This window comes from Agelaius tricolor, unplaced genomic scaffold, assembly GCF_023055355.1.
Source record: "Agelaius tricolor isolate 1412-34295 unplaced genomic scaffold, bAgeTri1.0.p SCAF_17, whole genome shotgun sequence".
Lineage (NCBI taxonomy): Eukaryota > Metazoa > Chordata > Aves > Passeriformes > Icteridae > Agelaius > Agelaius tricolor.
Genome location: NW_027269277.1, coordinates 19,658,726 through 19,792,325, shown reverse-complemented (window position 1 = coordinate 19,792,325; position 133,600 = coordinate 19,658,726). Strand labels below are relative to the sequence as shown.

Here is a 133,600-nt window from a genome sequence, read left to right as displayed (position 1 = left end):
TGGCAGAGGAAGCTATGCAGTTTTGTCTATTGTCAGGGGGCAGGGATGTTTCTATGTGAATTGTTTTTTGTTTTCTTGTTCCCTCTGTCATTAGTATTGTTGCTGTTATTGTTTAGTAAATTGTTCATGCTCTTAGCAGGAGCGCTAAATTGGAAAATACCATTCCTAAGACAACCTTAATTCGTGCCCAGTATGGGGCACAAAGGGTTGATATAACAACAGATCTGCCTACAGTGGGTTGGAAACAAATTTGATTCTAAGCATTTGTTCATATTAGGTACAGAACTACTGGTGACAATGCTGCTTGGTCTGTTCATGTGGGTGTGGTACATATGTGTGAGCATATATGTGTTCCTTGTGATAATATTTTTCAGAGCAGGGAGGGGGATCAGGATTGTTTTGTTGCTGTACTCTGTGATACCAGTTTATGAAATGATAACAATGGCAATGAGGGTCATTTGGGATGTGTATTCAGTGTTCCTCTCCTACCCTTACCTCAGGCACTACCTTTGTTAGTCCATTAATAATAGTACTCAGCCTGAGGGGGAAACAAGAGAGGATGATTTTCCCCAGCTTGTCACCCTCTCTTCCTCCTTCAAGTCTGTTACAACAGCTTTCGAGAATTTTGAATTCCCTTTGGATGTTACAGAAAGCATGTTGCTATGGTTTCTATGTCTCTTATGTGTGTCTACTCAGTACAGCTGATAACATGTTTAGAGTCAGTGGAGTCTGCACCATGTTTAGAGTCAGAATAGACATTTCTAGGAAGGTCATTCAGAGATTTGCCCCAAGGGTGGACAGTCACGAGTGGCATAGAAAATGGGAGAAAATGGGCCAGCTTCTGGGGAAATTCTCTGCTCCAGTGGTTTGGAAGTTCATCCCTGTACAACTACAGGACTCTAATATAGTGACAGAATATTTGCAAGGTGCATTCTGTGTCAGCTCCAGAGAGAAGCAACTTATTGGAATGTGCTGGGCCCTGTCTACTCTTTACCAGACACTGCTGTCACCAGACAGAACCCTCAGGGGGAGGAGGAGGAAAGCAGAGCAACAGGCACTGTGGTCACTCAAACTTCAGCTGAAAAAAAAAATTAAAGCCTTGAGAAGGCAAAAGGCACATCCTAAAGAGCTCTTTGAGCAAACCAGAGAATCCTTTTGCCCATCCTCTCTGTTACTATCTGAGACTGGAATTTATGGGCACATGAAACCCCTCACAGAAAGCTGCAGACAGCCTCTGGTTTTGGGCACGAGCACTCACCATACTGCTACATAAGTGTCTTCACAAAACAGGACTGTGTGGCAAGGATGCGTGTGTGGATTAGGCAGAACAACTGGCTCTCCTGCAAGGAGAAGGGAGGGCTTTTCAAAGCATTACCTCATGATCAGGGATCTCAGAGGGCAGTGTTCTCCCAAGGATGACCCCAGTCAAGTATGTCCAGCAGCGAGCGGTGTTGGCAAGGTTGTAACCTCCTGTTTCCAGCAAGAATTGGGATTTGAGGAGAGAGAGTGGGGAAAAGGAAAAGAGAAAAAGAGATTTAGGTGGAGAGAACAAATCATGAAACCACTGTGTGCAGGTTACATGAGTTCAGCTTATTTCCTCCACTCAAGCCAAAATCTGCCTTCTGCACCTGCTGGCTACACAAGGCTAAGTCTGAATGAAAGTGTATGCAAGAGCAGACTGCTCAAACTGAACCCCAGTTACATCCAGTGTGGCAGAGGCCAGTCCTCCAGCCACCATCTCAGACCCAGGATGAGCTCACAACCCCATGTGCTCAACTGTCTCCTGGCAACAAGAAGAGCCATTCTCAAGCAGCAGACTGCAGCAGAAATGGGGGCTTCCTGCTTTTTAATACCAGCCTTTGACCTATAAAGCAAAATACACATGCCCAGCTATACACTGGTGAGCTCTTCAGCACCGTCATGTTTGAAAGGAAAAATATGAAACACAACTTGCAACTGTTTTACACTGAAATGAGATTTCACAGTGAGCAGGAAATGTTTACCTACATGGTAAAGGAACATGAGCCCACAAGGAGAAACCTTAGCTGAAAGCAATCCTGCAAGAGACTCAGCTACGTTTTTTTCCAGAATAGAGGACTAGAAGAGTAAAGGGAGAAAAGCACTTTGACACGACAGACCATATTATTCCAATATTTCCTTCTGTTTGCAGTGGGTTTTTTTCCCTGCTTTTTTTTTTTTTTTTTTACTCCTCCCCCAATTACCACTTTAAATGCTTCCACATACTGCAGTGGTGGGACACTCCTTTGCTATTTTTACAAGTGACACATAGTTGATCTTCATTTTTTAACAGAAGTTTTGGGTTTTGTTTGACAGGTGACATCTCCAGCACACTCACAGGCAAGCCACAGCAGGACTGAACACTCATAACCTTTCCAAAACAAAGGGCATCAGGCACATCAAATTTTAGTCTTAATATGCTATACATGATTTCCCCCATCTAAAAAAGGACAACACCTAGAGCTGATCCGGCTCCAGTCACGGAGCTCAGGAGCTTTCCCTGGCACACAGGGGCTTTTGTTGTTCTGAAATGCTCTGTTAACATAACACCTGTCCTGTGCTCTCCCCACTGGACAAGCAGCTGGTTAGGTAACACAACAGAGATAAGTCCAGCTTAGCTTTCACTGGGTATCAGAGCCCTGCTATATCTTGCAGGCCTCATCCCAAGCCCCTGCTTGAATCTTAATGAAACCATTCATCACCAGGTGCCCAAGGTAGGTTTGGGAACACAGTGCTCATTTTTAAAGAGAAGCACCAAAGGGCTGATCAGCAGAGATGGGAATCAGAGATGTCACTGAGAAGTCAGGGTCAGTTTGTTGGCCTCTCCTCTTCTCCAGAGGAGCCATGCAGCTTTTAACTCAAGATCTGAGTCAGTACTGAGACTTGCACCTGTCGGTATAAATGATTTCAGGTGTGAGAAAAGAGTACTGTGCCACAGTGCATCCTCCTGACACTGCCTAGCAGTCACCCTGCTAAACCCTTGCCAGTCCTGAGCCCAAAGGCAGGCAGGCACTCCAGGCAGGGTCACAGGAGGACAAACACATTTCTCTGAGAACAGCAGGATGCACTTACCTCCTCCCAGGACAAGAGTTGCTAGTTGCCACTGCAGGACATACTTAAGGCACTTCCCCACTCCCTCAGGTGTCATGTTGAAAGAGCACATGGGGTCTCCAGCAATGGTGTCCGCCCCCAGCTGCAGCACAACTGCATCAGGGTTGAAGGCGGCATACACCTCCTTCAGCACTCTAGAGAAGAGGAGCAGTCCAGTTACTGCCAGCACACCCCAGAGGAATGCTGGTGGCATGGCCCTGGTCACTCAGATCCACCAATGCCTCTCAGGGTTTCTGCATTCTCTGCTTCCACCCAACTCATACCAGTTTACACTACCTCTGCTCCCAGCCTCTGCTCTGAGCCTTCTACCTCCACAGCAATTTTAGCTCCTAGAGCACTTATCAAAAGGCTGATGAATGCAAAAGCACCACTGATAACATGGCAGAGGGGGATCTAGACCTCACCAGTTTAGTGGTAGCATCAAACTCCACATTTACAGTCTGCCTTTTGGCTGCACGATGATCCAGGGGCTTTTCTGCCCTGTGAAAGTTATGGTGGAAATCAGGGTCTGGCAAAACAACAATCCTGAACTCTCAGACACCTCTCACCAGGACAGGCCAGGAGAGGACAGGAGAAACAGAGGAAGACTGGCTAGGGTCTTACTCTCCTGTATGGCTCTTGAGGCAAAACTACGAGGAAAAGCTCTGTGCTGGATGTAGTCAGCCTGCAAAAACCAGCATTGGACAGAGCTTCATGCTTCAAGCCCATCGTGGTTTTAGGAAATACAGGCAATTACCCTCAAACAACAGCTGGATGAGACATCCACGGTCATGCCCGTGGACTGCCTCCCAGCCAGAATAGATCTCAAAGAGATCTCTAAGTCTCTTTGCAGAAGCTTCAGCTATACACAGCTTGAAATCTATTGTAAGTTATGATGTCCTTCAGCTGTGAATACATGCAGCAGGCTCCTCCTGAGTGGGTTCCTGACCCTAGAGCTGCCTTTTGAAAGCATGTCCTCCAGCACAGAGGGCTGCTCTGCCCCAGCAATGGCAAACACCAATAAGCCAACAGGAGGCATGGCCCCCGCATGACTGCCCTACTGGCCTACAAGTTTAGAGAGGTTTCAGCCCTCAAGTGTTAGAGGTGGATGCTACCACATCCTGCAGCCCTGCACTGAGACTCCTCTCCCCTGGAAAAGAACAAGCCCTGCAGCCCAGTTTTGACATGGGCAACAGCTTGTGAGGCCAACCATCAGCTGAAGGACACAGGGGACTGCCAGGAGGCAGCTGTCACTGTCAGATATTCAGCCTTCAGCCTTTTATTTTTCCAGCATAGACAGAAGGTGCTAGGAAAATGCTTTTAGCTAAGCCCCAAGCATATGTCCCACAGTCAGAATTCAGAGCACTTACTTGAAGAAAAAACATCTAGCCCTAAGTCCACAGCTAAAAAATACTTGTCACTTCTCAGTCTCTCCTTAGACACCTGTGGAGGTGTATCTAAGGAGATAGGCTAACCTGCGGCAGAGATCCCTCCAGCCACCCACAATGTCTCTGTATATTCAGTTTGTCTAAGGATTCATACAAGACCTCTGAGAACTTACAGTCCATGTTCATTGTAATCAAAGGCTGCAACAGGGGAAGGGACAAAGCCTAAGAAAGGACTGTAATTAAAAACACTAAGATGTGTAGTATCTTATTCTCTCTCTAAAATCCCATCCAAGCCAGCTGTATCAGAGCAAGAGGGCTTACGATTCACAGATCTGGTAATATTTTTCATCCTGAATGCCATCTTGAATGGGCACATTCACGCTGTAGTAGCGACCTTTTCCCAGGCCAACATCTGTCACATCACCAGTGCCTGCACAACAGAAATACCCCAATTAGAACGGAAAGTAGAGCAGCAGCAAGAGATGCGTGGGGTGTCTCAAAGGCAAGATGAGAGCCAGGACATTCAACATGCGTATGAAGAAGTCCACTTGCCACCACCAAGAAAGGTGGGGTGGAGTGACCCAGTTCTATCCTTCACCCAATTCTGCCATGCAGCATCAAAGGAACTCTGCCTAGAGCTCAGCTACAACCAGAAAGGGGGAAATGCAAAACATGTAGCTCCTCCTCTTTCCTTCTCCTGGGTCGCAGGAGACAGCAAGACATGCTTTTATGTCTTGCCTTTATGGAGGCCTCACCAGTGACGTGTGAACCAAATGAGCACAAGCCTCACAAGTTCAACTTGCCTGGGAAAAATCCTGGTGAAAATTTGTGCAGAGAAACAGTCATGACCTTCGAGGTGAAACTAAAGGCATCCTCAACTCCTATTAGGAAATTGAAAAAAAACTTTCATGAATCATTTATATAAATGACAGAGTCTGAACACACCGAGTTGCTTGATACACACAGGCAGCAAGCAGAGAAGGAGCACCATAAGCAAAGTAGAAATGCAGATGTGGCTCAATACATCTTCAATCCACAGAGACTGGAGTTCAACTGCAGCAAAAACCACAACTGCTATGAATCTGGCAGGTCTCATGCTAATCAGTACTGAATGGATCTGAATATCTCACGTCACTACCCATGGTAGCAGCACTTGCCTGTGCTGCTAGGCCTGTGAAGCTGAGAGAGGGATCCAAGCAGGGGTCACTTGGCCAGAGCTTGGCTCTGATCAGAACCAGTGCTACTGGGCTTTCTTGCTTTTTCCCAATGCTGCTGTGGTTCAACGTGCCTTTTCCTTAAAGACATTATTAAGACAGTGGGCGTAGAGAGGGAAAAAAGAAATAATAGGAAACTTAACAGAAACCAAATGCAGGGAGAAAATGGAACAAAATGAAACACGTCATAAAATTTAGGAGAGCAGGAAATGTTAAATGGTGTAGAAATAATGTCCCTGAAGGAGGGAGCAGTTTCAGCACGGCCAGCTTTGCCTCTAGATTTATAGCATCAAGCCTTCTTTTAAAAGCAGCACTTACTACTGGCTGCTTCCCTCTTGCAATGGACCCTTAAACAATTAAACCCTGACAGCAACTGCTCTGCCAGGATGGGATACTGAGACACATTATCTGTTGCTTTAGGTACAAGACTTCTGCCCAGACCCACAAGAGAGGTCTAAAGAGCAGCATTGGGCAAGTCTGTAAAGCAGGACAAGGCATAAATGGATTGAGGGAACTCCACTGCACCGAAAGGAGCCGAAGCCACGGCTGTTGCAGCAAGTAAACCCCTGCTGTGCAGACAGGCCTTGCCTTCTCCCATTCCCTCCTGAGTCTGTGTAGCTGTGCTGTTTGCAGCCTTTGCTGGGCCTTACCATCCCCATGATGCAAATCCAAATCAATATAAAGGATGCGGTCAAATTTCTGGCGCAGTCGCAGGATCCCCAAGACAGCGTCATTCAGGTAACAGAAACCAGAAGCTTCATCCCTGTGAAAACAATGTCTGTGACATTGAATATTGCCAATGCAATCACCACTGATTTCAGCATTCTCACTTTGACTTTGCAAGTGTCCACCTCACAGGGGCACAGAGGAGTACGAAAACTCAGCTGAGCAGTGACCAAGAGACGGGTCAGGAACAGTTCAAAGCATGGCTGAGAAGCACAGAGAACAGGACTGCTTGTGCCAACTGCTTCTCAACTCTGGGCTTTCTGGCAGCTGGATAAGCATCAGTCAGCTCTGCAGAAAGACACTGTTTTGAGGAGGGTACCTCTGACCACTGCACTGTTGAACAAATAAAATGTTAGCTTTCTGCACCTGAGACATTTTAAAGAAGTTCAGAGCCACCTGACTCAAACCCACTCTGAGTGAAAAGGAGAGTCCCCTTGGCCATTTTCCTGTGAGTTCTGGACTGGCATAGATAGGCAGCCACTCCATCCCTGCTGGCTGGGTCACAAGTCCTGGGAAGGTCCTGGCAGTGAAAGGCAGGCCCAAGCCAGTCACAGGATTCTCCTGCTGTTTTAAAGTCTCAGGCTATGAAGGTTAAGCCTCTTGCCAAAGTAACTCCCTCCTTTCTCTTCCCAGGAAAATGCAAATGGCACGTCCCACATGCAGTCCCTCACGATACAGCTCCTGGGCTCAGCCAGGAGAGAGTCCCAGCAGCTAAACAGAGGACAGGTGTACCATGTAAAGATATATCACTGACATTCATCAGGGACAGCTTAATTGCTGGCATCAAAGGAACAAGAAAGTTTCTTGACCCCTACTCCAGCCTCACTCTGAAGTCAAGTCCCCCTCACCACTTAGCACCAGTCCACATGCATTCTTAAATCTGCTCTGGATAGCTGTTTTAAAGTGAAGCATTATACTTGGCAACAGGAGCACCCAAATCCCTTTTCCACAAATTGTATCAGGATACAAGAGGCACTTCTGGAAAATTCCTCTTGGCTTCCAGTCACAGCACTCAGCTCATTCATTCTCTCTGATATTTCCCGCTCAGCGACAGCTGGGAACAGTGAGGAGCAAGCCAGGAGTGGCAGAACTACACTTGCTTTCACTCTCTGCAGGTGCCATGGAGCACATGTGTTTTCCAGTGACTCTGTTCATTTACGGTAATGCTGAAAATAGAGGTGTTAACAGGTATCCTGAAAATCTGACTCAACTGTGATTATACACTTCTCCCCTTCCTCGTAGCCCACAAGGAAGCATGTCTTGGGCACTCTCTCCATGCAGTAATACACATCTCTGAAACTCAAAGCAGAGCAGGACACCAGTTCAGTCAAAAGCAGAGCAGTGTCGGAGCTGCAGTTCAGGTCCAGCATTTGTGATTCCCCTGTGCTGCCCTAAATCCACCCAGCAAAGTTCTGAGTATCACTGCCAGAAGGGAGGGTGAGGCTGCCTTGAGAAAAGGCACTTACTCAGCATCTTACTCTCAACCCCAAAGGCATTATCTGAACCAAGAGCTTCCAAAGCTCCAGGTCATTCCTACCTTTAGGACCCTGGAAAGCAACTAAACCACCAGACAGCAGGTGTTTTTGACAAAAGGAATGTATTTTGCTAAGGACACAGGTCCTAGAATCAAGCACCTGCAGTTTGGAGTCAGTCTGGCTGGACTTTCACACTGGGCTGGCATCTACCCTGAACCATCACACACCAACTTACTAGGGTGACTGGGAAGACTCCTTTGGGATTGGTGAGTGTTAAATGCCTATTTTTAAACAGACTCTTTGCTTCCCAGAACAGTGCTAATAGCTCAGCAGCAGCAACACTGCTAAGACTTTTTCATTACAGGCATTTTTTAAGCCATGCAATCCAGACAGAATATAACAAAAGATTTCCCAAGACATCAGTTCTGCACAGAGCGAAAGCTCAGCTCTGCTGAGTGCAAGTCTCCTTTCACAGCAAGCTGCAGCTGAAGCCATTTTCAGCCAAGTGCCCACCAGGAAATGGGCTGAGATGTTGTGTGAGTACACCTGCCCCAGACCTGCTCTGCAGCACATGACAGTGACAGCACCAGCACTGGGCAGTGACCTGCCTCTTCTCAGGCCTCTGCCCTGCCCTCTGTTTCCTTCTTCTCTATCTCCTGTCTTCCCTCACACCTTGCTTTCTCTTCCAACTAGATCATTGCACCCTGAGAGTTCTCAGGGAAGCTGGGAGCTAGGAAGCTGGGTTCAGACACCAGATGAGAAAACACAAGGGAAGAGATTGTTTTCTTACTTCTTTGCATGATGCCACCCTCCAGGCCAGTTAATTGCTACTTTGCACTTGCCATCCAGCAGGCACTGGGCTGCAGTGATGGTGGCTCCTCCCACAGCCGCTGCATACTCAAAGATCCCTTCAGTGGCTGGACAGTCGTAACCTGCAGGTAAGAGTCCATGTAAGAGTTTGCACCTCAGACACAACAGGCCTTTTCCTTCACTGGAAGCACATTCCTTTTGTTTGAGTCTTCAAGACTGACCCGGGCTGGAGCAGCCTGTTCCTGAAGAACTGGCCCCATGGAGGACCCATACCGGAGAAGTTCTTGAAAAACTGCTACCCATAGGAAAGACTAACACTGGAAAAGTTCATGGAAGAAAGTGTCCTGCAGGAGGGACCCCACACACATGTGGGGCAAGAGTGAAGAAGAAGGAGCAGCAGAGAGGTGTGAACTGACCACAACCCCCGTTCCTTGTCCCTTTACACTGCCTGAGGGGGAAAGTAGAAGAGCAGTGAGTGAAGCTGAGTCTGGGAAGAAAGGTGGATGAGGGGGATGGTGATTTCAGTTTTATTTTGAATTCTCACTATACTACTCCATTATTAATTGGCAATAAATTGAATTAATTTTCCCATGTAGAGTCACTTTTGTTGGTGACAGTAACTGGAGACTCACCTCCCTGTTATTATCTCTACATGTTCTTTTCCTGGATTTTCTCCCCCCCCCCCTACTGAGGGGGAGAGAGACTGTATCTTGGTGAGCACCTAGCAAAAAAAACCCCGACCACACTACAGAAATCAACCCACCACAAAAAGCAACGTTTTCTTGCACTCAGTTCATTTAAAAATGTGTCCTGAATCAACTCTGGGTTGCTGAACCTACTGGTTCCTCACACCAATCTCGCAAAAAAACTACTTTCAAGTCTCTGTCTACCTGACCAGAAAAGCCCTAGCATGGTCACTGACATACCTCTTCCCTAAAAATGGACATCCACAAACTAGCCAAGCCTAGATAAACTGTAGGTTTATGTCTATAGTACAATCTTCACTTAGTCCTACAGCAGCCTCCCTGCAGCTGTTGCCCACAAAGCATGATACCAGGGCTGCTTGTCTTCCTGTAGGCAGAGCAGCTTCAGGAATGTAAAGTCTAAGGCACACTCATGAGAGCGGCAAAGAATCTGCACCTCTGCCTCAGTTCTGGGTCGCTCTTCCCATTCCTGATACCAAGACTGCCCATAGCCATCTCACCTGCTTTACCTGCTGCATTTCTCAAGCTGTGTTAGGTCCAGGAGGGCAAGAGCCCTCTGCTCCACACGTAAGTCACCAGATTGTTCTGCAGCTGCTCTGGTCACTACAGCTCCAGGCCACTGTTCACACATGCCCTCCCCACAGCAGGCTTGCAGCAGCCAGTCCCAGCTCCAGCCCGAGGGCAGCGTCAAGGCCTTCCATCCCATTCCAGAGCCTCAGAGCAGCAGAGTGACCCAGTCGGCAAGAGACAGGCCAAGCTATACAGAGCAGCAAAGTGAGGCTAGCTCTACCCTCAGCTGGCACTAGGGAAAGTGCCAGCCTGTCAGATGACTGATGGGGTTCAGCAACACCCCGTTAAAGAATGTTTCCTTTCAAAACTAAGTCTAGCATCCCCCAGAGCTCACCCCTCTAACTGCAGCTCCAGCAAAAAGCATCCTGGCCCTGGCACTCTATCTCTTCCTGAAGATGTGCATCCTTACCCAGTCCATACTCCACAGACTCCGGGTGGTCATCATCCCCCTCCTCACTGACCTTCTGCAGGTGCTGCAGGTAAGCATCTGTGTGGAAACTCGCCATTTCCTCCATGGAGGCCACTTTTGGCTTGACTATCCTAAGCAGAGAGGAAGAAGGGAGCACATCAGGGCAAGAGGATCCAGTGTTCAGCTGGAATGTCCAGCTTTAGCCTTTACAGTAAGAGCCTTCTTTTGGCTGTTACTGTTGTAAAAGCAAACAAAACTCCCTCTTCTTCTTGCACTGGGCTGTCACTTAAGTTAGAAAGCCACCCAGCTAAGCTGAAGCAGGCCATGCCCCTAGTTTGGCACTACCTGTGGTGCCCACCCCAGTGAATAACACTGCAGGTGCTGCCTGCATTAACCTTCCCACTTTGCTTCAACTTTTTTTCCCTGTTCTGCGTGTTCTCTCTGTTTGTGCATTCCCCAGCATATCCAACATTCAGTTTACAAACATTAGAGGAACTAATGGAGGGAAAAGCCCAGGCACAGCACAGCGCTGTGGTGGGACCTCAGCCTAGATCAGGAGCTGCGCAATGCCTCTCACATGCTGTGACCTGCCCCAAAGCAGAGACTGTCACTGTTCCAAGCGACTTGCACAGCACCTTCCTGGATCTGGGTGCTTTGCAGTATGCCTAAACAAATCCTGCAACACACTGAACCCTCCCCAAAACTTGGACAGTGGGAGCATGCACAGGCAGTGCAGCACAGCTCTGTTGCTACAAGAAGAACATAGGAAGCTCCCAGCTCCAGGCTGGCCCTGATGCTTCCCACCAGTCAAACAGTCCTTCAGCTCTCCTCTATAACGATGCCTGCAGTCATTTCCCAAGCACACTCTGCCAGAAAAAAATTTCCTTTAAAAAAGAAGTCTCAAAAAAACTTTCTGGCTGTGCTGAACTGGAGTACATTTTTTCTAAGATTTTATGAGAAGCTTCACAAGAGGGGCTGAGCTATGCCTTTCTTATTTTGCCCTTCACATGCCCCAGCGTCAAGAGCCGAATTAGGCAGCAGGTACCTCACTTCTCTGCCCCAGATCTCATCCGGTCTTCTCTCCTGAACAGCATGCAGACCTCACAAAAAGTCTCTCAGATATATTACAATGCACCAAAACAATATGGTCCCTCTCTACATCAGCACTGATTGATCAGTGGATCTGCAGCAGCACCAAGACTGTCACCCTACCCAGGAGTCTCAAGCATGGGGGTGATACACACTCTGTAGAGAAGGCACAAGCCTATAAGTGCTCCACCAGCCCAGGTGGTAACCATGAATTACACCTGCCATAATTACTGTAATCGTGTCCATGTAGCAAAACAAACATTTTCCTTTAATCCTGCAAATACGCAGTGAGGGCTCCTATAATCACACCGCCAGCAGGGACAGCGTGAAACTGGAAGTTACTCAGCACCTTCCAAACCTTAGTGGAGACTAAAACATTCCTTCACAGAAACGGGAGCACTTACTTCATTTGGTCAAGCAAGCAATACGCTTCAATCAGTGAATGCACCATGCTGGCCTAAAGAAAAGAATAAGACTGTGAGAGCAGGAGACACAAAGCCACCAACCAGGGGCCCAAGGACTCGCAGACGAGGTGTGGCTCAGACTCCTCCCAGCAGCGACTTTCCCTGCCCGGGTCCCTTCTCCGGCCCGTGCCCATACAGTGTGAAAGGGCCTTCTAGTGTCCCGGGCAGAAGCACAGCTGCGCACGGCCTCCCGGGAAATTGTCGCTTCAGTGTCCAAGCCCGCGGTGCCAGGGGCGATGTGAACGCACAGACGAACCATCCCCGCTCTAACCCCACACTCCTCTCGCCGGGAGTTTTCCCCGCTTCCTCCTTTCCTACCGCCGTGCTGGGCGCCGGCTGCCTCCGCGCCCGGGCCTCACCGCTGTGCTCCCCGCGCCCCCTCGCCCCCGCCGCGGCGCTGACCCGCTTGGGCACTTTGCAGAGGGAGTCGCAGAGGGTCACGTACTCCGGGCTGTATACGTAGACCGGCGGCGGCACCGCCGCCATGGGAGCCGGCACAGTCGGGACCAGCACCCGCAACGCCGATAGTCAGGGCACGCCACGACCGGCAGTTCCGGCCCCGCGGCGTGCCGGGAGCTGTAAGCCCGCCCCGCCGTTATCCTTCCTCCTGCCGCGTAAGAACAGGCAGCCAACTAGTGTTAGAAGCATTTTTATTTGGGTCTCCACGCAGCTCGGGTGGTGTTTATTCTCTAAGAATGTAATTTTAAAAGGCCCGTGGCCTGCACGCAACCCCCCCACGCGGCGCCCGCTCTGCTCAAGGAGCCGCAGCTCAGGAGATGCCCGGGCCCCTCCCCCGACAGCTCCCACCGGCTCCCTCGGGTCAGAGGGAGGCGCCGGGCAGGGGCTCGGGCCCTTTAAGTCTCCCCTGACGGGAGCAGGGATCACAAAGGGAGGGATTAGCCATGATAGGAAAGATGTGTGCTAATGTCTTTACAAACAATTCCAAGAGCGAGAGTACGGGTGTTAACGTCTTAGAAATGGGTCTTAATGTTTCTACCCACTTCAAGCCACAGGTTTGTTACAAAACGCAGACAGTTTGATTCCTGAAACAGACAAATGGATCCACACAAGCCTGAGTTTCTGAACTTTGGGGGAAAATTACAGGCTCGAGGGGAGAATATGTGGTAGACCGTTTGGGAAGGCTGTACCTTCCCAGTATCTCAGCAAATGGGCTAAGGAGGAGGGCAACAAGCACCCGGGAGTTTAGGATAAAAGGAAGCTGCACTTTCTGAAACCTAGAGAGAGAATATCCCACAGGCTAATGTCCCAGTGGACTCTCTCCCTTTATTTGAATAAAGTTGCAGGACTCCTCTGTCTCCTTTATGGACACTGGCTTTTCATGATCTTCCCTACAACCACATGTACAGAAGAGCTTCTGCCCCAAGAGACCACCTGGCTTTGAGGCCAAACCAACCTGGACATCAAAAAACGCAGGCAGGCACAGAGGAAAACATCTGGCTTTGGAGCCAGCCATATCCACAGTGGAGTGGCTGACTTTTGCCTGGCAGCCACCCCTGCGCTCACACACAGCCAGCCCAGGGTGCACCACAGGCTACATGGGCTGAGAGTGGCGCACGACATGAGCACTGTCACCCTGCCAGCTCAAGAGACAAGTTCAGCTGCTGTCCATCACCCTCTCAGAAGGAGTTCAGGCTGTGACATCTACCTGACAGAATCAACATCTTCTGTGCTTCCTAGAGTGGATGTGGCTCCTCAGACAGAGCTCCCATGAAACCACACAGCCATCCAGGCCTCTGGGTGCAGGGACTGCCAGAGCCTTTCACTGGGAAGCATGGCAGTGGTGAGAACAACTGCGTTCAGTGTGGCCAAGATCTGCCCACCCTCGGGGCTCAGATATGAGAGGATGTAGAAAGATTAAGGGGCATAAGGGAGTCTGAGAAAGATTCGTAGAACCAGGCTCTGCCCTGACAGGAACAGCCACCCCAGAATACACAGGTTCAAGGGAATCCTGTATGCTCCCCTGCCAGGTGAAGGCAGTAACTTAAAAGGAGTGGGTGGAAGCAAATCCCCTCCTTGCCCACCTTGCTTACCCACATGCCTCTGTACAGCAGGTATGAATCTCTCATGTGGAAGACCAGGCAATGGATGATGCAGATGTTAGTCCATCTACACCAGAGGTGTTGCCATGGCTGTGACACTCCCAGACCATGGCCACCTCTAAAGAAAGATGGGTTACAGTTGTAGGTGACTCCTTTCTGAGGGTCCAATGTGCCACACAGACAGTCCTCTTAGGGAAGTCTGCTGCCTTCCTGGGGCCCAAGTTAAGCACAGCACTAGGACACTTCCCAGCCAGGTTCAGCTTCAGACTGTTATCCACTGCTGCTCTTCCATGTGGGTGGCAATGAAACTGCAACACACAGTCCAAGGGCAATCAAAGGAGACTTCAGAGCCTGGGGATGGTTGGTAAGAGATTCTGGAACACAGTTTCTTTCCTCTGTCCTTCCAGTTGTGGTCAGTGACATTGAAAGAGATGGATTCAGTCTGCTGAATATATGGCTTGGTGGCCGATGTCACTGCCACAATTTCAAGTTTTTTAATACTTTTTTTAACAAGCCATGCTGCGGTTAGATGGGATCAACTTTTCCCAAAGGGAAAGAGGATCTTTGCTCAGAGCTTTGCTCACAGACAGCTGTAAACCAGTCTTGGAGGGGGACATAGATGATATCAGGCTGGCCTGTGACAAGCTGTGGGACATTGCAAGGTCAGGGGGTGCAAGTGAGGGTTCTTGGCCTGTTGCTCAACATGCTGAGTGTACTGGAGCACACCTGAAGTCTTAGGGAGGTGAACTAGGGAGCCAAAAGGGAACCCCACTTCCTAAAACCGCTTTGTGGCATGTGTGCCTAATCCTCATTAGTCCAACTGCACCATCCTGAGTCGGGGCTGACCTGCATGGTAGATTAGAGCAGGGATCTGCTATGTCCCCATCCTCCTCTCTGCCAGGCTGTGGAAGATGGAGTGGAAGCCAGAGATGAGCATTAAAAGCATGGTTTTGATTGCACAGGTAACACCGAATAGCCAGCTCAGAGCTGCTTCACAGGGCATGAGAACTCAGGAACCTGTCACTTGGCCACTTGAACCACTGCCAGGGATAGAGTAGATGGAACACAGGGGCTGCCACTGGCATGTCCCAGCCAGCGAGAAGCCCTGTACTAGCAGCTTGGAGGTAAAAGGGATCCTGGCTACCATAACCTCCCCAGCTCTCCACACAGGACACCCAGTGGGGGATGATGGGCTGCCTGCTTCCAGGCAGCACAGCTGTGGCTGGGCTGGACCATATTGATTTTGGATGTGCTGGGAGAAAGGCTCAGGCACCATCCCCTATTCTCTAGCAAAACTTTTCCATCAGCAGCAGGAAGAGCAAGAGCTTCAGCCTGCACTAGCATAAATCCTGCAGATTTGGAATAATAAGCAGCACAGAAGAGGTTAAAAACTGCAAACCTGTTAGAGGCAGGGAGAGTTCGAGCTGGTCAGAGAGCATTGTAATGCTGAGCACAATGGTCTGGTCAGGGGAACCCCTTTCCAACTCCCCCAAACAGAGGTCTTTCCATGATGAATCAGGAGGAGATGATGAATCAGGAGGAGTCATGCAGACAGAACCTTCTAACACAAGCATGCTTCAAAGCTCAGCCCTTCCCTTGCTCTGCAGGCCACACAGGCACGGGTCAGTTTAGGACACATGCCTCCTGTGGAGTTCCTCAGAGGGCTGCTCACTCACCAAGAGGCCAGGGCTGGGAGGAGAGATGGCCACGCAGACTGCCTTGCAAACTAACCTAGTGTTCATCTTTACAAGCTGTATGAAACAACCATCCCAGAGCACCCGCAACCCAGTGAGGAACTGCAAGAGCTACTGCATGGAGCAGCCATCTGTGGGCAGAAAGTCGTACACATACAAGGCCACCGACTTGGACAGATACGTCATGGTGCCAAACCGGCCGCTTGGTGCACTGTCATACAGCAGGCTGCAGATGCCTGTCGAAGGATCCCTCTCCAGCATGTGCTCATCAGCACCCAGGGCTTTCTGGATTTTGGACAGAGAAGAAGAGAGACATCATTAGGAAAAAGGGCAATCCCATTATCAGCTTCCATCCCAAGTATTTTCTTTTGCACTCAGTGTCACACATTGATGATGAGGAGTGGGAGGAAGACACTATTGCTTTGCTGTGCCCCATGAATACAACAGGTAAAACAGGCAGGGCTCTCCAAGTGGGTGAGCCCTGCATAGGTATGGGGAATGTAGCCAGCAGCCCTGGGTGAGGCCTGGCCCCTACCTGCTCCTCATAGAAGAGGTCATTTGCTATGTGCAAGATCTTTTCCACAGCTATGATGCCACCAATGGTGTGCACCTCCATGTCCACCAGCATGGTGAGCACTAAGATAGCTTCCACCAGCAGCTGCCTGTACTCTGGCTGGGGCACACGGTTGAGGACAGATTCCACATGCACAGCAAACTTCATTTCCCCTGGGGTCATCTGTGAGGAGGTAGAAAGAAGTGTACCTAAAGCACTGTATCATCTGCTGAATTCCTGAGCTATGCTGGGCAATCACCCAGGGTAACCAGCACACAACAACCCATGTGCCCCATCCCCCCTTCACATGAACTTCCTACCTCTCTGGTTGTTGAGGAGGGAAGAACAAAGCCCTCCACAGAGAGACCATGGCACTGCAGAACAAGAAAGAGAGATCGTGGTTATGGCTTGGAGAAGCATCATGCTAAGGTACATAGGTCCAGCCCACGAACTCGCTCCCAGTTGAGCACTGGTGCATGCTGCCCATACACCCCAGCTCCGCCTCCTGACTCCATATAGCATCACTCCTTTCCCATCAGTTCAGCGTCAGCCAGAGCCCCCTGCATCGGGCTCTGCTCCCTGGCTCACCATGCTGAGGATTGGCTGTGCCCAGAGCACCTTCAGCTGTGGCTCTAGCCATGCATTTGTCTGCTTGATGCATGAAGCACCTGAGCAGTTCCCCTCTGCAAGGTACAGGCTGAGGCACATCCTACAAGACTACAAGGCAAGTGCACATCTTCTACAGCTTTCCAAGGTCAGCTGCAGGCCTTGTCTCTGAAGCATATATCTACATAGCATCAGGGACCAGCCCTGAGTGCCTAAGTCCCCTTGGCAAGGCTGGTGCCTGGGACCGGAGGCTCACATGCATGGAGAGACACCAGTCTAACTCACCTTCTGCAGGACCTTCCAGACCTTCTGGTAGAAGCCCACAGGGACACGGTTAAGGGCCCCATCCAGCCGGCGCCTCCGCTGCCACTGGCCCTGACGGCTGTCCGTAGTGCCCTGGTCTTCTAGCATCCTTGAAAAGGAGTCCTTGCCCAGCAGCTCTGTGTGCCCAGCAGACTGGGCAGACAAAACAAGAACCACAGAGACTGCTGCAAAGTTAAATATCCCACAGGAACGCAGCCTACTGCTGCTCAAGAGTTTGTTGTTTGAGGTTCTCCAGCCTCATTCCCAAGACAGAGCTGCTACCCCCTGCCCCCAGCAAAGCCCACCTTACAGCCCCAGCTCCCTGTAGCATCCCCCAGAGCACAGCTCCTTCCTGCAACCACAAACAAGACAGACCCTATGTGTGCAGCCAACAAACATAGGTTACCAGAGAGGACCTGAGGGCGGTGTCTCCGGACTGCAAACTGAGGGGCTGAAGGAGAAAGGGAGAGATGGAAATGAGACCATGCCAGAGCAGGGCAGCAGTCACAGCAAACAGAGTAGCAGCAGCACAGGTCAAAGTCAGGTGCCAGGGCAGTTATCCCAGGGCCAGGGCTGGCTGGAGACAGAGGGAGTTTTGAAAGGAAAGCTGCAGAGGGCTGCACATGCCAGAGCCGCAGCAGCAGTGGGTTTGCACTGGCCTGCACACAGGAATAGGACTGCTACTGCTCTGCTGGCTTGCTGGTATGGGCAGGGATTTAGTCTTGAGCAGACAGAAGGACCAGTAGGAAGGTCACTGCCCACAGACAACCCTCTGTGATGTCAGGTTTCACACTGCAGCAAGTTGGCCCTAACTCTGCTGCATCAGCCTGGCCCCAGCAAGTTCTGTCCCCTGTCTCTTTAATGACAAAACGTGTTCTAGAGCTCAGGACTCCTCCTGGACATAGGCACAAGAGGAGGTCCTTGGCATTTGTAGATGACCACAGGTGTCCTTCCCCAGAGAAGAAATAGCTGGGGAACCTGCAGGCAGGATCCAGTGAACTGTCCAGCAGAGTCACTACTGGTCAGGGCACTGGCAGCATCAAGCCATCCTGCTCAGCAGATTTTGTGGGTATAATGGAATGTATCTGAGCACAGCTCCCAGCTGGCTATAATGGCAGTTGCTTAGAGGAGAAGCCAACTCATTGTTGCAGTAGCTGAGGGAAGCTCATTGACTTGTGCATGCAGGGAAGCTGCCCTGGTGCATGGCATGAGGGGCAAAAGCTGAGGCTGCAGGACCAGGGAGGCTTCACCTTACTCCCAGGCAGAGACTGCCTACGTTTATCCAATTGCTGCAAGAGAAGAACAAAATGAAGGTTCTGCTGTTGGAAGATGCCCACCAAGATGCTGGCGACACCTGGGACACCACATGGTCCTCCTCACCCCTGCACCTTCTCAAGCACCCCTGTGCTCCCACTGAATTGCCAGAGCAACCCCTACCCACTACCAGATTCACCCCAACTTTCCTCTCAGGACAGAACTGGAGACAAAATTAGCTCCTGGAAGCATCTGTGTCTCCCACTCTTCCATCAGTTCTGTCTGGTTTGTAGCTGGTTTTCACCCACAAGACCTGTCATGAGTGGCCTGCACCACCTGCCCTCACCTGCTTGATTTCACTTTTCAGCCTGACAAGGCCAGTGCGCTCAGGCCTGGTGGTCCCGACAGCTCCCATGTCACAGATGGAGACAGCAGTGGTGAGCGACGAGTCCACTGAACGCACTGGTGGGGAAGAGAGGTCTATAGTGGGCCACATTGCTCAAGGCATGGCCATCCCTCATCCCACATCGCTGCCTGGGCACTGGGACCTCTGCATGACCTTGCCCTCTAACATGATAGCATCACAGATCCATGAGCGCAGTACAGAACTGCTTCAATTTAGACCCAACCAGATCAAGTGTCAAACTAAGCAAAGCTCAAATAGCCATGAGATTCGGGCTTGATCCCAGAAGTCACTCAGCCCCATCCTTATGAAGAGCAGAACTTCCTGTTGGACCCCTCCAGTGCTGAAGCATCTGTGCTGAACATGGGGGAGAACAGGGACAGCGCTCAAAGGTAGGAACATGTAGATCTGGCCATGCTGTGCACTCAGCTTTGCCCCGAGATGCTCTCTGCTGCAACTCACCGCTCCTTTCCACCCCAAACTCCTTGCCAGAAAGGATGTGGTAGAGGAGACTCTTCATGTCTGATGGGCTGAGATTCATCAGGTTCTCCGTGGCTTCTCCAGCTGGAAAGAAGAGAACTGTGATTTTGTAGCCTACCTCACAGTCCTCCTAGGACATTTCTACCCTGCATGCCATTCTGTGACCAGGGGGAGCACTGGTACAGGAGGTCATCTGGCAAGGGGGCAATACACTAGGCTCCAGGTGTTGCCCATAACATGGACTCTTACCATGGCAAGCCCAGCACATGCTGGGATGGAGACTGCAGTGCAATCACTTGTTTGTACTGCTCAAGAACATGTCCGGCTGCAGACACTGGCACTTCTATGCAGGGTCTTGTCCTAGCTTGAGCTGCCCACTTTTAACAGTACTCCTTTGTGGCTGACAGAGCCCCAAGCATCACAGCACCTACCCCAGCAAGGGTGTTGTCTCTGCCACATGTACCTGAACAACGCAGGGAGTGTGCCAGCTCTGTTGCCATCACCTGGATGATGAGCCCAATGCGGATGCGGAACATCTCAGCAAACAGTGCAGGCTGTGTGCGTATGTACATGGCTAAGTATACCATGATCTCCTAGAGGGACAAAGGCAGATCACCTCACTGCTGCTCACCGGGGCAGATACCCAGCTTTAGGCTCCCCTGACATCCCAGCCCCTCACCTGGGTGAGGATAGACACACTGAGGTTCTTCTCGCTGGCTTCATCAATAAGGTGAACAAGTTCCTCATAGGGGATCGGGCTGGGGTGTGGACAAACAGCAGAGCAAGTGAGAGGCAGCAGAGCAAACCCTGCATACCCCCAGTACAGCCCCAAGAGGAGAGATATAGGCTGGGGACAGCCACCCAGGGCCACTCCTGCCCATGGACCCCAGAGCAGCAGGCTCACATCCAGACCCAGCCCAGCATGCTTGGGGAGAGAGAGGTGCCACACTCACGTGGAGATTGTCTTCTCACGTGGCTCTGGGGGCAGCCCCACTGTCAAGTGTTTCTGGTGAGACAGGAGGTCAGTACAGGCCTGGGGACAGAAAGGCAGCTGCTGTCAACAGCTGAGGGTTTGGGGGCTCAGCACAAGGCAGAGGGAGACAGAGCTGATGCAGCCATGGTTCTCCTGCTCACTCTGCTGCCTCCTCCCCCCTGACAGACCTCAGCCTGGCTGTACAGCTGTTACCTCAGAGGCTGGCTGTACAGCTGTTACCTCATCCAGAGCTTCAACTTTCTTCTTGAGGATACCAGAGATGTAGCGAATCAGGGCCCACTGGCGTGTCTCCCCCACACGCACATACAACTCAGTGAGCAGCTCCTTGATGGTGGGGCCAGGCTCACTATCAAGCCCTGTGTGCCACTCGGGTCCCCTATGAAGATGAAGGAGGTGCTGCGTTTTATGTCCAGCAATTTGTCTACCGCAGCTCCCTGGCAGGCCCCCTGGGCTGTACCAAACCCCTCTATGCACAGTGAGCCCTCAGGACACAAAGATCATCCTACTTGAGGATGTGGAGCATGTAAAGGATGTCTGCTTGTTCCTGCAGCGTGGGGCAGATGCGCAGCTGGTCCACCAGTGCCTTGCAGTCCACGTTGCCATCCTCATCACGTGGCAAGTTCATCTCTGCATAGAGTGCGTGGCTCTGGAGGAAGGGAGACCTGTGCTGATGATTAGCATCACCAGCACCCTGCACCAAATGGACCCATGCATATTCTCCCTCATCAAACAACAGGACTTCCCTTTGCAATCCTGCAAGGACACTCTGGCTATAGCTGAAAGGATAGCTCAGTCTGGGAGAGACAGAACTCACCTTGCCATCCAAGTCATGCTGGTGGAGTGAACTCAGAAGCTTAACTGACTGCTGCGATGCCTGGAAGATCCTGCTGGGGACATACATCCCAACATCTAAAAAAAACCCCACAGGTTGGCAGAGACACATCTAGCCCCAGTCACCACTACTGTGCCCCAAACTACCTCAGACACTGACACTGCTCCCCAACCAGTCCTTGCAGAGAAGTTGGCTAAGGGAGAAGGAGGCCCTGTCTACCCATTCAGAGGAACACCACAGGGAGCTGCCATCCTTTATTGACTTTTCATGGGGCTGCCCAGGCACCAACTCCAAGACACTCCATGGCCAGGACTAACATGATGGACATAAAGTGCCTTTGCCCAGGTAAAGGCTTAGTTTCTCTGCAACCCATGGTAACCCTAGCATCATACAGCTGTGAAAGCTCCCAAAGCACTTCAACCTCACCCCTGGGCTCAAGGGAAGATGTGGAGGGTGTTGGAGTTACTCACTCTGGACATGCAGGTCCTTGGCCTTGGATGCCAGGGACATGAGGTCACGGGTGGTGTGGACAGCAGCCCTGAAGCGGCTCAGCCCTCCCCGCTGGGTGGTCGGAGGCAGGTTTGACTGTGGAGTCGTGCGCTGCAGCAGGTGATCCAGATACTGAGCAACCTCATCGTCAGTGTCCTCTGGAAGGGAAAGAGCAGAGCAGAGCAGAAGCCACTTTGAGTCATAGCACCAAAGGCCCAGAGAGCTCCATCTGTGCCTCAGCAGGGAGAAAGCTTTGCTGGCTGCACAAAGTGACAATGTAGGGCCAGTGCTGGCAGTCAGGTAGACTAATGGACAGTGCCAGCAGCCAGGCACACAAAGCACCCCTGTTCCTGCATGACTCCTGCCTAGGACACTGCCTGCCCTAAACTGGGGCTCTCTCCATGTCCCATGTTGACAAAGGAAGCAACAGCATGTTGCTGCAGCATGTCTCTGATCCAAGCCTGTGCAAGGACAGGAACGTCCCACTCAAACCCTGCAGGAAAACCCTCACACTCCTTCTCTCCAGGGAAGAAGTGGGGAGGTACAGCCAGAGGCAGCTTGTCCAAGCAGAGACCACTTACAAGCACCCAAGCACAGCAAGGGCATCTTCCAAGCAGGACTCCAGCAAGGGAGCAAGGCAAGGTGGGTTTTGCAACAGTTATTTGTAAGTTGGAGTTACAGGAAAAGTTATGGTTCCTGCTTTGCTCTTTGCCCAGCTTCAAGCAGCCCCCAACACCACATCAGGATCATGAGAGGAGCCATGCACTAACAGCAGCATGGAAGACGGTGCTCAGAGGCCAGGTCTCTGCTCAGTCAGGAGATAAAAGTGAGGGGATGCCCCTGGGGGGGAACTGCCCCAGATAAAACACAGATGTCAATGCACTACCAATGGGCCAGGGCAAAGTTATGCTGCTCTCCAACTGGCAAACTTAGAGATGTGTTGGGCCCAGGAGACAAGCTGCTGACTGCACCTGAAGCAGCATGGCATCTCCTTTCCACCCCTCAACAGTGTGCCTCGTGACAGTGCCTGAAGGCTAGGCTGGAAAAATCCTCTAAGCACCACCCTTGAGAACATTCACCTGGCTGCAGCATCTGTCCACAGGAAATCTAAAATTTAGCATCTTTGAGATGCTGTTAAAAGACCAGGCAGATCCTCTCACTGGAGCTGGGAGGCAAAGCAGACACCTCGGACAAACCCTGATGCAGCCTGTAAGGAGGCTGCAGATGAAATGAGAGAAGGGCAAGAAAAATGAGCATTCAGAGTCCCAGCAGTGCGTTCACTGGCTGCAGGAGCTGCAGAGTTAAAACATAGTGGGAAGGCTGATGATGACCAGTGCTAGGTCACACAGGAGATGTCCTCAGGCCTGCTTGCAAGGGGAACAGCAAAACTTGCACCCTGCCATGGTCCCAGCACAACTGGGCGGGGGGGGGGGGGGGGTCCCTTATGCTGTGACAGACCAAAGCATTCTCAGGTACTCTCTATACAGCAGTAAGGCTTCAATTTGGCACTCACGGGAGTAGCTCGGCCCAGGGGAGGGGCAAAGGGTTTGGGAAAAAAAACAAATTAATTACGTGGCTCTTCCCCACCACCTTTGTCACTGTGCTATCACCTTCTGCATTGCCATTTATGCATCAAAGACCCTCAGCCACATCTCCCAAGCTGAGGCAGGCTGCCAATCCTTTATCTCTTCTCCACATAGCAGCTTATGAAGGTCAGAGCTGCTCATTCCAGACAAGGTTGACAGAGAGCCAGATGGGAACATGGTGAAAACCCAAGCACATGAAGAACACAGCGGTGTATGCTGGCAGGGAGGTTGGGTGTTATGGTTGTAAGGGTGAGTTAGGCATTTGCCACCCCACAGTAGTGACTGGCCTGTTCTTGTTTACCATCCTCTGCTACCTGCAAGCCATACAGCCACTCCTAGGTGTCTAGCTTCTCAAAGCTGTCACTGCTGAGCCCGTAACTCATGGCAAAGACCTTACCCTCTGGCCCAGGGTCCATAAAGCTGAGGTGTGTTCGGCATGATGTTGTCAGGAACTCCGACAATTTACCAGTCTGAATTCTGGGCAAGAGATAGGAAGGTCACATGGAGAGGAAAGGGGAGGTGATACCCTTGGCTTTACCTCCTGGCTCCCGCCCTTTGATGGGGAGAGACATGTTCACCAGGAGCATTCACACACTGGTGTCCACTTTAGCTGCCTGCAAATCTTTCAGCTGTGGGTGGGCATGGAAGGGCTGCCCAAAAGCTATTAGGGAAATCCTGTAGCCATGGATTTGATGACATGAAGGGCCATGTCCTCTCTTTCATCTCCTCTGTTGGGATTGTAGCCCTAGGGGACGCTGATAGCCTAGCACACCCCAGTGTATCTTCCCCAGCTTGCTCCCCCACGCCCTATACTCTGCCCAGCAGGTATCCTCATAACCAGGCTCTTGGAGGCCATGAGCCCTCTCCCTCCTGCACTGCAGGAAGCCGCACTCACCTTGCACCACCAAAATACCCATCCTGCAGCTTCTGCAGCATTGCCAGCACCGTGGGATGCACACTGCTGCTGGTTTCATCTGTGTGGAAGATGCACAGGCAGTCAGGCCCTCACACTCAAACTCACCCCCAGAATGTAACCCAGGACTAGGTGAGCATTCAGACACCCAAAGCACCATGGCCAGACCCTTACTCTGGGGTATGTGGTCAGGCTGTGGTACCAAAAGCACCACCCAAAAAGGGAAATTCTGGACTGTCCAGGCTGGATTCAAGGAAAACCATGCCAGGATGCACTCCAGGCTCCACGGATTTCACCTTTGGCTGAAGCAGACAGTACTAGACAGCAGCCCCTAACAGCCCTCTGCTCTGTCTCTGCCTTTCACATAAAGAAGCAGAGGAGTGAGCTGCTGTCGAGGTCAGGAGACACCACAGCAAAAGGCACACTCGAGAAATTAAGGGGATTTTAAATACACAAGGAGAGACAGAAAGGCCTTAAAGCAGAACAAAGTCACTTTCCTACACCAGGCTCATAGGAAACCTGTGAGCTGCTGCAGACAAGCCAGTTCTACTCTGTGCCTTTACTCCTTCCGGTTTAGTGTTTTCTCCTCTCTGTTGATTAGGAAAGCCTTTAGCAGGTGCTCAGTCTTAGGGAAGAGTCAAGACACAGAAAGAGCACCAAGAACACTTCTACAGAGAAATTGTGTTTTTGGTCTTGCTCCCAAAAGGCCTTCCCACAAGCCTATTTGCCTGGAGCCTGAATACGTCTGTGCCAGCAAACAGCCCTTGAGCTGCAGGTACTAGTGCTTGACAGACAACCCTGTTAGCTGCCAGGCCAGCTGCCCACTCAACATGGCTCCTCTGAGCAGTAAGCTCTGCACAGGACACTACTGGCTGCTCCAGCCTCACCATGTCCCTGTTATTGAGATGGTCACACATTTGCCCACCCCCTTCCTCCTGCAGAGCTATTTCCCAGGGCTGCTCTAAGCAAATGCCTTGCCATGCTGGAGCATCTATACCGAGCATGGTGCGGGAGATGGGAAAGGTGATGGTTGGTTGCCCAGTCATCCTCCACCGGCTGCACAGGTAGGAGAGGTCTGTCCTCAACATCTCCACAATCATCTTGTTGTCAAGAGCCAGGTAGAACTGCTGCTGGTCTATGAACTTTGAGGACAGCAAGAGACATGATCAGCCCTACATGTAGTCACTAGGTCCTTATGGTGCCACCTATGTCTTCCCACAGGGACACAGTCAAGCTAGCCATGCTGTGCACCCAGAGGGCATGTGCCTTTGCACTAACAGCTCATCCCTTATTTGGCAGGTGCTAGTACAGCCCAGCAAGGGACCCTCATACCCCAGGGCAGCTACTGGCCACTAACAACTATGGGGACATAACTAACACCATAGCTCAGCAGCAGCAGCATCCAGCCCCACACAGTGAGTCCATGTTGTGCCTGTTTCAAGTGAATATGCACTCCCCATAGTGCTAGGTTGGGATTACTGCTTGTACCCTGGACACACGTCCGTGGCCTGCCATCAGCATCCTTCTGGTGTCCTCGTCAGGGTGAGCAGAGATTTTCATCCAATACTGATCATTAAAAGGCTCAAGCTGTCCCAACATCCACACAGCCAGGACCACCAACTGTGCTGCCTCATGCCACAGAGTTGGACTACTCCACACCCCCAGGCTGTTTAGAGAGCGTTGGGGTCACACCTTAGAGTGTGTATCTTAGAATGAGTACCCAGCCATTGAAGAAACTTCCTGCCCAGTTTCATATCACAGAATAGCTAGGAATGAGCCTCTGCAATGTCACTCACCTGTGGGGTAAAGGTAAAGATGCTCTTCCTGATTTTGTAGAGCTTGGAAGTCCCAAGGACACCCATATGCCGGTAGGGCCGTCCAGTAAGGCACATCTGCTTGTTGCGGCCTGGGAAGGCAGGGAGAGGAGTTTTTAGTACAAGCCTTCTCATGAAAGGGCTGCAGCAGCAAGTAGTGCCAGGCATCTTGCTACCAGCCAGTAGGGAAATGCTGGTTTGAAGTTGGGAAATCCCAGAACTGTGTGTCAAGCTGGTACAGTTCTAAGGGACAGTAATTCTGTCCCCAGACCTGCCCAGAGGGGTAGAGACATGATGAAACAGCAATACACAGCCTGTCCTGACTTCTGCAGTGTCACAGTTTCTGGTCTTTGGGCATGTCAGAAGCAGGAGCAGTGCTAGGGGTGCCCCTCTGCATAGGGCTGGGCCCCCTAAGCTGACAGCTCTATCAGCATTCCAGTTGCTCCTGGATGACTCCCAAAGCCCAGGATGGTGCAGCAACAGCATTACCCCTTGCTTGTCAGCTCTGGCAGCTGCCAGGCTGCTCCCCCTGCCCATCACGCTTGGCCTTTTGGTGGCCTAAATTAGCTGCCAAATTAAATCACAGCAGATCAGGTGTCTCCTTTGGCCCAGGCTAAATCTCTAGCTCCTGCAAAACAAACCCCCTGCCCGAGGGTTTGCAGCATCAAGGAGCAAGCATGCAGAGGTGAGCACATCCTCCCTTCACACTCAGCCCTGCCCACCCACTAGCAACAGCCATACTGCCTGAGCTCTGGGCCCTCTTTGCCAGGGACAGCTAGAGGACGCTTCTGGGATCTGGCTCCCCCATCCAGATCTGAATACAGGAACAGAAGACAACTCCTGCCCACATGAGGTTCAACATCTATCAGTCTCTTGTCTCTTCCTGGGGTGACTGTGCAACTGCAAGCCAAAGCTCCATTCCTGTCAGAATCACACTGAACAGCACTGTCTGCCACTTTGTTCCCCTTTGCCATCAGTGGCCTTATCAGGCCTAGAAATGGGCAGCAGAATCCTCATCAGCCAAGCAGAGGGCAGGACATGACTGTCTATGAGCAGGAGTGCCAGGGGTGAGACAGACCCTTCTGCACCCCATTTGCTGCAGGAGCAGGGAGCCCAGCTCACCCAGCCGGGCATAGATGTGGCTGAGGATACGAGCAGGCTGCACTCTGATGGGGTAGACGTCTGCCACAGTCTCCACGTTAATGCCTTCCTTCTGCAGGATTGCCTTGATCCCCTCTGTTTCAGCCAGGATACACACTGTGGATGGAAGACAGTCTCAGTGCAATAGAGGCACAAGGGTGTGTGACAACACTGCCCCATGCCTTTGGGGACACATACAAGGCACCACACCACAGAGAAGAAGCTGTCTGGGGTCCCTTGGGAACCAGTTCCCACTGCAGAAGTCTGCTTTGCTCCTCCTAACACTCTATACACACAAGTCTTCCTCACCAAGTGGCAGGAAGACAATTTTCAACCTCTCTGCAGAGGAGGCTGCAGCAGATGATAGTTTTGTGGGTCAACACAGGATGAAACGGAAGGACTTGCACCCCGTCTTTCACCCACCCTGCCAGGACTGAGACTGGGTTGTATTGGCAGCAACCCATCAAGCAGAGTCACCCCAGAGGCACCTCTGAATTCTGCACAGCCAGAGTCCTCCCCACCTGCCAGACTCAGGGGTTTGGGACTGGTTCCTTTCCCTCACCTTGGACCACCACATCAGGTTTAGGGACAGTCGCGAAACGGCGGTTGAGGGGATCTATTTCACCAGGAGCTAGAAACCCCTGTGGAAAAAAAGGTATAAAGAGACTAACATTTTATAGGTAGGGTAGAATGGATGATGCCTACGGACAACCCACCTTTAAGAGGTCCTGGGGGATGGAGGTGACAACTTCCCCATGGTGAGTGGCAGCATTTGCACCTTCACAGCTCAGAGCCTAGTCCCACAGCCCTCCCCAGCACCCAGGGTGACCCTACCTCGGCCATCAGACAACCCAGGATGTAGAGGGACTGTCCCCACATGTGTGGCAGCTTGCCCATGGGTATCCTATCCACAGTGTGCGGATTCCTGTATTCTTCATCCACCTAGAAGACAAGTCAGGAGGTCAAGAAGGGATCCATAGACACAGGATGCTGAAGGAAGCATCCTCACTGCATCTTGAAGTCCAGCAGTTCAAGGCTTAAAACAAGGCCTGACAACAGCATTTGTCACAGACCCAGGTTACATTCCTCCTCTCTTACTATGACTGCCCCAGGCATCTGTGTCAGACAACAGAGCAGCTGCTCAAACCATGTTTGGTTTCTCAGTTCAGGCCATCCCACTAGAACTGACATGCCCCAGGAGCACCCAGAGATGCTTTCTGATACTGGTGAGGAGCACATCTCTCCTGGATAACCTGAGCATCAGGAGGCTACTGCTCTTAGCCCAGGCCCACACAAATTCCTTCACCACTGCACTGGAGCTCAGCTCCACCTACTCAGCCCAGGTCTGCTTGTTCTGAGCTCTCGGAGCACTGAGTCTCTGAGCAAGCAGACTGTCAGCAAAGAACTCTTGTGTGTGGGAACAAGAAATGCTTTGGGAGAAAAACCCCAATTTTTATCACAGTTTCATAACAGCTCCAAGCCATCCTTTTTATACATGAGGTTTCCATGCACTACATGTGCCCCTTCACTAACAATTTGGGTTAATAAGCACTTAAAACTTAATTATCTGATAAGGAGACCAGGAGTTTCAGCACTGGACTTTCATGATCCTTGTGGGTCCCTTCCAACTCAGAATATCCTGTGATTCTGTAAGACACTCCTGCTTTCTACCATAGCTCAGGTTCACTCACCTTATCTGGTGGGACACTGTAGAGCTCTGGCAGCAGGCGTACCCCATTCTTCCCCTTGATAAGAACCCCCTCAAGGGCTTCCCGGTACTCCTGCACCTGAGAAGAGAGGAGAGGAAATCTGCTGCCAGCTACCTGCTTCCTTCCTCCACACACTTCTCCTGCCAGGGACTTTTTTCCACTAGCCCAGCAGGTCTCACCTCTCTTACCTGCTCCATGTTTCCACTGAAAATCCCATCAATCATCAAGTATGCCCAGAAGAGAGGCCACTCACACTCAATGTTCTCAAACAGCTTCAGCTCAGCAGGTTCATAGTAGAGGCGTTTGGGGTCCTGTAAGTGACATCAAGGCAGGTGGTATGTAACAGGATCCCCTCAAACTGACAGGGCTTCTCCTCCCCATGAGACCATAGCCTCAAATGTCCTCCCAGCCCTTATTTGCAGATGGCCAAGAAAGAACTGAAAAGCAATTTCACCTCCAGCCTCTGTTTTCTCCATTGGACTACCCCCTCCTGAGCCCCCTGCACTGATAATGGAGAGACTTACCCTTCCTGGGGTCTACATCCCCTGTGCCATGTTGGGTCCCCTCTGCCTTGCCTGCTCTGCCTGAGCCTCTCAGCATCTGTCTCCTCCAGCACCATCAAGCTGGCCCAGCCAGGTGAGAGGGCTTGGCCTGGTCACACAGGGCCAGAGAGGTTCCTTCATGGCCCTCCTGCCATGTGGTGCCACTGTGAGCCCAACACAAGGGAAGTTGTCAGGATGAAGAGCTGCCTGCACAGAGCCTTCCCATCACAGTTCTGTGTGGTGTAGTGCCCTTTCCTCAACCCTCCCTGCTAACTGCTCTGTCTGCTGCAGAGAAGGGAGAATGTTTGCCTTGGCAGACTATTCAGGCAGAGAGGGCAGAAAGAGCAGATATCTTCTACCTGGACTCCAGCCATAAGCTTCCAAAATCCCATCTGACTCCAGCTAGCTGCATGCCTCTGCAGGCACTGCTGCTCTTTCCATGCCTCACAGCTCCCCAGAAGTAAGTAATCCACAACTCTGCATGCTGCCAAAGCTCACAAGCACTGGGAACACTGGATTGGAGATGCTGCTGCTTCCCTCTGGCTCTGGAGGAAAGGCAGCCACACATACTGCCTATTATGGGCAGGTCTGCAGAGATGCAGCAAAGGAGAAGCATTCAGAAGTACTCAAGACCAAAGGTTACAGGTCCAGCAGCTGGTGATGACTTAAGAGCCTTTAAATATCATTTCCTAGTTCAGCAGTTAACAAATGAGACTGCTGCTTATAAAATTTTCCTGTTTTCTCTCCCCAAAGCAGCAAACTCTCCACTTGCTCCCAGGGCCATTCTGACAGTACCCAAGCTGGCTGCTGGTCTAGGAGAGACAGAAGCAGCTTCGTGACCTCCACAGCTACCTTGCTCAGGGCTGATACAGCCCTGGAAGAGCCCACCTCAGCAAGGCTCCCATGCTGGGCACTGGTCCCACCTTCTACCAGCCTAAGAAAGACACACCACCAGGTCTCAGGATACAGGCAAAACCAGTCTCTGGCCATCTGCTATGGGCGTGGGTGGGACATACCACCTCTCCAATGAGCTCTGGCATTTTGGGGAGCCTTGCCCAGACCCATGACACTGCCTGGGGCTACTCAGGGCTCCTGTCTTCCCAGTGCTCCCTAACACAGCCTTTGTGCAGCATCCAGGCAGGCTGCTGCTTGGCAGTCAAGTTCTGCCAGGCAGCAGGGCTGAGGACCCTCACCTCTTTGGGAGTCCTGTATCCATCCCGGAGGAAGCGGCAGCAGCCATAGCGGCCCTGGAAGGGAGGGAAAGATGTGCTGAGCAGGAGGCACAGTGTGAGATATCTTGTACTTTCAATGCAGAAGCAGGGGCAGGATGTTTCCTTCAGCCAAACACCCCCTCCCTCACTCACCCAGCACTCAGGTAGCACAATCACAGCCTGGGGCCACAGCACACAGGGCTGCTTCTTTGCACACCCCTGCCACAGGTCATGGAGACTGGGACAGGACATGCCCCAGCAACCTCCCACAGAACATGTTTTTGGGGAAAAAAGGGCTACAGCAGTCTGGACTGCAGCTGTCTCCTGGGAACAGTAAGCCAAGGGCAGAGATGCTCACCTGCAGCTTGGTGATAATCTCCTGCTTGGTGATTTCTACCAGCTCGCTGTCCTCCACAGCAAATGCTGGGTAGGAGATGACAGAGAGCACACTGGCATCCACCTCCTTGGATGTGGAGGCCCTGGGTAGCATTGAGTGGAGGATCGACTGGGCAAAGGGGAAGGAAAGGTGGTTAGGCTGTCAGGCTAACACTGCAAACCCAGTAGATCACAGTTCCTCTTGCAATAGTGTCATGGCTGAGGGGTTCTCACCTGGCAGTGCTGCACTTCATCTGACAGCACCCATATCACTGACTGTGGGCCTCCCTTGGCTCCAAAGAGATCCAGCTCATCCAGTGCCTCCAGGGCAGCCTGCAAGCAGGGTGAGACACAAAATGTCCTTCACCTTGCTGCTCATCTGTAAGAGCTCTCATTCCATGCTAGTCCCTCTGTGTAAAGCACTGCCCAAATTTAAAAGAATTTGAACCCTGCTGTGGCTGCAGAACATCTCAGGTCAAAATGGGACATCTCCAGACATCAAAAGGGTCTGGAACATTTCTGCAACACACCCCCAATTAACTTTTCACTCCTAGTTCAGGCAAAATCCAGGCTAGAAGGGCACAGTTTTATCCCAGTGCACAAGAAGATAGGTTCCTGGGGAACCTATCACTGCATTGAGCCTCAGCAGTTCAACATGCCCAGCCTGCCCTGTCAAAAAGCAGCTCAGGGCCACTGGTGTTCCTCATCCCACCAGCCAGCATTGCTTCCCAGCTCACCTTGGCCATGCCAACAGAACTGGCATTCAACTCGGTGATGCCCTGGTTTGTCTTGTCCCCACGCTCCCATATGCCAAAGTCCTGTGAAGCAGGCACTGTTTCAGAACACACCCAGAAAGTCTTTGAATCACACCCATCCACGGTGCTTCCAGAGGGTGCAGGTGTGGCTCAGGTGGAACCCACAGCTGTTCCTAGACACCAGTGCAGTATTGCCACCATTGGAGCACACCCCTCCTCCCCAGCACATGCTACCCACCGCAGTTTTGTAGGCAGCTTCGATGTAGAACACAAGGTTCTGGATAAAGTTGACTTCATCCAAGCTGTGAATTATGTGGAGGCCTAAAGCAGAGGGAAGAATTCACATTATGCTCCAAGCCCACAAGCATACTCAGAATGGGGCTGCAGTAACCCAGGGACGATTCCTCCCCACTGCATGCCTGCCCAACAGGAGCTATGTCTTAGCTGACTCCATCTCCACTCCCACCCCTTACAGCAGCACTGGGGCTTCAGACAAACGGACTTTTGGAGAGACCAACATCAGGGGGCCCAAACCCGCCTCAGGTACTGTGAGCATAAGGAAACAGTGGGGGTCACGGAAGCCATTGCAACAGCTTGGCACCCAGGACGCTGCATCCAAACTGAGACTCTGAAGAACCTGAAGAGTAGCATGCTCAAAGCTGCAATGGGAGCCCCCAGCATTACCTGAAGCCGTCATTTGTGCAAGCATGAGGAGGTAGAGGGAGGTAGCATCCATCTGTAGGTGACCCCATTCGTGGTCTCCTACCACAGTGGCACAGGTGTGGGTGTTATACTTGGCATGCAGGCAGTCCCTGGTGCTCTGACTGTACTTGAAGGCCTCTACCTTGTCCACCTTGAGAAGGGCAAAGAGATGCAGGCATTCATCGAACCCTGTCTACAGAGAGATCTGACAGCTCCTGAGCCAAGGGCTGCCCCATGCCATGAGTGGAGCACATGGAGTCATGCCTGGCAGGGTAGAAATTCCGAAACCCCTGGGCTGAGCCCCACTGTGCACAAAGGCAGCGAGTTCAGGCTCACATGCTGCTGCAGCACAGGACTGCAGCAGTGGACAGCCCACTGCCACAGCTGCACCATGCAGAGAGAAAAGGGTTACCCCAAATGCCCTCAGGGAGGAGAAGCTGTAGAATCCTGCCAGGCCTCATGACAGGGAGCAGCTGGCAAAGGCTCCACTGGCTGCCAGCCCACAGCTCAGGAACTTCAATCGCACCCATGACAGATGCTCACTCAGAATTTATTTCAAGACTTTCTGGAAGGAAGCCTTCCCTCTGCTCATCAAGGAAGGCTGGGGAGGGCTGGGGGAGCTAGGACAATAGCCTCTGTGGTATAGCAGGGCTTTAAGAAGACCACGTGACACTCAGAGGTACTCCCCAGCCCCTACCTGTCTCATCATGCACTGGAGCAGCCCCTGCATCAGCTTCACCACGCTCTGCAGGAACAAGGAAAATAGGTTTGTTAATCTCCAGGAGAAGCCCTGACTCAGGATCAGCTGGCTGCTGACCTTTGTGGGGCTCAGTGTCCGTAATCAGAGCCCCTGCTCACATTTTCACAGCCCCTGGGTGACAGCAGAGGGAAGATTTCTTGGTCTGCCAGCAAGGCCAGGTTGCCATGCTGTGCAGGAGGACAGAGGGCATGGCTGCAGGACATGGCTCCCCGGCCCTTGAGAAAACGTCTGTGGCCCCGGATCACCCCAGAGCCAGAGGTCTAGACCCTCTGGTTGGGCTCCAGTGTGGTCTGGGAAGAGCAGGCTCTGACATCCATTCCCATTGCCTCCCGTGTCCGGTAGAGCCGCGTCCTCGTCCTCACTGCACTGCCCCTGACCCAGCTGTGACCTGTGGCTGACCAGACCGGGGTGACTGCTGTCCCCGAGTGACACCAGCCCCGCCCCCGGCTCCTGCTCCCTCCTACCTGCTCCAGCTCGTAGGCCTTGGCCTTGTCCTCGTCGCGGTCGGCATTCTTGCGGTAGGCTAGGCCAAGACCCCACACCGCCAAGATGCTGTACACGTTGTCCCGGACCCAGGCGTCCTGGTGGTCGGCGCTGGCGGGGAGCAGCCCCGTCACCGCGTCCTGCGGAGGGGACGCACCGTTCACACAGAACTCCCTGGCCCAGCGGCCGGCGGAGCGCGCCGGGGCCCCGGGTCTGCTCCTCATTCCCGGGCAGGGTCCGCACCTGGTGGCGGAGGATAGTCTGCTGCACCAGGCGCCCGTAGCCGTCCAGACGTACACCCGAGTTGCTCCGGCTCCTCATGACGGCGGCAACAGGATGGGAACCGGCACCGGCGGGACGGCACGGGTCCTGTCAAAGCCCCGCCCCACCCCTCCCCGTTCCGCCCCGCGGCACCGCCTGCTCGCTGCCGCCGACGGCGCTACCCGAGCACCGCTACAGCCCCTGAGCGGCCGCCCCACCCGCGCTGCCCGGCGCTTCTCGCCGGCGGTGGCTTCGGTCCACGGGGCGCTCAGTCCCGAGTGGGCAGGACCTGGAGGACATGGAGGCCCCGCGGGCGTGGCGGAGGGGGCCTTCGGCGCCCCCTGCCGGGCGAAGGCCGAGCAACGCTGAGTATGGATACGCGGCTGCAAGGACAGACACACGGACGGACACACGGATAATCAGATACACGGACGGACGCGCGGACGCACAGATACCTGTGCCGGTGTGGAACAGATACTCGGACTGGTGTGTAGTGTGGCGCAGGGACGCAGGATGTGTTCGCGTACTGGTGTGAGACTGTACAGACACACAGACGGATACACAGATAGGTACACGTACCAGTGTGGGTCTGTATGGACACGCACACGTAAGCTAGGTGCAGACACAAAGACACGCATGTGGACAGAGGCATGGAGACGTCCATACGTGTGCACGTGCACGTAGGAGCATGGACATGCACACACATGCACACGTACAGGTGTGCACACACCTACCTGCAGTGGAACACATGCACAGGCAGACTCGTGTGCACACATACCTCCACATGCACTCATGTGTACACAGCTGTGCTTTGCTTTTCTGTGTGTCCCTAGCACACAGAAATACACCCACACTCGTGCACCTATGTACATTCACAGGTGTGCAAACCTGTGGATACCCACAGGTACCCTCACCTATAAGCACACATATGCATAAGCACACAGCCACGCTTCCCATGCACATACACAATCATGCACATGCGCACACACAGGCATACACCTGCGTGCACAGGTGCGGGCAGACACATGTGCATCATACAGATGTGCACCCACACAGGTGCACCAGCAGTGTTTGGGCACACAGTGGGCTCCTGAAGACCACAGCACGCCTCATCCCAGGGACCCCTTTGGGTGGGTGGGGGCCAAGTGGGTGCTGCATCGGACTCTGCAGCTGTTGGGCGAGAGACAGGACCCCGCAGGTGCCATGTGCCACCCTGAGGCACACATGACCCTGTCATCCATGTAATCTGCCTTTGCACAGCTGGGCAGGGACAAGAAGGTGCTGAATGTGGCAGGGTGCATTAGGCTTATTTTCTGTACAGAGCATCTGGAGCAGCCCAGCCACGGCATGGCCCCAGGGAGCTCAGCAGCACAGTCTCCCCCTGGCCCAGCCCACAGGACATACGGCTGCTGGAGAGTCCTGTCCCAGCAGTGAGTGCATGCTGTCCCTTGGTCTCTGGGGATTCTAGTGCACAGTGGACATTCCTGGGGATGCTAGTGGCTGTCAGCACTCATACTGTGGTGGGGCACACCCCCAGCCCTGTGGGGCAGAGCAGCCAAGAGCACTGTGCCATGGTGTCCAGAGGGAGAGCATCCCTGAGCTGGAGGCAGCTGGATGGGGGGGCCAAAGCTGGGCAGCTGGGCTCTGCTGGGGGGATGCCTAGGCTGGTGTCACTGGAACTGGAGGACACCACAATGGTGGGCACAGGAGGTCCCTGGAATGTGGGCAGTGAGGAATAGTGTAGAGGTGGGGGTCCTAGAGTCGAGAACTCCCAAGGTTGGTGGGGTTGGGTTACTTGTGAGGCCCCATGGCTGGGGACATCAGGGTACATGGAGCAGGCCACAGGACTTGTAGGGATGAGAGACATTAAGAGTCCCAGGCATGCAGACAAGGCTAGGCAGGGGGTGATGCAAGGGATGAGCAGGGGTCCCCAGTTACTGCAGGCCCTGATGACACACTCAGTGCTGTGCCAGCAGTGGGCACCCAGGGGTCTGCTGCTTTCCATCCTCTAGAAGGAGGAGGAGAGAGGCATGGGCCATCTGCAGGGCCACATGCCTCCCACCCCCTGGGGCTCCTGGAACACCCAGAAGGGCAGATGGGGAAGGGAGGAATGTCCTGAGTCACCTGGCACCTACCCTTCATGCCAAGACCCCCCTGGAGGGAGCTGTAGAGAAGCAAGAGGAGGGAGAGGAGTAGTGCTAGGCTGATGGTGATTCCTGGGGATGGTAGTGGGGATTGCACGGGCCCTGTCAGCCATTCTGAGTGCTGAGGCTTCCATAGTCTTGCAAACTCCATCTGTCAGGTGCCTCCTCTCAGGCACTGCTCCTCTCAGGTAATGGCTCTGCACAAATATTTCAGTGGCCCTGGGCAGAGAAACAGCCCCAGCTGGGGGCTGCCAGCATCTCTGCAGGACACCCATAAGGCATCTGGATCCTGGCCATCACAGTTTGCATACAGCTACAGTCCTGGCAAGGTGCCTGGGGAGCACCTTCTCTCCACAGCTGGGTGATCTCCATCCTGGTGTCCCTGTACTGTGCCCAGCCTAGATTTACCCCAGCACTGCAAGGGCACATGGGACACATCCCCCCTCTGCCCAGTGCCAGCCTACAGGATGTGGGGTGTGAGGTGTTCATGTCCACTTAGGAGGGGCAGCAGGAGGGATAGTGAATGGGCACCCTGTGGAAACAAAGCAAAGCCTCAGTGTGGGGTTTGGGGCAGGGGAAGGAGCTCGAACAAGGCAGAAGGGAACAGGGATGCACTAGCTGGCCTGGGGAAGAGAAAGGGGCTAGCAGCAGCTCCATAGGCAAGATCCCTACCTGAGGGTGGGTTGGGGCTAATGTCCAGGATTAGTGGTCCTCAATGGAATGCCAGGCTGTGCCTAAGGGGCTCACATAGCTGCGGGATCTGCAGGAAGATCATCCCTGCAAGGTGCACCCAGGGAACAGGCTAGGGTCACTGCACCCTGTGCCTGGCAGTCTCAGCAATGATGCAGGCACAGTGCTGGGGTCATCTGGGGACAGTGAATCTTTCCCTGAATCACTGCTCCTCCATCTCTGTGGTAGCACCTTTCCCACAACCAGCACAGAGGTGATCCTGCTGCTGGAGCAGCCCCTGGGCACCCATGGGTACTCAAGGAAGGGGCCCATCCCAAAAGACTCAAGAGCCTGTTGCCACAGTGCATAAATGGACACAGGGCTGGGGTGACAAACTCCAGTGCTCACGCATCTCCAGGTGCCCAGCTGGTCCAAGGGGTGCTGGCAGCAGGTTGGGGGTGGGGGGGGGGCAATGGCATCTAGGGGTATCCAGGGCTGGGAGCATGCCCCTCCCCATGTCTTTTATCATCACTTGCCTGCATGAATCAACAGAACATGGTTAATGATTGATAGGGCTCAGATCTGTGAGCTTCCAAAAAAGCAGATGTTCCCCACTCATCACCAAGATGTGGCTAGCTGGGACAAGGGGCAAAAGAGAACCTGGGGCTCTGTGGTTTCTCACTCTTTCAGGATGGGAAAGAAACTTTGAGATTGGCAGGAAAGGGAGGGATTGGAGTTGACAGCACCTCATCCAACAGCAAACACAGGGAAAATAAAATTGCTGAAACATCCCATGGAGCTTGGGCCAGCAATAACAGATGGGGCTGGATCCCAAGCAAGAGGAGACCCTGGCAAAAGCATGTGCTGTGGAGAAACAGCACCCAGGTGACAGTGCTGGTGCCAAGGATGATGACTGCCACCTATGCCTTGCTGCTCAAAGAATGGAAATTTTGCTCCAGCACTGCAGACAGGGCACCATATCCAGCAACGGTCAGGTTTGTTTGTAGATACCTACCCACAATAGCAACAGCAGAGAAATGCCTTGGCCATGGTGACAGACAGCCCCAGGAGACCTGGCTCATTGGTCTTCCATGGTCTCCTAGGACTTGCCCCATACAGAGGGATGCGGGGCACCTCTCATTCCCAGATCCATGGAGGCAGCTGCCTGCAGCCACATCTGGTCTCCTCTGCATTAGGGCAGGTCAATGCTCCAGGGGAGGCACTTCTCATAGGCCCTGCTTGAACCAGCTGGGATTTACCCCTGCACCCGCCCCCTCCAGTGAAAGCACAAAGGCAGGGCACAGGGATACAGCCTAGGGCAACCTATCCCAGGGTGCATCTGCTGCACTCTGGGGGCAGTGCAAGAACAGGCCAAGATGGTCTTTAGCAAAATCAATCAATTCATTTATTCACAGTCAAGAAATAAATAGAGAAGAGTCAGGCAGCAGGGGTGCTGAGAGTGGGACTGACCCTTCTGGAAACAGGGACATGCCAGGAGTTCAGCAGACCCCAAGGCCTGTGTGACAGCAAGAGTGCAAGAAGGTAGAGAGACATCTGCAACAGGAATCTGACCTCTGGGAACAAAACCTGAACCCTGCTAGAGAGCAAGCCAAGGAGCTGAAGAACAGGTGTGTCAGAGGAAACAGCAGGCACAGCCCAGCACAGGCAGCTGCCTTGGCCTCTAGCACCGGAAGCAGAGATGGCAGCTCAGGTCCCTCCAGTTTTTCACAGCCCTTCGAGAGCAGAACTGCAGGGGAGGAGAGAGGCTTCCTCGCTCCAGCCCAAATTCTCAGCCTGGTGAGATGCCTCTGCAGCTGAGACTAGATAGGGATGGGGTGCACGTGAGTTGGGAAGGAATGCCACAGGCAGGGTCACATCAGATCCTGACACCACCAATGTGTCAGATGCAAAACACAGAGACACCTGGACTTCCTACCCTCCCTGCCCTCCCTCCACCAGGAGACTCCCAGCCACCTCCTAAGAGCTTGGTACTCCTGTTTAGGGACACAGCTCATATCTGAGAACATCAGGCCAAGCCCCCCTGCCCACCAAAACCAGGCAGCAGCCATGGGGGCTGCAGGAAGGACAGATGCCATGGGGCAAGCACCCCAGCACAGGTTCCTGCCTTTAAAAACCCACAATTTACATAAAACTGTCATTGTAAAATCTCCCCACTGAGCAGCACTGCATGGGGAGGGGAGATGAGCCAAGTGAGCCCCAGGCAGAGCAAGATAAACCCTGAAGTCCAGATCTATAGGAAGAGGCAGAGCCCAAGGGTGATGTGCTGGGGCAGTGGAAATTACCGGCAAGTGCAGGACTCTGCAATCATGTTCTCATACTCCTTGTACAGTATGCCTCCATTGCGCTCAATCATGAGGACACTGATGGGGCTGTAGCGATAGGGCACACAAGAGGGCCGGGGCACATTGGCATCCACAAGCTGATGAACAAAACTCTGCACCACAGCATGGTTGGGTGCGTGGAAGTCATAGCGGAGCAGGTGGGGACAGGTACCCTTGCAGTAGCGCGGGTTGTAGCGGTGAGGAGCGATGATCCAGTGGTCCCAGCCCAGCTGTGCAAAACTGACAGGGAAGGGGCGGAGGGAACAGTCACTCTTCTCCCCTCCCTGCTCCCGCAGGTACTTGGGCAGGTCATGAGCCAATGTCCCTGTATCACGTCGGTGTCGGTGGGGCTCTGCTGCCAGAGGTGCCAACCCTGCCTGAGTATCATTAAGGTAGAGAAGGAGGAAAGGGTGGCCAGGGGCCACAGGGGCATCGTGGCCTCCTGCTCGGCCAGCACGCACACAGACATGCTGCAGTGCCAGGCTCCCCATGCTGCTGTTCCCCAGCACCAGATAAGGGGTGACATCAACTTCAACCCAGCCACGACGGGGACGGGCAGTAGGGCTGAGCAGCACCCTGGGTGGCTCACCAGCCATCACCAGCTCCAGAGCGCAGAGAAGGCGACCGTGGGCCAGTGACAGACTGGGCAGGTAGACCACAGTAGCTCTGAGGAGGTGCTCGACCTCTGGCTGGCCCTCCATGTGGTAGGTGAGGGCCTGCAAGTACCAGCGACCTGCAGGGAAGCAGTAACCAGTACCCTGTTAGCATAATGCAGGAGGCACTGTGGAGCACCCCTTTCTGTCATGGTGCTGCCACAGTCCCACACAGCACAGCAGAGCCTGTGACAGCCATCTGCCCCAGCACAAGGCAGAAGCTGCAGCAAACAGAAGCCATGAGACAAGGCTTGCTCATGGCATGAAGGGCAAAGAGTCTGCAACATTTCCTATCCTCTCCACCAACACCATTAGCCTGGCAGAGCATCAGGCAGAGTGGGAAGGAGAGAAGGGCACACAAGGGCCAGCTATGCAATTGCCCATCTCACCCCTGGGGCAGAGCCTTGGACTCCTGCCAAGTGGAACCCTATGGCCAAGAGCAACCCCAGCCAGGACAGTGTAGAGAGGGGGAAGGAAGCAGGCAAGAGACATCGCCTTCAGAGCTCAAGCCCACCCCGCTAGCTCTGCTAAGCGCACATACCATCCTTAGTGCTCACTGGTTCCTTACCTGCCCAGGGCTGACCCCCATGGGAGCTGGCCTGTACCAGGCGGATAGTGTTGGTACCTAGGCTGCGGCTGCGGCGGGGTCGGCCTTCGCGGTCAGCAGCACGCCGGTACAGATTCAGCATGTAGCGCAGGGGCTGCCCACTGGCTGGCACCGCCTGCCAGCCTGGGCTGCCTGGAGCCCGCATTTGCAGGGCTTGCAGGAGGGGCAGGGTGGGGACAGCAGGCAGGGAGCCAAGGGGCAGTGGGGACTGGTTTGCAGCCTGGGAAAGGGGCACAACAAGGAGAAGGAGGAGGCTAGTGAAAGGGTAGGGCATAGCCATGATAGATGAGTGTTGGGAGGGAGCAGGTAAGAGGGACGAGGTGGGGCTGGCCAGCAGAAGAATTAGGGAGAACCTGCAGTCATGCTTCTCCTCACTTGGGAGGCAGAGCTGACTGTGGGCGCCAGCAAAAGGATCCCAGAGTGCTTCCAGCTCCTATCAAGACAGGACAACCACACCAGCTGCTTCAGCTTGGCACAGGAACAGAAAGGTGGGGGGAATCTGTATGCAAAAAGGGGTACAAATTCCAGACTAAAATCCAGACCAGGAGCAAAGCTAGCCCAACAGAGAGCCTGGCTATGGGAGCTGTAAAGGTGCTGGGGTAGGGGAGTGGGGTGAAGTGGGGTGGGAGAACCAGCTCACTCAGCCCACGTGCTCTTGGCTCAGCCTCCTCCTACAGGGTAGGAGGTCCTTGCCCCGGCCCATTTTAAAGGCATGGACTCAATCAGGTTTTAAAGAGGCAGGACCTCCCTGGGTCCCGGGGGAGTGGGGCCAGACAGAGCCTGAGAAGGTGCTTTCATGCAATGACAGTCCCTCCAGCTACCTCCACTCTGTGCTGATACTCTGTCAGCGGCTCATCACCTTTGTGCCCATTGCTGCATGCTGGTCTGCACTGCCCCAAGCACGCACAGAGCTGTTGGGGAGTTCTGCTCCCCAACAGCCCCACAGCACAGTGAGGCTGCCCAGTGCCTCACTCTATCCAGCTGGCACTAAGACACATGGGTGAGCAGAGTGACCCTGAGCCCAGCAGTGCTAAGTATGTCTGGATAAGCCAGCAGTACCCCACTGTAGGCATCATCGTGCCACCACCATCAGCATGCCTGGCAACTTTGCCTACCTTGACCAGTTTCCAGGTCTTTCTGCCAGCACCTGCTCAAAGCTGAGAGGTGAGCATGATGCTCACCCTCTCGCTGGCATGGGCCATTCAAGTCACTTTCCGTACTGGGGACAGTGCTTGCCTGGGAAAGAGCCTCTGGGCATACTAATAAAGCCTCTTATTTGGCCTTATCATAAAGCAGAGCACTAGGGCTCAGGAGCTCAGTCCCTGGGTAGGGACTGGGTCCCCGAAGCTAGCTCGCTCATGCCAAGGCCGCAGGGCTACTATCTAGCAAGCATGGTGATTATCAGCTCTATAGTGATTGCAAGCTCTTAGGATTTCAGCTTTGCTTGCTAGGTAGTGGTGCCCCGGGCTTGAGGCTGCAGCAGACGGAGAGAGAGGAGAAGGAGAAGGTGCAGGCTGTTCCACGAAGATGGCTTTATTTGGGGAGGTCCGTGAAGGGTCTCTGCTCTTCTTCTTTCTCCCCTAATGGGGTACAGTATGCTTCTTTTATAGGGTTGGAAAGGATCCAAGCTTGACCAATGGGTAAGGGGTTAACATGACATTGCCTTATAGGGTTACAGAGGTAGGTTAAGGGGTGGAGGACAGGAAAACAGGAATTTTCTTTTGCTGTTTCAGCATTCCTATTGTTCATATCCTCCATGGTGCTTTTCCTAAATCTATGGGGTTTACTACAGCACACTACGGTGTGGTGTGGGCAGCTGCAGCCAGTCCCACCTCCAGAGACCCTGGTGCTGTGCCCTGACCCACAGTACACTGTTGCTCTCCTGCTGGGATGGAAGTGGCCAGGGGGTGAGCACACTGGTTGGGAATCACTGGTGCGGGCACAGGGACATGGGGAGAGCTGGAGGGATTGTACTGGTGTCTGCTGCCCACTCTTCTTGGTGCCAGCTGGGCACAGTGCTAAGGGCTTGGGAGGGCTGTGTAGGGGTGTGTGTGGTGCTAAATGTGCTATGGGGCCTTGAGAAGAGCCAGGGCACAAGAGCCCTCTTGCCTGGCCAGGCAGCCCTTGTTATTCATTTGGGAAAGCGCATAAGGGGCAGACGAGCCAGTGAACATTGGGAAGTCTGGGCATGGCAGCAGCCAGTCATGATTTGGGGCATTGTGGGCAGGTGGCAGGGCAGGTGGGGTCGGGGTGGTGGACATGTCAGTGGTGGACATGTCAAGGCTGTATGGGGGGGAGCTATGAATCTCTCCTGGGTGGGCTCTAGCACTACAAATAGGCCAGGTACCACTCCACCCTGTGCCCTGTGACACTCTGGCTGTACTGGTCTGGCTGCAGCTGGGCTGCACAGGGAGCAGGCAGAGTTCAAGACAGGTGCTTGGGGACAGGGACTACCAAGAAAAACTTGAGACCCTTCCAGCACTGAATGAACCAGCCTGGCACTGCAAGCTCACCCTCCCAGGCCATGGCGGGCAAGCAGGGCTGCAGGCGCTGCTTGCAGAGCAGAGCTTTCCAGGCCGGCTGTCTGGGAAGGAGATGAGTAAGACTCATGGCCCCAGGCGGGAAGGGAGGAGCAGGACTCTTGGGTTCCCTCGGGAATCCATGCCGATCCACTCCCACCATCCCTGGCTGCTATTGCCGGCTCTTCCCCCTGCCTCAATTTCCCCCAGGTAGTTCAGCTGCCTCTCCTGGGTGTAGCAGGAAAAGACAAAGTTGAAGAACGGCCAAACTGCCAGGTATGCCCTAAGGTGCCCGGCAGGATATGGACAGGGTGGGGGCTGGCATGGGTAGGTCAGACAGAAGCCAGCAGCATGTGCTGGCCTGCAGGCAGTGGAGCTTGGGGCGCCAGTGTGACTACATGGTGGGGAGGCAGGGGGACTGCATCACCCTACTGCCACCGCCTCGTACCCACCTGAGTGCTGTTGAACTGCCACCGTGCCAGGCTAAACTGTGCTGAGCACAGTCCCTACTGGTGTGTGTTCCCAGTGGCACCATATTGTGCTGAAGCCAACTGGGTCATTTTGAGCTGAACCTGTGCATGGTCAAGCTAAGTCAAGCCAGGCCAGGCTCTGCTGAGCTGAACTCTGCCAGCCATGCTTGTCCAAGTCAACCAAGCTGAACTGCCCCGAAAAAAATTGGGCCAGGTCAAGTGGAGCTAAGCCAGATGAGGCCTGTGCTTGTTCTGTGCTGTACCAAACTTAACTTTGCCAGCCCTGTGTCATGTTGAACTGAGCTGAGACAAGCCGGAATGTGCCAACCCAGCTGAACTGCACCGAGGCATGCCAGGCTGAGCCATGCTGGGTCAGTTAACCCATGCTGGCCCCCCTGCCATCCCACGTTGAGCTGAGCTGTGATGTATCGTGCTGCACTGAGGTCTGCCAGCCTTCCATATCATGCCATGCTGGGTTGAGCTGGACTGAATTGAAATACCCCGGCTGGGCTGTACCAAGATGAGCCAAACAGCTCACTTCAGGTCCCTGGGCTAAAGGATGGCATGCCAAGGTACTGAGTAGAAAGGTGCTGTGCTGTGCTAGTGTGTGCAGAGCCATGCCATGAGCTGTGCTGAGTCGCGCCGTGTTGTGCCGTGCCGAACTGTCCGCCGCCGTCCCCCCGCGCCTCATTGGCGGCGGCGGAGCAGTCCCGGTGCGGAGCGGCCCCGCCCCGCACTCGCCCCGCGCCGCTCAGCCCCGGCGGGCGGGGGTGTAATTTCCTCCACAGTTCGGGGCCAGGCCGGGATGGGGCTGTAGCTGTAGCCGCCATGGAGCGGGCAGAGGGCCGGTCCGGCGCCCCCCAGTACGTGCATGTGCAGCTGCAGGGGGGCGCGCCCTGGGGCTTCACGCTGCGCGGCGGGCTAGAGCACGGCGAGCCCCTCATCGTCTCCAAGGTAGGAATCGCCGGCAGAGCCCCGCGTGGGCTCCGCGACATCCTCCCGCAAGGGGCCTCCCGCCCGTGGCGGGGCGCGGGAGATGGGAGGACACCCGGGGCGTGGCGGCGTCGGGGGTGCGGGGAGCCCCGGCCGCGGGGTCTTGTGTCCTGGCGCGGCGGGACGGGGACGGCCACTCGCACCTACGATCTCCGCGGCCCTCCACTTAGAGTCGCAGTGAAGAGTGAGAGCGAGAGGGGCGGAGGGACAGCCCGGACTCGGCGGCAGGAAGAAATTCCTCTGGCACATCCGTTGGGCTGGCGTCGGGGGCGGCCCCCACATTCTCCCTCACGTCTTTCCCGGTCCCGTCCCGCGGGCTGTAGCTGGGGGAGGTCAGCCCCCTCTGTGCCCATCCGTCGGTGCCGCGCCCACGGGCGTTCCGAGCACCAGACTCTGCGGGGACGTTTAGTGCCACGGTGGGGGAACCATAGTCCGTCCCGTCATGCCCCGGCACCCCTGGAACGCAGGGGCAGGACCGTGCCCGGGACGGGATTGGCGCCGGGGTGCGATGCCGAGCGGAGCCTGGCCGCAGTCGGGAGCAGAGGGTGAGGGTGACCCCTGCGGCCCCGATGTCTCGCCACACAGAGGGTCACCGATTCCCGCGGCCCCCGCCAGCGCATCGCTCCGCGGGGAGACCCGCAAGGAGCAGAGCAGCGGCCAGGGGAACTCCAATAGCCACCCCTCCGGGGAGCCCGGACGGGGCCCTGTCGCCGGACGATTTGGCCGCCTGCCCGCCCGGTGTCGCCGTCCTGCTGAGCCGGGGTGCGGCGGGCCGGGTTGGCGGCCCCGGGGCTGCTCCGTGCCTCGAGCCGGGCCGACTGCGCCCCCGGGCCGTTCCACGCCCTCGGCGGGACGCGGCCAGCGCGGTCTGGCTGGGGGAGCTGGAAAAGTGGCTCCGGTCCCAGCCCTGCGCCCTGAGGTGGCACCGCCGGCGGGTGGGCAGTCGGGCGCCGAAGGAGTAACTGCCCGCGTCCCCACTCGCTGCTGGCCTTCGGGGTGATGGGTCCCCCGTGGGTCCGCCGGTTGCCGGAGGAGGGGATGTTCCTCACTCACCACTTTTGAGAAGGGGATTGGCTTGCGGGCCGCGGGGTATCGGCCCCCGCGCTCCCACGGACACGCCGCCACCGCGTGTGCTCGGTAGACAAAAGGGGCTTGTTCCAGCGCTTTGTGCATTCAGGGGAGGGTCCCCCGGGGTCACCGCTCCGCCGCTGCGGCCGGCCGAGGTGTGTGCGGAGAGGGGGCGGCGTGCGGGGTGCGGGCCGGAAAGAGGAAGGGCGTCCCCGCAACGATGACTGAGTTTGGCCTCTGAGCCCACTCCGGGCAGGATCCCTTTCTGTGGCAGAGTCCCACGGCGGTGCTCACATGCGATCTTAAGCCTTCCATGGGGCTGCAAACGCCCTTCGGCACAGGCTTCCCTGAGCACGTCAGGGGCAAGGAGGGAGAATGGTGTGGCGCAGGGTGAGTACAGCTCTGGCACTGTTCTGGTTGTGAGTCCTAAGACAAGTTTCTCCTGAGACAGGCAGACATTCCCGTGAGCCATCTGGTGCCCACCATCAGGGCCCAGAGTGAACTCCAGGGATGGTGTTGGGAAGTGTCCTGAGCTGGCTCAGCCAGGCAGGGCAGCAGGCAGTGGTGTTTGGTTGCTAGTGCTGAGTTCACTGGTAGCAAAGGCAGAACAAGGGACTGTTTGTGCCAAATTTAGCTCCTCGTGAGTGATGCCAGGGCTGAGCCTGTCCATCCTAGTGCATGTGATGATCTAGACATGGGTGCAGACCTGGTGGTGTCCTGCAGCAAGTGGGGACACCTTTCATCTCTGACTCATCCCCATGGCGGTGGCAGGCAGGACTGGTGGGCACATGTCTGGACAGAGGACTGAGGTGAAGGTGCAGCCTGCCTTGCTCGCTCTGCTGGTGCCTGTTGGTGGGCAGCAGCATGGCAAGCACCCAAGTGCTCCAGTGACTCCATGGTAGGACTGGGAGCCCTCACAGTCAGTCAGGGTCCCCTGCCAGGAAGGCAGCCCCATGGCTGACATCTGGGTAGGAGGGCAGCCTGCCTGCACAGGCAGGCACATTGGCTGTGCCCAGGCTGGGTATGGCATTGCAGTGCTAAGATCCTTGGAAAAATGGGAGAGCTGTTGGTTCTGGGTGCAGCTGTGCCATGGGGCAGTGGTGCACTGGGCAGGAGGCTTGGCTGCCCCTGCCTTTCTCCCTCCTAAGGTGACATTTTGTCCAGGGGTAGTGGAATGCCCCCTGAGTCCTCCCCACCATTAGGGCTGGAAAGTGGTGCCCAGGGGCACATGCACAATGACTGACCTGCTAGGAAGCCATGTGTGCTCCCTGGCACTGAGGTCTGGCTGCTGCCCAAACTGGTCCTGCAGGCACTGTGAGCAGAGCTCATTCCCTGGACAGGCCTGGGAGCAACTGGGCAGGGTGAAGAGCCCATGGGCAGGGTGGGTGCAGGAGCCCCAGCATGGGGCCAGGTTAGCTCTGCCCTGCAGGTGGCTATAGGGTCTTGCCACATCCACACTGGGCATGGGGCACCCCAGGTCATGCCCCATGCACCTGCATGCCCTGTGCTACTGCCACCACGGAGAAGCAGCTCCAGTCGCTTGCCAGCCCTGTGGTATGGAGTTGGCAGTCCCTGGCCATTGCAGTGGCAGGATGGGCAGAGATCAGTGCTGGCAATGGACACTGCCTAGCCCAGCCAGGCACTGCTTGTCCCAGGGCTTCCAGGACTGCACCTACCAGCTAGGACAGAGGGCATGGGCCAGGATCTCGTGCTGGAAGCACCATGGCTGTACTTCCTCTAAGCACAGCAATACAGGGTGCCAGGTTCATTTTGGCCATGGGTGTCAGGGAGGGTAGGCATGTGCCAGGGCTCAGCACTTCCCCTACTATTGTCTCCTATGTGCACATAGGGTAGGATGGCATCCTTTGGGCATCAAAATCACCACGGGTGCCCAGACAGGCTCAACGTGGGGTTGGAAGCAGCAGCAGGGGGCTGGCATCCATGCTGGACAAAGGGCCCTTGTGCTGCCTGCGAGGGAATCTGCTGGGATGTGACATTTTTCTTTCTCTCCCCTCCTTGATGCCCTTGCTCAGAAATTCATGTGACCAGAGAAGGGGGAGAGACTGACCCCACAGATCCCTCTGTGGTGCCTGGGGCTCAGGTACCTTCTCCGAAGCCTCTTTCTCCCCTGACACGCGGCGGCCATGGAACATCCCCTGGGATATTCTGGGGGCTGTGCCCCCCTTGATGCCCCTCTCTGTCACCCAGGTGGAGGATGGGGGCAAGGCTGCACTGTCCCGCCGGCTGCAGCCAGGTGATGAGCTGGTGAACATCAGTGGGACGCCACTGTACGGATCCCGCCAGGAGGCCCTCATCCTCATCAAGGGCTCCTACCGCACTCTGAAGATGGTTGTTCGCAGGTTGGAAGTGCTGTGGAAGGGACACAGGGAGGGCCAGTGGGGCTTTACCTGCCTGGGGGACTGGCAGGAACCTGGAGGTGCCCTTGTCTCCAGCTTGGAGGTGCCCCTTGCTGGGACAGGGTGGGGAGCAGCCCCTTTGCTGCTGTCAGCACTCCCGCTAAGTGGGGGTTCCACATCCAGCAGAGCCAGGGCAGTGCATTGGGCTCACCACCCCCTCGCTGGGCGGTATCCTCAAGCGTGGCCGCTCCTCTCCCTTCCTGCCTGCTTGCCTGCCTCCTGCCTGCCTGCTTGCCTGGGAAAGGAAGGAGAGGCAGGGCTGGGCCTTGCCGTCCCTTCCCCCCCTAGCTCCTCCAACTGCATCCATTCCCTGGCTGCATCCTGACTGACTCCAGCTCCAGCAGCACTCAGGGGCAGGGACGGCGCAAGGGCACTGCCCAAGGGGCAGGGGTCCCACGGGTTTGTGCTGGGGTTCAGCATCATCCATGGTGAGTTTGGGGGTTCTGGGAAGTCCCTGTGCTGACCTCACAGCTTGCTGCTCTTATCCAGTCAGTAGATGTGGCAGCACTTGGCAGTTGGGAGGTACAGGAGGTGGCTTCTGACCATGTCTGTGCAGTGGCATTTGTTGGGTGGGCTGGAGACTCCTGTGGATGCTGTGAGGGGTGGGACAGAGACCAGCACAGGACCCTTCCCAAAGACATGATGTGGCTGGTGCTTGCTGCAGGTACTGAGGGACAAAAGAACAAGGGGGAAGGTCAGGCTTGTGGTGGAGACAGATGTGGCCCCAGTGTCCCTTGGTGGAGCTAATCCAGACCCAGCAGAGATGCTTGCCTTGCTCAGGTCATTGCCTATGGGCTATGCAGGGGCTGTGTCCTAGGTCTCCTGTTAATGTGGCAACAGGGATGCTGCAGTCTGGGGAGCCCTGGCCAGCTGGGTGAGCTGTGAGATCCCCTTGCCCAGTGCCGGGTGCTTGCAGGACTGGACCCTCCTTGCTGCCATCCCCTTTGGGCGGGCACTGGCCTGGGGGAGACAGGAAACCCCGTAGGAAGTGACTTCAGCCCCGGTTCCTTGGCCTGGCTTCCTCCCCATTCTTGTCCTTTCCCGCTGTTGCTCTTGGCAGGAGGAGCGTGCCCGTCTTCCGGCCCCATTCCTGGCATGTGGCCAAACTTGCCGAAAGCCGCCCAGACGTCCCCACCATGCACTGCCCGGCTGATGCCTTCAGCCTCTCCTGGCCTTCGGGGTGTGATGTCAGGTGAGACCCTGGGGGCAGTTATGAGACTGTGCAAAGGGAGAGGGCAGACAGGACACCCCTTGGGTTGTGGCAGTGGGGGTGGCATAGGGGGTCCCACGCTAGTTTCGGGCATCCCTCCTCATTCTGCGCTACCCTTTCCCCTGGCTGTTAATTCCCGTCTCCCGGCAGGAAGGGGCGGTGGCTCTGCTGGAGACAGCCAGGAGCTGCTTAGTCCCACTGCCCCGGCTGCCAGAGCTGGGAGGTCTCGAGTGGCTGGAGTCACACACACCCTGTGTTCCCTGTGCCTGTTCCCCTTGCCAGTGCCAGGCAACCTTGGTGGTGGCCCCAACCCAGGGGTGAAGGGCAGGTTGGGGTAGTGCTGCCCTGTGCTCCGTTGTCCCAGGGAGGGTGTATGTGGGGGGATGGGCTCCTTAGAATCTCTGTGGAGCTGGATGAGGGGCAGCAGGTGCCTGTAACACTGACGTGGGGCTAGGCAGCAGCAAGCTGTCCCTGCAGTGGAACCCACTGTCCTGGCACTGCAGCACTGACCGGAGCAGCTCCATCGGGAGCATGGAGAGCCTGGACCATCCCAGCCAGACCTGCTATGAAGGAGACCCCTCACCCGTTGACCAGGGCATGTACCACAGCAAGCGGGACTCTGCCTACAGCTCCTTCTCTGCCAGCTCCATTGCCTCTGACTGCGCCCTCTCTCTCCGTCCTGAAGAGGCAGTGTCCATTGATTCCAGTCTCCAAGGCCCCTGCAAAGCCCCTGACAGGCGCTACCTGACCACAGGGGCTGAGCCATCTGCCAGCTGGCACCCTGAGGCCTGGCGGGCACCAGTGCCCCCCCAGCCCCCTGTCAGGAGGGACAGCCTGCGTGCAGCCCCAGCTGGCAGAGGGGACAGGTGCCAGGCCTCAGTGTCAGCGGATATGCTGCATGCCAAGGGCCGGTGGATCTCTGACACCTTCCTCTGCCAGCGGGATGGGGAGGCAGAAGTAGTGGGCAGGAGGAAAGTGGCACCATACCCCACAAAGGACTGTTTCTCTGCTGACCAGTATTACATGCTGAGCTCCCACCCGGACCGTTGCCCAGCTGAGCCACTCCTGGGGGAGAGCATGGAGTCTGACAACCAGCCATACGTGGATGACAGCATGCACCAAGTGCCTGATGCCACAACAGCAGGTGACAACCCATTGTTGTCCCCTCTCAAGGGCCACATGTCGCACCGTCACAGTGCTCCCGAGCAACTGCTGGCCTCCCAGTTCCGCTCTCTCCAGCTGGGCACCAACAGCGGGCGAGCCTCTCCAGCCCCCAGTGGGCAACACTGGACCTTGTCCCCGCTGCATCCTGAGGGCAGCCGAGGGGGAACCACAGGGGCTGCCCAGGATCCCCCACACTGCCCAGAGCCTTGCTGCCGCCCACCACCCTGCCACTGCTGCCCTGAGCTGCAGCAAGCCTGCGGGCCAGATGGCCAGGGGACTAGCCCAGTACTCAGCGCTGAGGGGCCAGTGGAGGAGGAGAGCCAGGGAGGGGCCCGGCGGGCTGGGGGTCCTCCCCACCGCTCTGCTCAGATGCGCCGCCGCAGCGACCGCTTTGCCACTAGCCTGCGCAACGAGATCCAGCGGCGCAAAGCCCAGCTGCAGAAGAGCCGGGGGGGTGCTGGTGCACCTCCGCCTGGTGAGGAGCCAGTGGAGGAAACTGAGGAGCCCCCAGAGGGCAGTGTACTGGCAGAGCGACAACCTGCCCCGCCTGAGTGTCTCAGCCCCGCACCGAGTGAGGAGAGCAGGAACTCTGGCCGCTCTGCAGATCGGGGCATCCCCACCCCTGACCCAGCCCCTAAAGGGCCCTTGTCCCCTGAGCGGGTGGTGCCAACAGCCAGGGGCCGCTGGCGCTGGTCCCCGGAAAACAAGCTGCAGCCACAACACTCACCCAGCCACAGTGAACTGGAGGGCTACAGCCAGGGCCCAGCGGCCTGCAGCTCCCCACCACGAGGCAGCGACGAAGCAGTCCTGCTGCCCTTTGCCGACCGCCGCCGGTTCTTTGAGGAGAGCAGCCGACTGGCTCCACCCCGGCACAGCAAGTCGCCAGCAGGTGATCCCAGCACCTTCCAGCCCCCTGGCCCTGAGCACCGGGATGTCCGCCGCCTCTCTGTGGACCAGCCCTACAGCCCACCCTCACCCAGCCGCCCTGGCTCTGCTGGCCCCTATGCTGAGTGCTGCCGGGAGCAGCCCCACTGTTACAAGCCACTGGGGAGGCCAGGGGAGCTGGATTACCTGCGGGGCTTCTCCTACTCCTATGGGGTTCCCCTGCGCCCTGAGCCCTGCCGCTACTGTGGAGGGGACCTGTGCCCACCACCACGGCCCCGTGGCCACACATGCCGCTGTCATCCTGTGTCCTGGGTGCGCTGCCCTGACTGCTGCTACCCAGCTACCCGTCCTGGGCGAGAGGAGAGTGATGCTTGGCCCCCCCGGAGAGCTTTCATCCCAGTGAGTAATGCCCTGTGGGACTGTGCTGGGGAGCAGCACTGACACTCCCTTGCACCCCTGGACTGTGACCCTGGGTTGGGGTGTGGGGTACTGTTCCCCCATTCGCCCTGCAGACTGCCTTCAAGTCTTCTGCACCTGAATGGGGATGGGACAGAGGTGCTGGGTGATGGATTTCACACTGCCTTCCCCCTCACACAGGAATTTCCTCAGGATGAGTGGGAACCACCTGCAATCACCAGGAAAGTCAGCCAGTCCATCAGGTGAGCCCATGCCAAATGCCACGGTGCTGGGATGTGTGTGCCACTCAGTGGGGACCTGTGCTGGGGGATGTGGGGACTGCCATGATTTTGACTGGGGATGTCGAGAGTGCCTCCCATACTTCCTTGGCCATCCTTGGCTGGTGCCCTTTGAGGCAGAAGGAGGCACGCAGGGCAAGGGTGTGTGAGGAGGTGTCCACAGCAAAGGTGGTCCCTCCTTACCCTTCCCCAGGGTTCTGGAGCCATCTCTGGGGAACTGTGCCCAGTAGATATGCCTGGGCTTCTCCCACCAGTGTGACTGGATGACTAGCTGGGATAAATGAGACAGGGCATGAAATGGGCCTGAACTGCCAGATGGGTGACTGTGTATGGGAGGACGGGTGCCTCCTTCTCTTCCTAGTGAGCTCTCCAGCTACCCACCTGGTTTCCCAAGGCTTGGCCCATTCCACACCTGCCTTGAGAGCACTGAGCCAGAGTGGCCACCCTGCTACCGGGCCATATCCACGCATGACCTCTTGTGGGATAGTGATCACCTGGCCCACAACCCTGAGAGCCCCCCGGATCCGGTGCACCGCCCACTAAGGGGCAGAGCCTTCTCTGAGAGCCATCTCAACCTGGAACCTTCCAGTCCCTGGGGCTGTGACCAGAAGGACCTTTTCCGTGCCAAGCTGGACCCTCCCAGCATCCCCAAAAAGAAGGGCCCTCCACCTCCCCGCCCACCTCCACCCAACTGGGAGAAGTACAGACAGCGTCGGGCATCCCAGCACCCACCAGATGGTGCTGGGCATGGCTCTGCCTTCTCTGCTGCCCCAATGCCAATCCGCAGCATTGCTGAGGCAGTGAGGGAGCGGTCACAGAGCCTCACCGGGGAGCAGAAAGGCCAGTCCTGGGGGCACACTGCTTGCCCCCCTGCTTCGTCAGGTGCCTGGCCCCGACCTGAGGCCCCCAGATCACTCCGCAGGACTCCTGGGCCTGATGCTGCCAACGCTGAAATTTGCAGGCAAGTGGTGCCATGGCATGGGGGTGGGCTCTTGTAACCTTGTATCAGAGCATCCTAATCCTTAGAGCACCGTGTGGGGTTTTTTTGTGTTGTGGAGTGTCCCTGTCCCTGACCTCTTTCCCTGGCATGGCCATGGCCCTGAGTGTCCCTGCCCCCACGGGTGGGCAGGGGAGCTGACATGCCCTGGGTGGGTGTTGACAGGGTGTCAGGAGCCAGGGAGAAGCGGACAAAGATGAAGCGGTCTGGGGAGATGGAGGAGCAGCCCCAAAGGCTCATCCAGAACCAGGAGCAGGGCTATGCCAGTCCCCGTGGGGTGGGTGAGTGCTCCCTGTCCCTGCATTGTGGCTCTGGCCCTGCCCTGCCGGAGGCACTTAAGCCCAGTTCTGGGGCAGTGGAGGGGGTCAGCTGCCAGGGCAGCTGGCCCCAGCCCCGCTGCATGGACTCGGAGGAACGACTGTGGGACGTGGCTGTCAGGGACCATTCCCTGGCCAGTGTTCTGGCCCCCTTGGCTTCCCCTGGCACTGCCAGTGAGGTGATGGGTGAGCTGCTGGTGGTAGGGGAGCGACAGGCCTGGCGGAAGTGTCTCCAGCAGGACTGGCACCTGGAGGCCCTGGCACAGGACAGGTAGGGCTGTCACAGCACCGGGCCCCATACCAAGGGCAGGCTGACACCCCCCAGTGCTTATCGCTGTATCTCTGTCTCCCAGGCAAGGTTTTGAGCCCATCTCGCTGCCTCCCAAGAGTGCTGCCAGCTCCAGTTCCTTCCCAGTGCACTTTGGTGTTGCAGTGGGCAAAACTGAGCCACTCAACAAGGTAAAGGCACTGCCGGAGGTAGTGGAGGGGAGCTCGGAGGATGAGGAGGAGGAGGTGGACCATGAGCTGGTGGAAAAGAAGGTACAAGACTCTGCTGGGGACAATTCCCTTGTGGTTCCCCACTGTCCTGGCCAGGTGCTCATGGAGACTGGGTGCATTTCTGGATGCCCACGGGGACTGAGGCATCACTTGGTTGTTCCTGGGAGCTGGGGACATCACCAGGCACTCATGGGCATTGGGGTAATTGCTGGGCACTTGTGGGTACCAGGAACATTACCATATACTCACATGGGCCTGGGGCATTGCCAGATGTCTGCAAGGACCAGGGGCATTGTCAGGTGCTTGCAGGACCTGGGAGTCTCACCAAATTCTCATGGGGACCAGTGGCATCTACAGATGCTTGATGTTTGCAGGGGCTGGGATGTTCCCAGATACCCACAGGGACGGGGGCATCCATTAGGTGCACATGGACTCTGAGACATTGACAGGTTCTTGTGGGGACTGGCAATTGCCAGTAGCTCATGGGAACCTGGGGTACCTCAAGGTTCTTGTGTACTGTCGGCCCCAGCACAGCGCCCCCACACTTCCGTGCCAGTCCCCTGATCCCATGGGGAGTGGCCCCAGTTCCCCCTGACCCCTTTGCTCCGGCAGCTGCAGCTGATCGAGAGTCTGAGCCGCAAGCTGGTGGTGCTGCAGGAGGCACAACGGGGGCTGCAGGAGGACATTAGTGCCAATGGGGCACTAGGTGAAGATGTGGCTGCTCGCCTGCAAGCCCTCTGCACCCCAGGGGAGTTTGACAAGTACCGCCTCTTCGTGGGTGACCTGGACAAGGTGGTCAATCTCCTGCTCTCCCTCTCGGGTCGCCTGGCCCGGGTGGAAACTGCCCTGGGCAGCCTCGGGCCGCATGCCCCTCCTGAGGACAAGGTGGGCATGGGGGAGGGGACCCTCACCCATGAGGTTTTGGGCTGCGGGATGCCTTGCCAATGCCAGCTGTCTTTCCCACAGCTGGCCCTGCGGGAGAAGCAGCGGCTGCTGGTCGCACAGCTGGAGGATGCCAAAGAGCTGAAGGAGCATGTGGGGCGGCGTGAGGAGGCAGTGGGTGCCATGGTGGCACGGTACCTGCCCCCCGAGCACCTCCAGGACTACCAGCACTTTGTCAAGATGAAGTCAGCCCTCATTGCTGAGCAGAGGGAGCTGGAAGAGAAGATCAAGCTGGGCCAGGAACAGCTCAGGTGCCTGCGTGAGAGCCTTGGCCAGGCCTCCAAGGACTGCTAGCCCCCTACCCAGTCTCCCTCCGGGATCCTGGCTGTGATCCCAGATTGCTGCCAAAGAGGATCCAGCCCCTTGTGGATTCTCCCTGTGTCTGTTCATCTTTCCAGCCCCTGCCTTTTATTTATTTTTCTGATTTACCAAGCAGGGGAGGGGGTTGCCAGTCCAGGTGCTGACAGGAGTTGTTGTGCCACAGAGCTGTCATGGGCTCTGGCCACTCAGCAGTCTGTGGCCCAGCAAGACCAGATGGATGGATGCTACCGCCACTCTCATGGGTCTTTCTGTGCCCATGAGGTCCCTCCAACTTGTCCTGGACACCAGTGCCTCTCTTGTATCTGGTGCTGCACCACATGCCTTAAACATCCCCCAGCTACTATTCATGCAGCATCTGAAAGGGTTAAACCGTGCTCACCAGCTGTCCTGTTTGCCCTGCTCTGTCCATCTGTGTGTGGGGAGGGAGCTGAAGGAATTTCAACCCCAGCATCCTCTTCCTCCTCATTGTGTCAGAAACAATGGCCCCAGCCAGCAGGTTCTTAACCCACTCCCTGCTGGCTGAGGGACCACAGGGGGCCGAGATGAGTGCCAGTAGGTGTTGTGGTGTTGTGTACCTGTGTCTTGGGATAGTACCCTGCCAGGGCATGGATGCTGGGACAAATACACTGAGGCCTGCGCTACTCTCTGTCACCAATACTGTGGGCATGGAGACAACCCAGCCTCAACCAGCCCTCACCTGTAGCTTCTAGCTCAACACCAGGAGCGATTAATAGAGGAAACACCACATTAAGGACCAAACGGGGTACCTGTCCCCTCCTTTCTGCTGCAACAGCCACAAATAGCACTTAGATGTCACCCCCGCCACTGTCCACCTGTCTCCATGGCATGAGCAGGTGCCTTCATACTGATTTTGCCCAGGGGTTTAATGCAACCAGCAGGAGCTTGGGGCAGGAGGGGTAAACGTTTTGGGGAGGCGTGTAGGCAGCAGTGCTTTGGTGTGGCCCAATAGCTGGACAACCCGGCCCAGGGTTCAGGCAGCATCCGTGCCTGCCTGTGAGCTCCAGCAGCAGCCCTGCTGTGTTGCTACCCCTGCTCTGGGCTACCCTTTAGCCTGTTAAACACTACACTTCACACTTGCCTGGCTGTACTGTGGGATGGTGCCTGGCAGGAGTGGGGTCCTCAACATTCCCTCCATCTCAACCACCCCAGGATCATTGCTAGGACCAAAGACTGCACCCCCTGAGGCCATGCTGCTCTCGTGGTGGGGTTCAGCAGCCCTGCACAGGGCCCTGTGCTGGAGCTGCCAGTGCCTGCATGCCATTGTATCTCTAACAGTAAAGCAGCAGCAGGAGCTGCACTTCTGTTCCAGCTGTCTCTTGCATGGTTTGTCCCTGTGCCCCAACAAGTGGCACTGGAGCAGGGAGAGGGTAATTGCTCCATCTGGGATGAATCAAGGCTTAGCAAGCTCTCGGAAGCTGAATGCCACCGTGGCACAGGGGACACCTGAAGTGCAGCTGTGGGCAGGGTGTCTTCTGCTCCCAGTGCTCCTAGGCTGAGTTGGGGCAAGGGTAGGAGTCACGGCGCTTGGGTAGTGGATACAGGGTTTTCCCTGGCAATCTCAGGCCATAGCTGCCAGAGCTTTTGGGGCAGCCCCGGGGAGGGGGTGGCCGTGCCCAGGGGGATGTCGCCGTGCTGCTGCTGCTGAGCCTGTTCCGGGGTGCCCCGATTCACCGGGGTGCCCCGATTCACCGCGGTACGGCAGGGTGGTGCCCAGTGCCTTCCCCGGGGACTGCTCTTCGCGCCGGGCACCCCGCGGCAGGGCAGGGGCGCCGGCGGCCGCTGGGCGGCGCCAGTCGCCAGTGCTCAGACAGAGCATGCGCGTGCAGGTGGGTGTGGGAGCGCAGGTGCGCGCGAACACGCGCGGAGGAGGGGCAGGGGAGGAGGGGCAGGGGAGGAGGGGCAGGGGAGGAGGGGCAGGGGAGGAGGGGCAGGGGAGGAGGGGCAGGGGAGGAGGGGCAGGGGAGGAGGGGGGGGGCGTAGGTCGCCGCGTGCGCAGATGTTGGGACGGGGGCCGGGGATGCTCCAGGGTGACCACAAGTGCACGGGGCCAGTGTGAGTGTAGGCGAGTGGGTACACACCCCCATAGTGGATAAACACCCCCACAGTGGATACACACCCCCACAGTGGGGTACACACTCCCACAGTGGGGTACACACGTGCACAGTGGGTACACACGTGCATGCGCATAGGAGCGTGTCGGTGAGTGGCCGGAAATGTGTGTGCGAGCATATGGCTATGCATGGGATACAGGCACATGCATGTCAGTTCATACAAGTGAACATGTACACACAGATGGATGTGTGCACATACATGTGAGCACGCGCAGCTGAACTCTTACATAAGTGAATGCATGCACACACCTCTGAGCACGCATGTTCACATAGTCGAACACATGCCATGTGTGTGAGTGCACGTGTACAGGGCACAGCTGCATGCTGCTGCACACAAGTGTTAGTGGCGATTGACTGCACGTGCAGGTGAACACATGCACGGGGGAACTTGTCCTATGTCTGATGTGCACACGTGAATGCATGCACATGTGTATAAGTGTGAGTTCATAGGGCTACTTTGCAAGCCATTGCATATGGATGGGAAAACTGTGCCCCATGACCCATTCAAAACACCATTGCCCCTCCATGCAGCTCCAGCTGCTGCCAGGTATGACCGTCGGCCCATGGCATGGCATGGCTGGGTTGCTGGGTACAGGGACCCTCAATGCTGGATGTGGCCATGGCATGGGGTGTCCTGGGGATCCCTTTGTGAAACTCCAGATTGCAAACAGAACCCACAAAGGTGGGGTAGCCCCTGGCCCTGGTGTCTGTCTCCCCATCGTGATGATCTCTCCATTATACAGATCCCAGATCTGTCCCACAATGTCCCATACACCTGAGCTGGGGAAGGATGAGGACATGGCAGGTAGTGATGCTTTAATGAGAGACCCTTGCCACATGTGGGAGATGGGGAATCCTGGAGCATAAAAGTCCAAACCCCATAGTAGGGTGCACATAGTAGGCCCCCCTCACTCCCACAGTCCATTACAGCCCAAAAGAGAAAGCCATGCATTGGGAAGGGACAAGAGAGCGCTTCCTGTCCCTGCACTGGGGCAGAATGGCCCAGAAGGAAGGAAGGGATATGGGGCTCTGCTAGCATGGATCCCAGAGCAGTAGTGGGTGAGAGATGAGTGCAGGGGCCCATGCAACACTGTGGAATGGAAAGTGAGGCCAGAGTTTCTCTCCCCAGATGTTTGGTGGCACACCCCCCTGTGTGCATGCATGTGTGTGTGCTCCAACACATGTTCCAGGGCATGCTCTATGCAATCACACCTCTGTGGGGCTATCTGCATGCATGCACACCACAGAATCACAGAAAGGTTTGGGGTGGGAGGGATCATTGAAGGATATTCTGTCCAATCCTCCCTGCCATGGGCAGGGTTAGGGTTAGGGCAGGGACATCCTCCAGGGATGCCAGGTTGCTCCAAGCCCTATCCACCCTGTCACTGAACACTTCTAGAGATCAGCCAGCCACAGCTTCTCTGTGCAGCCTGTGCCAGTGCCTCACCACCCCCATGAAAAAGGATTTCCTCTTTCTGTGCAATCCAAACACACCATAAGTCACTTTAAAACTGATGCCCCTTGTCCTGTCTCTACATGCCCTGTGAAAAACTCTCCTTTTGGAAGCCCCTTGATATCCTGAAATGCTACTTTAAGGTCTTACTGGAGCCTTGTCTTCTACAGGCTGAACAACACCATATCTCACAGTCTGTTTCCACAGTGGATAGTTTTCAGCCCTCAGAGCATCTCTGTAGTGTTCTCTTGACTCACTCTAACAGCAGCACATCCTCCTTGTGCTGGAGACCCCTGATCTGGAGCCAGCACTCTTGGGCATGTCACCAGAGGACAGTAGAGCAGATAGGGAGAAGCTCCCTCCCTCATCCTGCTGCCCACCCTGCTGGAGATGCACTCAGGACATGGGTGGCCCTCTGGGCTGCCAGCACATTTGTGTGCATGTGGAAGTGTGTGTACAACTAAAGTGTGTGGCAGCATCTGTGTATGTGCTCGGCCGTGCCTCCATGTAACGCCATATGCCCATATGGTTGCATGGCAATGGTGCACATGCTCACATGTGTGTGGGGTGTGCGTGTGGGTATGTGCACAAAAATGTGCGTGGCCACAGGGTGAATGCTCACCTGTGCAAGCGGTGTGCCTGCCCTTGTCCATGTGAGGAATGCACAAATATGTCCACAGTGGCAGTGCACGTGCTCGCCCATGCCCACATGGATCTATGTGCAGGCACAGGGTTCATGCCTGGGGTGCGCAGGCATGTGTGATCTGTGACTGCTTGTGCATATGCCTATGTGGACGGTACACACGCATGTGCGGCTGTGATGCCTATGCATGTGCTGGCCCTGCCCACGTGGGTGGTGCATACACAAGTGCACTGCAGTGGTGCATGTGCTCTCCCGTGCCCATGCATGTATCCATGCGAAGGGAGCATGCGTTTGTGCACGGTGGAAGCCGTGTCTCCCCGTGTATGTGTGAGCCTGTGCACACGTATGTGCGTGAGCACACCCACACCGGGTGTGCCCGCCGTGCCTCCGTGGGCGGGCAGCGCACACGTGCGTGCACGAGCTCTCCCGTGCCCGCGCGGGTGCCGCACACGGATGCGCGCGGGGGCGCGCGGGTGCCCGCTGTGCCCGCATGCTCGGGGCCGTGCGTGGGCCGCCCGCGCCGCGCAGCAGCGCCCGCCGTGCCGAGCAGGCCGGGGCTTGCGGCAGGGGCAGGGCCGGGGCCGCTTGCGGAGGCACGTCCTGGCGGGGCCGGGGGGCCTGCGGACGGCGGGCCGGAGAAGGAGCGACCTTGCACCAGCAGCGGCGGCGGCTCGGGTCGTGCAAGGTGTGTGCGGGGCGGGGGGCGCTCCGCCTTCTCCGTCCCGGGCGTGCTGCGGGATGCTCAGCGGGCATCCGGCACCCGGCAGCCCTAGGGCTGGAGGAGGCAATGCACCTGGGAGGGGGGGGGGGGGGGGGGGGCGCGGGCCGCAGCACTGCCCTCACTCCCTCCCCTCTCCCCGCAACGCTTGTTGCTGCGCCGAGAGACGGTACCGCGGTTGCCGGCAGCCGCGCGGAAGGGGGAGGGCGCGGCGGAGCCGGCCCGTGGTAGGTGCGTGGGGCCCGGCTGCCGTCCAGGCTCGCTTGTTGAGGTAGGTGCCTCTCCCAGTCCCTCCTCAGCCTTCGGGGCCGGCAGAGATGCCACGGCTTCCCCCGCATGCGGGAACCCCACGCTCCCTCATCCATCCCAGCCCACCCGCAGTCACCTGCTCAGGGCTCGCGACCCATGGGCGCAGGAGGTTCACCCATCCCTTCCCAGTTGCCGGAGCCAGACGGATGGCGGGGTCCAGCTGCTGCTTTTCATGGAGATCCCTGCGCTGTCCCCGGCCACACAGCACAGCCCAGCACCTCGGGGGTGGGCAACAAGGAGAAATAGCACAGGCTGCGGGAATGGCTTCCACCCCTCTGTGCACCAACGTACCAATGCCCGAGCTTGGGGCAACCACAGTCTCCTGTGCCCAAGTCAGGGACAACGTTGGGATGCCAGATAGGCTGAGGAATAGTTGGGACACTGATAAAAAGGCAACGAAGGAAAACTTTGCCTGCAAGGGTGCCACCCTGAGTGTCATTTCTGGGCAAGGATGCGCCATCTCCCTTGATTTTCAGGGCTGCACCTCCCAGCTAGCAGAGCCTTACAGGATGAGGGGTCATGCATGCCTCTTCAGGGCTTTTCCTCCATTCCTATGTGTCCTTGTCCTCTCAGGGCTGTCATCAGGGGCTGCAGAGCTCTGAGCCAAGCCAGATTGGAAGATGGCTGAGAAGCTGGTGCCTGGGGACCTGTTCTCGAGGAAGACCCGGGAATCAGTGTCATCCCTGGACTTGGACAAGCTGGCACCCATCTCACCCGAGGCTGGTGGTGAGGAGTCATCCGACAGCGAGGGCGAGCAGGAGGACAGTTCTCACAAGCTCATCCGGAAGGTTTCCACCTCGGGGCAGATGAGAAGCAAGGTCAGGGGTGGGGGATGCCAGTGGTGAGGGACTGGCTGGATGTGGGGTCACTGCTGAGGACAAGGCAGGGGAGTTTATGAGGGTGTAAATGAGTACCAGGTTCTTGCTGCTGGCAGACTTGGCCCAGCCACAGCTGGCAGGGTTCTGGCCCCCTGTGTCCTGTGGGAGGGCACGTAGAAACATGCAAACCCCACAGTGGTAGTGTCAGCATTGGTCCCATGGGGCTGTGAAGCACGGATTTCATCCCACTATTCAGGAACAGGGTGTCTCCCATACCCAGAGAGCCCCTACCACATTGCCTTCATGCTGCATTTGTATCCCCTGGGTTCCCCTTACCTGTCCCTGGAAGAAGAGGACTCTTTTTAGGATGCTCTGTGGATGCTCTGGGACTGAGATTTAGGGTCATGACAGTTTTGTAGGCTCCTCGGATCCCACACCCTGCTGCAGGCATTGTGTGTGTAGGGCTTGGTGGGTGGCAAAATGGAACCATGCATCTTTCCTAGTGCCCTAGATCAATTTGGCTGTGCCAGCTCCCCTGCAGGTCTCATTCCCACAGATCTAGTCCCCAGTGGTGGTTTGCTGGACAGATGGGAACACCTTTGAGGTTAGACATGACACTTACATTTCCCAGCCACTAGCATGACAGCAGCTGGAGTGTGTGTGTGTGTGTGTGTGTGTGTATCACAGTTTGCTCAGAAAAAGCTATTTTGATAGCTTACAAAATTTACAAGATTACCCCTACAAAATATGGGGTGTGGTGCCTTCAGCCAAACAGGAGTGCATGGTCAGAGGTCCCAGGTCAGGGACCTCTGTGAAATGCAATGCAGGCAGAAATAACCTGGGCCGAATGGCCAGGTAGGATGTGGGGAGAGAAGGAAGTTTGGGGGGACATTATGGGGAGGGAGAATGCAGACACAGTGCGTGAAGGATGCTCTGGATGACATGCTGGTCCTTTGCATCCACCTTTCAGCTGCGGGAAGGAGGTGGTGGAATGAGTCAAGGCAGTGCCTGCAGTGTTGGGTGGCACACGGGGGCTGCTAGAAATCCCCCTACAGCCAGCTTCCGGTGTCAGCCTCTCCTCAGTGGGGATTTGGTGGCTGTGCTGCTCCGGGGTGGGGGAGAGCTCTGAAAACACAGCATAGGAATGTAGTTGTGGAGAAGAGGGCTATTACTGGACTCTGGTGTTGGGTGCTGAGGGCATGAAGGAAGGGGAATGAGGCAGTGTGGGTCTGATGGCAGCAGTGGATATGCTTGGGGCTGGGGCAGGCTCCCCTCCTGCTGTCCCTGTCTTGGCTGTTGTGCCAAGCCTGGTGCACTGGCATGAGGTGGGGCAGAGGATACTTGCTCAAGGGTATGGAAATTGCATGCTCCCAACCTAGCACTGTGGGGTTTTTCCACTTGGCAGAAGAGACTTCTGGGGCATGGGGCATTGAAGGGGCTCTTATTGAGTCCCTCTGGCTGCTCAAGGAACATACCTCAATTTTCCCTTCTTTGAAGTAGGCTGGCATCAACTCTGCCCTCTCCAAGTTGGCTGCCTAGTGGGTGAAGAGGGCTATGCTGGGTGCAGGGTGTTGGGGAGGAGGCACAGTGGGAAGCCAGGCCAGTGTGTGGGATCATGGGGATGCTTAGTTCTGTGTATGAGCCCTCAGCATCCTTCTGGAAGGGTGCTAGAGTTTGCCATGCAGCACTTGCCATGCTGTGGGGCACAGGGACATCACAGGGAGCCATCAATGCCAGGAAGTCTGAGGGGAAGGGGCAGATGGCTGGGCTATGCCCATGTCCTACAGCAGCAGCACAGGAACACGAGCATGCTCTGAGCCACAGCCCATGCCAGAGCCCCCTGTACCACCAGCAGGTTCTGGCCTCACTGCTGAGCGGCTGCATGTGGGGAAAGGCTGTCTCTCTGCCTGCTGTGGTTGCTGCCCATATCCTGCTTGGCATCAGCAATTAGCCATGCAGGAGGTCATGCTGTGCAGCATGTCAGGGGAGGCAGGTGGCATGATGGAAATGAGCAGGTGGAAATGACATGTCTGGGCTAACAGCCCATGGAACTAGGGGAGAGAGTGAGAGCTGGCAGGGCTGGAACTGAAGGGGCCTGAGAGTGAGCTGTGTATGCCTCCCCTGCCACCTCTGTGTTTTCAGTGTTGGGGTTCAGTGTTTTTCCCAAGGATGCCTTTGCCCTGGTCCAGATGGGCAGGACTGCACTTGCCAGCCTGGCATCTGGTTGGATGGACTCCTTCCTTTCCTACGGAGATGAGGGTTTTTGGATGACATTGCTGCTGCCACCCAGGTCAGGCTTACAGCCCTGACATGGCACATGTGCTGCCTGTCACTCCAGCCACAGCCACAGGGTGTGTGCCATGGCAGGCACCTTCCTGAGTGACACCCCTGTCTTGACATCCTCGGCACCCAGGTGGGGCTGGGGCAGGGAGAGGGAATCATTGCCTGCACCCCAGGGGCAGGTACCTAAAGAACACAGTTTATAAGGGAGAGTTCAGTGCCAGAGTGGCAGCTCCTGAGACAACAGGTGGTGGGGCATCAGGTTTGGGTCATATGTGGTGGGTGGGGTGCTTGAGAGGGTCTAAAGAAGCCTGCCATGTTGGGGGGCTGGGAAAGGTCAGGACCCCCACCCCATCCACACTGACTGGGGAGACCTTGGTGTCTGGTGATGGAAGCAGGCAGCTTCTCCCACTCCAGGATGTTGTCCAGCCCCTGGGACAGGAATAGGTGAGGATCATTTTGGGATCTGTTGAATCCTTCTGATTGCTGCTCCCCAGTTCCAGTGCTTCTGCACTCTGAATGTTCATGCACCCACATCCCTTTGTCAAGCCTCCACATCAATCACATCCCCCCCCCTCCACACCTCCAGGCTGGAACTATGGACACCCTGTGGGGTGCCTTGTGCCAGCATTGCTGTGGGGGCGGCAAGGTCGTTGTGCTCAGTGACAAAAACAACTGTCAGATGCAGGTGTCCCTACTGGACTGAAAGGCTCCAGGATGGATGGAGTCTTGCTGACATTCCCCAACCCCACCTCCCCCCCCCCCCCCCCGCCCCCCGCCAATCCTCCAATCCTCCTCAGTGCATCTGGGGGCTGCCAGTTGCCTGTACCAGGTTTTAGGTGTGCAAGTGCAGAGTGGGAGAGGGATGTGATGCTGTTTCCCAGCACTGGTTCCCTTAGGGCTGGGCTTGGAGAGAAGGTGAAGGGGAGAGAGGGGCTGGTTCTGGGGCTCACCAAAGCATTTGAGTTGATGGGGGTGGTGGGTCACATCCTGCTTGCGTGTCTGGGGTGTTCATTCCTCGGCACTGCCTCAGCACAAGCTCTCCCAGCAGCTGCCTCCCAGAGTGGATGCAGAGAGTGACCCAGCAGTGCTGTTTGGTTCAGCAAGTGACAGGTCCTGAGGTGATTGCACCAGAGCTGGGAGGTAGGGGTATCAAGGGGAACACAGCGGGGTGCATGCCAGGGATCCAGGGTTGCCCGTGGCATGGGAACAATGTTCATGGCCATGGTGGGCAGGGGTAACCATGGCTTGTCTGCTGTTTGGAAAGGGGAATCCTGTTCCCGAATTCCTGATCTTGAGATACATCACAGCTGTTTGGTGGGGCTGAGGGACCCATCAGAATACTCCCATGGGGCTCAGGGAGGTCAGTGGGGTTATTGGTACCCTTGTCCTTGCTGCAGGTATTGAGCATCCTGCAGGCTCAGAGTGCCCTAGGAATGAGGCAAGCTGTACCTGTGCATATTGGGGTGTTGGGCAGGTGTAGGGAGCCTGGTGAGGCAGTGCTATAGAGCCAGGCTGTGGGGAATGTTGCCCACTGAGTGCTAAATCCTGGCCAAAAGATGAAGAAAGAAGGTAGAGCTGGCTGGGGTCAGGCCTGGAAACCTTTCTTTTGCAGCAGGAGGATGGACCATGGCTCTTGGGCAGTGCACCCTCTAGACTTGATGCTGGTGGGACACTGGAGCATCTCTCATACAGAGAGAGCCTGGGAGAGCTGGGACTGTTCAGCCTGGAGGAGAGACTGTAACCACGGAGTCCCTGGTTTTTGAAAGGGAGGGTGCAGCAAAGGGGGAACCAGGCTCTTCTCAGTGGTGTCTGCCAATGGACAGAAATGAAAAAATAGGAAATTGCACCTCAACACAAGAAAACACTGCTGAGACCAGAGAGGCTGGGCTTGCTCTCATTAATCAGGGCCCACCAAGTTAGTGCCTGGGGTGTGAAGATAGCCCCACTGTCACTAGCCGGATGTTTGTGAGGTTTCTCAAGCACTCTGCCCTCTCCATGCTAACTTTTTCTGTTATGTGAATGTCGTTCTGGTCCATCAGCTCTTTCCCACTCCTGCTGGGCAGAGTGGGAGGGCTGTGCCCACCAGCATTGGGGCACAAGGTGCAGGGGTGAACTAGTAAAGGTTGGCCTGATGCGGGATGCTTGCAAGCATGATGCTTGGGGACCAATGTGGCTGTAGATAGGGAAGAATGACCTCATTTCTAAAAAGCAGCTGCTGGATAATGTGTTCTAGGGGGGTTGCCTTTCTTCTAGGGGCTCCTTTCCTCATTCCTCTCCTCCTGTTAATTGTCTGCTGCCTTTTAATGGTCTTGTCAGGACTGGTGCTAGAATCTCCTTTTAAGCATCCACCCAGCACAGGGAAGGGATATTGTGGTTGGTCGTGCAGTGGCAGAAAGCTCCATCCTCTGGGAGCAGCTGAGCCTGTGGGGCCATAGCACCTGTCAGGCACCAAGCCCCTTGATTGCCCAGTCCCGGAAGAGCTCTGCTGTGTCACAAAGCTTGATAAGGTTTCCGACTGACTCCAGCCTGTGGGGTGCCTAGCAGCTGGTGGAAGCCCTGCAGCTGGGCTGTTTGAGGTCTGCCAGCTTTGCTCTGCCTGGTGCCTGCTCGTCCTGGTGCCTGCTGGCTCAGCTAGGGGATGAGCTCTTACGCAACTGGACCCCAGCTTGTGCCCAGTGGGCTGCTGCACTTGGAGCAGGAGGGTGGCTGCCTGGAATGATGCTGGTGCAATGCAGGTCGGTGTGTTGACAAGTTATCCTCTTTCCCCTGTCCTCCTACTGGGTGAGGCATCGTGTGGTCACAGGGACAAATATATCCCTTCAGGAGTGGTGTAGGGTGGCCAGCTGTGTGGGCAGATAGTGTGGTGCTCAGGAGGCGTATGTTACAGCATTCCTGGGTAACAACCTTCCTGGCTCTTCTCCAGGCACTGCTTCGCTGTCCAAGCCGATCCCCAGCAGGAAAACCCTCCTGCCCCAGCTGTGGTCAGACCTGGATTCACAATGGGCTCTTGCCAGGAATGGTGGTGACAGAGCTGGGAGAGTGGGGTAACAGAACAAAGCAGCATCCTGGGGCTCTGCTTTAGGGCTGAAGGAAGGGCCGGCATTTCGGGTTGTAGCCTGACCTGGAAGAATCCCTGGACTGCGGTTCAAGCCCCCTGCTTGTGCCAAGCACACAGGCAGCCTGTGGCATGATGGCCTCTGGAAACCAGCCCAGTCCTGGCACAGCACGTGGCTGGCCATCCTCCTAGGACCATTTTTACCCCATTTGTGTCCCCTCTGAGGCTCTGCTGCCACTTCAGCTGCATCTGACCTGGAGGTGGTAGTACGTCTGCAGACACTGTATGGTTTCATTCTCACCTTTCCCTTCCTGCCCTGTGCCTCTGTGATCCCCCCAGTGCTGGTGCTGAGCCGCCTGGGCTGGAGAGAGCAGGGAGGGACCTCGGGATGGGGCAGTGGAGTGCTGGGACAGAGCCCTACAGGGGAGCTGGCATCTGGCTGATTGCTGGGCAGGTTATATGTGGCTCTGGGTGTGCCGCCTTGGTTGCCGAGGTGAGACCAGCTCTGGCTTTGCTGAGGCTCCCTGCAGTGCTGCCTGGGGCTTTCCAGAAAGAAAAGCTGTGGTTGGGGTGAGTGGAGCAGCTTGGATTTGTTTTAGGGTGTGGGTGGCACACTGTGTTTTACAGCTGTGCAATGACTAGTGCAGAGCTCCTAGCCCAGTGAGCCAGTGCTCCCATTGTCCCCAAAACTCTCCAGGAAGAAGAGGCAGTCCCTGTGCTACAGGTGCTCAGCTCCAGCTCTTTTGAGCTCTAGGGTACCTAACAGCCACTTACTATACAATTGTGGTGACCCTGGTGCTCTGGACAGGGCTTTGGGGAGCTGGCACAGCAGGGGTGATGCCACCCTGGCATGGCCTGCCTGCCCTTGCCATTGTCACCCCTTTCCTGTTTGCAAAGAGGAAACACTGACTCACCCAGCAATGGTGCTGCAGCATGCATTCCCACTGAGTGGCTGGGCCTGCTGCTGGCCTTGGCCATCAGGTGCCTCTCAGGTGTCCTTCTGTTGTTCATTGCAAAAGCAGAGCCACTTGGGAGCTGCTCCCTGCCCCAACAGCTGGAGCAGGTGCTCCTGGCTGAGACCCATGTCAAAAAATGAGGTAGGTGAGTGGCTTACCACAGTGAGATCCCAAAACAGCCCTCCGTCACCCCAGATTTGTGTGCCTGCCCAGGCAGCATGGGACAGCTGGACTCCAGGGCTTATTTTGGAAAGGGGACCTGCCTTATTTTCCCCAGGGAGGGGTTGTCTGGCCCCATGTGGGCACCAATGGAACCTGTACCACGTGGCATCACACACCAGGGGTGATGGAGCCTGGATGGGCAGCTGCTTACCTGAGGAGTTGTGCAGCAAAATGCTGCACATGGCAACACAGAGGGCTTGGGCTTTGATGCCCAAAGCAGCCCACAAGGGTGGGTGTGGGGAGAGGTGCCCCCTGAGCTTCTCTGCACCAATTTTGCCACCCCATGTTGCCATCCCATGTTGGGATGGCTAGGGATTAGTCTGCACTGGTGGAAAACTGAGGCACAGTCCCCCCAGCCGTGGTATTGGAAGTGTTGTGGTGAGGGTGGGAGAGCTCTCATGGGTGTGGAGGTGAAGGTGGGAGAGTCTGCTTTTCAGGGCCGTTGCATTCTGTTCCTGGGAGGGCCAGGACTGTGACATCTTGGGGCTGGGTGATGACTTTTTGCTGCTGTTAGGAGCTGCTGCTGCTGGGGGTGTTTCAGCTCTGACCCTCCTTTGTAGGAGTGGGTGCCACCCTCCTAGGCAGCCAGTCCTTGCTGTATCCTACCACCCACGTGGCCCTGGAGCCAGGCAGAGTGCCCATGCCCAGCTGGCTCCAGCCCCTGCTGTGATAGCTCTGAGGCGCCATCGTGGACGGGCCCCTTCTTCCTTCTCATTGTCATCCTTTTCTTCCAATGGCCCCCTCGCCCTTCACCGTCACAGCTCCTGACACCACTCCTTGCTGTCACACACTGCCTGTCCTTTGCAATAACAGCAATGACTGCAGCAAACACAGAACCTGTGCCTGATGAGTGCAGCCAGGTGTGGTGGATGTGGTGTTTGGGGCTGGATCCCACCAGGCTATGGCAGGACCCTGGCTTGTCCCCTGGTCTGGGACAAGGACTGCTAGGGTGCATGATTTGTGTGTGGATCTGAGGTCACAGCTGGACCCCACTGGAGGGATCCCTCTGCGCTCTCACAGCTGAGAGGCCAGGAAAAGGACTCAGTGTGCCCCGGGGTGCTGGCACCGGGGACCGCTGGGCAGTTTGAACCTGCACTGACATTCTGAGGCATCATGGTGATTGATTGACCGCAGCCAAACTCTGCAGCAGTCTTGGGAAGTGATAAAGGCTTAAAACATCCCTCTTCAAACTCCAAGCTGGAAGAGAGCAGGGAACAATGTGGTGGGTGCCCCAAGGAGGTTCAGGAGGGTTACACATTTGAATAGTTGAAGCTCAGGGAGCACCCCAGATGGCATTTTAGCTTCTTTGTGAAGGCTTCTGCTATTCCTGGTGCTTTGGCCATCTGGTTCAGACCCATGGGGCAGTAGATTAAGGCTGAGACCTGGGGCTGGTGTGTTTGCAGGCTGATGGGTGCCTGACTGCCACCTCTTGCAGCACATGGGTTGGCACAGGAGTGCAGAGCCCCGCCATGCTTCCCTCGCTTTGCCCTCATGCCCTGTGATAATTTGCTGTTAAATGTGGCTTGTCATCATGTGCCTGGATTGGATACAACCACTGTGGCAGCTAATTGCAGAGAAGCAGCTGAACAGAGCTGCCGGTGGTGTTTAAAGAAGATACAATCAAAGATGAGGCAGTGCCAGAGCATCTCTGCCACCTCTTTCAGGCTCATAGCCATGTTGCAAACACTAATTAATTGAGTCTTGTAAACACCACTGCGAGAAGGGTAAATATTGGCAGGTGCTGTGTTTCGGGGAGGGCAGAGAACGGGCAGCCAGGTTGCAGCAATGCACTGTGCTGCAGGGGATGCTCTGCCTGCTGCAGACTACCCTCAGCCCCAGGTTGTCCTCTCCAGGGGCTGTGGGGGCAAAGCAGAGCTGGCTGCACTCCGGTTCTGCTCCAGCTCTGCTCTCCAAACCGGCTGGGGCCGCAGTGCCCAGGTAATGCCACTTTGAAGATGCAGTTGCTATCTCTGGGGCACTAGTCTCCTCTTAAAGGAAGCTCTGCTGGCTCCAGTTCTGCCCTTGGCTTCTAGGGAGCTGCAGCAGGGTGAGGATCTCCAGGCACTACCCTGGGGATGGAGAGGAAGAATCAGCAGTGGAGCCTCTGCACTGCTGGAGACCTGCATCTTCTAGTCCTGCCATGCCCAGCAGCATCCTTCCAGATCACAGGCAGTGCCCAGTGCCCAGGCGATGGTAGGCAGGGAACATAATTTGCCCTGCTACATGCAGCAGAGAGTGAGCCCCAGAATGTCCAATCTGTGCTCCTGGGGACCCGGGGACTGGTGTCACAGGGGAAAACGGTGGCTTTGGTGATCCTGGGGGCTACAGGAGCTCAGGACACTGTGGTCTCTGCAGAAGAGCGTAAAGGAGGGGCTGTTGCTGAAGCAGACGAGCTCCTTCCAGAGGTGGAAGAGACGATACTTCAAGCTGCGAGGCAGGACACTTTATTATGCTAAGGATGCCAAGGTAGGCTGGAGGGTGCTTCCAACATGCCCAGTTTGGGGGGGACCTGAGCTTGCCAGCCCAGGAGGGGACAGAGATCCCTGCCTGGTGGACTGGGGCTCTGGTTCCTCCCTCGCAGTCCCTGATCTTTGATGAGGTGGACCTGTCTGATGCCAGTGTGGCCGAGACCAGCACCAAGAACATCAACAACAGTTTCACGGTGAGGGAGGTGTGGGGCTACCAACTGCACCCTGTGGAGACGTCGGAACCATGTGGGGAGGCACTACAGACCTCCCTCATCCCCCCAGAGCCATGGAGCACTCCATAGCATGGCCTCCTGCTGCTTGAGGTGGCACTGGTGGGCCACAGATTGCTGGGGTCTGTGCTGGGTTCTGGCTGGCCTGGCAGTGGCCTTGCGAGAGAACGTGGGGATGGTGGCTGTTGCAGGTGATCACGCCATTCAGGAAGCTCATTTTATGTGCGGAGAACCGGAAGGAGATGGAGGACTGGATCACGGCCCTGAAATCTGTCCAGAAGTGGGAGATCCATGAGGTGATGTGGGCAGGATGCTGAATGGATCTGTATTTGTGTGTGGAGTATGTTTCCCTCTGTGTGCCTTTGATTGCCAGAAAAGAGCTGTTGCCCTTGGCATAGCTCCACAAGGAGGACAGGAATTGGGCTGGGGGGACTCGGGATGCCAGGAGAGAGGGAGTGCCGGCTGAGGGTGCCAGGCACTAATGGGGCAGGGCTGTGTCTCCAGGCCACACAGTTCAACATGGAGCACTTCTCGGGCATGCACAACTGGTACGCCTGCTCCCACGCCCGCCCCACCTTCTGCAACGTGTGCCGCGAAGCTCTTCCAGGGGTCACCTCCCATGGCCTCTCCTGTGAAGGTCAGTGCTGGCATCCTGCTGGGAGGTGGGCAGGAGTTGGCATCAGGGCAGGGCAGCCTCTCAAGGCTGGGCCAGAGCAGGAGTGGTGCAGGGTGATGCCCACTGCCCAGATGCAGAGAGGTTTGGGACCAGGGATGTGCATGCCATGGGGACCTTCCCTGCTCCTCACTGCTCCCCCCCATGCAGTCTGCAAGTTCAAGGCACACAAGCGCTGTGCCGTCAGAGCCACAAACAACTGCAAGTGGACGACTCTGGCCTCCATCGGCATTGAAATCATCGAGGATGAGGATGGGGTAAGCAGGGGAGTCCGTTTTAGGCATCCTGGTAGGACAGATCCTCCATCAGAACTAGCCTTGCTGTGCCCAAATCAGGAAGCAGGAAGAAACTGTAGCTGTCCCCTGCACTGTGTGGCCTCTGGGCTTGGCTCTGCAGGGGTGTAGCTTGGGGACACCTCCTCTGGAAGCCTGTATCAGGATCCCTTTTTGCTGTCCGAGTGGGGCCACCTCCAGACATTTTCTGGGGATATGTCTGCCCTGCCTAACATGCTGATGGCTTCAAGCAGCCAGGTGGGCAGGGATGAGAGGACATGGGAGGGGTCCCAGACCCACCTTGCCCTGCTAAATGGCACCACTTCCATGGTGCTTGGGGAAAGAGGTGGCCTATGATCTTTCCCTCCAGTGTGCAGGATGCTATTGGTAGCTGCTCTTCTCTGCAGGTGGCCATGCCCCATCAGTGGCTGGAGGGGAACTTGCCCGTCAGTGCACGCTGTGCTGTCTGCGACCGGACCTGTGGCAGTGTCCGGAGGCTGCAGGACTGGCGGTGTCTCTGGTGCAAGGCCATTGTAAGAATATACACACATACCCTGTCCCCACCCCTCTCCCAGCACAGACAGCACTGCCCCTCCTGTGTGCATCTCTGGGAAAGCTGATGCTGAGACTTTGGTGCTGTGTCCCCCCGCTCTGCTGATACAGGCATTCCTGCATTCCCAGGTTCACAGTGCCTGCAAGGAGCTCCTTGGCAAGAGGTGCCCCCTGGGCCAGTACAAAGTGTCCATCATCCCGCCAACTGCCTTGAACAGCATCGATTCTGATGGTGAGTTGGGGAGGGCACAGGGCTGGTCTGGTGGGGGGGACAGGCTCTTTGGGATAGGGCTCTGAGCTCTCTGAGGTCTTCTGGAGGCTTTGACTTGTTGCACTGTGCCTGTTTTGTGGGGCAGCAGGAACACTACCTTCAGTAAGCTCCAGAGTCAACGCCCCAAGGCTGCTTGTTGCCTTGCACTCTGTTTCAGGGCTTGATGGTATTTTGTGGGCTTTGGGGTGGCATTTCTTGCCTTCATGTGGCTTTAGCTGCTCCTGCCAGGTCACCACTTGCAGTGGCTCAGGACATGGTGCCTTTGTGCTCTGATCAGCAGTGCCAACCCTATACCCCTGAGGTGGGCTGTCCTGTGTTGCACCTCAATGGTTCAGCATCTATCAAGGCAGGATAAAGCTCTTGCTTGGGTTATTTCTCAGTGTCTGAAGCTCAGCTGTTTTTTTGGTAGTGCAGAGCACAGCTTTGCCCTGGCACAGGACACTGCAGGGAGAAGCCATGTGGAGCGTGGGGGGACCCCCCCAGCTGTTTCCTTCTCCTGAGGGGCCCAGCTGGCCTCCGCTAAGCAAAATCTGTTCTTCTCCTCTGGATATTTCTTTCTTCATTCTTTACTGCTTTTCACCACTCAGCTCAGACAGTAGCTCATTTGCCTTGTTACTCATTGGGATGCTGTCAGAGTAACCATCACGCGGCTGCTCCTCAGCTCCAGAGCCTCAGCTGCTGGTGGCTGATCCCTGGCAGCATCTCTGCCCTGTCCCTCTCCAGCAGCCCAGCCATCCGTGGCTGTGACTGTTGCCCACCTGACTGGGAACAGCTTAGCAAGGCCTCAGTCCCCCCTTGTCTTGCCATGCTGTCCTGCTGCAGCATATGAGTACTGCTGGCAGCAAGCTTTTCCGCTGCAGCCCACGCTCTGACTCAGCAGCTCTCAGTGCTTTGTGTTACTGCTCTGCTGGGCTGGGAGTGGAGATGGAGCAGTGGCCAGGCAAGGAGCGGGGGGCTGTGGGGCTGTTACCCCCATGCTCCTGCTGTGGTGGGGGTGCTAGGGCTCCTGGTTGCAGCCCATGGGGCTCTAAGGGCAATAGCTGTGGGGCTGGTGCCAATGGCATGATGGCTGATATGGTCCCTGCTGCAGCATTGCTTGGTTTGCCAAGGGAAGAAGCCTGCAGACACCAGCCAGGGAACTGGGATAGACAAGAAGTGCCTGAGGCAGGTGCGGGCTCTGGGCCACCATCAATCCTACTCTGCCTTGGGCACATTTCTTTCCCCATCTCATTTCTTTAAAAGCATAGTGCTTCTTCTTCCCTCTGCCCCTCACTATCCCCCGGACATCCCCATCACTGCCCCTCCTGCCCCAGCACCTCACAGATTGGGCTTGGCACAGATGGAGTGTCCATACTCTGCTCTCCTGAAGTGTGTGTGGGCAGTGAGAGCTGGGGCTCATGTGTTTGGGCTTACTGCAGGTTTCTGGAAAGCCACCTGCCCCTCAACCTGCTCCAGCCCTCTCCTGGCCTTTGTCAACTCCAAGAGTGGGGACAACCAGGGTGTCAAGTTTCTGCGCAAGTTCAAGCAGTTCCTCAACCCAGCCCAAGTCTTTGACCTCATGAATGGGGGCCCACACCTGGGGTAAGCACCAGCCTGAGCGCCCTGGAATTGCCTTGCTGGGATCCCAGTGGGCACCTGGCACAGCACCTATTCCCTCTCTCCTTGCCCGCCACCCAGGCTGCGCCTCTTCCAGAAGTTCTCCACCTTCAGAATCCTGGTGTGTGGTGGGGATGGCAGCGTGGGTTGGGTGCTCTCTGAGATTGATGCCCTTGGCCTCCACAAGCAGGTGAGTTGGGAGTGCCTGGCATTACTAGTGCAGGCTGGCACCATCCCCAGCACTGGCACACTCTGTGTACCCCAGGTGCTGCCAAGCAATGGGCACAGCAGAATTGGAGGTGTCACAGGTGCCCTTGGGGGCTGCTCTGAGGCCCCCCACTCTGTCTCTCTCCTGCAGTGTCAGCTGGGTGTCCTGCCACTGGGGACTGGTAATGACCTTGCACGGGTCCTGGGTTGGGGCAGCCTATGTGATGATGACACTCAGCTGCTGCAGATCCTGGAGAAGCTGGAAAGGGCCACCACCAAGATGCTGGACCGGTGAGCAGGGCATGGAATACATGTCTCTCTGTCCCTCCTACCCTGGCATCTCTTGGGAAGCCTGTCCCAGTTCCTTGCCTGTCCCTGTGCTAGGGGGCCAGGAGATGACAAGCAGCCATGGTCTCTGTTTGGCAGGTGGAGTGTGCTTACCTATGAGGCTCCCAAGCAGTCCCCCTCAGCACTGAAGGAGGAGGAGAATGGGGACTCCAACATCCAGGTGGGAACTGCTGGCATTTGGGGGCTTGAGATGGGGAGGGCAGGCTGGAGGGCAGGTTCCTGTTCAACCCAGTTCAGGGACACAGGGAGGGATGGCACAGGAAGAGGTTATTCTGAGGGTCCCTGGGGACTGGGGCTCTGAAGGGGCTGGAGTTGGCTGCATGCAATGAAATGACCCTGGCAGGTCTCAGCCTGGCATATGCAGTTGGGAGCAGGCAGAAGGTGAAGTAGAGCTAGCCTGCCACTGGCCAGCTGCTTTGGACTCTTCTGTGTGTTCCTGTTCAGCCCCTTGGTCCAGTTTCCCTCCTGATGTGACTGACCTTGCCTCTGCCCAGCAGCATGGGCATGGCTACCCTCAGTGGTGGGGAGTGGGCTGAATAAGGGCTGATCATCCCCAGTTCAAGGCTGGCTGGGCAAAGCTCTATCCCTGAGCAGGGCACATGGCAAGGTGGCAGGTGTCCAGCTGTCTTCACCTGTGTCCCCCCCAGGTCCAGATCTCCCATTATGCAGACTCTGTTGCCTTCCACCTGGCCAAGATCCTGGAGTCAGACAAGCACTCAGTGGTGATCTCCTCTGCAAAGTAAGGAGGGGGCTGTTGATGGGGGTGCCAGGAGCCCCTTTTTCTGGGCTGAGGCCTGTCCTCAGGACCACTGCACCCCCCGCGGCCAGGCTGTCTCAACTGGCCTCCAGCAGCTGCTGGCTGTGCTGGTGCCTGGCAGATAATGCTGGCTGTGCTGACCCTCTGGAGCAGCAGGTGTTATCCCAGCAGGTGCCCTGGCTGGCATCTGTACCTCGCTGGCCATGCTGTGCCCCTCTTGACCTCCAGCCACTTCCCTTGGCAGGTTCCTCTGTGGCACTGTCAATGACTTTGTGACTGAAGTTGGGCGGGCTTACAAGAGGGCGACGGAGAACAAGCAGGAGGCTGAGCTGATGGCACGGAAGGTGTGTTGCAGGGGAGCTGGAGGGTTGGGTCAAGCTGGTGGCACAGCCTGTGAGCAGGGGATGGGCTGCTCCGCAGGCCTATGCCCTTGTTGAGCATGTATTGGGGTGTGCCATGCTTGGGGTGCCCAGACATGGGGTGTCCAGGTGCTTGGGGGTATCCAGGCACTCATAGTGCCCAGGGAAGCACCCAGCACTGGTGGGGGGCAGCAGCTTGTGGCAGGTACTGAGTGGGGTAGGTGTCCCACAGTGCGCCATGCTGAATGAAAAGCTGGACTCGTTGGTGCGGGAGCTGAATGAGGAAGCTCAGGCCATCATGGTCCCTGAAGAAATGGCACAGGCCACCCACGCTGATGTCAAGGACCAGGAGAAAGCTGGCAGCTTCAACCCCAACCCCCAGCCTCGCATCTTCAAATCCAAGGAGCAGCTCATGCTGCGGGCAAACAGCCTGAAGAAGGCCCTGCGGCAAATCATTGAGCAGACAGAGAAAGGTGAGGGAGTGGTGGGACCTGGCAGCTTCCCTGCTGCTGCAGCAACCTGGCAGGAGCTGTGAAGCCACACTGGGTTGGTGCTGGACCCATGTCTTTGTTCTCCCCTGGGATCCTTGGGATGGCAGCAGTGTCCCCACCCTGGGCCCTTCCTGGTATGAGCCCACAGGCCTGACATGAGGAGGGGCTACAGGGCTGCACAGACTCCCTGTCATGTCCCTCTTTGTATCCAGCTGTGGATGAGCAGAACAAGCAGACCCAAACCTACCAGGGCAGTGTGGGCCCCAGCAAGGATAGCTCAGAGGAGTTCAGCAAGGAGGAGGAGAAGCTCAGTAAGATGTCAGCAGGGCATGTGGCATTTTGTGGGGGCATGGGGGTGAGCTGTGGGATGGGCTCAGGGTGAGAACCCATGTGGCAGCTACCTCCCTGTCGCCCTGGCCAGGCTCCCGGCGGGTGACTGTGACCTCTGCGTCTTCCTCCATCATCCTGGACCGGCCAGACACCTTTGGCAGCTTGCAGTTCCCTGAAGACCCCAGCACCCTGTGAGTCAGGTGTTCTGCCTGCCCCGGAGCAGAGCTGTTACCATGCTGCCCCTTTGAGGAGGCTGCTGCCCACCAGTGTGGCATCCCTGCTACCAGGCCCTCCTTGGCCAAGCAGTGCCCATGCTGGGGGAGCCTGCCTGTGGATGGTGCTTTGAGCTTGGTGTTCCCACCTGCAGGCAGGTCCTGGCTGTGCCATGGGTCTCCTGCCATGATGACTGAGGGAAATTAGCAGCCATCCCTGCTAGTTTTGGTCAGGCTTCCCAGTGCCAGCCGCTCTGCTCCAGCGGGTGTTACACCGCATCCTCTGGTGCCAACCCAAAGTCACTGATACGCAGGGGCTGCTCAACCTGCTTTACCTCTTTGCTGATTTCAGACACTTCTTGGAGAAATGTGTCATGAATAACTACTTTGGCATTGGCCTGGATGCAAAGATCTCCCTGGAGTTCAACAACAAACGCGATGAGCACCCCAAGAAGTGCAGGTTGGCTGGAACCCCTAGATTTCCCCCAGGAAGAAACATGTACCCCTGGCTTTCCAGTGCCATCAAGTTGCTGGGAGCCATGGGGGTGACTCAGGCCTACTGTGTTGGAGATCCTTCCTGCAGCAGATTTTGTACCTGCACCCATTGCTGGGATGAGCACCCCTTGGTGGCAGGCTGCAAACACCCCAGAAGGGGTGAAGACCTGAGGACTCGGTGGGATTTACTTGCTCTGCAGCTGGAGAGAGGGACATTGCCATGCTGGCGTGGAAGGGTCAAAATCTGGGTGCAACGTGCTGCACCTTTGGCTTTTCTGGGAGGTAGCAAGAATTGAGGAAACTAAGGTGGGGCCAGCCATCCGGGACTGTTCAGCACAGTGCCCCAGGAAGGGTGTGGAGCCTGTGACAGGCAGTGGGGAGCCCACAGCCCCTCATCTGTTCCACTTTGCCCCACAGCAGCCGCACCAAGAACATGATGTGGTATGGGGTGCTGGGCACAAAGGAGCTCCTGCAGCGCACCTACAAGAACCTGGAGCAGCGGGTACAGCTGGAGGTATAGGGCTGGGAAAACTGGGAAAGGGTGGGAGGGGCAGCGTTACAGCAGACCCCCAGGCTTAGCCCTCTCTTGCAGTGTGACGGGGTGCCTATCTCACTGCCCAGCCTGCAGGGCATTGCTGTCCTCAACATCCCCAGCTATGCCGGGGGCATCAACTTCTGGGGAGGCACCAAGGAGGACAATGTGAGTGTCAGTACCATGAGATGATTTGGGTGGTGTGATGTCCTTTCCCCAGTCCTAAGATACCCCAGGGCTAGGGTGTCCCTGCCTTGGGCACACATGGGGGAAAATGGATGTCTTCATGTGTAGTGATCCTCTACAGAACTTTGGGGCTCCATCCTTTGATGACAAGAAGCTGGAGGTGGTGGCAGTCTTTGGTAGCATCCAGATGGCTGTGTCACGGGTCATCAACCTCCAGCACCATCGCATTGCACAGGTAGCGCTGAGGTACCCTGCAGGACCACAACTAATGCCTGAACACTTTGGGGCAGCAGTGGAGCCTGAGGCAGTGTGGCTCTGCTCAGCCTGGCAGCTATTGATGCCACCCCTGAGCTGTGTGCCCCACAGTGCCGTGTGGTGAAGATCACCATCCGGGGCGATGAGGGTGTACCTGTGCAGGTGGATGGAGAGGCCTGGATCCAGCCACCTGGCATCATCAAAATCCAGCACAAGAACCGAGCCCAGATGCTGACAAGGGACCGGGTGAGATTGAGGAGCTCAGCAAAACCATGCTGAGGGACATGGGGAGGTATGACAGTCTCAGAGGGGCCATGTCTGTCCCCCACAGGCATTTGAAAGCACCCTCAAGTCTTGGGAGGACAAGCAGAAAGGGGAGAGCTACCGAGCAGCCACACGGCCACGGCTCAGCTCCCAGCAGTCCATGGAGTACCTGACCGAGGAGGAGAGCAGCCTCTTGCAGCAGGTCTCACGGGTCGCTGAGACCCTCATTGCCAGGTCAGACTGTGGGAAGGGGAATATAGTGGGCACAGGGAAAAGGGAACTGTGCTGTGGCCATGCAGAGGTGCATGCCCAGCCCAGGGGAGCCCTGGCAGCTCCAGCCCCTGTCACCCGCAGGATCCATGAGGCAGCCAAAGCTCACAAAGCCATGGAGCAGGAGCTGGCGCATGCAGTCAATGCCAGCTCCCTGGCACTGAGTGAAGCCCTCTCCCACAAAGCTGCTGGCACCTCAGAGGTGAGCGGGGACTGGGAGTGTAAGGCAGCCTTTCCCCAGGCCCCATGGGGCCCTGCCGCTCAAGGGATTACCCCCTCTTTGCCCCAGTTTCTCAGCAGGAATATGGCTGTGGAGATGGTGCTGAGCATCAAAGAGCTGTGGGCTGAGACCAGGGCATTCCTGGACGGGAAGGCGGTGAGTGAGGGACTGGAGAGCACCCAAAGCCTCTCAAGGCTGCTACCTCTGGGGGTGGCAGCAGGGTTGGGTATGGGCCCTGTCCCCCACAGCTGGACTCGCCGCAGGAGGAGGAGGCACTTCAGGGCCCTCTGAGTGTGCTGGGCCAGGAGCTGCAGCGGCTGCTGGACATCCACTGGCTGGGCCCTATTGCCCACCCTGCTGAGGAGGTGGGTGCACAGGGACCGGGGTCTGGCACAGCCCAGCCTCAGGGAGCTGTAGCATCCCACCAAGCCTGGCTTCTCACAGGAAGGTGCCAGCAAGGGAAGCTTTAAGCTTCGCCTCAACATCCCCAAGCCCAGGAAGGAGAAGGACAAGCTGCAGAAGCAGAAAGCCAACAGTGTGCTCCCAGGTAAAGTGAGCAGTGTGCCAGGAAGAGACAGGTGGTGCAGTCCATGCTAGAAAGGACCCCCCTGTGCTGACCTATACCTCAATCTCCTGTTCTGGGAATGCTGGGGAAGAATCCTCAAGAAAGGGGAACCTGGCTGCTTGAGGGTGGCACCCTTGTCACCAAGAGCCCCTTAAAGCTTTTTCTGGTATCAGACATGCAGAGCACCCCAACCCTATAATTCCTTGGCTAGGGGGAGAAGGGGGCTCTGGTACAACTCAGACCTTTGGGTAAGTCCCTTGTCCACAGCTGGGGGTCTGGTTGAGGGGGAGCAGCTCAGGTGCTCCATAAGTAAGCCAAGGAGAGGAGAGACCTCTGCAGCCCGAGCGGGCTGTGGCCTCTGGCCCTGCTGGAGTCAGGGGTGGGAGGGGGTATGCTGTCTGCTGACCACAGGCTGCCATCACTGCTGCCTGCGCTGCTGTGTCCCACTGCCTCCACAGGCCCCAGCAGTCCACCACTGTGGTTTTCCTCCCTGCTAGCAGACAAGTGGGGCTCCGAGGAGGTGGCAGCTTGGCTGGAAACGCTTGGTTTAGGGGAATACAGAGACATTTTTGTTCGGCATGACATCCAGGGCTCCGAGTTGATTCTGCTGGAGAGGAGAGACCTTAAGGTACAACCCCCTTGTGCCTCCTGAAGGACTCCCAGCCCTGGGGAGCATGGTGTCCTCCATCCCTCCTCTCCCTATCCTTCCTGGTGGCAGGTTGGCCCTACATCTGGGTCTGCAGAGTTGAGCTTGTGCAGCTTCTGCACAGGGGCAGGGAAGCAGGGTGGCCTTGGTCCTCCAACTTGCAAGGCTCCATACACCTATCCAAAACAGTATCAGCAGTACCCGACCCTCAGCTGCATTCAGGCATGGGGATGCGCTTTTAAGAGGACAGTGGGCTTCAAGCAAGCACTATGCTCTAGCAAGGGAGAGCATGGGGAGCTGGGCTGTGCCTCATCCTCCAACCTGTGGCTTGTCTACCAGCAAGGGCCAAGAGCTGCAAGGCCCTGCAAATGCATCACCTCCACTTTCTCTTTCCTGCAGGACCTGGGGATCACCAAAGTGGGCCATATGAAGAGGATCCTTCAGGCCATTAAGGAACTCAGCAACCTGCCCTAGGCTGACAGCAGGGCAGCAGCCCAGTCCAGGTGCTGGGTGGGTGCTGCCCCCAGGGAACAGGGGCTGGGTAGGGGAACAGGTCCCTGCCCTTGCCCCATATTTATGGAGCCCTCCCTGCTTGCCTCGCTTTAACTCTGTCCCAAGTGACCCTGGGGCCACTGCTTCTCCCCCAGCCTATGGGGCTGGGGACACTGAAGCAGAGGTCTACCCTGATAGGTGTGTGGTCTGACCACCAGTCCCGCCCCATCAGGGTCAGGTGGTCAACCTGGGACCACCCGCTGTGTGCTCAAGCTGGAGCCAAAGCAAAGTTTCCCCTTCCCCATGTGGGTATTTATGCTGTGTAAATATTTGGAGAGAAGATATGCATTGCTGCTGCTTGCATAGTGTCATTACTAAGGGGAAGGTGGGGAGGAGGGAATTGAGAATACCTTTCCAGCCTTCACCCTGAGCTTCCTGGTCCCCACCAGTCACCATGCTCTCACCCTCTGTCTCATCACAACACAGGGAAGTACAGTGCTGGGGCTCCAGTGCCAGCATGTACAACAAATACATTTTATTAACAGTTACACATGACTTTTTTTCCTCCCCCCCCCCCCCCCCCCCCCGGCGTCTCTTCCTCAGTTAAAATTACTATTACTTATGTACATGGTACCACCCTGCTTGAGGGTACCCCATTATTTACAGGCTTATTCACAGAGTAGGGCTAGGAGCTAGTGAGTGTCTCCTCGAGCTTGAGCATGTCCATGGGGGTGACTTTGGCAACCTCAAAGAAGACCCTGGAAGGAACACATTGGCTTAGAGCTCAACCACAGCCCTGGCACCCATCCACCAGTGCTCCCAGATCCCTACAGAAGCCCAGGGTGCACGCCAGTGGTGTCACTCCCTGCAGCAGGGACAGGCCTGAGACAGAGCCCCATGACTCTCACCTATGTGAGTACTTGCTGCGCACAGCATTCAGCTTGTCACGGGGCTGGTATGTGAGCAGGAAATTCAGCCTCTTCACCAGGGGGTGCAGGTCCTGGGCACTGTACCCACTGTAGTACTCCAGTGTAGGGGTCTGCAAGGGGACAGCAGGGCTAAGCTGTGTCCTCAATGACAGGACAGTCATCATCTTCCCTTATCAGCATCCAAATCTGATCATAGCCCTAGTGCATCACCCCACTCACTAGTCCATTGCGTCCCCCTACAGTGCCTCCCAGGGTGCCTCGGCAGGGACAGTACTCACCCAGCCCCCAAGGTTCTTCATGGTAAGTGCCAGCAGCAGGCAGCTGGCAGCCAGCTTCGACGGGCTCTCACGGGCATAGTCGTACTCCTGCAGGGTCATCTCACAGAGGAAGCGGGCCAGCGTCAGTGTCTCCATGGTGGCACGGGCACACTGCAGCCAGTGGGCAGGGAAAGCACTCAGCCTTTTGAGCAATGCTGCTCCCCTTCCCAGCCTTTCTAGGATCTCGAATGCAGCCTCTGGGGCACAGGTCAGGGATTACACACACCCAGCCTATCATAGACCACCATCCTCACACCCCAAACCCTTTTGAGGGCACCTGGATGAAGTTTCCTTGCTGCCAGCTGGGAGCCTGAAGCCCCAGTGATGCGAGTCACTGTCCCCTGGAGCCAACAGAAGGGGTGCCTGGGGGCACCCAGCCCACCCTCTGAATGCACTCACCTTGGCAAAGCGGCGCAGGAAGCGGTAGGGGATGGGGATGTTGATGTCGAACTTGAGGGTGCTGAGGATGCTCATCTCCATAGCAATAAGCTCCTCCCGCTTGTAGGCATCATCACAGATATAGAGGAAGTCATCCACACATGGTGGGCACCGCTCCTGTAGGGGCACAACTGCTCAGCACCCCAGTGGGAGCTCATCCTGGCCTCACTCAGGAGATCCTAGCCACCCCACAGGCCCTGTGAGTGTTCACGTGCTGCTGGACTCAGCAAGGACTATTAACACCCTGTGGGACTTTTGTCATGTCCATACTCCTCCAGCCCTTGCCTTGAGCTCCATGCCTGCATTAAGTAAACTAGGGTATCCTGATGGTCTATGCAGAGCAGAGAGAAGCTGGCTTTCCAGTGACACCAGGACACAGGTTTCAGCCCATCATGACTGTATTTGCAGCCCTTGGGACAGGAAGGAGGAACATGACAGACATGCCACCCTGGCAGCTCTCAGGGCAGTAACCTGGCCTTCCCTAAAACCTCCCCAGGGACCATAGAGGCAGAGCCCCTCTGAGTCTGCACCCCAGGAGAGTACACAAAGAGTCACCTCAAATTTGGAGGCAATGAGGATGGCAGTGGAGCCGATGAGCTGCAGCTTCTCTCTCATGCTCACCACCTCCACCAGGTAGTGGTCTACTAGCTTCACAGCCAGGTACAGTGTCTCATGGTTCAGCTCAAAGTTCTCCTTCAAGAATGAGAGTGGGGGTCAGAACAGAGTGTCAGACAGAAGTTAGGCCTGGCCAACCCCTTCCAGGTCTCACAGAGGCCAGGGGTACCTATGGGCCAGGCTCAGAGGGAGGGATGTAGGCTCATCCCTAGCCCACACAGGGGGAGCATCAGCTCTGCGCTGGGAATGCTTGCAGGAGCCTCTGCTAGCACAGAGGTCACACATGCCAAAGGCAGCACAGGGGTTGCTCTGCAGAAAGCTGTGCCCTCTCACCTGCACCTCCACCATCCAGTCCACAAGGATAGCACGCATGTCCCCACTGATGTCTGTCTGCTTCTCCATGTAGTCAGGAAGCATGAATTTTTCCTGCCAAAGAGCCAGCTGTCAGGGACATGGCAAACATCCCCACCTTCAAACAAGCCCCTTCTCACCCTGTGCAGTGGTCAGAGCCTCTGAGCAGTCAGTGGCCCTGCCTGCAGTCACTCCTTCCCTGGACAGGGCTGTCACCCCCTGGACAGGCATCACCCACCTCTCTTTCCCGCATGTATTCAAAGATCTCCTTGGCATACTCTGCATTGGCGTAGGGGTCACCCAGCTGCTCCTTGTCAATGTCCTCCACTGCTGGCACCTGCTGGTATGGAAGAGGCAGCAGTAAGGGGGAGGCCCTGTAAGTGCCAGTCACCTTGTCGGGGCAAGGCTGCTGCTCCTCTGCACACCCCTTTTCCACCTGCCTTCATCACCCTGCAGTCCCTGCCCCACTCTTTCCCAGGGGATGATTCTTGAAGCAAGATGGTGGTGCACTTTGCCCCCCCTTTTCATCACCCTGGCTGAAGTCTCTCCAAGGCCCAGAGCACTGCTTGGTGCCTGAGTAGCACTAGTGGCAGCTGCAGAGTGGTGCTGTGATGGGCCTGGGGCAATGCTGCAGCCCAGGGTCCCTACCCTCTGCTCAGGGGGCTTCAGTTCCTGTACAGACACTGGCTTCTCTGGCACAGAATCCACTTTGGGCTCTGCAGGAACTGTTGGGGGAGTTTTCTTCATTGACCTGGGAAGGAAAAGAGCATAAATCATTGCTGGGAGAAGACCAAATTTCTTGGCTGAAAAGGGGCCTTCCAGAGACTCTTGCTGCTTCAGGAAGGGGCAAAACCACCCCTAAAATATCCCCACAGACTTCTAGAATCACTTAGGTTGGAAAAGACCTTTAAAGATATTGAGGACAACAGTTCCCCCAGCACTGCCATGCCCACCACTAAACCATGTCCCAAGGGCCACATTCAAACGACTTTTAAATCCTTCCATGGAAGGTGACTCTACAACTGTCCTGGGCAGCCTGTGCCAGGGCTGGACAGCCCTTCTGGGGAAGAAATTTTTCCTAATATCCAACCTAACCCTCCCCTGCCACAACCTGATGCCATTTATAGTAGATATACTAGTTCCCTCCTGCATCTGGCTCAGCCTCCATCACCCAAGGGAAGCCCCATGGGACAAGTTTGCAGCAAACCCCTGCCCCCAGCTACTCACTTTTTTAGATTGATCTCATTGTTCTTGGCCACCCCTAAGGTATTATGTGTCTTCTGCGCCTTGGGTGGAGCAACCTTCACAGACTCCTTCTTCCCTGCCACCACCTGGTTCTTGCGAGCCTGTTTGGGTCAGAACAGGGGCATACAGGGGCTGCAGAGTGGAAAGCAAGATATGCCCTGCAGGGAGACCTCTCCTCTTCCTAATGGGCATGGGGTATGCCCCCCACCATGGGGAGCTCACAGGGGACACCAGAGCCCCCACCCTCACAGAACCACTCACATTGGTGATGTCTCCAAATGCTGATCTCTTCTTGGGCCCACCCTGGGGTGAGGATGAAGACCGCTTGGCATGACAGCTCTCCTCCTGCAATAGAAGCTGTTAGAAGATGGTGGTCAGCTGCCCCACAGGAGCCCCCCCTGCAGCTCTCGCTTGGCTCGGTGCTCACCTTCTCAGGATCGACGTTCTCTGCAGCAGGACCTGCCTTGCCTGCTCGGGACTGCTTGGTGGTCAGCATCTTGGCATTGCGTGGCAATGGCATCCTTTCCCTTGGTCTCTGTGAGCAAGCTGGGGGCAAAGCATGATGTGATGGGGGCTACTGCCCACCTGCCTCCAGGGACACCCTCCCAGCTTGGGGCAGCACAGGGGGAGGTTTATCCCTCCTGGGGGTTAGCACAGCAGCACTGACCCCTTTCCTGAGCACGGTAGGTGGGTGGTGCCCCAAGACAAGCCCAGGCGAGGGACAAATCTGGCTAGAGCTGCTCCCAGGGAAGAAGGGACAGAGACCCCAAAAACCACCACCTAATGCACTCTGCTGGGTGAGGTGGTAGGGGGGACAGGCAATTCCCAGATTCCTGCATCCCAGAGAAGGATGCAAGGGCTTGCACTTCCTCGGAAAGCTGGAGGTCTTGCAGATCCTCACTCTCCCACAACCCTCAGGGTCCCCTGGGGGAGTCGGGAGTCCCAAAGTTCCCCTCTCTCCTGCATCCCCCGGAATTCCCAGGGAAGCCGGGGATCTTGGAAGCCCTTACTCCCTTGCATCCTCCAGGGTCTCCACGCCTGCCATCAACTACGGGCCCCAGCGCTGCCCACTCCCCCGCAGCCCTCGGAGGCCCCACTCCCCCCATAACCGGGTGGGATCCCCCCAGTCACCCATGCCCGGGATGTTCCCTCCCCACTCACCCATGCCCGGTCCGCTGTGCCCGCACCTCCGGCCCCGGCGCTTTTGAAAGTAGCAGTTCGGTAGCGGCCGGCCAGCACTGGCCGAGCCTCGCCCAATCAGAGTGCGAGGCGATGCCAGGCGGCGGCCAATCGGCGGGCTCAGAGGGATGCAGTTGCTAAGGGGCAGGGCGGCAGGGTTTAAAATTCAACGCCGATGACCAATGGAAAGGCGAGTATGCGGCAGGGGCGGGGCGAGCGCCGAGCCGGGCGGGCAGCGATTGGTGGGAGCAGGCGCCGTTTAAATCCGTTCTGCGGGGCCGTCGTGGCGGTCGGGCCGCAGAGTGGGGGCGGCCGAGGAGCGGCCCCGTCCTTGCCGTCCTTGCCGTCCTTGCCGTCCTTGCCGTCCTTGCCGTCCTTGCCGTCCTTCAGCGGGTGGAGCGGCCTCCGCGGGCAGCTGGCTCCACTGCGTCCACTGCCTCCGTCCGCAGCCGTGGGTCCCAGGCCTCCGGGGCTGCCTTTTCCCACCGGGCTGGGGGACAGGGTGTGCTGGCCGTGCACGTTCCTTAACCCAGCGTCGGGAACAGAGGGCTCGGATCGCTTGGATAATCACAGAACGGTTTGGGTGGGAAGGGACCAAACGGTCCCTTAAGCTTAAGCTCAGCCCGTTCCACCCCCTGCCATGGGCAGGGACAATTTAGACGAGCTCAGGGTGCTCCCCGTCCAGCCTAGCTTTGGACACTTCCAAGGATCCAGGGGCAGCCACAGCTTCTCTGGGCACCCTGTGCCAGGGCCTGCCCACCCTCACTTCTCACAGGGAAGATATTTTTCTTATATCTAGTCTAACCCTTCTTTCACTTTCTGAGGTAGCACAGGAGCAGTGTTCATGTGGTGTTGTACAGGCATGACTGACCAAGTTCAGGGTGAGGCTCACTGGGACTGCCCCATCATCCGCAGCGACAGGGTCAAAGTTACCAAGGCACAGGTCAGAGTCACTGTAATATGGGGTTGTATGAGATACCAGCCGCTCATTGAACATCTGCTGAGAGTAAGAGCACTGTACATGTATCAAGGACCAGCCTTGAGGGCATTGCAGTTCCTGGGGAAACCCGTGCCATTCAGCCAGGCTGCCAGGCAGGGAGAGCTCAGAAAAGGCAGGGAGAGCTCAGGCTGTCAGTTGGCTTGGAGTCAATTTCATGTATCAGGAAAGGAATGCAGGAGACTCCTCACACCCACAGCTTGCTTTGTTCCTTGATAAACTAGTCTTGGAAAAGCCACCCACTTTTCATGTGTGAGACACACGATCCATATTTGTATCCTTGATGCTCAATGTATCACTCTGCTCCTTTGTGAGTTTCCAGCACAGTTCTTTGCTTTCATGCCACCACCATGCAGTGGTCCTGTGCCCTCAGTAGCTCCTGGGGGCTTTAGCACTACACTGAGCTCTGGCACAAGTGAAGCCCCCGCTGAGGTGAACTCAGCAGAGCACAGCACTGCAGCAAAGGAGAGCTTCCTTCGGCCACCAGGTTCCCAGAAAAACCTTTCAAATTCCCAAGTTTAGCCCAAAAAAATCCTTTCAGATATTTGCACACTCATGTGCTGCTGTTGTGGGTGGAGCTGATGAACCCCTGGCTAGGGAAATACAGCAGTGCCAGCATCTGGGGGGATTTAAACCTGCTGCCCAAGGGCTACATGGGCAGGATCAGGCACATGGCTTGGCTGCATGCAGGCAGCTCTGATGCATCTCCAGCAGAAAGACCTGGATCATGGACAGCCAGGAGCAGAATTCTGCTCACAGGTTCAGTGGAGGTTTAAACCTGGGTCCTACACATCTTGGGTCCCTTCAGTCCCCAAAACTGGTCAGAATTGCTGCAGCCCCAGCCCACCTTGTTCCCTCCTTGGCCACTTGTCCTCTCCAGACCCAGCTCCCCCTGTGTTACTGCTTCTGTCTTTGGCCTGGGGGCTCCCTGGGGATTGCTTTCTGTTGGTTTGGGATCCTGTGGGATCCAAGAGCCTGCCTTTCCCTGTGCATGTTAAGGCAGTGCATAGCCCAGTCAGAAATACAGATTGGGTGCATACTGGCCAGGACACATCCAACTGCCAGTGGTTATCCTGTGGGATAAGATCCTCAGCCAAAACTCCGATCCAAGTCTGCCCACAGCCCTGTGGAGGCTGGGATGAGCTGCCTGCTTTGGGACAGGTTCACGTCTGCCTGTCCTGCCCAGGCTTGGCACTGGGAAGCAGGCTTTTCCAGTCTCTAAAGCACTGCCATGCTGGTGCTCCTGGCAAGGCTCTTGGGAATCCCAGCCCTGCTTCAGGGGTATGACTCCCACCATGCAAGCTGAAATTGCCCCTGGACATGGGGCGTGTGGGGGAAAAGATGAGGAGAGCAAGAAGTGCCAAGGTGAAGCCATGGGTGTGCAGCAGGAGCTGTGCCAGCTATCCAAGTATTGAGGCAAGGCTGTGGTCTCAGTCCTGCTCACAATCTATGGATGCTGGGGGGCAGCTGGAGGTGAGACCTCCGCAAGCTCTGCTTGGGCTCTGACATTCCCCCAGCAAACCCCCAAATCAGGGAGAATGCAGGTCCTTGGCTCCTCTCACTAGACTCTTGCTGTGTGCTGACTCAAGAGCATTTGTGCCTGGCATGTCCCTTTCGTGAGGAAAGCTGGGTTTCTGCTTCCATCCAGACTCTTCCCACAGCACTAAAAAAGCCTGTGCTGCCTTTTCGAGTTGGAGCAGACCCCAGCCCCAGCATGGCTTCCTGACACTGCAGGACTGCTGAGAAGCCCCTCTGCATGGTATCTGGGGAGCTTGGCTCCAGGATTGCTTACCAGATAGGAAGCCCCAGGCTGAAGAAGAGCAGTGAGGACAGGGGACCATCATTCCTGGGACCCAGATGGACTGCTTTTCCCATTTCTGTTCCCCTTATTCTTTCCTGTGGTAAAACAGACCCAGCTTGTTGCCTTCCATGGCCTAGTGCCAGAAGTGCTGATGGGAGGCAAGGTACTTCTCTGCACAGGGAGGGCTGAACTTTGCCTCGTCCTTTTTCCCCTTTTCATTACTAATGACCAAGGTCAGGGAGAGATATTGTGCCTAAGAGCTGTTGCATTTATTCACTGGATAAAAACACAGCAAGTTAAAACTTGGGGTCTCCTGCCACTGGGGAAAATAGAGAGGAAAGCATAGAGCAACACGGGATGACAGAGCTCCTGAATGCCTGCAGGTAGGTGAGACCCTGTGGTTATGCTGAGCTGCCAATGGCCCCAGCCTGGGGAGCAGCTCCCTTGGCACAGAGGGCTGGATGGCATGCACCCTGGTGGGGCTGTGCTGGTGATGCCTGCTGTGCTCGCACACCCACTCCACCTGCCTCTTCCTATGTCCTGGCCATTCCTGCCTCTCTGCTGCTGACATAGTGCCTAAGTGCAGGGTGTGTTTGCAGCCCAGGAGTGGAAGCCAGTACCCAAGGAGAAATAGGAGCAAGCAGCTTCAAAGGGCTCAGGATGGGCTTGGCACAGCTGATCAGGGTTAAACTCTAGAGCCAGACAATGCAAGCTGAGAACAGGGAGGTTAGGTTAGGGTTAGTGGCATCTGTGGCAAAGGACCCCATGGCCCACAGAACCATTGCACAGCCCCTCATCACACTGAGAGTCTGCATGTCACCCCCAGCTGGTGGAGCAGTAGATTGATGGACACACTGGAGCTGCCATGACCCTGCTGCTGCTCAGGATGCCCAGTCACCCCAAGGAGCCCAAACTCTTATGTCTCTCTGTGTTGGATCCCACTGAGCCTGCACCCCTCTGCTGCCCTCCAGCCATTTTCTTCCAGTTCTTATTTGGTGGCCGATTTGATCTTGTGTATGGCATATGGGCTTGACTCCTTGGGCATCCAGATCTGCTCCCCAGTGTGGCCCTGGTGTTCCACTGCTCCCTCCATAGCTGCCGTCAGCTCGGGGCTGAAGATGCTGTCAGTGGCCCGGTAGGTGCGGGTGAGGCGGCGGAAGGAGGAGTCTGAGGAGCTGTCATCAGGGATGTCTTCATCCTGCTCATCCCGCAGCTTGGTCCTGCCCAGCTCTGAGCTGCTGCCCAGCTCTGGGTCTTTGAGAGCCTCCCCCACCTCCTGAAGGAAGGTTGTTTTGGGGCTGATGATGCACAGCAGCAGCATGAGGCCTCCTGAGACTCCACAAAGAAAGTAGAGGGCAACTTTCTCTGGGACACCTGAAGGGAAAAGGAAAGAAAGACACCAGGGTACAAACTGCTCTGCAGTCTGTGGGGTATCAGTGCCTGCAAAGCCCCTCTGCCAGGCATACGGGAGTAAGAGGAGGGGAGCAGGGATGCCCTCACCACCCAGGCTGCAGAGATAGGACAGACCCTGCCCCAGTGATCATGGAAGTGTCACCTGGACCCTCATCAGAACCCACCAGTCCTGAAATGGGCCTTTCCCCAAAGGAAACCTCCACTGGGACGTGGGGTAGGCAGAGCAGGGGAAAGAATGATCCCTTGGGGGATTAAATGAGTAATTTCCTCTGGCGAGGGAAAGTTTTGCCTGCAGAGAGGTGGTCTCCATCAGTGCCTGCAGATAGGGCAGGAAGGAAAAGACCCAGTGGGTAATGTGGCCTGTTGGAAAATGAAGGTCCACAGACAGGCTGTAGCCACACTGTGACTCATGATGCTGTGGGTCTTTGAGGCTCATTCTGCCTCTGAGCTCCCACCCTACCTGTCCACCCCAAACCCAGCATGGGTGCTTGGTGCCCTGCTCCTTTGTGTGCCTGTTGGCCCTGCTGGAGAGGTTTGGGGTCTGGCTGCCTCTGAGGTGAGCCCTGGGTTGAGCTGGGGCCATCCGTGATGTCAGCCACCACCCCAGCCTGTCCTGTTTCCCCAGGTGGTGCATGAGACCCAGGGAGGGCACATACCCCAAAGGTGAGCAAAAGCTGCCAGAGAACTAGTAAAAATCATGCGGTCTTCCTGGAGCCTGGAGAACCTGGGCCCTTTGTACCAGCCACCTGCAGTGACAAGGGGGTGCAGGCTCAGGCATGAGGTGCTCTCAGTGCCCTGTGTCCCAGGTGCCTGCTCCTGCCTGTCCTTCCCCATACCACGCTCCATCCTTCCTGCACAAGTGCTCTGCTGTCCACAGGGATGACTCTGTGTGTCTTCCTCTCCCTTGCTCCCAGCAGATGCCACCTCCATCCCCTCAGAATGGGCACTGACCAAGGGATGGTTTCCACCATGGGACAGGGATGCTAGGCTGGTACCAGGGATGCAGACATGGAAGGGCTGGTTCACCCGAGCACAGACATGGTGCCCCACTGCTTGTGGTGTAACCTTCCTCCCCCCACATTACCGTGTATGTAGTCCGAGAGCAGGAAAGGGTCCGAGTTGTCAGGGCCCACCTCCTCCAGCAGCTGCTTGGGCACTGCAAGGAGAACACATGCCAAGCATCACCACCCTTCTCCTCCCCTGCAGTCCCTGCTTCCCTGGGGGGTCCCATACCCCTGCCTGCCTGGCATGGGGTGGGCAGAGACACTCCACCAGTGGCCCTTGTGCCCCTGGCTCTGTGGGGAGCTCTCACCACAGGTGTAAGAGACTCGCAGCTGCTTCTTCATGCCAGGGAAGCATGGGTCTCCGAAGGTGGCCTTGTCAGCAGCCACAGTGCAGTTCCCCTTGCGGTGGCACTTCTTGGAGACCTTGCGCAGAGCATCTGGAGCCACACACTCTGCAGAGACATGATGCATGGACCCATGGGCAGAGCTGCTTGCCCCCTCCCTGCTGGGCATCAGCCAGCAGAGGCCAAGGGACACAGGTACAGCCCAGTGGTGGACTTGTGCCATACTCTGCATGACTCCTGCCCCATTTCTGTCTCAAACCATTCTGGCATACCTATATAGGGTTCTCCAGTGTTCAAGACATCGCATTCTGGTTTGCCCTGCAGGAATCGTCCATAACTTGCAGAATAAATGGCCAGGACGGATTTTGGTCGACACTGCAGCCTGAGCTTGTCATTCTCGCACACGGTCTTGACCCGATGGTTCCCTAGGGAGTGACATCGCTGAGTGCCCTGATGCATCCTGAATTACCTCTCTTAGGCCAAGGGAAGGGTTGAAATAGGGCTGCGAGGTGCAGGAGCAGCCATGCTCTCCTCCCTGCCCCTTTCTGAGCAGCTGAGGTCAGGGAGAGCCCATGCCCAGACCGTGCTCCACCTCACCTGGCCGGCACTTGTAGGAAGCGATGAGATACTTGTGTGTCCCAGGGCATGGATCTGGCCCAAAGACCTGGCTGTGCACTGAGAACTGGCACCACTGCTGGTCCTGGCACTCAGCCAGCAGCTTCTGGAGAGCAGAGTGGAACAGGTGTGAGTTGGGTGAGAAGTCCTGAGGCTGTTCTCACATCCTGTGCAACAGTTCCATCACCAAGCTCAGGGAAGTGGCCTCTCACCCTACAGAAGTGTCCCATAGCTGCTCCTGCCCACCCCTAATGCAGACATCCCAATTCCAGTGCCTGTTCCTGAACCAGTTCCCCTCCTGCACCCACTGAGCTGTGTGTCCTACACAGCTGTTACTACCTCTGCTGGCATCCCAGTAACATACCGTACCATGCCATACCGTACCATACCATACCATACCGTACCATACCATACCATACCATACCATACAATACCGTACCATACCGTACCGTACCGTACCATACCCTACCATACCATACCATACCGTACCATACTTTACTGTACTGTACCGTACCATACCATACCATACCGTACCGTACCGTACCGTACCGTACCGTACTGTACTGTACCATACCATACCATACCATACCATACCATACCATACCATACCGTACCATACTTTACTGTACTGTACCATACCATGCCATACCGTACTATACCATACCATACCATACCGTACCGTACCGTACCGTACTGTACCATACCATACCATACCGTACCATACTTTACTGTACTGTACCGTACCATGCCATACCGTACTATACCATACTATACTGTACCGTACCATACCATACCATACCATACCATACCATACCATACCGTACCATACTTTACTGTACTGTACTGTACCGTACCATGCCATACCGTACCATACCATACCATACCGTACCATACCATACCATACCATACCGTACCGTACCATACCATACCATACCATACCGTACCGTACCGTACCGTACCGTACTGTACCATACCGTACCGTACCATACCATACCATACCGTACCATACTTTACTGTACTGTACTGTACCGTACCATGCCATACCGTACTATACCATACCATACCATACCATACCATACCATACCATACCATACCATACCATACCATACCATGCCATGCCATGCCATGCCATGCCATGCCATGCCATGCCATGCCATGCCATGCCATGCCATGCCATGCCATACCGTCCCGTACCACGCTGTACCGGACCGCGCGTCTCTAACACCCGTGCAGGGGCGCGCTGACACGACCCCCTCGGCTCGCGTCCCCGCTGTCCGTGCAATGTCCCCGCGCGGCCACAAGGTGGGGACGAGCATTCACCCACGGGCCGGTCGGGCCCCGCCCGTGACCGAGGTGGCCGCGGCCCCTCTCCCCTCCTGCGCACTGGGCCAGCCCGCGAGCGGCGGAGGCAGGCCCTCGGCTCTGCCAGGAGTCCCTGGGTAGCCCGGCCTTGGGTGGCTGTGGGACTCCCTGCCCCTCCGTTTCCCCTCTTTGTCCCCACAAGTCCCACAGCAGTGGCTCTGTAGCGGAGCAGAAGCTGCCGGCAGAAGGGAGGGGTTTATTCCCTTGCTGCCGCTTCGTGACTCAGGCCCGGGGATTCCAGCATCCACAACGGAGCCTCTTCTCATCTCTCATTATCCTCCTCTGTCCCTGTCCTTCCCGCCCAGCTCAGGACTGAGCCTCCGCTTGGTCTTCACTGCCTGCCAGAACGGAAATTCACTAAGGAAACACAAGCAATCTCTGTTCCCAGTGGCTGCCTAAACAGAGCTGAGCTTTGGCTGCAGCTTTGCTCTCTTTGCTCTCTGCTCCAGACATCCTTGCTCCTTAAACAGCAGCATGTATTCCAGACCTGTGCCAGCATGGCCACCCCACCTTTTACCCAGTATAAACCTGAGCTACACAGACCTGCTCTCAGACCTACCCTTCAATTTCCAAGCACCTCTGCCAGGCCATACTCTCCATCCTGCACAGAAGGGGATCCTGATCTGTGTTTGCAGGATGGCTCATAGGACCAGCCTGGTGCTGTGCCAGCATGGTCTGGCTTGGTGCTTGCAGAGCTCCTGGAACATGCAGAATCCCAGAAGGGGATGTATGGTTGGAGCAGGACCAAGCAGGAAAGCCCTGTGAGCTCCTAAGTATTGGTACTGGCTCTTTCCCTTTTCTTGTAGGCAGCTGCAGTCACTGGCTTTGCAGCAGGTTTGCCCCAGCCCTAGCAAGGAGCTGGAACAGGGTCTTAGAAAAGCAGCATATGAAATGATGTCCCCATCGAGGGACCTAGGCATTAGCTTTGGGGACGTTTCATCTCTTTTCTTCGGTCAGCCTCTGCTTTCCTATCCTTTCCCCGCACCAACTGCTGCCATCAAACTGTCACCCCTTTGGTCTGCTTCACTAATCCAGTCTCTGGGACCTGCCAGCACAGATGAGAGCTGCTTCTGGCAGCTGCCTACTGTCTGTGCCAACCCCAGGGGATGCAGCCACAGGGGTGAGTGCAGCATCTCAGGGCGTTCTGTCTCATTTCATGAACCCAACAGCCTGGCTACGGCACTGCCCCTCTCCCAGAAGCCAGCCCCAGATTCCAGCACATTCTCTGAGCCTGCTGCTTCCTGTGGGATTGCTCCAAAAGTCATCTCAGGACACAGCAGTGCCTCCTGCCAGGCTCTACTCTGGAACGCATGGCAGAACATCTCTTTCACCGTTAACTTCCAAAAATGGTCTAGGAAAAGGGCCCCACAGTGAATCACAGATGATACAAAACTGAGAGGAACTGCTGACTCCCTTGAAGGCAGGGAGGTCCCATAGAGAGACCTCAAGAAATTAGAGGACTGTGCAATCACCAACCACAGGAAATTCAGCAAGGTAAAGTGCTGGATTCTGCACCTGGGAAGGGGCAACCCTGGGTGTATGGACTGGGTGTATGCTGCGGGTCCTGGTCAACCACAACCTGAATATAAGTCAGCAGTGCCCTAGCAGCCAGGAGAGCCAAACTTGTCCTGGGGGAGCATCAGGCTCAGCCAGGCCAGGGAGGGGATTATACATGTCTGCTCTGCATGGGGCAGACTCACTTTGAATATTGTATGTAGTTTTGGTCACCATAATATAAGAAAGATATGAAACTATTAGAGACCGTCCAAAGGAGGGCAACAAATACTGTGAAGGGCCTTGAGGGGAAGCCTTATGAGGATTGGCTGAAGATACTTGGCCTGTTCAGCCTGGAGGAGTCTTGAGGGGGTCCTCATTTCAATCTACAACTTCCTCATGAAGGGAAGAGAAGGAGCAAGCACTGATCTTTCCTCTGTGGTGACCAGTGACAGGACCCGAGGGAATGGGCTGAGGTTGTGTGAGAGCAGGTTTAGACTGGATGTTGGAAAAAGGTTCCTCTCACAGAGGGTGGCTGGGAACAGGCTGCCCAGAGAAGTGGTCTCAGCACCAAACCTAACAGAGTCCAAGAAGTGTTTGTGATTCTTTGATTCCATTATTCTATAATCCTGATGCTGATGAAAACCTCCTCATGGAATGGTGAGGCTGCATTGCCTGCAGCCCCCCTGCCCAAGCAGGCAGCTCAATGATGTGGAAACAGAGGGTTGTGCAGCCTGGCCCCTGCGATCCCTCCCTTACCAGGTGGGCAGTGGCAGACGTGCATTCGGTGCTCTCCTGGGAGGCATTGTTGGGGCTGGGGCAAAGGTTGGTGCTGGGCACTCGGCGCCCATAGAAGGCCCCGAGGATGCTGATGGTGGTTTTGCGAGGGCAGACGATGAGGAGCTGCTCTCCATCACAGGTGTGGGCAGTGTGGTTCCTCAGCACCTTGCGCAGGTACCCTGGAAGGGGAAAGCAGGGGTGGCATTGTCCAGAGGAGACACCAGGGCCACAGCAGTGGTGGCACTTGGGCACCCAAGTGCTGGTGGCAGTGAGTATATCTTGAGGCACTTATGGAGTGAACAAGATCAGAGAAGAACAGCAGCAGAGAAGATGGGCTTGCAGCAAACCTTTCATACAGCATTGCTGCCAGGAGCCTGGAAAGCAGCACAGAATAGCTGAGCTGGTTAGCAACAGGAAAGGAAAGATGGAGGCAGTACAGCAAGTCATAGAAGATGGAGAAATCCTGTATGGAGTTGTCAAGTGTTTAGAGAAAATTAGGCTTGTTATGGGGCCACGGTGAGGAGAGAACAAGAGTGAGCCAGAGATGGTCCCCCAGTGATGATCCCTGGAGTCAGGGTGAGGAGGATGCTCTCTGTCACAAGTCTGTCACAAGTTAAGCCATGAGCCAGACGAGAGAAGGGTCCAGGGGCTGCTGCAAGCTTCCACAGCTGGCTGGTCAGTATGGATGAGTGTGAGCCACAAAGTCATCACTTGAGCCCAGCTGACCTCAGTCTCTGCTGAAGAAGCCCAGTGTGTTGCTGCAAACTATTCCTGGCCCACAACCCTTTCAATGGGAACTGGCCCTTTCCTCCTTGAATTCCCATCACAGAATGCTTCTTTCTTTCAGTCCTGCCTAGTTCATGTCCCAGACTACTGCACCTGTTGTTTTCCCTACAGGGGACAACAAAGTGGGACTGTCCTGTGCAGTCTCCCTAAGGGCTTAACATGCAGCATTGCCTCCAGTTAGCATTGGCTGTAGTGGGTGGGCAAGGAGTCTGTTTTAGTAAGAGCTTTTCAAGCTGCCAGGTGCTCTGAGCAGGCACCAGTTGCTGGAGAAGACTGAGGAAGCAAGAAAAGCTGACAAAATGTGATGTGTAGGCCTTGAATGAAGCACTTTGCATCTTTGAATAAAACAAAACCAAAGAGGAAGCATCATAAGCAAAGGGGAAGCATTATTTTGAGACTTGGGAGACTGCAGCAGGGCAATATGGGGCTTCTGAGCAGATCACAGACCCCAGACCACAGCTCTGGGGTCTTTGGAGGAACTTGCAGCTCAGCCCCAGGGCAGTACTGGGGCCTAGGGCAGGACATCCACCCCGTCCCCCAAACCCCAGTGTGTCAAACTCCTGCAAACCAAGACAAGAAGGTGGGAGCACTAGCTCCTCCTCCCCCCCCCCCCCCCCCCCCCCCCCCGCAAACTGGTGCTAGGCTCAGCAGCACAAAGGACCCCTTTCACCTTCAGTGCTGCCACTAACCCTTCAGTATCTGCAGTCAGCATCCCTCCCTGGGTGTCAGTGGGTGCAGCTGGGAGCTGCCTCCAGCCTGGAGTTAATCTCTCCCTTGGCATTATCTCTCACAAGCTGGGATGAGCAAGTGGGTGGCTGCAGCATCCCAGCATCCCAGAAGCATGCCCTCAATTGCTTCTCTGCATGATGGAGGAAAGAGGAGAGGAGAAGTACAGGAGGGTAGATGGCAGTAGACAAGGTGTTCTAGCCAGGTCAAAGCTCCAGATGCAAAGATGCTCTTTGAATGGCACAGAGCTGGATCAGACCCTTGGAGTGAAGAGCTCATGAAGAGGGGACAGGACAAACTGTCCTGTCCCTCTCCTCTGGTTGCCCCATATCACTGGATGCTGGGGCCTTTGAGGGGCACAGGACCCTGCCCAGGCTGACAGCTCCCATCCCCTTCCTCTGCATCCCCTGCAGCAGTCTCACACTTGCAGCACCAGCCCCACACCTGGCAGCAGTCAGATGCTCCTGAAGGTTTCAGAGCCACCCTGGCCTTGACCTCTGCCTAGCACTGACTCCAAACCTGCCTGCCTATACCCAACACTGCTGGATGTAGGGCTGCCTAAACTCCCCACTGCTGGGCAGCCTTGGATCCAGAGGGCTCAGACAAATCCTAGGGATGGCAGGGAAGTCGGGGAGAAATATAAGAAGAAATGGGTTTCCCCAAATCCAGCCTTGAGGCAGCCACCCTGTTCTGCTGTCATGCCAGCTGCAGGCACCAGTATTTTAAAATTGAGGCTCAAACATTGCCATGGGTGCGGAGGTATCTCCATCACACTCTTTTGGGCCAGTGAGCAGTTGTGAAGATGTTTTTTTGGGTGGAGCCATGTCAAGGAGGCTGTAGGCAGACTTTGTGAGTGATTCTTGCCAGTACAGTGACTCAATCTCCGGTGCTGTGGTTGTGCCGTTAGCTCTGCCCCGATGAAATCACATCCTCCTCACCACAGCCCACGCTGCAGCATCAGGCTTTCACCCACCTGGGCTCGGTTGAGAAGATCGAAGTCGTGCATGGCCGTTTTCAGATGATCCCTGGGGAATTCCTGGTGCCCAGCCTGCCTGCACCTGTCCTGACTGTTCAAAGAGCTGGGACAGAAGGGATCCCAAATTTCTGCCTTGTCTACACCTACAAGGTTCACCGGCATAGCCCTGGGGAGAGCTTCTGACCCATGCTGTATCCTGTGGCAGGGCACCCTGCAGCACCCCTACTCATGAGTGCTCTAGCTGGGGCACAGCCACCAGCTCCATCTAGGGACCAGGTACAGCTTCAACCCAACTCTTCCCTCTCCTCAGAGCAGGGAAAGCTGGCAGGGTAGCCCTGAGTTCTCCTTCAGCTCTACACACTGCCCAGCACCAAGGACATGAGCAGTGTGGCTGAGGGGATGCTCAGCAAAGCTCAGGGACTGGCTTGATGTTTGTTTCTTTGAATTTCTGCCTGCAAACTGTCCAAGAGAGCTCAGCAGAGCTGGGGAGCCACTCTCATGCACACCAGGGCTGTGGGATGTGTGCAGTGTGTTTTCAGAGAACAGCCCGGTGTGGAGATAAAGAAGTCTCAGCATTTTGGGGAAACTCACTCTGGCCTGCCATGGCTTATACCTCACTTGTCCCTACCCCACCAAAGTGCTGTCGCTTCTCTCTCCCATCCTACCAGCGCAGTTCTCAGCATCCCCCTCCTCCCCGCCTTCATCCTGACTCACCGGACAGCTCCGGGCTGGCCTCCAGACGCACAGCAAAGCAGAGGAGGACCGCGGTCACTGCTGGCCGGAGCAGTCCGGCCATGGCACGGCCGCCGTGTCCCACCCGGCAGCTGGCACCAGCCGGGCATCGGCGGCGGGCGGTGCCGCGGGGCTGACACTGCGCGGGGACAATGGCTCGCTTCTCTGCCCTGCCGAAGTCCCGGCGCTCGGCGGGCACATGTGCACTCACTCTTAGCCTGCTGCCCAGGGCCAGAGGCTGCTCGGGACAGCTGGGTCACTCTCAGCACAGGAACACTTCCCCCAGGGCACCCTGTTACGGGTGAGCCGCGCCTTGGCATCCCATTGCTGGCAAAGAAACTGACAGCCCCTTTCCTCCCGCCTCTGTTTCCCCTGGACAGAGGAACAGGGCTTGACAAGGTTTCCAAAGTGCCCCCAGTTTTCTCCCAGACACGGTGAGACAGAAATCCAGATAAATGTGTGCTGTAATCTCAATCTCGGCAAATGTCCGGCCATTCACTCTGTGAGGAGGAAGGGAAAGGCTCCTTGAACTGCCTCCCAGGCGGCTGTTCCTGCAGAAAAGACAAACACCCTGCACCCAACAATGTGGGAAGGGATCTCTTTGCTGCCACGTTTCTGCTCCCCAGTCTCTGTGGGGCCAGGTACTGGGCATTCTGGCACCTTGTGAGGAGGACACCGTGTCATACTGTACCTCCCACCTGCAGGACTTAGATCCCTGCTTGCTGATTCAGCTGGAAGGAAATGCCATGGACTGGAGCTGCTGGCTCTTCTCCCGGCTGAGATCAGCAGAGACAGCAGCAGCTGGCAGTGCCAGGAGCCATCACAGTTCTCAGAGACTCAGCATTGCCCAGGCAGGGGTAGCTGGGGAGGCTGTGGCAGCAGTGGGTACTGGCACACCTCACCTGGGGTGCACAGCAGGAGCTGGGTGGTGGGTGTTGAGCTTGTGGTGGAGGCAATGCCATGGCCCTGGGGGACACTCACAGTGCCATCAATACATACCTCTTGATTATGGGAGTATGAGTCAGAGTGTCCTGTCCCATTGAGTAGGGTTCCAAATTCTCCCAAAGTTTTGATGGGGCAGAAAAAAATTGCCCACCCCCTGCAACCCCCAGTGTTAGCACCACTCTGGGCTGTGTAGCAGGGGAAACATCTTTGTTGGGGAGTCAGCTCCAGGGGTCTGCAAAATAATTTCCCGTCCTAATTGCCTTGAGGGAGATTGCTGTCTGATCAGGGGTTGATTATTTGGGGAAAGCTGGAGCTTATCTGAGCTGGGGGGGTTGGCTGAGTCAAGCATTGGGGATCCCCATTTTGTGCAATGGTACCAGTTATGTGGTCTAGGCATGCAAGACAGGTCTTGCCTAAGAGTTAAGCCTGTGTGTGCTGGGAAGCTGTCTCTGCTGTCTCTGCAGCCAGGGTGATCTGACTGCAAACAGTTCCCTCCCATCCTGGAAGGAAAGCAAGCTGTTCATCCTTCCTGCAAAACAGCCCAGTTCCAGGAATGGGGCCCTGCTGAAGGTCAGCCCTGAAGACATCCCATCCCACCATCCTGCCAAGCACCACATAGCTGGGCAGCTGCCAGGGGCACTGTGGGGTTCCCCACTGCTCCCTGGCATGCTTCAGCATCTTTTATCTCCTGCCTAGCTTAAGATTTTGCAGTCCTTCCCACCCAAGGGCTATGCCCCACCTTCAAAAAGTCAGTGACATGTGCCCAGACTGCTCCACGCAGCTTTCCTGAGCACTTGCCCTGTGCAGCCCAGCTCCTTGCAGCAAGGGGTGCTCAGACGAGCCACACAGGGATCCCCTGAGGGTGGTGGGCTGGGAGAGGAGCTATTCCTTCCCTCCGGGTGGCTGCCTGTCATAATGCAGCTCAGGAGGCAGCGAAAAGGTCAGCCACGCTTACCCCAAACTGATAAAGAAGCCCTGGGGTACTGGACATCAGCATGAGGATGGGAGAGTGGCAAAGGGCCAAGACTGGAGCAGCAGGAGGAGCAACAGGCAAGACACTTCCTCTATAAACCCCTGCTCCCAGCTGGGAAGAGATAGCAGTAGTGCTGTGAACCAGAGTTGCTGGGGATGCCAGCCCACTGCTCGGAAGCACTGGAGGAGCACCTGGGTGGGTGCGATAGACTCTGAATGTGACCAGATAGACCGGTGCTGAGTCACGTCTGAGAGGCCCTGCAGCTTCCTCCCCTTGCTGGCGGGTCCTGGCACACACCCCATTGCTCCTCCCTTCTTCAAAAGGAAGGAAAGTGTGAGCTCCAGCCCTCTTCGGAGTAAGAGCAGCCAAGAGGCCCAAGGCACCAGCCCTCTGAAAGCCTTTCCCCCATCAGAGTTCTGCAGGGGACAGATCGGCTCACACAACAGCGTGCGGCCAGCGGTCTCTCCCCACACTGCAGGAATGGACAGTCGGCAGCACAACACCCCCAAGGAGCCTGAGATCGAGCTGTTCGTGAAGGTGGGTCTCGGGGGGGGGCAGTGACTCTTTGGCTCACCCTCACCAAGATCCAGCTGGGTGCAGGTGTCTTCATGTTCTGTGAGGCTGGAGATGGGTACCGATTTCAGTGTCACTCGCCACAAGGGCTGGCTAAATGGTAACCCAAACAGGGGGACCACGCGGTGGTGTGGGGACTGTGAGGACTGTGGGGTGTCTCACTCAGCAGTCTGAGAGATGCCCTGATCTTGTGATGGTTGTGCACCCGGAGAAGTGGCACTGCTGGCAGCAGCATGATGAAGGAGTGGGAACACACATGCTCCTCAAAACCCAGATAAGACAAGCCCCAGCCTGGGAACAGCAAGCAGGAGGGCTGGCAGCAGCCACTTCAGCCTCTTCTGAGGGCAGAGTTATGAAACAAGCATGGCTGGCTTGGGGAACTGGTGCGGGAGTCCACATGTGGGCGAGATGGGGCGGCACCACAGAGGGGTATTGGCTGGAAATGGTTTCTGTTATTTTCCCTGTTAAGCAATTTTCTGAACCCTTTCCTTGGAATAGTTTAACACTCAAGTTCAAAATATCTGCAGTGGCCATGAGCAGTGCACAAAGAGAGGAGCCAAAGCTGGTGGCCGGTGACTGTGTCTGCCCACAGCGATGCCAGGGGGCCCCGGGACACACTGTCAAGTGACAATGAGAAGGAGGCAATGCCTCTCTGTGGCACTTCATCAGGGTTTTAAGGGTGATTTCTCTGTAGGCACTCAGGCCCATGGGCTTCATTGCTCTCCTCCTGGGGCAGTTTGGTGCCCAAAAGGTCAGAGACACTAGCTTCCTTGGCACAGGCACCCAGCAGTTCTAGGCACTGAATGGTGCCTACCTTGGGAAGTAGTTAGACATATTTGCTAGAAAGGATTATCTGAGCCTTCCCAGGAGAGTTCTTCCCTGTCCCCTTGCCAAAATTGTGGCTACAGCACTTCTTGATGGACATTGAACTTTGCTGAGCTGGGTCTGGACAAGTGTATTCTTGGTAAAAGTAATCTGCCTTGAATTCTCTGCTTAACATTTTTCCTTGAGATGGCTGGAAAAGAAAACACATGAGGTGACTGCAATGGCAGCAGCACATTCTAGGGGGTTTTCAGAGGGAAGTGAAACAGAAAACCAGCAGCATCGTCAGGACTTCCCCTTTGCTGTAATTCAGCGTGAAAAAACCATCCTGGTTTGTCTGTTCACAGAAAAGTTGATGCTGTGCCTCCCCCTCCCAGCACTCAGGACTCAGTTTTACTTTTAAAGACACAGTAGCGCTAGCTGCTGACAGGAACCTTCCTTTGCCTTCAGCACTTCCCCAGGATGGGAATGCCCCAGACACAGCTGTTGCTGTGACCAGTGGCAGCTGTAAATCATGGGGAAAGCTGGTGCTCCCACAAGTGCCTACTGGTACAGCATGGCATGGCATGGCATGGCATGGCATGGTACCCTGCCTAACTTTCACTTTGGCACACACTGGAGTTACCATGGTAAGGATGGACAGGTGCAGAGCAGGTCCCACTTTACCCTGAGGTTGGGGTGGGTGGTTTCCAAGGGGTTGGCAGTTTCTCACCCTACCGTGTCCCTGGCAAGAGCATCGTCTTGTTGCCTGGGAGGCTCTCCCTGCCTGGGAGGAAACTCTGCTTTGGAGCTCCACCAGGCATTTAGCTGCTTTCTGGCTCTCGGGGTGGTTGTTGAAGCTGGCAGGTCCCATGGGGACTGAATATTTAGCAGTGCCCCAAGCAGGCAAAGCTTGCCTCCCACTGCATTTAAGATTGTTTCACCATGGGGAAACCACAGGAACTGTGAAGTAGCTTTGGGGTTTCAATGCCCTATGCAGCCTAATGATGCCTCAGAAAGTTGGGGCTAAAAGCCTGCAACTCTCCTAGAGATTCTGTGCTAGTCCGCACTGGGTTTCTCTATCATCTGAGGGTAAAAGATTGAGGAATATCAGTCTGTGCCCTCCGCCCTCCGCCCAGTTCCTGCTGCAGCAGGAGGAGCAGCAGAGGCACTTTGGGGAAGGAAGTGAAGAGCAATGACTCCCCCTACTCCATGCTGCTCTGTGGTTGCTAGGGGGGAGGGCACATGGCTGCAAGTCTCCTCTGGGGGCTTCTGGATCCCTGAGGCTCCCCCCACGGCCAGTGGTTGCCAGCAAGGCCCTTCCACAGCCTGATGCTACTCCAGCAGCTGGTGGAGCTCCCCTCCAATTCCTCCAGATAAGGGTTTTGGCTCTGAGCATCCTGGTACAGGCCTGATTCTTTCTCCCGGCAGAGGCCATTTTGATTTTCTTTTCACTCTAATCCGAAACTCCCCACCTCTCTCTTTTGAAAAGATAAGGGGGAAGACCAGCCTGACCAATTCAGACTGGAGACTGGAGCTACCAGACAAGCATGGTAAAACCTGAAGCAGGTGATCAGAGTCTATGCCCAGAGCAGCCCGAGTGACAGGCACCCCTCCCCTCACTGACCCCCCCAGCCCACCCTGCCCCACCACTGTCCCGATGCCCACCAGGGCTGTGTGTTGCCATGGCTCAGCACAACAGCTCCTGGGGGGACAACAGGACAAATTAAGCCCTCTCATTCCCAGCTTTGTGACAGGCCAGGGAAGTCAAAGAGAGTGCAGCCGGCAGGGAGAGCAGGGAGGAAAGCATTGGTCCTCATGCTAGGCAGCCACAAAAGCACTTGGTGTGCTGTTGATTCTGGAGATGCTCCAAAGCACGGCCGTAGTTTGGGTCATAGGTGGCAGGGGTGCTGGCGAGGGGGAGCAGAGATGCCTTGTGCTCTTGTCCATAGGCAGCCCTTGAGGCTGTTCTCTGACTCTCCTCTCCAGCTCCTTCAAAATAAGATTGAGACCCAGTTTCACTCCTTTCCAAAGAAGCCGTATTTGCTATCAATGACACAGGATGTTCCTGAGCTGTAGCCCCTCTGGCAGTATTTGCTATTAATAGACACTGACCAGCCTCATGTGTAGATTTCAGTTTTACTGTTGGGCACACGTCCTAGGGAATCAACGTTTTCTCAGTTCCCATTTCCTTCCTCAGATTTCATGACATAAAAAATACTTATTAAAAGTAATTTTTGTTCCTCTGGAAGGACTAAAAGGTCTTGGCATGATGGAAAAACAGAATCCCTGCTCCAGCTTACTACCTGGAGTATTGGAAGATTGTTTTGATCCTTTACAGTCCTCCTTAAGGTGAGTTTGATGTCAGTGTTCTCTTCCTGGAGAAGCCGTGCACTCCAGATTCCACAGGTTTTTGGGTGTCTGCGGTGAATTGTAGCACCTACCTCCAGCCCAGGAGAACCAGGCCCAGGTCTCTGTCTCTCAGCCATCCTGTCTTATGGTCCCAAAAGAGGTGTGAGCTCTGGAGCCATGTCCAGCTGCCCACCCTGGATGTTTTTGCTGCTACTTGACTCTGCCAGATCCTCTTAAATTTCATTGCCCTCCTGCTTAACCTCAGGACTTCAGCTCACTATCAGATATCAAAGCATAGCGCAGAGCTGCCCACTAAGGCTCATGTCCCACCACATGCGGCTCCAGGGGAGCAGCATCCTTCTGTAATAGGGCTGGCATGAGCTGTGCTGCTCCTCCCTGCCAGGGCAGGGTGGCCATGAGCCAGAGCACCACACTTCACATGCAGCTTAGGAACCTGGTAATTCTCTTAAAGAAGCTGAGTTTCCTGTGAGCCATTTTACCTCTTACTACAGCACAACTTCCGTCTCACAGCAGCATCTCAGCCAGTTTTTGTGAATGGGAGAACCTTCCGTATCCTCTTACCAAACTCCTCATAAGGTGTTTCAATCATTTTTGCAAAGGATATTTTCAGCTGCTACATAGCAAGGAAATGTGCTTCCCTCTGCCTGTGTCTGTGCTCATGCAGAGGGGCTGCAAAGGGTTCCTTTAGCAGCTGACAGTCATCTCTGCTTCCTCCCAATCCTGTGTGGGATGCCAGCACAAATTCTCTTTGGCACAACACTCCTGGGGCAGGCTGCTGGGTGGCTCTTGGGCTGGGCACATTGTGCTGGGGTTTGTTAAACACACACGAGATGGGAGGCGGACATGAACAGCACATGGAAACAAATTGCTCTTTTCCTGGCAAACATGAGCTCATTTCCCTTCTCCCACTGTCTCCAGACTGGCGTCCTGGCCAAGCCGACCCTCCCTTCCTCCCCTTCCATTAGCAAACACTTTCTCTCTCTGCCTCCTTCTCCACTTCCTCCCGGCTTTATCTCACATTTCAGGGAAGGATCCAACCCCTTGCATCCTGAGTATGCTCTTGGTGACCCTCAGGGCCCTGGCTCGGGGTGGGTCCTACAGCTGAGCCCCCCTGGAGTCGGGAGGGGCTCCCTGCAGTGTGCTGTACCCAGTGGCTCTTCAGGTCTGGGCATCCGGTCTGTGAAAGGGTTAAATCTTCATTTTTCTGCTTTCCTGGCAGGCTGGTCTGGATGGAGAAAACATTGGAAACTGCCCCTTCTGCCAGCGCCTCTTCATGGTGCTCTGGCTGAAAGGGGTCAAGTTCAATGTCACCACGGTGGACATGACCAGGTGAGGTGGCACTGAAGCCCTGGGCCAGCACTGGGGTGAGACACGCCCTGCTCAGTTCTCCCATCAGCACGTCTTCCCCCTGCCTGCTCTGTAGCCTGTGTGTCACTGCACAGGGACAATCACTGCCCACAAACTGCCCACCTCACTTGGGGCTCAAGTGTGGGTCAGCACGGACTTGGGCCACCTGCCAGTGTGCATGGCCCAGGGACTCCCTGTCCTGCTGGATGTGAGGATGACTTGAAGGACCACTGGCAGATCCAGAGGCTGGAGAGCACTTGTCAGCTCCCTGAAGCCATCAGAGCTGGGAATGTTCCTGGTCCTGTGCTACCTCCTAGTCCCCACCTCTGCTGTGGCTACTTTCCTTGGGGACTGGTGGAGGCAGATCTGCTACAGGCTCTGAGCCAGCTCATTTTCTCTGCTCCAGGAAACCTGAAGAGTTGAAAGATTTAGCACCGGGCACCAACCCACCCTTCTTGCTGTTCAACAAGGAGCTGAAAACAGACTTCATCAAGATTGAGGAGTTCCTGGAGCAGACCCTGGGTCCACCTACGTAACTGCAAACTCACTCCTTCCCCATTTCAGGGCCTGTCACAGTGTTGTCCAGGGCTCAGCAGATTGGGGAACTAGACAGGGTGCCAGGAGGTGCCCCAGGGCAGCCCGGGCAGGTGGATGCCCCCCCAGCCCCTGAGCCTGCTCTGCAGGGCAGGCCCTTTGATGCTGAGGGGCTGGGTCCCCTGGGGAGGGCATGGGGACAACAGGAATGGAAAAGAGTGGGAGGAAATGCACCAGCATTGCACCCCTGCTCTGGGGGCACAGGGGAAACATGGGGAGGTCCCTGCAGGGACCCTGGCACTGGTGGGTTTGCCACTGGCTGTGGCAGTTGGTGTTGAGGTAGAGGGGAAAGTGAGACCCCATTGCTTGTTTATGTTCAATGCACTCAGCTGAATGAAAGCAAATGCCCTTGCTTGACAGCAGCAATGCAGGTGACCCATAGGGTGGTTGGGGAGGTGGTCTTCCCTGAGCTCACTGGGGAGCCCTCCAAACCAGCCTCCCCCATGCCCTGGGTGGCTGCAGGCCCCCCACTGCTGCAGAGGAAGCTCAAATACATTTGTCACCTGCCTCCTTGAATGTGTCTGCCTTGCAGCACACCCTGGAACATGTCAGCAAACAGAAGACAGTTCCTGAGGGAGTCATGGGGAGCTTCTGGCTTCATGAGACCCCTCTGTGCCAATGTGTGTCCTCTGGGCTGGGCCAGAACTGCCTGAAGACAGGGTTCTATTGCCACCAGTGTTCCTAAACTGTGGAGTATATGCCCTGAGATTGTCTCCTGGCAAACACCCCGGATAGAAGACACAGCTCACAGGGTGGCAGCTGCAGTAATTTACATCATCATGATTCTCCCACAGACAGATGAACATCCCCTGCATCCTCCAGTACCAGCCCTGGGCTCTGTGGCCCAGGAACTGACACTGCTGTATCCCTGCTCCATCCCTGCTCCATTCCTGCCTGCACTGACATAAATGTCTTTTCCAAGGTATCCACACCTGAGCCCCAAGTACAAGGAGTCCTTTGATGTGGGCAGTGACATCTTTGCCAAGTTCTCAGCATACATCAAGAACCCACGCAAAGAAGCAAATATCAGTAAGGATTTGGGTTGTTGGACTCTTATCAACCACGCTGCAGCACAAGAAATGCTTTTGTCTGCTGGCAAATCCCGCCATGGGGTTAAGGTTCCTGCTACCTGCCTCACCAAAGCCTCCTTGGGAAGTGCTTGGGCAGAGGGGGGCAGTTCTCTGCTCCCTCCACAGGGATAACAGCAGAGCATAAGGTGATGCTGCTGTAGTCCCCTGGCAACAGAGATGGGCCAGGGTCAATGCTGTGTCCCGATGGTGTGGCCCTGAGGGCTTTTTCCCTCTCTGCAAAACCTGTGGGAGGATCAGGCAGCCCAGCACAGCCTAAAGCTTGCCTGGGAATCCAGGGCATACACTGACTACTCTTGGTTTCCCACTCTTCCAGATTTTGAGAAGGCCCTGCTGCGGGAGTTTCAGCGCCTGGATGTTTACCTGAACACTCCTCTCCCAGAGGAGATTGACCAGGATAGCGTGGAGGACATCACCATCTCCAAGAGGAAATTCCTGGATGGAGACCATCTGACTCTGGCTGATTGCAACCTTCTGCCCAAATTGCATATCATCAAGGTAATGCCATTGGCCCCCAGGGCCAGGGTAGGGGGGTACCTGCTCCAAGAGGAGTGGACAGGGAGTCCCCCTGCCAAAGCCAGAGAGTGAGTCTCCCCCAGGTCTTGGAAGTTTCAGCCTCCTCCTCCTTCACTCTCCTCTAGATTGCAGCCAAAAAGTACCGTGACTTCGAGATCCCAGAGGACATGACGGGCGTCTGGCGCTACCTCAACAATGCCTATGCCTGTGATGAGTTCAATCACACCTGTCCTGCAGATGAGGAGATCGAGCACACATATGCCAGCGTTGCCAGGAAGATGACCTAGCCATAGGGAGGCGTGGGGTGGCAGCATTGCCCTGGCTCAGCCCTCCAACTCTGCAGTCCTGACACAACCAAAACCAGCTGATGGAGAGACTGGAGAGGGTTTCCAACATCGCTAGCTCCTGCCTTTCGGAAACAGCACCTTGCTTCAAAGCCCCTGCCACTGCCTCCTCCTTCTGTGCTGCTGGCTGCAACCCCTGGGCACCAGCAGTGCTGACCACATGTACACACTGCTCCCATTTGGATGTAGCTGCATCCCTACTCCCTGAAAATTTTTCTCACAGCCTGTGACTATGTGTCATGGGAAAAGCTGAGGACTAGCCTCCTGCAGTAGTGCTTTCTCATCAAGAGATGACACCCCCAAATGGCTAGGCCAGCCCAGCCTCCCCATTCCCATCTGTCAGCCCTGTGTGGTCCCAGCCATCCTGTGCTTGTCGTGGGATCCCGATGCTTCCCCTGGGCTGGAGCTATTTGTATTTGCCTGTTGCCAACCTGCTCAGCACCTGGGGCTGGCATTTGGACAGCCCTCTCTTCCAAGACATCAGCTCCCTCTGAAGATATGGAAAGGCTTTGCCCAGGCAGCTCATCACATTGAAAAATTGTGCTCACTGTTGAGGGCTGTGACATGGGTCTGACTCCCAATAGGACATGGGGGTAGGTGGGTGCTGGGGGTGACGCCTGGTGCAGCAGTGCCAGGATCAGCTATGGGAGGAAACAAAGGGTCAGGGGACCTGCAAAGGGCCTGTGGATGAAGGGCTGAGGATCAGGGCATCCCTCCCATGACTGCCAGCACCCAGGGCCACGTGCTGCTAGCTCCCAGCTCAGAAGTCTTTGTGCCTCGCCAAACCCTGCAGAGGGTGCAGCCATGCTCTAGCTCCATACCCCCTAGTTCCCACCAACACTTCTGGCACCTGAGGCTGGGAGCAGCCACAGGGTAGGGCACACGTTTAGTTTCCTCACTGGAAAGCCCAGGAGAACAGACAGCAGCTGTTTGGCTAATTGCTGTGTCTGTGGAAAGGTGTGGGCAGTGCCCCTTGGCTCAGCTTGCCTTCACATCCTGTGTTGCTGACATGAGGCATCAAAGCTGCTCTGCACAGCCATGACATCCTATGTTCCCCCTCTGACACTTCCAGCTTCCCCAGGACTCCTACCAGACCTTGAGAATTCAGCCAGCCCTCCCTAACCAGCCCCAGGCAAATGGATACTGTACAGTGGGCATGGTGGGTTCTGTGGGAACTGAAGAAGCGAGCAGAGCCTCCTCAGCCCTCACTGCCACTTTCCTCTTTGCACTAAATGTGTGTCCTCACAAGCCTGCCTCAGATAGTGCTGGGTTTGGGGACTGGGTTTGTTACTAATGGGGTTTGGTTTGTTGTTTTTTATAAACTAAGAATAGCAATAAACTATATTTTAATATGCCTTTCTGGTGTGCTGTCAGCCAGGCATGAAGGTTGCTGGCATAGAGGGTGCTGTGCAGTGGCGGGGGCTTTCCTGCAGTGGAAACTCCTCTGAGATTTAGCAGAAGTGAAGCTGTAGCTGTAGACTCTGCTGGCCTGGATCACTGGCTCAGAGTCAGACCAATGTGTCTTGGTGCACAGGGCTATTCCTCCCTGGGGGCAGGACTTGGCACTTCTCCTTGCTGACCTGCACAAGGTCTGGCTTTTCAGAAGCTCTGCTCTTCACTGTGGTGTGTTGTGTCAGTGGGAAGTGCTGTGGAAGGCTGGGCAGGTTAACCCTGGCTCCAGTGGGGTTTGGAGGTTGATCAGAAGAGAACATGAGGCCAAGGTTTGGACAAAACACATGGATCCATGCTTTCTTTTTGCATGATCTTCCTTCCTGAGGGCTACCACGTGTCTTCTGCTCCTTTCACATCTCACAGCAGCAGGAGGGCAGTGACAAAGCCTTTGGGCATCTGGGCATCCCAAGCTGATTCTCAGTGCATGCTCCGGTCCCTGGAGACAGGACTCAGCCAGTGACAAGACTTATCCTCTGCTGCCAAGAGCTTCCTTGCTGAAGCAGTATTGGATCTTGCTAGCATTCGGAGGAGCCTCTCCTCTTCATCCTAGAAGCTGGCCGTGCAGTTCGTCCTTCTGGAGGATGTGTCTGGGAGCTTCAGGTAGCTGATGTAATCCTAGACTCCTTGGCTGGGGTCATCAGGGGACACTCCTGGGGTGGATGCCCCTGCAGACTGGAGAGGTCAGTCTGGGCTTCACAGCAACAGCAAAGTGGCCCAATTCAGAGCAAGTGCTGGGGTCTGGGGAGTTTTGGAGAGGGAAATACTCATCCTTGCTCTCTGGAAAAAAGGCAGGCAGTGATGGAGGCTGGTTGTCCAATGTCCCAAAACACCATCCATGAGACAGGGTCATGAAAGATGGCTTTTCTGAGACAACAGCACTGAGGTGGTGCACACTCTTCCCAAAGTTGCAGGTACAGAGGCAGCCCCCAGCCACTGGCTGTGTCAGCTGGGACCTGGCCCAGTTCTCCTGTGTTGAGGTTTTTCCAGTTCCCATTAGAGATCTTGTTTTTTTCCCCTGACTTCAATTTCAAATTACCATGCTATCAGCCAACTAGAAATGCTTCTAATTACTTCTCTTCCCCTGAAAGGCTTTAATTCAGAGAAATCCAGCTAGAATGACCTCAACCAGGCCCTTCTAGTTGTGACTGCAGCTCATGCCCTACCTCACTGAGCACATTTCCTGAGGGCATTTGGGAAGTGACTGACAGGCAGAAGAACATTTTAAACTTTCAAGAGCCTAAAATCCTGAGGTGTTATTCATGGAGGAGAGGAGACAGGGCAACTTGTTCTGTGCCTTTCCCTACCTGCACCGAGGCTGGGGCTCAGACAGGTTGAACAGTGCTTGCTTCATAGGTGACACATGGAAAGTCTCTCTGAAGTCTTGGCATGAGATCCACGTTTCTCAGTCTATTGTGTCCTCTCATCTTATGGGGTTGGACATCACACTGGGACTTTCTTGTGCAAGACGGGACAGGATGATGAGCAGCCTGAGCCTCTATTATTTAATAGAGCCTGAGCCTCTATTATTTAATCACGAGGCTGACTGTGACCCTGCTGACCACAAAACAGAGGCTCTCATTTCTCGTGGAGTGGTTGAAGGTACATTATCCAGAGATCATTGGTTACCTCTGTTTGCCAGTCCCCATCTGTCAGGCATGGATATAACTGGAAAACAGCTGAGATGAATCTATCATCCATTTCAAGTGGGCATGCCACCCAGCTGGGATTTTTCTCCTAACAAAAATCTTTATCTAGCCTGTTTTCCATCCTCTGGAAAATAGAGGATGGAAAAAATCAGAATCCTGCCAGGTTTTATGTCACAGAATGAAAAATCCTGGAGACAGGCTCATGCCATTTGCTGTGGTGCCATGAGGAGGAAGCACACAACCCCCCCCCACCCCAACTCAGAGTGCATCATGAGCCAATATGCACCCAACTCAGAGGGCAGCTTGCTGGTCCTGTCTGTCACCAGGAGCATGAATGATGAGCTCCAGAGAGCTACGGGAGCAGTGCCAGGAAGTGAGAAAGTGTTAAGCTGAGCTGCCATTCCCATAGGCTGCAGGACCAGAAATCCCCTATCCCCATGCATCTGAAGGATGGGAAACACAGGAACTGGCCGTGTGTCACAGACCCTTAGAAGAGCAGTGGTGAGTGGTGAGGACAAGACAGGGGAGGTTGGCCTGCAGAGTAAGGGGACCTGGTGACCAAGCTAGATGGTATATGAATCTGTCAGGTGCCCTTGGCACCTTCTGAGTGCAGACACTTGCCACGCATCCCCAGGTGAGGGCACACCCAGACCAGCACATGAAGTAGGACCAATTTTGCTCTACAGTCTCCTGGGGTGACCTGAATGTCCCAACCTCCCTGCTTGGGTCCCAATCCACTGAATTGCAGGAAAGCTCCTGCATGGAGAGAAACCACACAGGTCTGAGCAACCAAATTCACTTCTCTGCAGCCTGTCAGCTCTGCACCCCTCTTCATGCATATCCTCTAAACACACCACACTCAGGCTCCAGCCTTTGGGGCTCTCACAGTCCCTACCCACATCCTGCTCATCTTCCCAACCAAGGCAAGCAGCTTAGATCACTGAGAGGGAGGTGCAGCAGGAGTCAGTGGTCTGGATGTTGCAGCTCAGACCTGTCAACCCACAAAGTCTTTTGGGGCTGAAGGATGGGGTCCAGCTGTGATGCTGCTGCTCTGTGCTGCTTCAGGGACCTACCTGGAGCTATAGACCCATCAAAGGCAACTTGCACAGGGAGGCTGAGTGACAGTGCCTTAGTGAGGTCCCAGGTCTTTTCCATATATACAGATGCGCAGGACAGCACTTGAAGTGGCTGTGAGGATTTGGAGTGGCTCTGGGCTGTCCCAAAGAAGTGGCAGGGCAGCTGCAGTGACAGGCAGGAGAGAAAGCAGACAGAGCAGAGTGGGCACAGGGTCAGAGCAGACCCTGCTGTTTGCAGCTCTGCCTCCCATGGTTTTCAAAGGCTAATGGTCCTGGGTACTGCCAGCCCACAAAATATAAGAGCTTGATTTTCCCCCATCATTTCAGAGCCACCACATCTCTTACGGTTGTCAGGTACAATCGTTCCCACTCAGTGACTGTGAAAGCCCCATTAGCCCCCAAAGAGCAATTTTCCAGTGTACACCATTTTCATGGGCTGGCAGCTCTGCTCTCTGAGAATTAGTAATAAGAAATACGCTCTTGCACAGTCCTTAACCCACTGTTTCTAATAAAGAGCTGTTTGCAGCGGCATCTCTCTTGTTGCTTTGATCTGGCACCAGCAGAATCTGAAAGCATCACAGAGAGAAGGAAGGAACAGGGGATGGATGATGGTGAGTCAGAGCTTTCACCAGCCCCCGCAGCAATACCTGCAGGCACAGCGCTGTGCTGTGGGCGTGAGGCCAGCTCCAGAGATGGCATCTGACCTCCACGATGACAGTGCTGTAGGGTGGCCTGGGTGCCTAAGGCCCAGTTGCTGGATCAGCCCTTTCCAGGCTGTGGAGGGAGCATGGAATGCCGAGGGAGGACCCTGCTGTATGCAGGTGACTGAGTGATGGAGGGACTGGTCCGGGGTCCTGCGCAGACCTGCCTGGGGCTGATGTCTTGCCTGGGGTGGGGGCTTACTCCTGACCCATGTCCATCCTCCAGCACAGTCCAGTCCTGGTGAGCACATAACAACCTGCCAGGTAGACCAAAGCGGGATCTAGTTCAGACACTCCACTCAGGCCCCACGCTGCACATAGTGGTGACAGGTCTCTCCTGGGACATGCTGGGACCTCACCCCACAGCGAATGTTGCACTTTTTCTCTGTGATTCTGCAGAAACCCGCATGCTACTTGCACCTCTGAGGCAAAGCAGAAACCCCCTCTTGCATCCACTTGGAAACTTCAGCTGCTGATGGCATCTTGAAATGTCACAACCTTTCTGTCTTTTTCCACTCCCCATGAGAAACTCTTTTATATGAGTGGGAACATTCCAGCTGTCCAGGGCGAGGGCCAGGGCAAGCCCCTGCTACCAGTGAGTGACTGCCTAAATCATCCATGGGGACCCCAGCACCCTTGTCCAGCCACAGAGCTGGTCCTCTTCAGACTTGCAGAGACCTGGCCAACTGTGATCAGAGCACCGGTCGTGCCCCAGTGCAAGCCCAGCTCCCACAGCACAGCAGCTGTGGGAGCCAGTCTGGTCCAATTGCACTGGTCCAACGTCCTGGCAAACCACCCAGGATGGGGCTGGAGCAACATGATGGACACCGCTGGGCCTGGACAAGGTCCTGCTTGGGATGTGGCTCCTGCCACGAGCCTGTGGCACAAACAGCAGCTCTGACTGATGCTCCTGCTAAGAGATGCTTTGCCTGGGACCATGCAGTGGCCTTCCAGACTAGTGTGGGTTTGGAGGCCCTGTGGGCTATGGGGATGAGGCAATTGATCAAACAGGGCTGCAGGCATGTAGGGCTTCACCCCCATGACCTTGAGGCAGATCAGACACTGTGAGGGACAAAGGAGATGACAACTGGACACCAACTTCATAGGTAGAAAAAAGCATATGGGTAATACATGTGTTCCTCAAGCAACTCTTGGGACTGTCTCTTTCCTTTTTTTGTTTTTTTTTTTTTTTTTTTTTCTTTTTTTCTTTCTCTTGTGTGTGTGTGTGTGTGTGTGTGTGTGTGTGTGTGTGTTAATTCAGCTCAATTTCTTCAATACATGACATGTCCTCACATTGACTGTCAGAGATGACCTGGGCCAGATGCCAGACACAGCCCAAAGCTGCTTTAGCAAACCTGTTTTAGCTTGGTCTCCTCTCTCCATGGGGCCACAGGTCCTGCCTGCCAGGAGCTTGCTCCAGTCATGATCTTCCCATAGAGTCATGGCCTCCTTTGGGCATCTGGTATGGGATCCTCCCTAAACTGCACATGGATCTCTGCTCCCCCATGGACCCTTGTGGGCTATAGGGGTCAGCCTGCAGTACGAGGCAGGGATGGAACATGGCTGGGGTGTCAGGAGTGACGGGGTTGGAACATGGCCCTGCACAGCCCCAAAGGCTCCCTAAGACTGGCAGCACTGTACCTCCATCCCCTCCATCAGCTGCCTGGACACTAGACACCAGTTTCTCACCTGTTCCCAGATCCAGAGTAATTTTGTGAGTCCAAGAGCCTGGATTTGTCACTGCATTTTGACTCCACTGATTCCAGCTTGTGACACAGCACAAGGAGGTTTCCCCTGGCCTCTGTAGCTTCAGGCAAAGCCTCAAAACACATCCTGGGGAGAGAACCGCAGGGAGGGGCTTCTCAGCCATAAATCACCCCAGTGCTAGCAGGAGGAATAATAAATATATCCCTTGGTGCTAAAAACCAGTCTTTTCCCACAGGAGAGCAAGACAGAGATTGTGGGTGCAATTTTTTGCCTGGAAAACCCCAAGTTTACTCCCTTCCTTTCCTGACTGCTGCACAGGGAAGGGTTGTGCTGGGTCTGTAACACAGAAACAATGAATAGAGAAGCCAGTTTTCTAGAATAAATTAGTGATATTTAAAAACAACTCCGGCACAGAATCAACATTTCCAGAATCAACACAGAAGTAAAAACCCCAACATTTTTTTCATTAAAGAGCTTTACAAATATATATGTATATATGAGTGTTACATTAGTATAGATACTGTACCATACATGCACACATACAGACAGATCTCTAGATAAGAGTTTTGGGGGTTCAGCGTTGGTCCATGCTCCTTATGAGGTGTCTCAAGAGCACCAAATCCCCAGAGGAAAGCTCTGGATCCCCCCTCGTCCTTGGTGGATCCTTGGCGGCCGTGCCCGGAACGTGCCTGTGCCTGCCCTTGGAGCCTGCCCCGGTCCCACGCGCAGCCCTGCCCCAGCAGGTTGGGACAGACAGCCAGACAGCCAGACAGCCGTCCCGGGGAGCTGGGGGAGGCGCCCTGGGCTCTGCTGGGCGCTGGAGCCTGCCCTGCTCGCTAAAGCTCGCTGCCCTCTGGGGCCCGGGGCTCGTAGCCGGAGAAGGGAACTGTCCGCAGGACGCTGCGGGGCGAGGGGGGCAGCCGGCAGGGGCTGCACAGACACGGTTCTCCCTGCTCCGGGTAGCCTCGCTGCACGGTGCTGTCACCTTGTTCTGGGTCAGTCCCGCCGCCCCGCAGGGTTTGGGGAACACAGAGGCGCTGCCCTCCCTCTGTCTCCGCGCTGGGCAGGAGCCTCACGGAGCTGAGCCGGATCCAGTGCCCAGTCGTGGCCAGACTCTCCTGCAGGTGCTCCTGGCTGCAGCTTCTGCTTGGCACGGGCAGAGGCAGGTGGCTGTCTGCTCCCAGAATTGGGCACTGGCATTTAGAATAAAGCTGGAGGTGCAGGGGGAGCCATATTTTAGGTATCTGGCTGTCCCTGTCACCTATGTAGCTGTGTCCAGACAGTCCCATTAGCACCAGCTGCTCTGGCAAATCATCCCCATCACCTGCCTCCTCATCCTTCTCCAGCTGTGAGGGGACCTGAGAACCTAAGGCATGCCCCAGCTGACTGTGGGTGCAGGATGGGTCCCTTCCCTCAGTGCAGTTTGGGCCAAACCCATTGGCACAGTAGCCACTCACATCCTGGACAAGGCCTTGCAGGAGCCGTGGGACCGTGGCTGATGCCTGCACAGCTGTGGATGGCCCGTGGGAGGGGAGCACAGTCTGCAGGAGCAGGGCCAGTGGGTCCTCCTCAAGCTGGAGTGGAGGCACCTGCATGGCCACACTCAGCTCGCTGTTCTGGAGAGTCTGCAAAAACAAAAGCAGTGACATGGTCAGCCTCAGCTGGCTAAAGCCCTGCCAGCTAAGGGGTTGTTACAAACTATGCTGAACACCAAGGGCTCCACTGCCTGAGACCCCATCCTCTGCTGTGACCCATGGCTGGCCAATGCCCTCCACCAGTACCTTCTTCTTGGGAGACAGTGGTTCAGACGGCAGGGGAGACACCTGGGTACTAAAATGGGCTTGGTGATGTGAGAGTTGGAGGAAAGGAGGTGCTGAACCCTTGCAAATGCAGGGAACCCTGGCTTGGCTATGGCTACACACAAGGTGGAAGTTGGAGGAGGATCATCACTCACCAGTGCTTTTGGGAGGCACATCTCCGGAGGATTGGGAAAGACATGCAGCAGCATGAAGCAGATCCCAGCCACACTTAGCGGCAGCAGCAGGAAGAAGGCACTCAGCACAGCAAGGACCCATGGAAAGCCTGCCAGGACATCACAGCAGGCTGAGGGGTCACTCAACCACATCCCTCCCACCCCACTCTCTGTCAGTGCTTCCCATCCATGTCACACTGGGATGTTTCAGGAGGCAAGCCCAAGGCAGATAACAAGAAAGCATCACCATGAGAGGTCCCCACTGGGCAGCACTGGGCCATAACCCTGACTACAGTGGCTGGGGGTGAGGTATTCACACCTCCACACAAGTTTGTGCTGTGAGCAGGATCTGAGATGCAACCGTGCCAGCTGAGTTGGTGAGAGTCCTCCCACCTGAAGGGGCTGCTGGAGTCACCAGGCACTGCTCAGCCTCCCGGCTCCGCTCCCTGGCAATGTCTGCAGCCATCGTCCGGACACAGTACTGTGTGCTGGGCTTCAGGTGCCCAAAGGTGCAAGGCACTTCCTCGCTGCTCTGTTTGCAGGGCACCTGAAAGCAGATGGAACAGCTGGCCACAGAAGCTGGAGGTGGGGTTTGGGCATGGCTCCACTGCTCTGTGCAGCCTCAACATCCCACTTGCCCCATGGTCCCTCCTCCCGGGCACCTCCAACACTCAGTTCTTTGCCCCAGGAGGTGTTCAGGTCCTAGAGCATCTCCTGAAACACCTCTGGCATCACTTTTCATCTGAACAGAACCAGTCCTGTTCTTCTTACTCAGGGGAGGGAAGTGGTCTCCTGCCTTGCTGAGGTGGGAGCCCCAGACTGGGGGTGCACAGCACCTCACACCTGCATGTGCAGCCAGGTGTGGGCAGGGCTGCAGCACAGGCACCCCCACACCACTACAACTTGAGATGGTAGCTTTGCTGCACCAGGAAAGCTTGTGCAAGCCCTGCACCTCTGGGCCCTGCCCAGCTAGCACACATACCTGCTGGACAAGCAGGTCCCCCTCATACAGGTGCAGCCAGTACCACAGCTTCAGCAGCACTCGGTTGACTGGCTTGTAGGAACCAGTCCTTCTCTGGTAGGGAGTGGGTGGTGTGATGATGTTTATGCTGAGGATTTGGTCCTGGAGCAGCCAAGACAGCTTGGGAGGGCCAACAATTGCTGTAGGGAAGGGGAAAAAAAATCAAAAATTAAGGCCTTCAAAGGAAGGCAGACATTTTGTTTCTCTAGAAATTCTATTTTTCTGTCTGACATTTCCCTCCCAGAGCACAGAAGTTCCTCAGGTCTTGCCTGATGGCACTTTGTGCCCTGAAACCAGCTCTAGGAATGGCAGCCACCACATCTTCATGACAGCTAGTGCTGCTTCTGCCTCCTCTTCACACCGACAGACCTGTGGCACCACCAGCTCCCTCTGCTGAGACCTTCACCCCTGAGCCATCTACCAGGGTCTGGAGACCCCACTACCAAGGCCAGCAATCACTTCCTAACTGAATGCACCCACTTCCATGCCAGCTGGATGCAAAGGGAATGAACAAGGGAACACAAATAACCAGCACAGAATCCATTTATCTTACACATTCTGTTTATTGCAACAACCCCTCTGATGGAGGTCAGAGGAGGGTCCTGAAAATTTTCTAGCTTCAGGAGACTACTAGGTTTTTTGGACAGAACAGCTGGTCTGACTGAGAAGAGGCACATTCCCACACCAGGCAAACACAATAGTCAGGATGAAAGGATCACCAGAGGGTCTGCCCGTGCTTCATCCCAGACCATGACAGGGGAGGAAGATGAGCCTTTCAAAAGCCAAGCCTGGAGGCATATCCTCTTTCCTGCCCCATCTTGATGCATTCCCCAGAGACCCAAATTCTCCCTGTGCCTTGCTGGCCTGGGGCCTCCTACCAATCACCTCCCTGTGTCTTCTCTGTCCTTTTGCTCTTCACCCAGCTGTCTTCCAGCAGCTCTGCCTTATCCCTTTCCTCTGGTTAGGGCTCTTTTCCCTCCAGTATCCTAATATGCTTTCCCACTGTATCCCATCAGATCTCTCCAAGGTCCCCTCTCCCCATCAGCCCCCCAGGAAGAGCCCAACTGGAGAAGCTCCCCAGTCCTTACTGTCTCTGTACAGCTGCAGCTCGCTGGAAATGGCCCACTCGGACTGCTCACCTCCGGCCACCACTCTCACCCGTGCCCAGTAGATATCATGAATCCTGTCAAAATACAGCTCACACACACAGGAGTTTCTGTTGTTCCCCCCATAGGCACCTGCCTTGGTCCAGTTTGAGGTTCTGCCCAGGGAGAAAGCACAGGGATTGCTTCTTTTCAGCATCCTCCCAGCCCAAAGGGAGGGCTGCCCAGCCACTGCCATCCTGCCTGGGTGGAAAGTGTAGGAAAGCCCAGGCATCAGCTAACAGTGTCCCCGGGATGTGTGAGGAGGGGGGTCACCAGCAAGTTGACTCTCTCCTGGGGACAGATGGCATCTGGCACTGTGCCCTGACCTGTGTTCTCCACAATGAAAAACCACACAGCTGTGGCAGGGAGAACCCACCAAGGAGTTGAGGCTGTTGAGGCTCTGTGCTACGAGGGAAACTGAGTGAGTGGTGACAGCTTGAGCCTCAGAGAAAGGTGACTGTGGGTGGGGGGGGGGGGGTCTTATCAAGACAAGAAGAAGATAGAGTCAGTGGTGTCCAGCAAAAGTACAAGAGGCAGTGGACACAAGTTGAAATACAGGAAATCCCATTTAGCATAATGGGAAAAAAAACCAAATTCAAAACCCCAGTCCAAAAGCAACCCCTTAGTTTGTTATTGGGATAGTGACCAGGAAAGGAACCAAGCTGTCCAGGGATATTGTCCTGAAGTTGTTCAAAACCCACCAGGACACACTCCTGAGTTGACCTTGCATGTGCAGTGGTAGGACTAGCCAATCCCTGCCAACTCCACTGCTCTGTTACCCTGTGGCATTTACAGCCAGATAACAGTCCTCTGGCTGCTAGGGGTCCCCAACAGCCTCTGCCAGGGTGTAAGAGGACCAGACCCCTTCACCCCCTCCTCCCCACCCACCTGTTCCTCCACTCCACCTCATAGGTGGCAGAGCTGGGTGAGCTGGGGTCTGGCTCCCAGCGCAGCAAGACGTGGAAGTTCTGTGCCTCCAGCCTGACGCGCCGTGGCCTCAGTAGCGTCCCTGGGGAGGGAGCAGAGGGGTATGAGGCAGTGTCCTGCAGGGTCCCCTTGTGGCACAGGTTCCTCAGCTTCATCCCAGCATGGGCAAACACTGACTTCAAAGTAGGTGCTCAGCACCTGTATCCTCCCCAATTGGTCACACACTGAGAACACCCTCTCCACACTTCTGCCAAAGCAGAGACACAGATGACAAAACAGGAGAGACAACACCCTGACACAGCTGCTGCTGACCCGGGGGTTTTCTTTCTCATCATTCCTTGACGACCACTTGGGCCTCTCCTCTTCACAGGTACCTTCAATAGGTTTGAGAGGTGTCCCTGTGCCTCCTCCAGCCAGCCCCCCCCCCCCCCCCCCCAGACTGTGGTGACAGCTTCAGCACTGGCTTACCCTGGAGCAGGGAGCAGCTGGCCAGGGAGAGCAGCAGGAGCAGGGCAGGGCTCATCCTACCACAGCCCATCCATCTGCCCCAGCACTACGCAGCTGTGCTGGGGGCCATGGAAAGGGATGGGTGTGCTGGAGCTGTTCTGCTACCCACAGACATAATGTGCTGCTGGGACCTGGGATTAAAAACAGAAACTTCAGCCAGTGACACTGCCCCATGGAGCCCACATGCCTATTGTGGCACAGAGGTGTCCACTATGGAGGGCAGGGGACCTTCTGCTGCATTCTGGGGGTGCCACAGGGCAGGTACCCTCAGGGCTGTGGTGGTAAGTAGACCCACAGGGACAGTGGGCAGCTGCCACACTGCTATGGCACTATGCACATGCTGCAGCAACCTTCTGTTGCACCTACCTCTGGCACCCCGCGGTGAGATGTCACACTGCCTTTGTCACCAGGATGTGGGTCTGAGAAAGCTCCTCACCTGAGGCTCACACCACTGGGGAGGTGACTCAGCCCAGCTCTGGGCATGACTCACACTGGCACAACCTGTGACACCACTGCCAGGACAGCCCCAGCCATCCCACAGACTCCCCGGTATGGGGAGGGCACCATGTGTGACATCACCCTCAAGGCAAAATGGGGCACAATGAGGGTTGTAAGCAGAGACCTCAGACTGTGAACCACAGCAGAGGCTGGTCCAGCTGGGCACCTGTACCTGACCAGTCCCTTCTTACCTTGGTCTTGCCCCACCATTCAGCCACCAGGAATCTTGCCCTGCTCTTGCTGGTCATGGAGGTAATCTTCCTCTCCTGGAGCAGACATGCAAGGGCTTTGAGGCTACCAACACCAACCTTGTGGTTGTGGGGACACATTCCCCCATGAAGGTGGGGAGCCCAGGGCCACCTCCAGAGGCAGAGGGGGGGGAGCACCCCTGACCAGATGGGACACCAGTGGGGCTGGCTCACCACTGTCACTGCTTCTCCCTCTTCCCATTTCACACCAACTTTTCACTATTACAAGCGCAAGCACCTCAGCACGTGGATACAAAACATTGCCTCCATGTTTTCTCTGTCCTTTGCAGGATTAAGAGTTTAAAACAAGGAGGAACAGTCAACAAGCAGGGACATGCAGCTGCAAACTGTGGGTGAGGGCCGAGCTCTGAAACACCAGAGCTGAAGCACAGGCAGTCGGCCTAGGGATTCCCCCCTCGCTGAGACCAAGAACCCTCCTGGCTTTGCAACAGAGCCCATTGAAGGAGGCAGTATTTCTGCCCGGAGGGAGAAAGAGCCTCCAGGGTTGCTCCTGGGGCTTACAGAGGCACAGAGTCGGGGAACTGATGAGACCCTAGGACTGGCTGCCTGTGCAGGCAGGGACAGGGCTGCTCTCACTGCAGAAGGCAGCACAAGGGAGGCAATGCTTCCCTGAAGCAGCAAGGGTGACTGCAGGCCAGTCCCTGCTAGCCCCCCTCTGAACCCCAGCACATCTGTTCCCCTTCTGCCATGGCCAGAGGAAAAATCCCAGCAACTCTCCCTCCGTTGTGGCATTAACTGAGATTGTGGGGATTAACCCCCTCTGCTCTGCACATCCTCTCCTTTTCTGTATCCCCATCACACTACCCTGCAGCACCAGCACTCCCCCCAACCTTGATCCTTGATTTCCTCTCTACCCCTCTGCAGTATCAGAAACCCACCTCATCAACCACACTGTTAAACACAACACCCTCAGCTCAGCAACCTCACGTTTGGCTCCGAGTGTTCACTGGAAGCGTTACCACGGTCTGCTCAGCTGCCAGGCTTCCTCCAGACGGGGGACAGTCTGTGTTGTCTGTGCCACCACGCTGGGAGGCGTGATTTGACTTGGGCGGTTTGTACCTCCTTTGCTGAGCCAGGGTTTGTTTTTTCCTTCCTTGCTTCCTCATTAGAACCATCCCAGCTGGGCACGGGTGCTCAGCAGTGCCCTCTGCACACCAGAGCTGAGGCACAGCCTGTCCCAGCACACCATCCCAGCAGATGCACTACCCCGGCACAGACCATCAGTGGTGTGGGGACAGAAAGGAGCAAGGGCTCAGGCCAGGGGTGACACATGGCAGAGCAGACACAGGCCAGGACATCCCAGCAAAAACAGTAGCAGGTTTTATCCTTGCCAAGACCAATGCTGCAGGCTGGGCCCCCTCAGTTTGCCCTGGTGACCATGAGGGACCTGCACGTGGCTCTGCACCACCTCAAGAGCTCCAGGCCTCTGGCAGCCCAATGGGACAAAACACAGCTAAACTTGTGCTTCCCAAGAACTGCGCAACCATTGCAGGACTAACAGAGCCATTGATGGCAGCATTGTGGGGCTCATAAGCACCATTCAACTCTGCCCAGGGCCCAGCAGTCACTGTTGGCCTGGGCATTCCAAAACAAGAGCCCTAGAGTGGCCAAGTGCCACCCCGGGGGGCAATGCCAGCATCTCCACTCTTGTCCCTGCACCACTTCAATGGCCAGCAGTGTTGGGTAGCCCTGATACATCGCTGGTAGAAATGGGGCTGGGGCCTGGCAGGAGCTGGAAGGCAGACAGCCATGAGGAAAAGGACACATAGCCACAGTAGACTGGACAAGCTCTTTAATGCCTGGCTGAATACCAGTGCTGAAATGCTCCCAGCTGTGCCTGACAGCTGCACACACTGCAGAGCCCAGCATCCACCACCCCACAAAGCGCTGTTGGTGAGGCAGGCCTATGGCTCCTCCAGCCCCCTCAACCCCTCTCCCTTTTTGGTCAAAGGGTGGGTGGAAGCCTGCAGGAGCCTGGAAGGACTGTGGGGGCTAACAAGCCTGGGTGCAGCAGGCACAGTCCAGCCCTGTGGGTAGAGTCAGGCCAAAGAGGACCCCCATGGGCCCAGGCAGCCCCGAGGGGTGCTGCACAGCTGCCCTCAGCAATCTGGAAGCATGTCCTCTGCCCAGCTCTCACTCAGCACTTTGAAAGCAGAAAGGTTACAGAGCTGGCCAACTCCATGGTCTGGAAAAGGTGGGTGGGTGCCCACTGCAGACAGGATGCAGGCAGAGCATCCTCAGACTGTGGCACTGGGGCTCCTGAGGGGTTCGGGAAAGGCAGGTCTCTCCCTGACAGAGGGTGCCACAGGGATGAGGACTCAGTGGCAGTGGTCCAGCTGTTCCTGCGCTGGAGACACCACCAGCCACTCCCAGCAGGGTGCAGGGGGATGCAGAGGGAGCAGGCAGTGCCATGATGGGATCAAGCATCAGCACTTGTCACTGCCTCTGTCCCTGTCACCCAAGATTAAACTTCCCCTGGCAAAACCCATCCTCCAAAGGCTTTCTCCAGGTACCGGGCCACCGCCAGTGTCAAGTGGTCATTGTAGGAGGCCGCCACCAGCTGGATGCCCAGTGGCAGCCCCTCGCTGCCCAGCCCCAGCGGGCACTGTGTCACCGGCAGGCCCAGGACATTGAAGATGGCTGCAAGAGAGAAGGTTGGATAGATCAGAGTGAGCACAAAGACTGGGATACATCACTGCCTGGCTCTCCCACCCTGGGCAGGCAGCTCTGCCATACACAGCACCAAGATCCTGGGAGCTGGTGCTTCATGCAGCAGTGCAGAGACATGGTGACAAGGGACATCACTGGCCAGAGATTCCCAGCACCCACATCATGTGTATAAACAGCATCCATGAGGGATGGCATACACTGTGGCATGCCAAATTTGGGACATTCCTGTGCCAGGCACCAGCTCTCCATCACTCCACAAAGCAAGGCAGCACTGACACCACATGGGAACCACACAAGGGGCCCCAGGCTGTACCCCATGAGATGGCAGGTTTCAGGTTCCTGCTAAACCCCAATATCACACACAAAGTTACACCTGCCCTGCCGTGGACAGGCACCTTTGGCAAAAGGTAAAAGATGCCACACAGTATGAAGCACGACAACCTTCACTCCAAGACAAGACACCTCTCTTTGTTGCACAGCCCACCGTCAGCAATGCAAACACTTTGGATACAACACCCCAGCTGCCAGCCCACACTGCTGCCACAGGGAGATCATTTTGGTAGCCCTAGCTGCAACCCCACAGGAGCCAGGGCTGCTCACCTGTGTAGGCAAAATTGAAGGGCATGCAGATGGGGGAGTGGTGCTTGGGGGCGACGGTGGGGTGTGAGGGGTAGAGGAGCACCCCATCTGGCCCCAGCAGTGCCTCCATCTCCTCCTGTAAGCTCTTCCCCATGCTCACCAACTTGGCCTTCCCACTGAGGTTGAGGTTCACCAGCTTCTCTGTCAGTCCCAGGGCTGCAGCAAACGGTAGAAATGGGGACAAGAGCATATGAGAGGACTGTGGTCTATGTGGGGCAGAAACAATGCCTAGCCACATGCAACATCCCCTGCTTTTGGGGTGGCCCCCCCAAGTACCCCTTCCTGCCAGTAGCCACAGCAGATTGCCCCTAGCACAGCTTTGTGGGCACCATTCCCCCAGCTCTGCCAAGGGACAAGCATTCAGCCTGCTCCTTCCTTCCAGCTTTTCCAGCCAGTGGGGCTGAGCAGAGCTGGCAGAACGACCCCAGCACTCATTAGACAGCAGCACAACAGTGTTAATTAGGGTTCTCTAGTACCTGCTGCTATAAAACAAGATCAGTGCAGACCCTGACTGAGCCCTCTGAGCCTCCAACAGTTCTGGTGTGGCTCACAGCAGAAGTGAACCCTGCCCCCAGCTCCATCATCCTCACTTCTTCCTCCAAGGTACCCACTCCCATCTATCAAAGATCCAGACTCTTGAACTAGCCTTCAAAACTAGGCTGAAGCTGCTCAGGGCAAACCCCTGAGTTCCTTCACTGGGCATTGGAAGGGTAATACCTGCATTTAACAACTTGCCCACCCCAGCACTGCCTCTGCACTTCCCAGGGCCCCTGCCAGCATTACCGATAGCTGGAAGAGTGTGAGAAGACATCCCCACGAGCCACTTCATCAGCTCCCACAGCGGCCACACTGGCTTCCCATGGTCCCCCAGCAGGTCTGTGAATCTTTGTGCCTCCTGTAACACACCCACTCCCCCTGTCAGCAACGCCAACATGCAGCAGGGAGGCACAGGCTGGCAATGGACAGTGAAATTTCAGTTATCTTATTATCCCAATGTGAGGTGTTCCCACTTTCACACAGGAGATGCCCATCAGGTGCTCCACAGCTCTGACACTGATCCAGGGCAGCAGCAGGAGCATTTTTCCCTGCCAGAGACAGCAAGGAGATGGGAGAGCCCCCCCAGAGCAGCACCCACAATGCAAGGGATAATGTCTCAGAGGCATTTCCTCCTGTGATATGACAATCGGACCTAGAAGAAGGAGGCAGAGGAGCCAGACAAGCCCTCCTTGGTGTGGTGGGGCTGGGCTGTTTCATCACTGCCTCTGTGCCAGGAATGCATAAGTTATGACACTCCCAGAAGTTTATCTTATTACGAAGTACTTTCCTGCATGCACAGATATAGCGCAGCAGCTGCAATGCCAGGGAAAAATTACACAAGCAGGCCTCCTGCTGGAAAGCTGCTCATCCCCTGCCTGTCTTGGCATCCCAAAGGGTGTTAATCCCAGCCTACAAGTCAGAAGACACAGTGTGGGGCAAAGAGCAAGGCAGGATGCCCCCTGCTTGGCTGACTTACCAACCAGCATGGAAAAGGTCAATGTGCCAGAACAACCTCGCCCCTCCTCGGGCCTCAACCCACAGGACAGCAAGGGAGAAGGTGCTGTGCAACTTTAAAAAGAGGTGAAAAGAGAATTGGGGGGACACATGGAGCAGGGAAAGCCCCTGGGTAGGTTTGGGAAGCCTACAGCTCTCCATAGCTGGCCCCGAACAGCTGTTTCTTCCCTGATGCCTCCAAAGTTGTGCCTTTGCCAACTCACTCTGACACACCTGTCCCTCACTGTCCTTGGATGACATCATGGCTGACCAGATCTGGAAAGAATACTTCATCTTGTGGATTGCCACATGCTGAACCCGGACCCCAAGGTCACTTTCAAGGTGCTGCACCACCTGAAGGGAAGAGCAAGGACGGGTTTGTTTCCATAAAGATTTGATGCCTGCCATCAGCCCGTGGAAACTACAGAGAAGAGAGTAAGGGGACCTACTTGCGAGATCTTCCCCTTGTGTCTTCTTTAGCCCCGAAGAAGAAAAAGTTCTTTCTACTTTTTAACCCCTGAAAGCACAGGACTGGGATGCAAGGCTGCCTCCCCAGCCCTTCATTTTGCCAGCTCCTGCAGGAGCCACACACAAAGTAGCTCTTTTCCCTCCCCAGGGTTCCTTTGACTGATCTCCCCAGGTTCTATCTTCAGGCTCACCCCAGTGAGTACCATCCTCTGCTGCTTCCTACCTTCTTTTGGGCCTGCAAGATCTCCTTGTCCACAGGTGATACAAAAATGGACCCGCCATCATGATCCATGCAGTGGAATTTGATTTTCTCCAGCGACACTTTCTCATTCAGTTTCAGCCTGGGAAAGAAATGGTGCTTTGTCAAAAATCCATCCCCAGCTCCTCTGCAGCTGCTAGAGGTTCTCACATGCTTGTTATGTGTCCTCAAGAGACCCTGTTCTGTCCCCAGAGTGGCAAGGTGAGACCCTGAAGACACAGACACCTACTGCCCACAACACATCCAGCTGCTCACCTGCCCCCTCAGTCCCATCAAGTTTCTGTTGGGAAAGTTCCCATTTCTCCAGAAGCACCTTGTGACTACAAACTCTGGCTGCAGCCAAGGCTGGGATTGCACAAGAGCCTGGGAAAAAGCAAAGTGGTAATGGAGAGAGCAACTGTGTGCAGGTTGTTGGCAAAAAGGAGGGTGCTCCATGTGCCCCATCTCCGCTCTGCTCCTCACTGGCACGCAGCATGGTTGCACTTGATTGCACGGACCAAGAACTGAAGGAACTGAACTGGCCATGATGTGGGGATGGAAAACTCCTTATTCAACAACAGGAAAAAAGGTGCTGCAATATCCAGGAGGAAGGCCAGCCCTGGGAGGGGTGTATGGGACAGAGCTAGGAAGCAGCTCACTGGTGAAGGGGGACCTATCAGTCTGCCCATGGCTGGCGGTTCCTGGGAGCATGTGGGTGGTGGGAAGGGCAGTCCCAGAAGCCAAGGTCCTGCTGAAGCCAGCAGCAGAGGAAAGAAATCAGAAACAAGCAAACTGGGTGTGGTGCAGACCTGTCTTGTACAAAGGCCTCATACATTGTGAGGACCAGAGAGCTGCTGACTCCAGCTCAGCAGCTTGGAGCAGTGGGAACAACTCACTTGCTGACCCCAGGACCGGCCATGACTCTCAACACAGGCTCCAGGTCCTCTGCGTAGCGGCACATGGGCCCCGTGCACAGGTAGCTGGTCCGCACACCATGAGCGTTTGGGAACTGGCCGTCGTTGGGCACCACCCCTGAGAGCAGAGAAGTCAGATACTACCCTGAGTATTGCCTCCAGATGGGGACAGCCCTGCTGGGGGGTCTTTGGGTGCAGGGAGACATGGTTCCCCAGGGACTGTACACCTCACAAGTGCTGATGGCAAGGTTCACGGGGTAGGGATGGGAGGAAAAGCACCCAGTCAGGACACTGAAAGACAGAGAAACGTCCCAGCAGATCCCAACCTTGTGAAAACATCCCATGCTGAGGATGCAATACTTGGGTAAACCCCAGCCCAACTCCCATGTGCCTGGCATTCTGCCACTAAAAGCTTCCCAACTGCCAACCCCAGCTGTGTTTCCTCAACAGGCTTGTCCCATACAAGAAGTTAGCTGACTCCCTACAGCAATCCCACCAGCAACCAGCATAGAGGTGTCCTGAAGGGGTTCATCCCACAGCCCCCATTCCACCTCATGGCATTTCTGCTGGTGGGGAAGAGGAGGAGACCCCAGCACCCACCTTACCTGTTGTGGGTTTATGGCCAAAGACTCCATTGAAGAAGGCGGGCATTCGGATGCTGCCGCCGATATCAGAGCCCACACCTACGACTGAGCAGGCAGCTGCCAGGACACTGCCCTCCCCACCTGCACAGGAGAAAACATGGCAAAACCCCACAGATTTATGGTGCAAATCATCCAGGAAAGCAGGAACACCTCACAGGGAGGGTGGGGGCCTAAAAAGCAAGAGGGGTGGGGGACAACACCTTGGCTTTAGTAATGGATAGGGGATAGCTGGGGTATGTGGGCCAAAGGGATGTGCCTGCCAAAGTACAACAGGGCAGGCTGAAGCAATGCCAAATGAAACACCCAGAAGAGGCAAAGCAGCTAGACCTCCCAACAGCCTATAGCAGTGCCCAGGAAAGAGGCCTGTAAGCTCCACAAGAGCCCAGGGACACGTTAATGGCTGTGTGCAGAGACTTGGAACTCTTCCCTCACTGCATTTTAACCTGCCACTCATGCAGGACCGTGCTGAGGTGCTGGGGTTCACCTGAGCTGCCGCCCACAATCCTCTGCAGGTCGTAGGGGTTGTTGGTCCGCCCGTAGACCCTGTTGCTGGACTCGTACCACATGCAGAGCTCGCTGCAGTTGGTGACACCCAGCGGGATGGCACCTGCCTGCTTCAGCCGTGATACCACAGTGGCATCCGAGGTGGCAATCACGTTGCGGCGGTTGACCAAGCCAGAGGTGTTGGGCATCCCTGTGGTGCCAAGGTCAATAGGAGGGTGGCATCAGGGCCAGTGCCCTGAGATGACCCAGAGCTGCAGGAAGCAGGTTCCCAGTGAGGGCTGCTCCTCTGAAGCACCTCAAGCTCTGTAGCGCCTATGTGCTACACAAACACAGAAGCCCAGGCAGAGCTTGGTGCAAACCAGGGTAAAGGGAGACTACTTTCTTCCAAGCACCTGCCACAGCCACCCACCACTCTGGGGACCACATCAAGAACTGGAGGCATAAAGATAAACCCACCATAAAGAGAAAAGGCCTCCTTAACGGTGATGGGAACTCCCAACAAGGGGAACTTCTCCTCCAGGCAGTCATCGCCAGGACCCTCCGAAAGCAGCTTATCGACCTGCCGGGCTTCCTGCAGGGCCTCCTCGAACCTGCAACAAAGCACCCGGCGATGTTCTGGCGCTGGATCAGAGAGGAGCGGGGTCCCCGCAGGGCGGGTGGACCCCAAGTGCGGCAGGAGCTTGTGGGAGAAGTGAGACTGCCTGGTCTTTGCCGGAGCCGGGAGCGGCATCCCGGCCCAGCCGCCGCCGGGCGCTCGGCACGGCGCTGCTGCGGTGGCGGCGCGGAGATCCCCGTGCCCTCGGCGGAGTGCAGCGGTCGGGCGTGGGGCCCGAAGGGAGGCAGGCGGAGAGCCGCTGCCTCCTCGAGGGTGCCCTCTGCCTCCAGCTCACCTGTCCTTAACCACGGCATTGATGAGGGGATTCACCTCCTTGATCCTCTCCACGTACGCCTCCACCACCTCCACGCACGCCACCTGGGCACGGGGCACAGCGGGTCCCGCCGTCAGGCGCGGGCGCTGGGCGGACCGAGACCCGCTGCCCGCGCTCCCCCTCCCCGGGCCGCGGGTGGTACCTGCCGCGCGCGGAGCAGCTCCGCGAGGCGTCGCGCGGGCAGCAGCAGGAGCGCGCGCCGCGGCGGCGGGACGGCGCGCGGAGCGGCGCGCGCGGGGCCGGCGCGCGGCGGCGGCAGCAGCGCAAGCAGCGCGAGGCAGGCGCGCGACAGCAGCCGCAGCAGCAACACAAGACAGCGCTCCGTGCGCGACAGCGCCATGACAGCCCTGCGCGCGCCGCCCCGCCCGTCCTGGGCGGAAGTGACGTCAGGGCGACGAGGAAGTGACGTCAGGGAGACGCACCGCCCGCGTTGCCGTGGCGACCGTCCGGTGCCCCTGCCGGTGCCCAGGGGCCGCACCGGCCCGGACCTCCTCGGGAACGCAGCAATGCCCGGCGGGGCGGGGAGCAGGGCGGCCTCGACCACCTTCTGTCTCGTGCGTGGCGCTCAGGCCCGCTCTACCCGCCCCGGGCCGGCCGCTCCTCTCTCCGGGACAAAGGCAACGGCTCGGAGGCGCATACGGCAGGCGAGCTGCGCTGGCGCCAGATACCAGCGGCGCTCCCGACGGGCGGCGTGTGCGGCTTAGCGAAACGCGCCCCGGGCAGGGCTGCCCTGGCAGCCTCACCTGGCCGGTTGCGGCGACAGCCCGAGGCGCCGGGCTGAGCCCAGTAGCCGCAATGCCTCGGAGCTGCCCGCGGGAATGTCCCGTGCTGGACTGGGAAGGAGACGCTTCCCTTTCTGGCGAGGTTGCCCGTCCCCATCTAGAAGCCTGTCCTCTGGGTCAGACTGTGCAATAAACGCTCTATTGGGTGTCTAACGTGACTACGGGACATTAAGAACTATCAGTTTAAGGTTGACATCAAATTATAGTGTTCTTTTGCGTTACAAACACGAAGCCTTTTTCTTGAGCTTTTCCCTTATAAAATACAGCTATTATCACACTTATTTTTAAACACGCTCTGTGGCGTTCAGATGCTTGATTATGGAAACAGGAAGAGCACTGTATAATCCTCAACCCTCAGGGCAAAAGAATTGGTAATGCTGGGGAAAAAAATACTGTCTTTTAAAGCGAGGGTTTAAGCAGCATGTGAGCGAGCAGGCCTTACTGCATCTTTTCCACACAGCTGGCAATTGAATTATCAGCAAGCAAGGCTACAAAGGGATACATTTCTTGTGAAAATCTTTTATGACTGAATAATCAACATATCAGCATTTATAGAACAATCTGCAACACACACACCCTAGAAGGCTATCGGCCGACCTCTGTCGCCTAAAACCTAAGCTGACACCAAAGTGATCTTGATAGTAGTTCTTTTTTCACAATCTTATCAAGGATACTTTCTTTCCTCCCTGCCTGATCAGGGGAGGGGCGGGGCGGGGAGGGGAGGGGAGGGGAGAGGAGAGGAGAGGAGAGGAGAGGAGAGGAGAGGAGAGGAGAGGAGAGGAGCTGATAAGGGCTCCCTCAGAGCTCAGGAGTAAGTCAGGTGTCCTCTGTCTTCCAGAGCTAAAATAGTAAAACTCCTCTGAACTACCCTCCTAAATGTAATCTCAGCAACTTTTGTCAGTTTTTTTTCCTCAAACTCTTAGTGGATTTGCTGGTTTCCCCCCTTCAAATCCTGCCGAAATGTTGGCAAAGAGGGGTACAAACCAAAATATTTCTGTCCTGGGTCTCTGCCTGTGTTGCTGCTCTGCAGAAACCTTCCCTAAGGTCTGGCATTTTCTTTGCTGGAAAGTGTCTTCCTTAATCTTTGTCTTTTTTCAAGAACAGAGCTTTGGAATTCACACTGGATCAGCTGCTGCATTGCTCTCTGTGAGCTCCTCTTGTCCCGGCTCTTCCCGTTGCTCATCAGTGCTGTCCCAGATAGCAGCTCAGGCTGCTCCTCCATTAGGTCAAGGTGAGGAGTTTTCCTGGGAGCTGAGCAAAAAGAATGGCTGCCAGAGTTCATCATAGCCCAGTGGAGCTCTGTTTCCATGAAAAATGGAAAAAAAATGGGATACAAGGTGCTCTAGAAATAAAGCAGTAAGGTCTGGAAACCTAAGGTTGAAGTGATTTGGACTGTTTTTCAGTTACCATAACCAGCCAACCAAGCAAACACCACTATAGATGCACACTTAGAAGCCAGTTAATTCCAGTCTGATTGCCAAAAGCATGGGGGCTCAACATACAGAGTGAAGCTTACCCATTCAGACCTGTCCCACCAAGGAACACCAGCTGCTTAGAAGAAAAACATGTTTCCAGGTCTTGTACTCTAGGAGTTTATGCTTGTCCTCAGTCACTTCATTACAACCAAAGGCTTTAAAAACCACAAGAGGTTATCAAGGACACATGGAAAGCTGGAGTGGTTCTGCTGGCTGTGTGGATGTGTTGCAACCACTAATTGCCTGGGAAGCCATGGAACAGGCTTTGGCAGCTGAGTGGGAGGCTGGCGGGAAGAAGAGGTGTGTGCTGATTGGCAATACCACAGTCTGGCTGCCTTCACAGTGTTCTCCGGAGCTCTTCTCAATCTAGTCCCCCATGCATAAAAATACCTTTTTGGAAATTAAAAGAAGAAAAAGAACCTGATAGCACAATTCTTTGTGAAAGGAGTCCTTTAAATCTTATCCTTAAAATAATGCTTCCAAAGAAACCTGGGGTTTGTGCAGCACATGGGGGGAGTCGGAAGGGATGTTTAAAGGTTCAGGTTTAAACACAACAACTCAGATGCTTAATTCCTAGCTGATCCCAGAAAAAAACCCCTGAATTTGATGGCACTTCCTCCAAGCCTGCCCTTAGCCAGATCCACCATGGAGGGATTCTGTGCTCTGCATTTCCATCAGCTGTCTTCTTGCATGCTGGCCCGGGATCCATCAGCAGATGTTGGGCACCCGTGCTGCTCACTCGGGGCTTTGCAGATAAAGATTTCTGACCTCACTTTGCTCTCACTGAGCAGGGGGCCTGGTGGGACACAGGAGGTCCCAGCCCCAGCACCTCATTCCTGGAAGGGCAGGAGGGCACGGAAGGAATCCCATCCTGCCTGTGTGAGAACACAGCAGCTGGCACTGCCAGGGTCTTGGGCTCTCTTGATACAATACTGCCATGAGATCACCACCCACGGACGCACGGGCAGGGCAGCCCAGGGCTCTCCCAGCTTGTCCTCGGTTCCGGCACGGCTGCAGCGGGACCGGGCCGAACCAAGCCTTGCACAGCTGCCAGACACACTGCCCTGGAAGCAGCCAGAACCTCCTGCAGCCGGGGCACAGCTTCCCTTCAGGGCAGGGTGCTGGGACTCGGGTGTCATGGGGCTTCCTTCTGCTGCCGCCGCAGCGACGGTGCTGAGCACCCCGGGGTCGGGACCGTGCCACGGGAGGTCGCTCTGCCACCGCCGATCGGTGTCGCTGGCCCTGCCCCGCAGGGCCGCAGCTGTTCCCTCTGCACGGAGCCAGGGTACATTGTGTTCACTCCGAGTCCTTGATTAAACAAAATGTTTATGCGTGCCTCTGCTCCAGCAAACATCTTGGCGGCTGCACGCAGCTTGTTTGCTGCTGCTGCTCCAGCTGCACTGGAATTGGGGCAGGGTCTGTGGGATGCTTCAGGAGCCAGCTGGCCTTCCTGGGATAGGCCCCAGCCCAGGAACACCCCATCTATCCCCGGTGCCTGCACCTCTAGTTCCATTGGAGGGACCTTGTCTGCTGGAGACGGCTGTGCCCCACATCCCCTTGGTGCCAAGCGGAGCTGCTGCCCCTTTGGAAAGGCTGGGCGGGGGCATGCTTTGCTTCTTTACCCTGAGGGAGTGACACCCTCCTCACAAACCCACCACCCATTTCCCACTTAAAGCAGGGCTTTGGGGTGCATCTTGAAATTACAAGAGCAGCTAAGACATTTCCTGGGCTCCACAGTGCCTCCAGCAGAGCAGAACATTCCGACACTGTGCCTTCTTGACATCTGCTGCACCCACTGATGATGGCTATGTACAGCACCATGGAGTTGGGTGGGCATAGCCAGCCCTGTCTGGGGCAACCGCAGGGCTCCCAGGGCCTGATTGCAACTCCATGTCCCCTGCCTGTTCAACCAGTGTCGTCCAGGATGTGCCTGCTTTCTTCCCTGACTGAGGGGCTTGTGTCAGTTGTGCATATCTGGAGTTAACTGGGGACAGGCTGGCCCTGCTGTGTCATCATCTCTCAGGCATCATGCAACTGCTGGTCTGTGTCTGGAGGGCAGCCCTCAGCCAGATGTGCTGTCACCACAATTACTCTGTTGCTCCAGTTGATACCTCCAAACCCCTTGGAGGGAGTGGGCTATCTCCCTCCCCAAGCCATATAC

General features: G+C 55.9%; 10 protein-coding genes and 1 non-coding gene across 37 annotated transcripts in view; 4 read left to right on the top strand and 7 right to left on the bottom strand.

Moving 5' to 3' along the window:
* HDAC8 (histone deacetylase 8) overlaps positions 1–12,538 on the bottom strand; it is an 18,941-nt gene extending 6,403 nt beyond the window's left edge. Inside the window, exons 1-9 of one of the 3 annotated variants that reach the window (XM_071442907.1) lie at positions 12,403–12,538; positions 11,898–11,950; positions 10,405–10,535; positions 8,702–8,843; positions 6,361–6,473; positions 5,300–5,377; positions 4,818–4,926; positions 3,091–3,263; positions 1,376–1,470 (exon numbers count right to left, since the gene is read on the bottom strand). In XM_071442907.1, the coding sequence (XP_071299008.1) occupies positions 1,376–1,470; positions 3,091–3,263; positions 4,818–4,926; positions 5,300–5,377; positions 6,361–6,473; positions 8,702–8,843; positions 10,405–10,535; positions 11,898–11,944 (888 nt within the window). In that variant the 5' untranslated portion in view covers positions 11,945–11,950; positions 12,403–12,538. Of the gene's footprint in view, positions 1–1,375; positions 1,471–3,090; positions 3,264–4,817; positions 4,927–5,299; positions 5,378–6,360; positions 6,474–8,701; positions 8,844–10,404; positions 10,536–11,897; positions 11,951–12,359 lie in introns of all 3 variants that reach the window. The other 2 variants (XM_071442906.1, XM_071442909.1) reach the window with 2 other exon arrangements.
* Positions 12,539–12,590: 52 nt separating this feature from the next.
* Positions 12,591–34,172, bottom strand: PHKA1 (phosphorylase kinase regulatory subunit alpha 1). 4 transcript variants are annotated; one of them, XM_071442902.1, is made up of 33 exons: positions 33,859–34,172; positions 33,597–33,755; positions 33,070–33,117; positions 32,355–32,523; positions 31,909–31,991; positions 31,653–31,733; positions 31,150–31,248; positions 30,899–31,045; positions 30,523–30,576; positions 28,976–29,098; positions 28,770–28,865; positions 27,913–28,020; positions 27,641–27,719; positions 27,061–27,195; positions 25,921–26,030; positions 25,122–25,266; positions 24,107–24,185; positions 23,609–23,688; positions 21,607–21,783; positions 21,119–21,213; positions 20,811–20,950; positions 20,524–20,680; positions 20,264–20,343; positions 19,990–20,068; positions 19,774–19,903; positions 19,293–19,394; positions 18,774–18,889; positions 18,424–18,462; positions 17,580–17,624; positions 17,156–17,326; positions 16,585–16,638; positions 16,247–16,447; positions 12,591–15,996 (listed from the first exon to the last, which is right to left on the bottom strand). In XM_071442902.1, the coding sequence occupies exons 1-33, from the start codon at positions 33,934–33,936 to the stop codon at positions 15,823–15,825; spliced, it is 3,633 nt and encodes a 1,210-aa protein (XP_071299003.1). In that variant the 5' UTR covers positions 33,937–34,172; the 3' UTR covers positions 12,591–15,822. The 4 variants fall into 4 exon arrangements, with proteins under 4 accessions (XP_071299003.1, XP_071299005.1, XP_071299004.1 ...); XM_071442904.1 differs by lacking the exon at positions 17,580–17,624; XM_071442903.1 differs by lacking the exon at positions 18,424–18,462 and having other exon boundaries at positions 33,859–34,171.
* A 4,816-nt stretch (positions 34,173–38,988) lies between these two features.
* Positions 38,989–40,842, bottom strand: BMP15 (bone morphogenetic protein 15). Its single transcript, XM_071442086.1, has 2 exons — positions 40,253–40,842; positions 38,989–39,764 (listed from the first exon to the last, which is right to left on the bottom strand). Exons 1-2 carry the CDS (start codon positions 40,569–40,571, stop codon positions 38,989–38,991), a joined length of 1,095 nt encoding a protein of 364 aa, XP_071298187.1. The 5' UTR covers positions 40,572–40,842.
* A 3,122-nt stretch (positions 40,843–43,964) lies between these two features.
* On the top strand, positions 43,965–56,116 carry SHROOM4 (shroom family member 4). Of its 3 annotated transcripts, none has more exons than XM_071442886.1 (10): positions 43,965–44,234; positions 47,550–47,701; positions 48,819–48,950; positions 49,472–51,416; positions 51,615–51,676; positions 52,107–52,673; positions 52,875–53,297; positions 53,380–53,566; positions 54,137–54,409; positions 54,491–56,116. In XM_071442886.1, exons 1-10 carry the CDS (start codon positions 44,109–44,111, stop codon positions 54,758–54,760), a joined length of 4,137 nt encoding a protein of 1,378 aa, XP_071298987.1. In that variant the 5' UTR covers positions 43,965–44,108; the 3' UTR covers positions 54,761–56,116. The 3 variants fall into 3 exon arrangements, with proteins under 3 accessions (XP_071298987.1, XP_071298986.1, XP_071298988.1); XM_071442885.1 differs by having other exon boundaries at positions 52,074–52,673; XM_071442887.1 differs by lacking the exon at positions 47,550–47,701 and having other exon boundaries at positions 44,098–44,234; positions 52,074–52,673.
* Positions 56,117–59,418: 3,302 nt separating this feature from the next.
* On the top strand, positions 59,419–80,424 carry LOC139597473 (diacylglycerol kinase delta-like). Of its 10 annotated transcripts, none has more exons than XM_071442891.1 (30): positions 59,423–59,700; positions 60,616–60,860; positions 69,732–69,842; positions 69,958–70,038; positions 70,266–70,370; positions 70,579–70,711; positions 70,898–71,004; positions 71,427–71,552; positions 71,701–71,803; positions 73,261–73,423; positions 73,520–73,628; positions 73,797–73,936; positions 74,072–74,153; positions 74,641–74,732; positions 74,995–75,094; positions 75,342–75,582; positions 75,813–75,911; positions 76,022–76,121; positions 76,495–76,602; positions 77,058–77,151; positions 77,230–77,337; positions 77,477–77,590; positions 77,722–77,856; positions 77,942–78,108; positions 78,229–78,346; positions 78,434–78,520; positions 78,613–78,729; positions 78,809–78,911; positions 79,388–79,557; positions 79,975–80,424. In XM_071442891.1, the coding sequence occupies exons 2-30, from the start codon at positions 60,663–60,665 to the stop codon at positions 80,047–80,049; spliced, it is 3,486 nt and encodes a 1,161-aa protein (XP_071298992.1). In that variant the 5' UTR covers positions 59,423–59,700; positions 60,616–60,662; the 3' UTR covers positions 80,050–80,424. The 10 variants fall into 10 exon arrangements, with proteins under 10 accessions (XP_071299000.1, XP_071298996.1, XP_071298992.1 ...); XM_071442892.1 differs by having other exon boundaries at positions 77,055–77,151; positions 78,628–78,729; XM_071442889.1 differs by having other exon boundaries at positions 59,426–59,700; positions 77,055–77,151.
* LOC139597525 (small nucleolar RNA SNORA17) lies at positions 62,126–62,221 on the top strand. Its single transcript, XR_011681628.1, has one exon. It is a non-coding gene; the product is annotated as a small nucleolar RNA SNORA17 (small nucleolar RNA).
* Positions 80,425–80,587: 163 nt separating the features above from the next.
* On the bottom strand, positions 80,588–85,859 carry CCNB3 (cyclin B3). Of its 2 annotated transcripts, none has more exons than XM_071442900.1 (12): positions 85,124–85,859; positions 84,390–84,508; positions 84,224–84,307; positions 83,945–84,063; positions 83,366–83,468; positions 82,956–83,057; positions 82,700–82,792; positions 82,307–82,444; positions 81,713–81,868; positions 81,275–81,424; positions 80,976–81,106; positions 80,588–80,825 (listed from the first exon to the last, which is right to left on the bottom strand). In XM_071442900.1, exons 1-12 carry the CDS (start codon positions 85,125–85,127, stop codon positions 80,753–80,755), a joined length of 1,272 nt encoding a protein of 423 aa, XP_071299001.1. In that variant the 5' UTR covers positions 85,128–85,859; the 3' UTR covers positions 80,588–80,752. The 2 variants fall into 2 exon arrangements, with proteins under 2 accessions (XP_071299001.1, XP_071299002.1); XM_071442901.1 differs by having other exon boundaries at positions 82,956–83,054; positions 85,124–85,857.
* A 2,327-nt stretch (positions 85,860–88,186) lies between these two features.
* LOC139597470 (protein eva-1 homolog C-like) lies at positions 88,187–98,371 on the bottom strand. The gene is made up of 8 exons (XM_071442881.1): positions 98,154–98,371; positions 94,931–95,130; positions 91,298–91,421; positions 90,973–91,125; positions 90,665–90,808; positions 90,437–90,508; positions 90,009–90,098; positions 88,187–89,313 (listed from the first exon to the last, which is right to left on the bottom strand). The coding sequence occupies exons 1-8, from the start codon at positions 98,233–98,235 to the stop codon at positions 88,928–88,930; spliced, it is 1,251 nt and encodes a 416-aa protein (XP_071298982.1). The 5' UTR covers positions 98,236–98,371; the 3' UTR covers positions 88,187–88,927.
* Positions 98,372–100,218: 1,847 nt separating this feature from the next.
* Positions 100,219–109,080, top strand: LOC139597471 (chloride intracellular channel protein 2-like). Of its 3 annotated transcripts, none has more exons than XM_071442882.1 (6): positions 100,221–100,626; positions 105,056–105,165; positions 105,590–105,715; positions 106,700–106,806; positions 107,182–107,363; positions 107,507–109,080. In XM_071442882.1, exons 1-6 carry the CDS (start codon positions 100,570–100,572, stop codon positions 107,666–107,668), a joined length of 744 nt encoding a protein of 247 aa, XP_071298983.1. In that variant the 5' UTR covers positions 100,221–100,569; the 3' UTR covers positions 107,669–109,080. The 3 variants fall into 3 exon arrangements, with proteins under 3 accessions (XP_071298985.1, XP_071298983.1, XP_071298984.1); XM_071442883.1 differs by lacking the exon at positions 100,221–100,626 and adding an exon at positions 103,716–103,815; XM_071442884.1 differs by lacking the exon at positions 105,590–105,715 and having other exon boundaries at positions 100,219–100,626.
* Positions 109,081–113,764: 4,684 nt separating this feature from the next.
* Positions 113,765–122,295, bottom strand: LOC139597469 (uncharacterized). Of its 4 annotated transcripts, none has more exons than XM_071442879.1 (7): positions 119,841–122,295; positions 119,334–119,454; positions 118,389–118,646; positions 117,262–117,440; positions 116,673–116,826; positions 116,262–116,389; positions 113,765–115,932 (listed from the first exon to the last, which is right to left on the bottom strand). In XM_071442879.1, exons 2-7 carry the CDS (start codon positions 119,353–119,355, stop codon positions 115,144–115,146), a joined length of 1,530 nt encoding a protein of 509 aa, XP_071298980.1. In that variant the 5' UTR covers positions 119,356–119,454; positions 119,841–122,295; the 3' UTR covers positions 113,765–115,143. The 4 variants fall into 4 exon arrangements, with proteins under 4 accessions (XP_071298980.1, XP_071298977.1, XP_071298978.1 ...); XM_071442876.1 differs by having other exon boundaries at positions 118,389–118,561; XM_071442877.1 differs by having other exon boundaries at positions 118,389–118,483.
* Positions 122,296–122,421: 126 nt separating this feature from the next.
* Positions 122,422–129,544, bottom strand: FAAH2 (fatty acid amide hydrolase 2). Of its 5 annotated transcripts, none has more exons than XM_071442871.1 (11): positions 129,325–129,544; positions 129,144–129,226; positions 128,710–128,843; positions 128,234–128,443; positions 127,711–127,830; positions 127,088–127,223; positions 126,177–126,294; positions 125,720–125,839; positions 124,739–124,907; positions 123,917–124,111; positions 122,422–123,286 (listed from the first exon to the last, which is right to left on the bottom strand). In XM_071442871.1, exons 1-11 carry the CDS (start codon positions 129,520–129,522, stop codon positions 123,111–123,113), a joined length of 1,659 nt encoding a protein of 552 aa, XP_071298972.1. In that variant the 5' UTR covers positions 129,523–129,544; the 3' UTR covers positions 122,422–123,110. The 5 variants fall into 5 exon arrangements, with proteins under 5 accessions (XP_071298972.1, XP_071298973.1, XP_071298974.1 ...); XM_071442872.1 differs by having other exon boundaries at positions 124,739–124,850; positions 129,325–129,543; XM_071442873.1 differs by lacking the exon at positions 125,720–125,839 and having other exon boundaries at positions 124,739–124,850.
* Between the last annotated feature and the right edge of the window lie 4,056 nt (positions 129,545–133,600).

Coding starts and splice junctions, on each gene's coding strand:
- LOC139597471 (XM_071442882.1), top strand. CDS start 100,570: ATGGACAGTCGGCAGCACAACACCCCCAAGGAGCCTGAGATCGAGCTG. Junction 105,716..106,699: donor CAGACCCTGGGTCCACCTAC/GTAACTGCAAAC, acceptor GTCTTTTCCAAG/GTATCCACACCTGAGCCCCA. Junction 107,364..107,506: donor CCAAATTGCATATCATCAAG/GTAATGCCATTG, acceptor ACTCTCCTCTAG/ATTGCAGCCAAAAAGTACCG.
- LOC139597469 (XM_071442876.1), bottom strand. CDS start 119,910: ATGGGCTGTGGTAGGATGAGCCCTGCCCTGCTCCTGCTGCTCTCCCTG. Junction 118,562..119,333: donor GAGGTGGAGTGGAGGAACAG/GTGGGTGGGGAG, acceptor CTCCCTGGGCAG/AACCTCAAACTGGACCAAGG. Junction 117,441..118,388: donor GCTGCAGCTGTACAGAGACA/GTAAGGACTGGG, acceptor CCTTCCCTACAG/CAATTGTTGGCCCTCCCAAG.
- LOC139597473 (XM_071442889.1), top strand. CDS start 60,663: ATGGCTGAGAAGCTGGTGCCTGGGGACCTGTTCTCGAGGAAGACCCGG. Junction 70,371..70,578: donor AGAAGTGGGAGATCCATGAG/GTGATGTGGGCA, acceptor CTGTGTCTCCAG/GCCACACAGTTCAACATGGA. Junction 77,857..77,941: donor AGATGCTGACAAGGGACCGG/GTGAGATTGAGG, acceptor TGTCCCCCACAG/GCATTTGAAAGCACCCTCAA.
- SHROOM4 (XM_071442885.1), top strand. CDS start 44,109: ATGGAGCGGGCAGAGGGCCGGTCCGGCGCCCCCCAGTACGTGCATGTG. Junction 51,677..52,073: donor AAAGTCAGCCAGTCCATCAG/GTGAGCCCATGC, acceptor TTCTCTTCCTAG/TGAGCTCTCCAGCTACCCAC. Junction 53,298..53,379: donor GAGGCCCTGGCACAGGACAG/GTAGGGCTGTCA, acceptor TCTGTCTCCCAG/GCAAGGTTTTGAGCCCATCT.
- PHKA1 (XM_071442902.1), bottom strand. CDS start 33,936: ATGAGGAGCCGGAGCAACTCGGGTGTACGTCTGGACGGCTACGGGCGC. Junction 26,031..27,060: donor CCACATCTATGCCCGGCTGG/GTGAGCTGGGCT, acceptor CTGCCTTCCCAG/GCCGCAACAAGCAGATGTGC. Junction 17,625..18,423: donor AGTCTCTGCCTGGGAGTAAG/GTGAAGCCTCCC, acceptor TTTCTCCTTCAG/CCCCTCAGTTTGCAGTCCGG.
- FAAH2 (XM_071442871.1), bottom strand. CDS start 129,522: ATGGCGCTGTCGCGCACGGAGCGCTGTCTTGTGTTGCTGCTGCGGCTG. Junction 128,844..129,143: donor AATGCCGTGGTTAAGGACAG/GTGAGCTGGAGG, acceptor GCTTTGTTGCAG/GTTCGAGGAGGCCCTGCAGG. Junction 128,444..128,709: donor GGAGGCCTTTTCTCTTTATG/GTGGGTTTATCT, acceptor TTGGCACCACAG/GGATGCCCAACACCTCTGGC.
- BMP15 (XM_071442086.1), bottom strand. CDS start 40,571: ATGGCTATGCCCTACCCTTTCACTAGCCTCCTCCTTCTCCTTGTTGTG. Junction 39,765..40,252: donor TGGGGGTCAGCCCTGGGCAG/GTAAGGAACCAG, acceptor GCTTCCCTGCAG/GTCGCTGGTACTTGCAGGCC.
- LOC139597470 (XM_071442881.1), bottom strand. CDS start 98,235: ATGGCCGGACTGCTCCGGCCAGCAGTGACCGCGGTCCTCCTCTGCTTT. Junction 95,131..98,153: donor GGCCAGCCCGGAGCTGTCCG/GTGAGTCAGGAT, acceptor TTCCCCTTCCAG/GGTACCTGCGCAAGGTGCTG. Junction 91,126..91,297: donor TTCCTACAAGTGCCGGCCAG/GTGAGGTGGAGC, acceptor GTCACTCCCTAG/GGAACCATCGGGTCAAGACC.
- CCNB3 (XM_071442900.1), bottom strand. Junction 83,058..83,365: donor TGAAGCCCCCTGAGCAGAGG/GTAGGGACCCTG, acceptor CTTCCATACCAG/CAGGTGCCAGCAGTGGAGGA. Junction 82,445..82,699: donor ACTGGATGGTGGAGGTGCAG/GTGAGAGGGCAC, acceptor TCATTCTTGAAG/GAGAACTTTGAGCTGAACCA.